This window comes from Episyrphus balteatus, chromosome 1 (genome assembly GCF_945859705.1).
Source record: "Episyrphus balteatus chromosome 1, idEpiBalt1.1, whole genome shotgun sequence".
NCBI classification, from domain to species: domain Eukaryota; kingdom Metazoa; phylum Arthropoda; class Insecta; order Diptera; family Syrphidae; genus Episyrphus; species Episyrphus balteatus.
Window position 1 is genome coordinate 152,734,420 of NC_079134.1, and position 144,179 is coordinate 152,878,598.

Here is a 144,179-nt window from a genome sequence, read left to right on the forward strand (position 1 = left end):
TTTTTTCATCAGTTCTTTTTTTTTGTTGAAGATCCTTGTAACGACAAAGATAAACACTGACAAGGACCAAATTTTGTTTTCTTTTTTATTTTTTTCTGTTTTGTATTTAGTGTCACCTTGTTCTTGTGACACCCCATTGTGGGAGTGTAATCGAGCAGGACACTTTTTTTCTTCTCTCTTCAATTCAATTCATTTTGTATTTTTGCTGCCTGTTTGATTTCTCAGGATTCTTTTCGGTTTCATTTTTTTTTTTTTTTTTTATTTTTAGTTCTGGAGTAACGAAGAAGAAGTTAATTTCCTGTTTTGCTTGTTCAAAAACCCCAAGAAGATGGTTTTTCTTTTTTTGTATATAACAGATTCCCAATGGCAAATCAACTGCAAGGACTATTCTCCTTGAAAAAGAAAAATGCAATTCCCTGATTATGTTTACCTGGACATCTCTGTGAGAACTGTGACAATGGAAAAGAGCGCGTTTAAAGGATTTTATCTGGGTGTCAATGTCAGTTGGATGTCTTCAAGTGAAAGGTTTTCCCTGTCATAACGGTTATCGGACAGAAATTGTCCTTAAATAAGAAAAAAAAAATATATTCGGTTTTGAAAATTCTTATTCTTTTTTATAAACCTCGAAGAGATAAGAATGGTTATTATTTTATTTTTTATTTCAAAACTTTTTACAGGCTTCATTAATCAGCGACATCTGAGAGGCGGCTTATTAAAATGTATGGGCTTCTCTTTCCACTCAGCATGGGAGCAAGAAATCATATTTATGAGCTTTTGTTTTCATTTGAGAGAGAGAGAAAATTTAACAGGAAGAAACCTAAGAAAAAAAACGAAAAGCATAACTATAAGTACCTTGGTGCTTTAGAAAATATTCCAACGTCTAAGAGATCAGAACAAGACGTTCGTTGAAAGAAATCCTTAAGATATGCAAGTTAAATTTGAAATTTTAATTAATGGATAAAGTTGTTAAGAATATTCTAGCGAATAAATTTATTGGTTTACGCCAGTACATGCTGCTATGAAGCTGCTGCTTTACAAAAGTTTAGCTGTTGGAATTTTGAGCTTCTTTATAAGAAAATATTTTAAAATTATGTTGAAATGGAATTATGTGGATTTTTAAATATATTTTGTTTTTTTTTTTAATTTTTTTTTTTTTTTGTGAAATTGTTGCCATTTGAAGTTGATGATTTAAAGCTCTATCAAGTTACGTTGGAGTGCGAAAATTAACTTTTTAAGAAGAAATATCAAAGAGATTAGCAAGTAGCACCATCTTGTTTTCAAAATTATAAAACAGATTTGTTTTGATATGACTTATGAACCTAATAAGTGAATTTCTGTGAGTGAGAAGTATAACTTCAGTAGTGTGTATGTGTACCTATTAGGGTGGGTCAAAAAAATCGAAATTCTTTTTTTTTTTAATTTGGTACTCCGAAAAATCGATTGCTAGACCCCTCTAGAATATACACACCAAATACAAGAATATGTCTTGCGCGTTTGATTATTATAATTTTTCAATTTGTTACAAAATTGGATTTTTGGACCTCAAATATCTATTCAACGGTTAGATAAACGAAAAAAGTATACAAGACCTTTTTTGTAGAGCGTTCAATTTGCTACAAAAATATGAAAAGAAATTTGCTAAAAAGTCAATTAATAAAAAAATTATTTTTTTTTAGTAGAAGCTTGATGTAAAAATGGAAAATTGAAGAGCGGAGGACCTTCCCATTATGATAAAGAGCTCATATTTGGTGTGTATATTCTAGAGGGGTCTAGCAATCGATTTTTTGGAGTACCAAATTAAAAAAAAAGAATTTCGATTTTTTTGACCCACCCTAGTACCTATATTGGTACACATACTTTTTTTGCCGTTTATTCTTTTCTTTTTGTCATAGTTTTAGGTGTAACTTTGGGACTTGGAGCTAAAAACACCTATTGCATAATTATTTTATTTTTTTAAAGAGAATTGTTGAAGCTTTTTTAGTAATTCCAAAGTTCTTCAAAAATTATAAATACTTTGTAGGCACTGATTTGATGAGGATTATATTAGTGCGTGTTTTATTTTCCCTGTGATCCAGATCAGATCATTGTATTTACTTGCGTTACAATAACAAAACATAATATTACTTTTGTTGTAAAGCAAATAAAAACAATGATCTGATCTGGATTATTTTCTATTATGGAATTGTGAATTTTTGCTTTGATTTTCAGTTTTCTTTTTGGGTTCTATTACCAAAATACATGTATTTTCGCCATTTCGCCAAAAATGCACACAGTGTTGCCTATTTAATTGATGCTTTTAATATACCTACAAAATTCACGAAAGAATATTATAGGTACATTAATTTTGTAAGAAATTTAATGATACTAAAAAATAATATAAAATTTGATTTTAAAATACCAAAAATATCTTTTTTCAATCTCAAAACTAAGTATGTCAATTAAATTCTGGTGTAGATCATTTTTAGAAAAAAATAGTAAGAAAATCGGTACACCGATTAATTTTAATAATTTTTTATATTGTTTATTATTTTACCATTGTTTACACACCATTATTGCTTACATATTATACAGTGCTTGCACTCAGTATACGTGAAATATGTTAAGGAGGGGAAAGAGGGCATGCTTCCCAGCAACCCCTGCTTAAACGCACTATTGGATATGGGGTAGGTGCGAAGTTGCTTGTATGCAAAGTTCCTTTGCATTTGAAGAATCTGGAATTAAAGAATCCTTTTGTTGGATACCTTTTGAAAACAAATATGCTTGGTGGGGTATAACTCCATAAAATTCTGGTATGGACTGATGTCGGGCATAAGTACAAAATCGAATTTGCTATTTGGGACTAATGTCCCACTTGAGTGGGACTTGAGTAGGTCATAAGCCCCATAAAAGTGGGCGTAATTACCCTGAGCCTTATTTCCCTGAGCCAACTATAAGCTTTTACTACTTCCGCATTGTTATCGACTTGTTCTAGGACAGCACCAACATTTTGGAAAAGTTTTTCATACAAATTTATACTGGGGATAGTTATAAAATCCATTCAAAGTACTTGAAAGAAAAATGTATGTATGATCCCACTGTACTTTTTAAAGTACATTTAACTTTAGCTTTGCTTATCTCCGTATTTATGTATAAAAATATGATAAAATTTATTATTTTCTTAGTTTTGGGTTTATTTCTAATTGATTATTGCAGAAAAAAGCAAAGCATTTGGTCTATTAATTTTTTTTTTATATACAAACTTTTTCGACCGAAGCAAAAAGAAAAATAATTTAAAATGCTTTGCGCGAAAAGACAATTGCGTACACCCTAATTCAATTTTTTAAAAATATATGTATTGGAAAAATCAAAAACACTCAGTTAAATCTAAAAAGCATCTTAAAACGAATATTTTATGTCCCCGACTGCTTTTGCATGCACATAATATCAATGCATTTCACTGTACTTTAAAAAGTACAATGGGAGAGAATGGGTTAAGATAAAAACTTTTTTACATTGTACTTCGAGATTAATCTCATAAATAGTATCAAAGTGGAAAATAACATAATATTTATGAATAAGTGATATATGTATATATAAATAAGTAAATAAGTTTAGTTTGTGTATATTTAAACATAGGTATGTATTGTATACAGAAAAATAAAAAAGATAAACAAAAAATAAGTTCAAAATGAACTACAAAAGTTAAATTATAGTTATAATACGTTATAATAAGAACAATGAATATAGAAAAATTAAAAATGTTTGAGATCTACTTTCATTCCGACATGTGTTTGATTAGCTCCTTTCGAAATCCCCCCGACGAGTTGGTTCTTTGCAATTGATGTGGAAGATTATTCCACAATCGAATTGCGTTGACAAAATATGATCGCTCTCCTATGGTATGTGTAAAATGTGGTATCGTTAACTTAATGCCTCTAGGTGATTGAAGAAAATTAAGATATTCATTCAAGTACTCAGGACATTTATTATGAATTATCTCATGAAGTTTCAAGATCGATCTAAATTTGTAAAATTCATCCAAACTCATTCCCAATAGCGTTGTTTTAACTTATTTTTAATTGGATGCAACTTACTTATTTCTTATAAAAAAACACTTGAAAAGTTCACACTTTTATTCACTGATTGAAACATTGAGTTTATTTCAGAATCACGACTCTCTTACTGATAATAAAAACCGGTTAGTTATAAAAAAATAGACATAGTTTTATTAAAGTTTTTTCTTTTTGACATTTGGTGCAATATAACAAGAATAAATCGATATGAAATCGATAAACCATATATGGGTTAGTATGCGGTAGAGGGTTAAATTATGGTGCTAAAAAAACATTGTTGAACTTATTTTTTTTTTTTTTTTTTAAGTTCAACCAAATGTAGTTTAGCCTTAATTGTTGTTGAAAGTTAATTGCAACTAGTTTAAAGTTTAACGGTGTCAAAGTTTTAGAGAAAATCCAATATTTCAATAAAAAAATTTCGGCTTTTATGAAAGTATGTATAATTCAATGAAAATTAAGTTTTTTTTTATCGTTTTTTAGGTATAACTGTAATACAAATAACATTTCCATTTCTGAATTAAACAAACACTAAATAAGCCAGTAAAATTTTTTAAGATAAATTTATATATTTTTATCACAGAATTTTGAAAGAAAGTGATATTTTTGTATATTTGTTTTTTTTTTTTTTTTTTCAAAATTCTGTTTTTCAAACCAGCTTTTCCGAAACACTTCATTCAATTATCTTTATCTTATAAATGTTATGTAAATAATTATTCTGCATTTTGATAAAAATCTTTGCAAAATGTGTGAATTTAACTTTTTTTTTTTTAATATTAGTCGATTTTTTTTTCCAATTTTGACCATTTGGCCTTACAAAAGCGTCAATATGTTAACTTTAAAATAGTCTTTATTTAACTTTATGATAGATTTTTAGAGTAAAAAAGACGGTCATCAATTATACTAGTAAGTTGTGTGAAGATATTTCCCGCCTATATACAACTTGATTTGAAGGGCCTTAAAAATTTGAGCACAATGCAAAAAAAAAAAGGAGCACAAGTTCTTGTATGTTAATAAAATATGAAGGGCTACCGAACGAAGTCACAAAAATATTAATATCAATCATGATGATTCATATTTAAGTAGGTACCTATTTCAGAATGAAATTTTAACATGAAACACATATGAATCAGAGAAATTTCGAACCACACTTCCATTTTCATATTTCTACTATGTACCCAATGCTGAAGAAAATGAAGCAACAATTTTGAATCACTTAATTCTATGCCAAGATTTCAAGAAGTTAACAGCAATTCAATTTACTAGTACACTTTGAGTACCTACTATCTTCTAATCTCTGAACTATACCTAATATTTACTTAAGAGAACAAAAATTGAGCTTAAAATTTTAGCAGATGCTATGAACAAATAGTAAGTATCTCAAAATTATTATTAAAAAAAAATATCAACAGAGAACAATAATTACTTATTATGTGTATCGGTTAAAATAGTGTTAATCGTTTGAGGTACACCCTGCAATATGAGTGCTCTATATCTTATCAGTCGATTAATAAATTCTCAAAAAAAACTGATAAGAAATTCTCCACTATGGCTGGTGCGACTGACTATTACAGGTGAGTAAGGCACCAGTTTTTCAACGATTTTCAATGTCTTCACGTGCGTTCTTCTGCCGGCCGGTTTAATAAATTACACAGACGTACTACTTATAAAAACAAAGACAATATTACTTTGTGTATTTAATAAAAAAAAACAAGTGGGTGTATCTATTATGTGAATATAAGTTTTGCACTATAGAAAACATCGATTAAAAAAACTTCAAAATCAGTGAGATCATAATAAATGTGACTTTATTTGAATTTCTAAAAAAGCAATTTTTTATTGAAAAATGTTTTCTTTTACTTATTTTGAATGAAATGAAAAATAATTATTATTTCGATTTCCCCTTCATTCGCGCATTGGAAATAGATTACAACGAGCAGTGTACTGCGTTGTGATCGCCCTAGTTCGTAAAGATAAGCGACGACAAAAAAAAAAGTCATTGGAACAATTTTGAACCCTACAAAGTCAACAAAAGAAAAGTAAGCTCTTGTTAATAACAACAACAAATGAGTACTCAAAACAGGTGAAAGTATTAACTATCTTCTTGTTATTTATCTAGATTAATGCATTTTTATAGATAGATTATTACTTTTTCGGTTGAATATTTCTTGAATTCAATTTTTGTTATCGGAAAAGGATAAGTTATCAAAGTCAAAAACTTAGTTTTTTAGAATTTTAATTTTATTCGACGATTAGTCATGAGACAAAAATGTTTTTTTTTTTTAATAGTTTTTCATTTCTTGTTAAAAATATCGACGAATATAATTTTTGATTAATTTAATCAAAAGGCGTAATTACCATGTATACGTTGTGGTTGGTATTGGTCATTCATTGCAATGCGAAGCAAATTATTATTATTTTTGAGTATACTTGTCGTAGCGAAGTTTTGTTTATAATATTTTTACGAGATAGTTATTGCTCTTTCTCTCTCTTTTAATAAGTATTTTAGTATAAACAGAATGTTTAAGTATCTGGGATGTATCTGATACAAAACGACGCCTTGGCAATGGGGGCTCGACTCAGTCTTCAATTTTTCAGTAATAAAAATTAGCTTTTAAATGAAATACATCCAATTTTTGTATCAACGTGACATTAAAGCCTTCACAAAGAACTTGTACTACCTTGCCTTAAAAACTTGGTTAAAAAGGTTGATTGCAATGACATTGAATATGAGCCCAGCCTCGTTTTAAGTTCAGTACGGACATGATTTCCAAGATGATAAGAAATTGTCAAATTGTTGTTTTATAAACAATCTCTTTATTTTAATGAGAGTTGAAGAGAGTATTTAACTATGTATCTATTTGTAGTAATAATATGTCATTTGTTTTGCAAATAATAAAAAAAAAAACAATAAGAAGAAATTATTCAGATAGTAAATAAAATGATTTAAGTACATATACAATATTATGTTTGTATTGTTGTCTTAAAAGACAAAGACGTTATTGACATTGAAAACTTTTATTAGTACCTAAGTACGAGTATTTCAACTTAATGTTAGATACTGCTTTAAATTGAGTAAATAAAAACAAAACTAAGGGTTTATTTTTATAAGTTCTGCTGCTAAATCGTTTATTTATATTAATTTGTTCTTCAGTTCTTCTTTACTGTTCGAAATATTATTCTTCCTCATTCTTAACTTTCTAAAAATTAATACAGGGTGTCCCGTAATTAAGATAAACAAATTAAATCGGTAATTTTTGGGTGTATTCTAAGGAAAAAAAGAGGTTGTCTGTAAAGCCGGTTTACGGACGATGATTTTACGTGATAACGTCGTAAGAACGTCGCTTTTAAAATGAGTCAATTGTAGAGTTAATTTATTTCAAACAATCAAAATTTACAAGAAAAAGTTAAAAAAAAATTACCTTTTTTCTTTTCTCCTTATATTAATTTTTTTATTTTAAAAGCTTACAAAAAAAATTATACCATTAAAAAGCCAAATATTTCTTCTAAATAATAAAACCATTTTTAAATTTTTACAATGCTTTTTGCGCATTGTAATTTATTGCATTAAAATAATTTATTAGAAACAATCATTTCTTTTGAAAAAAGTGAAAAAATCATTTCCATTTTATAATAAATTTTATACCACCTGAAAGCTTACTGCTTCAGCTCAAAATATATATATCGATCATGTCTATTAGGCATCTCCAAAAAGAGCTAGAATTTTTTGAACTCAATCAATTTTCATCAAAAAAGCAAAAAAACATATAATTTTATGTTCTCACGCTATTGAATCAATAGCAACCTATTAAAAATTTCATATCAGGTAAAAGCTTATAATTTCACCTTTCATATGACGTTTCAATCTTATTTCTCAATGCCTAGAAGAAATTTTAGAATTTTTTAAAGCCAACCATGTCGAAATTAAAAACTGAGATTTCGGTACTTCCCACACTGCACTGGTGGCTGTTCATTAGGGTGTGTCACTTTTGTATATATAAAAAAAATACTCTAATTTTCAAATGTAATAGTGGTCAAAAGTTGTATTAGGGTCTGAGATTTAATAATGTGTAAAAAAAATGTATAATATCGTTCGTATTTGGCTCGCTCAAATCGGTTAAAGTTGTTAAGAAAAAAACTATTTTATATGAAAAAATGATTTTTTTTAAACACTTTTTATTTCGCAGCTTCTTTACTAAGTTTTCAATTCCAACAAATATAAGCTTAAAAGTTTTTTCTTGCAATTATCTTTCACGTGAAAGCCTAAAAATATTTAATATATTTTTTTTGTATCCAAACATATGTTTCAAAAACCTCTAAAAATCCAAATTTCTTCGATTTCTTCCTATATTTTGATCGAGCCAAAGATATTAATTAAAATGAAAATTGTAAACGCAGGATTTAATTAAGATAAGCAATGCAACTTTTCAAAGCTATTACATTTGAAAATTCCATACTTTTTTCATGATCAACAGATCTCCACAGGTGTTTTAAGGTATTTCTCAAGTTTTTTAATTTAACATTGTGTAGCTTGTAGTGAATGTACAGTTATGTGTGATATACCAAATGAAAGGTAACATCATCAGGATACTCAATAAAAAAATTCTAATTTGTATTAGCTTTAGATCAAAAGATAGAACCTGTTAAATAATAAAACTTTATTTTACTGTTATCTCAAAATTTTGACTACAAAATTAATTGAAATTTTGCACAGATATAGTGCTGTCTATTATCTATCTACAATATAAATTTCATTTATTTATCTGTTGAAGAAAAAAAGATAAAAATAAAAAACGGTTAAAAAACTGTAAACAAAACTCCCGTTTTTTGGGTCAAAACCCATTTTGAAATACCAATTTTTGCACATGTATGCGCACAGTCATAGACTACATGTTCTATAAGTTTGAGATTTTTTGAATGCTACAAAAAATTTTTTAAAATAAAAACTCACCCAAAAGTTCCCCAAAATAAGTAGGTGTTTTTTTCAAAAATTAATATTTCGAAACGCAGAAACTTAAAAAAAAATCCGTATCAGACTCCTAATTTTTTTTTTATTATCTTTCGAATGACGTTTTTCAAGTTGTCAAAAAAAACTACCCTTCCTATAATCACTACTTTGTCAAAGGTCTACCTCATGTTTTAGAAAACCATTAATCGCATTTTTAGATTTTTTTCAATGCCATTGTCAGTCTTGCAATAAATTTATCTATTGATTAAAAACAAATTCAACTCTTTACATTGTTGCGTTTAGAAAATAGCCAATTTTTTTAAATTTTTATTTACCCCTATTTACCCTATTAAAAGATGGAATTTTTTAAAATCCTTCAAATGTATTTAACTTTAGGTTATTATCTTTCAAATAAGCTATAGAAGATTTGTGTATCTCTAATAGTTTATTTTTAATTTTGAATTGAAATTTTTGCCGCACTGCGAAAGTGCGAGAGTGGAACGTTAAAAAATGGCGTCACTTTTTTGTGGAGGCTGCCATGGTTCATCGATTGATAAGACGTTATCACGTCAAAAACTTTATGTTTTGTCATAAGGTGCAATAACAGAACAGAATTTTTTGAAGATTACCAAAAAAAAAACACAACTATTGTTACACCAGAGTAAAAGCCAAGAATGTTAGAAAAGAAGCTTTCGATGATAGGGTGTTTGTTTTCGAGGAAATCTAGTAATTAGGATTTGAAATTTTATTTGGAGGTATTATTATTTGTACTAAATGTCAAAGTAAAAAAGTTAAGTAACACAGTTAAGTAAATTGATTTTACGTCTATTTTTTCGTCTTTTTGACGAAAATTTCTTTAGATAAATGAAAATTTCGTTTGTACGTGAAATGCTCTATTTTTGTGAAACTATCGATACTACTGACACCTAAATGCAGGTAGCTCTAACTCTGATTAAAATGATCTTGAAGAATAGTATGCTCTGAAACGAGCTTCGTCAGGTTAAAATCTCTTTCTTTGACAAAACTATACAAATAAAAAAAGTAGAAATATGTTCATAATAAAAAGAGGAACATTATACATAAAATTGCATGAAATAATATTTTTGACTTATTTTAAGAACTCGAAATACGACCTTGTGCTTGAATATGTATAATAGGGTGGTCCTTTATGGGAAAAAAAATTGGGGACGCCCCACAGTGTGGTAAATCACGAATCTAGCTGGACAAAATTAATAACTCGCGTTAAATCAACTTTTTTTTTAAACAGTTTTAAACAAATGAATGTGAATAGATAAAATTCTATAAAAAAGAAAGATTTTTTAAAGAGAAATCTATAATTTCTGCAAAAAGTGGGTCAAAATAGTGAAAAAAAAAATGCATATTTATAGTATTTGAATTTATGTTTCCATAAACATATTTTATGATTGGATATACTTAATTATTTTTAAAAACGCTTGAAAAAATCTCAATAAATAAAAACTCTATTGTTTTTCACGAAAAAAGACAGGTAGAATAATAAGTTTTTATTAATAAATAGACACACGTTTTTGACAGGTGACATACTTGATTTATTTTCTCAATATCGTGTAAAAATTAAAGTTTTAGCAAAGATTTTAATTAAATATGTTTCACAATCAAACAAAATGGCATCACCTTTAAAAATATTTGCAGATAATTAAAAAAAAAAAACTCCTTTTTGTGTGATGCAAACTTGAAACATAAGTGTGTTTGTATTACCTTCCATGTTTTTCAAGTAAATAATGCTCAAAATTTCTTCGTGACCCTATTTTCGGCCTTTTGCACTTGCTTGCTTTTTGCGTTGAACTTGTTTAATTGATGTTCCGATAAAAAAAGCATTATTAATCAATGATAATGCCTCATTAGTTAAAAAATCCAGTGGTTCAGTGGTTCCAGAAGATCAGAACTTAATCTCTTATAAATTTTGATCCTTCTTTCAAAGAAAATTTCGATAAATCCTTTACGGTTTTATCGGAATATGATTTTCCAATTTTTCGGGGAGCGATTTCACTGGTTTTAACTATCTCCTAATGGAAAGGTGCATTTAGGAGATTTTTAATCTTCCGTTTGTTATATTTTTCCCGTTCTTTAAATTTTTTAAAATTCTTTTATACTTTTGTTTCACTATCTACTGTTTTTGTTTATTTACTCAACACATAATATTGGTCAAGCAAGATGAAATTCATGTAGAAAGAGCGGTCCAATGTGTCTTCCACCTTTTTTGTCTTTTTTCCCTTAATTTGAAGCACAAAACTTTTATATATATGTTTTTAATTTTTTGTATCGTCAAAAATGTTCCAAAGATGATACCTGCTCATTAAAATATCAAAACAGCTATCTTTTCGATCTTATTTGGCAGTTTTGACACATTTTTAGAAAATTTGTTTTGTTTGGAAATTTTGACTACATTTTGAAAAGTGAAAAAAGTTGTATGGCGGTCGAGAAAACGCGAATTATGTTAATCTTAGTAAGAACACTCCAAAAAATAATATTTAAGTAGTTTTAGGCCGGAAAAATGCGGGAAAATTAACTTTAACTCTATTTGAAAAACTACTATAATTTTTTTTTAAATTTTCAAACCTTCTGACAGAATTTAATTTTTTTTTGTTTTCAATAGTTGCAATGGTTATAATTCAATATTAATTGAGATTCTTAACCTTCAAATATAGAGTAACAATAATAAATAAAAATTTCGACATCAAAAGCTACGTAGCGTTTTTAATCGTCAACCGAACACATACGAAACTTAAAATCCGAGATAAAGACACAAAAACAACACATGCTTTACTATTACCCATTGTATTGAGAAGCTAAACTTTGATTTGAAAAAAGGGCTAAACTTTTTTTTTTTTTTGTCCAGTTAGATTGGCGATTTACCACACTGTGCGCCCCCTAGATTGGTTCCATATCAGGAAATAAGAATGCCCTATTTTTTTCAAATTTTTATTCCTAACCCTTCCTTCTATCTTAAAAATACGTGGCAATAATTGCCATTTCTCTTTCGATCCTTCAACATTTATTTCTCCCCCGCATTAGATCGGTGTTATCTCATGGTTGAATCCCTAACTACATGTAAATAAATTTTCTTAGTTTCCAGTTTTGTGTTTATACATATTTGTAGCCAATTGAATGGAAAAAAACTTTTTTCTATAAAAGAAAATAACACGCATACGCCACAGTGACCCATTAAAAAAAGAGATCTTTTAAACAAATTTGTGAGAAAATTAAAAATTATTTTATATCCTAGGTAATAAAAAGAGATTTAAATAATTTTTGGTACAGACAGATTTTTTTTGAATATTTCGCGAGTTACCTTACAGCGAGTGATTTGAAGATATTTATTCTTTTGGAATAAATTTTTGTTTATGATACAGTTCACTTAAATTTGTTAAATATACTTATGCTACAACTTTAAATTATTTTAAAATGTTGTTGATTAAAAAATTTTAAACACCTTAACTTTTTCTTTCAGATCCAACTGTGATAAATGCCTCCGCTACAATGTTGTTCAATATATATTTGACAATAACAATTCTTTTGATAACACAAAGTGATTTCATCTTAGCCATAAATTGTCCAGCAAAATGCACATGTCGTTGGGAATTGGATAGTTTAATTGTAGACTGTTCCCACAGAGGGCTTTTTGACTATCCAAAAATCGATGAAGGTTTACCAGTGGATAAATTGGACCTCTCTTTCAATTTATTCCAAGTATTTCCCACCATCTACACTGGCATTAGTTCTCTCACTTATCTCGACCTATCTAGAAATAATATTCAAGAAATTGGTGATGACACACTTATTGGCTATGAATCACTGCGAACTCTAGATTTGTCAAATAACAGCATACAAAGTTGGGATGATATCAATCCAAATGTTGCCTTTCAGCATGCTTACAATCTTCAAAAGTTGTCATTAGCTGGAAATCATCTTGATAGATTTGCAGATAATCAAGGAACTCCTTTGCTAATGAGTGATATGCTTGCTGAACTTGATCTCAGTAATTGTGGTATTAGCCAAGTTGGAAATGTCTTGAGTGGAATGCCAAGCCTGCAGAAGCTTACTTTATCTGGCAACAAATTAAGGACCCTAACATCACTTCAATCGAAATCGCTAAGAGCTCTTGATGTTAGTAATTGTAGTTTAACAGGGTTATCATCGACTCTTGTAGAAAGTCTCCCAAGCTTGGAAGTCATAAACCTTTCATGGAATCCAGGTTTAACCTTAGGAACCAAGACTGGAGAAGTCTTACAATGTCAAACTCTGCGACAGTTAGATGTCTCATTTTGTAATATGGACAATATTGACTTGGGTGGAATGCCAAATATAGTTGTAGCTTTATTAAAAGGCAACACTTTACGAAGTATCAGCTCAACAATGTTTACCAACAATACAGAACTTGAGCTACTAGACTTGTCAAAAAACGCCATTCGTCAAATCGATCCAACTGCCTTTTCAACTCTACGAAGACTCACCGAATTAGACTTATCATTCAATGAAATACTTCGCCTAGACCGAAATCAATTCCGCAACAATGATAACCTAGTTGCTATCAACTTGAGTCGCAATATTTTCACTCAATTTTCGAAATTCATCTCAAATTCTTTGAGAACTGTTAATTTGAGTTCATGTGAAATTCTAGACATTGACCCATATGCTTTTTCCGGCTTCAAAACCCTCATAAATTTGGACTTGTCAAATAATTTGATATCAGAGTTTCCCGAAAATATGAGATCAGAGACTTTAGCTAAGTTGGATTTGAGCATGTGCAGGTAAGAATTTGAGTTTCACTCAAAATTGTGTCAGTAAATTTGAGTGATTTTCAGATTGACAATAATTCGAAATACAACATTTGGCGGTTTTCCTGAGCTTGGTATTCTTAAGCTTTCAGGAAATCGTTTTACCAATCCCTTTAGACCCGAATACTTTCGAGCGAATATCTTTTTGAGTCAAATTTGGTTGAGTGACAATATGTGGCGTTGTGATTGTCACGATCCAACATTTATGGCTTTTTATGATTTTTTAACAATGAAACCACAAAAGGTAAAAGAATTTTCAAAGATCCCAAAGCTTCTAAACAAAATTTTGTCAAATTTCAGCTAAAAGACAAAAGTAACGTTAAATGCTTTAGTCCGACAGCTTATTATGGAAAAAGCTGGGAAAATGCCTGCATGACTGTTTGGTATCCAGTTCAAAATGAAAAAGCTGCTCAAAAGGTCTGGACAATAATGTTTATCCTTTTGATAATCATGGGTTGTCTTCTAATGGCTACATCTTGTTTCCGAAATTTCGTCAAGAGACAAGTTAAACGAAGAAATCGTCGGGAGCAGGAAGAAAACGAAGCTGAATTGGCTGAAATGTAAGTCTTTCCCTCATATTTGGTCATCACTATTAATTTTTTTGATTTCAGACAACGAATAAATCGTCGACTTCTTGCCCAAGACGCTCAACAAAATGCTCCAAATACACAAGAACTGATGCTTCCTACTTATGAAGCAGCCTTATTGATGCCGAAATTAGACAGAGGCAGTAAGTCGATGATGGACTTGTCATCAACCCGAAAGCCTATATCGCATAAAAGAAGAGATCTTGAGTCACGTGGAGAGAGAATAAACGAAGAAGAAGCCATATTAGACCATCATCGTTACCGCAGTGAGGAACTTCTGTCAAATCGTGACAAAGAACGGACAGCTCACATGGGAACATTCCGAAGAACTGGTCGAATTGACCACAATCCGTCAGGAAGTCGTCGTTTCAGTATCGAAGATCTACGTTTTCCAGCAGCACATTTGAAATCTCAAAACCTTCAGAGTGCCGAAAGAATTGGAAACTTCCAAAGCTATGAAAACAGTCCTTATACTAAAAGACGACCAAAATATCAAGAAGAAGTTCCAGTATTTAAACGAGCTAGTATCAGAGATAGTGTGGAATTCCTTACTGATTCGGAATACAATAGTAAGCCTGGTAGTCCTTTTGCACAACGACGTCCTCAGATTGAAGAAACTACTGCATCATCATTGTCTCTTGGAGCTAAATTGCTGAAAAGTAAAGTGCCAGCTGATAAGAGTTTTTTAACTGTGGCTGAGCATTTTGGTCGTGATCCGGATGAAGTGGATAACAAGTCCAGATCACTTGCATCAAGTTCAAGTGATTTTCAAGTAATGCGTTCGTCAGATGTTGATTTGGCATCACTGCCAGATTCACAGTCGTCAAAAAATGATGATGAACCGGTTGTTGTGGTTCATACGCCAGTTAGAGAAAGTAAATTTTAGATAAATATTTTTTTGTTTCTATTATTTATGATTTCCTTATTTACATTTGATAGTAGAGAAAAATGATTATTAGATAAGTTTTAATGTTTCCATTGGTTAAAAAAAAAATTAAAGAATAATTTATTTAAGAACCAAATTTAGAGTTTTCTTTTTATTTTCGATTTCATGAGAAGATTTTTTGCTATTTTTAAAATTAATTTGCATCGTTTTTCTTGTGGGTTTACACAATCATTGGGTTTTGGTCTTTACTAAACCGTAACGAGGTTTGTGTCAACACTTTATAGCAACCTATTCTTCAGCCATATTAGTTATATTCATTGTATATATATTCTTATAGTATTCTCATGAAGTAGAATTTTCTATTTTGCGTCGCCACCGCTGGGATCGCTAGTTTATTTTATGTTTGAACCTCATGCAGAAAATTGAAGTGCAGATCTACCAAAAGATGTCGCTAAAGTATTTTCATGGATTGATAGTACTATAGAAATATATATACAATGTTATATTTTTTTATGTTTTTAATTTTTAAATGAAGAGGGCGCAATGCAGATTGGTTTGTATACCAACTAAGTAGGTACACTCCGCATGAAAAATTTGACAGTCGTGAACAAAATGTGTCCGAAATACTTTTGATGAGGAAAATTTTTTAAAATGCATTTTTCGGCAAGGACCTTGGATTTTTTTTCGAAAATCTCTAAAAAAAACTTAGATTTAGGATTTTTATACTTGAATGCATAGGCCAGCTAACCATAAAACTATATCTTTTTACCAAAACTTGGTTTGAGGGTTAAGTTCGGAGATATTTGCTTTCGAAAGTAAGAAAAACACATTTTTGTTTGCAAATAATTCAGCAACCAGACCTCCCAAAAACTATTGGTTTTCATTCGTAAATAGAACTTAAAGAGACCTTTCTTTTGATGTCTCACTCGATGGATTTGGAGGAAATTTTTTTAAATGCATTTTTTCGGCAAGCGGTTAACCTTGGATTTTTTTCGAAAACCGAAAAAAATTGATTTGTAATTGTTTCACCTGAATTGACAGGCCTGTTCATGTTCACTATGAACTCATATCTTTAAACCAAAACTAGTTTCGAGGCTTAAGTCCGAAGATATCTGCTTTCGAACGTAAGAAAAACACATGTTTGGTCGCAAATAACTCTGCAACCAGACCTCACAGAAACTGTTGGTTTTCACTCATGAAAAGACCTTGCAAAGACCTTTCTTTTGATGTCTCATTCGATGGATTTGGAGGAAATTTTTCAAAATGTATTTTTTTTCGGCAAGGGGTTAACCTTGGATTTTTTTTTCCAAAATACTCAAAAAAATACATTTGTGGTTTTTATACCTAAATGCATAGGCCTCTTCTTTATGAACTTGCATATATAAGCCAAAACTTATTTCAAGACTTTGGTCCAAAAATATTTGCTTTTGAAAGTACAAAAAACATATTTTTGGTTGGAAATGCTTTTGCAACCAGGTCTAAGAGAAACTGTTGGTTTTCGCTCATAAATAGAACTAAAAAAGACCTTTATTTTGATGTCTCACCCAAAGATTTTGTAGGAAATTTGTAAAATGTATTTTTTTTTTGACACCTTCTATTTTTTTCGAAAATCCAAAAATATTGTTTTGTAATTTTTGTGTCTAATCTGCAAACCACCGATGCGATCTTTTATAATAAACAATTTATTTTATTTAGTCAAAAATAAAAATATATTTACTTTATTTAAAATTAAAAAGAAATCCATTTACAGTTAAAATTAAAACAATATATAATTTTATTTATAAAATACAAAAAAAAAAAAAAAAAAATTAACAGAAAAAAAACTATTATAGCACTGCAAGTAAGATTTTAATTATATTTTAGTTTGTTAAGTTTCCTATTTTTCTTCTACAAAAAAATGTAATAATAATAATAATTAACAAAAAAAATAATATTCTTAACAATCATATTGAAATTTTTAGAATTACCATATAAATAAAAAATAATAACTGAATATTTATAGTAGCTGGTATTTTTAAACTTAAAATTAATTAAAACATTCAAAGGAAACAAAATGTGCAGTGCTTATAAAAAAAAAATTAAAATTGGTATTGTTGTTATAATATTTTTAATAAAATCATAATAATTTTGTTTTTTTTTTTATATAACACGGCAGTAAACATACAGAAAATATATTTAATAAAAAAAAACCTAAGTCAATTTTAACCACATATTTTTAATTTTATACAATCCAAAATTTTATTTTTAAGATTTGCTTTAAAAAATATTTTTTATTTTTAGTTATTAACTTTGGTATTTACTACTTTTTTTTTTTTGTTTCTTTTTTATTTAAAAATCCCTTACTATCTTTATTAGACTAAGATAAATTTTAAATAAATATTACAAATAATACAGATGATCAGTTTTTTTTTAATATAATTTTTTATTTTGTTGGTTTTTTGTCGTTTTAAATTACATTTTAAATGTATTTTAATAATTCTTTTATTTGTTTTTATTTTTATATTACAAAAATATATTAGTTTTTATTTTGTTTTGCTTGAATATTAAATTTTGAATGAGGAACACACGCACCAATGGTACACAACAAAATACAAATTTCTTACAAAATATATTTATTTTATTTATTTTTTTATTTAAAACTTATCACAATAGTTTCTTTTTTATTATTCTTATAATAAAAAAAATATAGTTATTTTTAATTGATATCTGTATTTTATTTGATGTGCGTTGAGTTGGGAGAACAGGCACACAACTCTGATGGGAAAAATCAGAACTTTTGAAGTTGGCTTTTTATCTTACAGATTTATGTTAAAAGGATGCAATAATTTGTAGGGAAGTTTAAGAAAGTTTAAATAAACTCTTGTTGAAATAGTAGACTTTCTTCAATTTTTTTCTAGGAAAGCTCATGTTTTAGAATTTTCTTTTTTGAATTCTTCTAGTACTTTAGTAAGTTTGGACTCTTGAAAATTGTCCATTCGTATAAAATGACAAAAATAAGAATTTTTTTTGAAGAGCATTGGGCGCCATTTAAGAAATATCTTCACTTTCTTTCTAGTAAAGCTGATATTTTAGACTTTTTCGTCAATTGTTCTAGTACTTTTGCAAGCTTTGCAGTCATGAAAATTCTCGATTTTCATAAAATAAGAAAAATAAGAATTTTCGTGAAGAGCGTTGGGCGCCATTTAAGAAATTATTTCATTTCCTTTTCAGTAAGGCTCATTTTTAAGGCTTTATCGTCAATTCTCTTAGATCTTCGGTAAGTTTAGGACCAACGAAATTTCTCCATAGTCATAAAAAGAAAATGAATGAAGAGCGTTGGGCGCCATTTAAATAGCTTTTTTAAGACCATATTTTGTTTTGAACAATATTAAAAAGGACACTTTCATGGTATAATAAAATATGAAATCACTTATTAAAAATTACAAAACAAAAACAAAAATTTAAATCACGTAAATTTACAAATTATTAAATATTTTTTTTATATAAAATTACAAATAACCTACAATTAGCCTTAAATTTTTAAATTTTAATTATTGCTGTTGTTGTTCTTCTTGCAGATGATTTTGTAGATTTTGTTGATTTTGCGTCTGTGTTGGTGATTCAGGTCGTGTGTGAAGACCTACCTCATCTTGACCGGCAGCTGCTGGCGCTACTGTAGTTCGGGGTCTTACAACTGGGGTTGTAATAATCTCACCAGCATTTGATTTACTTCTCGTCACAAGCATTGGGGTCTTTGGTCTAGGTGTTTCGGTCAACTTGATTTTGACTTTACCAGTTTCTGGTGAATAGACCGGACTATAACGACCGGTTTTTGGTGAAGAAGGCAAATATGGGTCATCATCGTTTTGGTAATTCTGTTTCGATGCCCTTGGGGATTTTGGTGGAGGATAGCGGGGAATTATTCGGTGATTTGGGTCATAAGGTGGTTCGGTATATTCTGGCTGACGAATTGTTAGCTGACTAGGTTCTTCCTTAGGCAGAACGTTGTTGTTTGATTCATTTTGAGGTTTGCTATCGCCATTTAGTAGCGGCTCATGGGTCTTTTTGTCTTTTTCATCTTCATAGATTGTTCGACTGTTTCCGTTGATGGGTTTGGCCATATCTTCTTTTTTCTTCTCAGTTATCAAAGGAGCATGTTCGGTTCCGTTCTTTTGGATTGGTTTGCCAAGATTCTTCTTGTCCATGTTCAAAAGTTCTGTGGAACGTGGATTTTCGGCATCATGGGCACGATTTCTAGAGTTTGTCTTGCACCGTTTGACACCAACATAAAGAATCAGACCGAGAACAATTAGTAAAATGACTCCCAATAGAACATAGGTATTTTTCGATTCTCCATTCTCATCTCGAGGAACCATAATACTCGCCTTCTCAATTCCATTGCCATTTTCAGGGGTCTCAGATGAGTCTTTTTCCTCAGAAGCATCTTCTTTGGGAGCTTCAGATTCCACATTTTTTACTACAACTGGAACTATGATATCGTCTGTTGCAGGTTTTTCTTCAGAGTCCTCTTCGTTAAGTCTGAAGATATGCAGATTTGGACCCATTCCACTGCCTGAACCATCTTCTTCGTCTTCTTCCATGGCATGTTCCTTTTCTTCAATAATGGGACTTGATACTTCACCGTCACCCGAACCCTGGACAATTAAATCAGGAGCATCTGAAGATTCTTTTGAAGATTTCTTGTTATCAATTGGCATGAACACATTACCCAGTTCTTCTTCATCGACTTCGTCCTCCTCACCAGATCCTTCAACGGCGGGAGCATCACCCATCATCAATTCGTTGTCCTCTTCGTCTTCGCCAAACCCCAGAGTAGCCTTCTCCCTTTCACACATTTGTGATTGTTTCACTTGCAACCAAGGTTTGCCTTTCACCTCACTCGGGTAAGTGCATTTGACCAGACTTTCGGTATAAACATGTTTCTCCTGCAGCCAATTCCTTACGTCTAAGGTCTCACAGGAACAATTTATCTGATTATTATTCAGTTCGATCGTTCGTAGTTTCGATAAATTACGCAGTTCTAAAGGTAAATAAGTCAATTCGTTGTGGGACAAATCCAAGTGTTGAACATGCAATGGTATTTTTGACAACTTCCCCGATGTGATACTATTATTTTTTAGATTTAAAGTTTTCACTCGTGGTCCCAATCGGCCAACTTCTGCGATTTCGTTGTTTGACAAATCGATCGAAATTAAATCGCGTAGCTTTTCCAGCTGATGCGATGGAATTCGGGTCAAATTCATATTGGATAGATCAATGGAATGTATTGGCAGATTTCTGCTCTTCATCAAACCATTGAGACTGGTGCATTTGGCATGATTGTGCGGTATGGCACCGTTTATAACATTACAGTGGCAGTCATCGGGGCAGTCATATGTGTTAGCTAAAGTCACTAGGACTAGAGCAAATAGTGCGAATAGATTGATTTTGATTTGCGACATCTTTCGATATTTAGTTGTTTGTGTTATCTGGAATGAAAGAGAAACAAATATAAGAATTAGTTGAGGCAAATTTGAAAATATACTCAAAAAGTTTAAAAAAATGATAGTAATATGAACAAAAAGTCTTGGAAACAGGGAAATATTGAATGAAGATACCAGTTTAGTTATTACCAGCTTAACAAACTTTTTTTCTTGAAATGAATCTACCTTTTTAAGGCCAAAATTCATTACTGACTGGACTATTTGTTATAAAAACAGAATTTAGAAAAATTATTCGAATTGCACGAAACTGACGATTTTGCAAACTATAAAGCGTACAAACATAATTTTTGGTTATATCGTTGTTTTAAAAATTATTATTTAAAAACTGATATCAACAAAGATAGATAAATTCAGCTATTTTACCATTTTTAAAATTTTAATCCAAAAACCATTTTTTTATTTTTTGAGCACTCCTAGAAAATCCCTACACGCTTTAGACTTTAATCACTTTTGCGTTAATCAACATGGAAAAAAGAAAATATTTAACAATCGTGAGAACCCTACGAAAATAACTATAGGGCAGGTTTTGGTTTCGTATACAAAAATTCAAATTCATCATAACTTTATAGCAGGAATCCAAGAAAAGTGGTTATCGTCATTCCATTTGTCCGTTTGTAACCGTTTTTATTGTCGAAACGGGTTAAAATCATTTTGTACACCTGATTTTTTTATTTCTTGTTAATAACTCGCAAAAACTGGATAACTTTTTCAAGGTATTGGAACTGTCTTGAATGATCCTAACAATTTTTATAAACAAGTCTTTAGTTTTTAGACAACGTAAATCTTTTGATAAACATTTTTTAAATATCATTAATAAATAAATCCCATAGTACGTTTTTTTACTTTCGCCCAAACGAGCATTTCGATTTCAACAAATATTTTTATTTATACAACTTTAATGGAAATCAAAAACAAATTTTAGATTAATAAAAAATGGTAGTTTTTTGTTGAAGAATAAATTTTTCGATTTTTCATTTAAAATTTTGGTTTAGAGTAAAGATTAAATTTAAGCAAATTAATGCCCACAGGACTTACAGTAAATTATCGTGATTTGTAGTTTCCAAACTTTTGTTCACTGTGGCATATGCGTACTTTTTTTCAAAGATTTTCTTAATTTTGTTTTTTTTATAATTGAAAGTAAGTTAATCAGGTATATTTTTAAATGAAAATAAATTTCATTTAAAAAAAAAACATGTATTTTTCAGATTCCTCAAGTTTTTTAATGAATAAATACATAAAATAATGAGTGAAAGTGTCACACCCGTACACGGTTAAAAATTCTGGAGTATTTTTTAATACAGCTCTTGTATTAAAGCAATTTTCAATACAAAAAATCTTACATTTTAATACTTAAAAATTATTAAAATTATTTTATTAATCTTTTTTGTATTAAATTTCAATATGAAAGTATTAAGTTTACTACTTGTTATACCAAAATTATTTATATTTTGTACACTCTCTTTGGTGTAGGAAGTACACCCTATGGACATAAAATTCACCAGACTGCATACGTGGGAGACGTCATATTTTTCCATGGCCGCCATTTAAATAATGAAGACAACGATTAATTATTTTACTATAATAGTACTATATCGGCCTAATTATCCCGCATTCTTACTTATTTTCGATTCGTTTATATTATAATAAGAGAACGCTTCTAAAAAAAATGTAAAAACAACAAAAAAATTATTATTTTTGAAAAACTGATTTTTAAAATCGAAAACAAAAATCATAAATTCATTGAAATTTTTGAGTCGCTTGATTTTTAGACGGGGTAGTATCTAAAATCAGTAGATGGAATTTGTTTCGTTCTTAAATTAGGCACTCAAATTCATATTTAATCATTAGTTAATAGTATTGTGATAGAGAATAATTTATTTTCATTTATTTCATAAGAAATAGTGTACATCAAACTATTTAAGGTCAAAAAATAAACTATGGTTCAAATTATAAATCAGAATAATTTAAATATTGTATTTTATCCATAGATTTATTGTGTTTTTTCAATTTCAAAGGAATAATTTTTCACCAAAAACCAGTTCATTTTTTATACCACTAGCTCTATTTATATACCAAAATCGGTTTAATTTTTTAACCAGCGGAGTTTATTATATACGAGAAAATGGTATATTTTTTATATTCAAAATGCATATCACGAAAGTGCAAAAAATACTCCAAATATTTTGGTGTATTTTAGACTTTTGTTCTACTTGAGCATGTATGAATTTAACACCGCTGTATTACATTTTAATATAATTGTATTACATTTTAATATAATTATATTAAAATATAATACAAATTAATTAAAAACTAATATAAAAAGTATTAAATTGAAATACAAGAATATTAAAAAAAAATTAAAACTACAAATTTGTACTAATATGAAGGCATTTGTATTTTTTCGAAGCAAAATGCATACATTGCAGATCAATTTCGATCGGCAATAAGATTTTACATGCCACAATTTGTGAAACAGATAAAATAGAGACAATAAATATCACCATTATTTTCATTTATGATTAATATTTATTTTCAGTAATGAATTTTGGAAAAAGAATATAATGTTATTAACTTTAAATATATTTGGTATTGAATTCTTATTAGATATTAATATTAATATATACAACTATATTAAGTTTTAATACATTTTGTATTAACTAAAAAAATTTAATATTTGCCATGTATTAAATTTCAATACTTTTTAGACCTAAAAGTATGTAATAAAAAATACTCTTACTTTTTTAATATACCTATAGCAATGTGATATGTTAAAAAAAATTTCACGAGGGTACCATAGTTATTCTTTTAAATTGATGTCAAGATGTTGAACAAATAATATTTAAGATTCATATTTCAAATGCCCTCAGGGTTTACTCAACTTTGGCACTTAAACTGTCAATTTTTCAAAAAAAAAATAATTTGAAATATCAATATCTATTTTTTTTTTTTAAGAAATCTCCTTTTACTTTTCAACTCATCTTTATTGTAAAGACACAATTAAAAGTAAATTAAAATAAATATTCGCCTACTTGTATCCAAGCACTTTGCCTTAAGATGTAACATCTTACAAAAGGTGGCAAAAAGTAGAAAAAAAAATACTTAAAGATTTGTATCTTGTCGATGATGAATGATGGCGTGAGGCACGTGTGGATTTCATTGGCAGATATTTGCGCCCATTAAAATGTCTCTTGAGTGTGTTAATGTGTATATCCTGTATAAGTTCCTATTTTTTGGTTTTCTGACAAACTTATTTTTGTATATTTCAATTGGATGATGTATATAATAATTGATATTTGGACACGTTGATTACTGTCCAAGGTTTCCGTCCAAGGTGTGTCTTTCAATATAATTGACAATTTAGTCTACAAAATTATTTTTTATTTTAAATAGCTTTGTTTTTTTTTATGAAAGAAAAAATTCAAACCGTGTAGAATAATAATTCCTGTTTTTAAAGACGTCAAAGTTTTGAAGATAACAAGCATAATGACGTGCCTTTTTGTTGCAAAAAAAAAATTGCAAATAGAAACTTATCACTTAAAGTCTATTGCAAAATGTGTCAAATTTATTAAGACAAAGAAGAAGACAAGAAAAAAAAAACAGCTTAATCCTCGCTATAATCTCCAGCCATTTAGTTTCAACTTAAAAATAAATATAAAAAAAAAAAACAAAATGAAGACAAGCAACACTTAAATTAAATAAATGACTTCCATCATCAGAGACGTCAGTGCCAAAATGTATCTTTTGTCACCTACGTTTCCAGATGACAGTTTTTTAGCTTCAGACTTACTGAATTCGTATGTGTTTGTGTCAATTGATAAATTTATTCGCTTGATTATAATAATTCATCCACAAGCCCCCGAGATATACAATGAAGTCTAGTGGCAGTCTTTTTATTTTTTTTTTTTTTAAATAAAATTAAAAAAAAAAAATAAACTCTATGAATAGATTCGAATAGACCCAACAAACCAGTCAGTCAGACTATGGGGCATCTTATTCAGCAAACCAAAGTCCAGCTCATCCCCTTTAGCCAGTTCGAACCAGAGATGCAGTGTGTTTTTTCTAATAAATCTGCATTGGTAATAAAGAGTTTATTTAGCACGCGTCAATTTATGAAGTGCATTCGAGAAAAGTGTATGGATGGATGGGTACTTCAGATACTTTTTTTTTGTTGTTGTTGTTGTATATTTTAAGAACCCCATCGAATCAAAAGATACAAATACATGATCATCATGATGCAGAATTTTTATGGCGGTCTGTGGACTGCCTTTGAAAAAGTCTGTAAATTTCGAACAAAAGTTGTGATGTCGAGAGACTTTTGGCGCATGTAGCTGTAGCGGCAAGTTAGGAAATTCCGATCAAGCTTATAGACCTTTTGAGAGGCCAAAGTGAATGAATAATGATGGAAAGCTTAGAATTGTTTTTTTTTTTTTCTTACAAAACGGTTGCCTTATATAAAAAAAAAAACTAAGAAGACAAACAAAGATTAATTTTTTATTTTGATTTTTTTCGAAGCCTGACGACAAACGACGCTGAATTATTCAATTTAGATTCAGCAAGAGCCATATTTTTTTTATAGATGAAAGCAGACGGACATGGTATGATAATTTTTTTTTTTAACGATACTTTATTATTGCATATATCCAACTATAACTGTACATAGAAGTGTTTCGATTGTATTATGCAATACAATAGTTAAGTCACAAGCAAGCGCAAAAACAAACAAATAAATAGAATCATTAATCTGCAGCTTAAGATAAATAAAATAAATGCGCATGATGGACAAAAATAAACTCTTAATACGATGATGATGATGGTTAATAGTAATTTGTAGCATGCTTTTGATAAGGAAATATGACTTTGTGGATGTATAATGACTATTTTTGGCGCAATAACGCATTAAGGGCCAATTTATTGAGCCTCCATTAAATTTTGAAATTTATCGCTTTAGTTAACGGCCTCGTTAAACTATTGTCGCCTTTAAGTATACATCATTAAAAATTCATTTAATTCACTCTTCTTTAGTTAAAGTCCTTACTTTTAATGGAAACTTTAAATTTAAAACTCTGTTAAAAATATCCTAGGGATTTTTTATTTTGTTTGAAAAATAATCTGTCAAAAGCTACAATTTTGTCAAATCAAATAGATTTGAATTGGAAGAAAAACCAAAAAACTATGACCCGTAAGTATTTTGCAGCTGAAAACGCCAGAAAATGCAAGAGATTAACGATATACCAGTGGTAACCAAAGAATGCTACAACCTACAATTGAAACCATGAGAAGAAGAAGGAGTTAAGTGAAATTTTTAATTTTTTCCATCGGTGTCAATATAACAACTTAAATTTAAGTGTTATCGGCATTCATCTCGTGTCATTGGTTTAGAAGTAAGCTTTATATCTCTTCTTCTCATGGCTTCAATTGCAATGTTATGTATGTTTTACGCAGCATCTCAAAAATGATTAGCTTTGAAGTGGAGAATATAATCTAGTAGATCTAGTATTATCTGTGCGAAGTAGACAAGAAATGCATTAATTTCTTTGAATTTTGTTCTTTTTTATGGTACAAATGCATGTGTGTATACCTACAAAAAATTCTAGTCTGGACTTTTTTCATAATTGTGATGTTTTTTTAATAATTCTTTAGCTCATTTGACATTTTTCAAATAAAAAAAATAAATGAAATGACATTTGACACTAATGGAGAGTGAATAAATAGAAATTCTGTTTAAAACCTCCATTAGCTCTAAAAATCCCTCTTAGGCCCAATTTATTCACTCTCCATTATTTTTAAAGGCTCCATTAAAAATTATAAAACTGTCAAATCGCATACAAATTTTAAAATTTCCCTTTTTTAATGGCGACTTTAAATTTAATGGAGTGTGAATAAATTGGACCTTTAAAGATCGAATGTGGTGTTTTAACTAAAACTACTTTTAAATTTAATGCTCAATTAGTTAATGATGCCAAACTTAAAAAAAATCCTTAAAAGAGACTGAATTAAACGAAATTGGTTTTTAATTTTAAAATTCCCTTTTTTAATGGCGATTTAAGTTTAATGGAGAGTCAATAAATTGGGCCTAAGACATTTAACAAACTTAATTGGATGGATTTTGTTTTTAAAAAAGGCACTTTTTACAACTCCTTATTTAACTCCAACTTTTGGAATCAATTCTTCGTACTTGTTCTTTTACCTATGGTATTATCAGTTGGCAGAATCAATATTATATCATTTTACGTTGTGTGATTTTCGCTCAGTGTACGTTAAAGAATTTTTGCCTTTTCCTCTTTAATTAAAAAAAAGTGTTACAAAATAAGTGCATCTTATTCCTTTTATATTTCCTATGATTCTTAAATCTTGAAAGAAAATTTGAAACAAATAGTCATTATGATTAAAAATATTGGACACTGTGGCGTATGTGTAATATTTTCTTATTGAAAAACTATTGGATATTAAAATATCACGGTGCGACACTGAAAATACACCCGAAAAATTACAAAGTGAAGGTTGTTCGTATAGTCGAATAATGCATAAAAATATTTGTGATATATTTTTAGAACCCTACATTTTTTATTTATTTACAAAAAAACCATTTTTACAGACTACAAGGTAATCTATCAATATCTCAGCAATTTGTTAACAATTCTCAATAAAATATATGTTTTTGGAAAGAGGGTTCTTAAACCTTTTGAATGATGTATAAAAGTCTATTGTTTAAACAAACTAAGTGTAGGTTTTTATCCCCTAAATCTTGAAAAAGTGATATTTTCCTGAATTTTCTCAACTTTACCCATTTTTTATTGCACAATAAAACAAACAAAAAAATAAACTTAGGTTATATTCTGAAAGGATATTTATGTTTAGGCACAAATTGGTGTATTGTTTTATTGAGTTTGACCAAAACTCCGGAATCTATGCTACTTTTTCGTAACTAGAAAATGTGGCATTATCATGATGTGAATTGCAAGGTGCACAATAGGGTGTTCGTTATTTTAAAATAATTATAATTTGTATGTTGCTAAGATCTTATATGGTTGGAAATAAACTAAAAAAAAATATTCCCCAAGTTTCAAGTCTCTAACTTAATTCTAACCCGTGCCGCCAAGCGGTTGAAGTTTTTTATGGGAATAACATGGAGTTCCTTGGACCTTGTTCGATCAATCTTAAATTCCACCCAAATTATTTGGTCAAAAAATTTAAAACTTTACAGATTCAAACTTTATAAGTGTAGCTATCCTGTGAACATTTTTAATTGTTATAATTTTAGAGATTTAGCTTGGTAAAGAAAATCATTTTTTTTAGACTTTTTCAAAAATCGCTTTTTTCACGTTTAATGCCAAAATATTAAAAAACATACATTTTTATTCAAAAATAAGCGTAGTATGTATATGTTTAATATTTATATTTAATTCAAAGTTATTATTCAAATTATGTGACGGAAAAAGTTTTTCAAATTAAATGAAAAATGACTAGACTAACCACCACATACAAATGGAATAAAGGAGTCTAATGATTGGATTTGAATACGTTAAACAGTACTTTAACTGTAGCCATAAACACTTGGTGGTAGATCCTTCAAGATGTTGTTGTTGTTCAAAGATTATAAAAGTAAACTTTTCAAAAATTGTTTATGAGAAAGATGCCCTTACTTTTGGTTACATGAAATCCTAGCATAATTTTCCAAAACAAATATTTGGATTCACAAAAAAATATCGACATATTTTTTTTTTTTTCATTTTTTTTTTTTAAGTAAATTTTTTAACCTGCGATATAGGTACTATAGGGCACACCGAATAAAAAAATTTGATAATAACAGCTATCAAATTAACATTTTTCAGTGACAAAAGTCGTCCAACAATTAAAATATTAATTTTGATATTTTATCATATCATTTTGATATGGGATAGTGAAAATTTCACTTTGACAGTTAAAATATCATTTTGACATTTTTTTAAGTTTAAGTGGATAGTGAAAATTTCATTTTTGACAATAAAAATATCAATGTTGACTAGATTTTACGTTTTAGTTTATTATAATGAAACCTATTTCTTTCCTTTTCATTTTTATTATTTTTATTATTTTAAGAATTTTTTTTCTTTTTTCAAAACATTACTGAAAGGGAATATTCTTTACAAAATAATGGTGATATTATTTTTTCTATTATAGGTGATATAATTGTTTTGTTATTTTCTCCCAAACTTTGTGAAGTAAAATCTTAGTGCCGATCAAATTTTCTCAGTAAATCATACATTTTACTTCAAAAAAACACAAAGCGCCTTTAAATTAGTACACATTAAGAATTTTTTATTTAATATTTTTCAATAATTTCAAATGAGAAATTGATATGAAAAAATGATAATAAAATATCAAAAAAAATTTCCAAAATGTGACATTTAATTATCATCCTGATAATAAAAATGTTGTTTTAACATTTTAAATATCATAAAACACATTTTATAGAGCATTTTTGGCTGATATTTAAAAAATGTTAAATTGATATTGGTTTTTTTTTCGGTGCAAGTTTAGGATTAGTAAAAAAAATTGAACTCCAGATAACAATTTTACATGACATTACGATGATGGAGAATGCCAAAAAAGTAGGTCCGGCAATTCTGTCTGTCTGTCTGTCTGTATATACCTCGAGCTACAGCCTAAACGAGTGAAGTGATTTTCTTCAAACTTGGTAGTTAGCAGTTTTTGGTGATTTCCTAAAGGAGGAATTGAAATTTTTGTTTTACGACCAAAACTAACGGTACCTGCCATATAACGGAAATAGAAAAGTTAATTTTTTTCAAAAATGGCTCTAACGATTTTGATTAAAATTTTTGTGTGTAGTACTACACATAAGAGCCAACTTTTAAAATAAAAAAAATATTTTTTGTACCGTTATTAACGGTACCTGTCATAGAACGGTTTTTTTCGTTTCTGAATATCTCGTACAACATTAACCCGATTTAAATGAAAATTTGTATAAAAAAGTGTGTAAGTAAAGATAATATTAAAATTTTAGAAAATTTTCAAAAAACGCATTTTTGGTTTTTTAAAAAATATTTCAAAATTTTTTTTTGAAAAATCAATTTTTTGAAAACGGATCAATGAAAAATTTTGAAATTTAGTTTTTATGTGTAAATTAATTATTTCTTCAAAATGGCATACCAACTTTTTTTTTGAAAAATGTTAAAAAAATTTTATACATAAAAAATTATTTTTTTAAAAAACGGCTCCTACAATTTTCGAAAATTTTTTTCTAAAAATACCTTTTTATACAAGAAATAAAATGGCATATTTGTTTTTTTTTTAAGATAATTTAAAACGGAGTTTAATTAATTATAAAAACAGATTTAATTTTTTTATACTACTTATGAAATTTCTTCAAAATATCAAATCAAGGATCACGGTAGTGCCCAGCCAAGTTCTCTAGCAACTTTGGCACTACACCCTTATTTACAGGATACAACTCAGGCCATTTTCGACCACCCTCTAACTTCCACACCAAAGATGCTAGAAATTTCAAACTCGCTACATTTGTTGAACTCGTCAAAACCAAACACCTCACAAAATTTCAACCTCCTACGATGAGTAGTTTCTGAGATATAGGGCTTCAAAAATAGCAAAAACCGTAACTGACTCACTGACTCACTGATTCACTGACTCACTGACAGATCATCAAAATTATGGAGAACTTCCCGATATCGTAGAAACTTGAAATTTTACACGGTGATAGGACTTGTGGTATATACAAAGGAAAAAATTTGAGATTTTCAATTTAGGGGGCGTGGCATCCGCCCATTTCCGCTGAATTTTCATCAAATATTATAGAGCACTTCTGATTGTCGTAGAATCTTGAAATTTGGTAAAACGGTAGAGCTGGTAGTTTATACAAAGGAAAAAATTTAAAATTTGAGAATTTCAGCCAGGGGGCGTGGCAACCGCCTCCATTTTCACTGAATTTTCATCAAATATAGAGATTTTCAATTCTACAGCCATACCTTGCAAAAAGTAGTGAAATCACAACAAAAACATACTGTTAAAAAAAGAGCCAAGTTCTTCTATGTTGAAATTATGCTGGCACAAAAAGTATTGAGATGTAAAAGTGTACCAAGTTCTAAAGTTTGGGTTCAAATTCGTATGAATAAAATTTTGATTGTTTACTTGGCAATTTTTGAAATAACTTTAAAAATCGATAATTAAAAGAAAAATTGTCAAGAGAACAATCAAAATTTTATTGATACGAATTTGAACCCAAACTTTAGAACTTGATACACTTTTACATCTCCTTAATATTTATAACATCGACAAATTTATCATACAAAATTGGTCCATTTAGTTTACTAAATTTTCAAGAATTTTTTTTTATATGATCAACAGAAACATAGATATTTGACAGAAACTAAAATTCAAGATGGTGGCTAAAAAGTGAAAATAGTTCTAGAAAAATTCTCTACCGAATGGGAAAATAATATAAGGGTATTATAGACTGGACTAAGAGCAAGTGCATGCGTGCTAGTCATCAGCAAAAATTTCTCAAGCACTTGCTTGACAATAACAAACAAAATTATAGAAAATGCAATTTGCATAAATTTGTATGGATATGGCAACCCTACATGATATGATACCTGTCACTGTCAGTTCTGTTTCACTTTTCCGTTTTGTATGTATTCCCTTGTCAAATGAAATGGAAGTGCAATGTCAATGTCATAAAATTTGTATCTTTTGCAATTAAGATGCAATAATCAATCTGCCAAATGGTCTCGTCTAAGTATTCTGATATACGATCATGAAGAAGATTTCCGTCCATTCGTGTGCCTTGGCATTGCCAAAGGGAGCCGGTTGTCATTTGGTGAAGTGATATCTTGACACGAAGAAAGTTGATCTTTCTTAAGATTGACAGCTCCGGGTTAGGATGTTAAAGTATAAAAACAAAACCCAACAACAAAATTAGCTTCAAAGAAAAAAAAAGAGTGACAATGAAGAAGACGTGAACGAGAATGAAGGTGAAGTTGAAGTCGTCTCTTCGTTGTCGATCGTTATTTTTTTTTTTAATATTTCTTTTTTGCCCACACGTTAAGGTGGTTTCAATTTAACAAAGATCATCATTACTTTTTTCACAAACACAAAAAGTGAATTGGCTATTTTATTGATCTCTGTCAATGGGCTAGAAAGAAAGTTGCTTTTCGTTTTTTCTTTTCTGTATGGTGCCGAATAGCTCTCGTAAATCAAGTCCTAAACAAGAAGTTAACCAAACACCACTCGGGGGTTTAGCACATTATAATATATGAAGTTATTAATTTTGACCCAAAAAAGATTTTTTTTTTTGCAATTGCCAAGGTTTTTTTTTGTGGCATTGAAAGGATTAGAGTTTGATTTATGGTTGCAAAGGAGATTTTTTTTTGTGTTGGTGTGACACGAGAAATTTTGAACTTGCAGCTGAATAAATAAGAAAAATCAAAAGGTCCCGAAAAATGTATAAATTTTTCCGGAACTTAGCCAAATTAATGAAGAAAACCACTTTCTATTACCATGAATGGTAGATATTGCAACAGCATGACCCAAATGCAAATGATGTTGACGATAGTTCTTTAAGTGCATGCGATAAGTTCATTAAATTTTCAAGCTTATCCACTATCTCTCAAATTGTTTAGATATTTATTTTTAAATTCCAAAATCAGCTGAAAAAATTAAAAACTATTTATGGTAATAAATCATAGATGGATATTTTAATGAGTTGAGTTGGCCTACATAATTTATTTTAATTTTAATGAATGTGTCACTAAAACAACAACTCGTCGAATTTAGATGTGTCAGTTTTTATGGGCATTACCAGCAAATACAAAAATAAATGACAAAAAAAAATAAATGTGTCCATGCATAAGAATATCTTCTTGACAAAGAAAAAAAAGCTCAACATTCATTTTAAATTTTGAAGTTTTTTATTATTTTGTTTTTTTTTTTTTTGTTCAATTCATTCAAGTGTCATGTCGCATACATCAGAATAATTAATTGAAAACAAGAAATCTGAGAAAGAGCAAGCTAACGAATAAGCATCTTGAATCTTTTGACCTTTTTTAGATGATTTGAAATGCCAGCTCATATTTGTTTTTTTGTCTTTTCAATTTTTTTTTTTTGCAAAATTTGTGTCATCCATGACTGTCTACACATTTGGAAATGAGAAAAAAAGCGGATCAAAAATTAGAATAAATAAAATTTCAAGATCGGTCGTGAGTATTTTATATTTTTTGGTAGTAAATTAGTCAACAAGTTGAAGCAGTTTTATTTTAATAAAAAAAAAAAAAAACAACAACAAATCTGAAGTCATAAACTTGTTAATTGAAAGACTTCATTAAATTGATATAAAAAAGCTATAAATTGTTTGATTTTTTTTTTTCTTTTAAATAAGAAATCATTGATTTGATTGTGGGAAATACTCATTGAATGAGCAGAGATTTTTGAAGAAATGAAAATGGGAATCGATTTAAAAAAATTTGTATGACTTGTTCTTCAGTACTGGTTTTAATGAGTATATTAAAGATTAATTTAAAATTACGTATGTATCTGACTTTTCAAAAATTAATAAAAATATAATGCATGACTTCATTGCACATACTTTCTCTTATAGCTCAAAGTACCTTGGTTTATATTAGTCAAATATTTGAAATGTTAGTCTTTGGTTGTTATTTTCTTTGTTTTTAGGAAACTCCTTATTTTTTCAAAATTTGGCCAGCAAATTTGAAATTTTATTTTTTTAAGAGGTACATATTTTCTTTTAAACGCATATCTCCCAAATAACGTTTTCAATGTATCTATTGCAATTTTGAAATAATAATAATTTCATTTTAATTTATGGGGAGCGAGTCAAAATTCTTGCTTCAAAATTCTGGTTTTCAAAATTCTGCTTTTTTCAAGAAAATTCTGTTTTTCAAAATTCTGCTTTTTTTTATAAAAATTCTGCTAATTCCGTTTTTTTTTTATATAGCATATGCGTTTACTAAACAAAAATGCACCTCATTAATGTAATTTAAGTTTGGTACTTTCCCAACTGCCTAGAAGACTGACTTTTTTATAACTCACATCTATATACCGCTGAAAACTAATTAGAAACGATGAAGAATATTCCTTTTTTAATTTTTTTCAGAATTTTTCAAAACAAAACAGAATTATAAAAAGCAGAATTTTGATAAGCAGAATTTAAAAAAACAGTATTTCAAAAAGCAGAATTTTGAAAAGAAGAATTTTTACCCCAACCCTAATTTATATTTCTTTGATTTAGTGACTACATATAACAAAAATGTGTTTTTAGTTTTTCCCAAAAATTCGATAATGGCGTTGCCGTTTTTTTTTTTTGCAAAAATTGACATTTTTAGTTAGTTTCGTTTTTAATTGGCTGAACCAATCAAAATTCTCAGAAATAGATTTCCTAGGATTTTTTAGGGATAAAATGTTTTTGTTTTCAAAACAAGTCTTGCAAAATAATAAAACAAAAATTAAAATTTGTTAGTTTCGGGATTTTTTTTTTAATATTTTTCTGTAATTCTTGGAATGAAATAATTGTTTTTTTTTTCTTGCAAATTCAAAAATGCTCCATAACTCTATCCAATTTGCAAAACTTCGCATGATCAATTAGTCTGATCAATAACTCAAGAAAAATAACTATTTGCATAAACTGTAAAGATTTTTCACAAAAAAAAAGTTACACATACACCACAGGGACCACCTAAGTTAAATCACAAACAAAAAAAAAAATGTTTGCAATTGTTTAGTTGAAATTTCATATGGAAAGATCTCCGAACTTAAAGTATTTACGCCACAATCAAGTAGAGGACTATAGTTTTTGTACTATTAAGGTTAGAAAATAATCTTGCAAAAAAACAAAATTAGTTAAGGTTCAGGTTCTTTGTTTAAAATAAAAAAAAAAATCTTTTTGGACACTTGCCATCAAGTCGATTTTAAGAGGAAAAAAAACTCAAACTAAACTATACCTTTTTCTGCACTTGCTACTGGTACTTCTTGTCACAAAGTGTATTTATATAGACCTTTTTTACTTTATTATTTAAATTTTCTAAAATATGATTATTAACTATTTTAAATTTTAACCTAATATGGAATAAATAAATCTGAATCTGAAATTTTGTTTGATAGAATTGTCAACCCGTTAATTTTTAATGGAATAAATCCGGACTTGAAAATCTAATTCAAATACTTTTTTACCGACTTCCAAAAAGGAGGAGGTATTCAATTCGTCTGTATTTTTTTTTTTTTTTTATGTTTGTTACCGCATAAATTTGGACAGAGTGAACCAATTTTGATAATTCTTTTTGCATTGGAAAGCTGGTGGCTGCAGTGTGGTCCCATTTCAATTTTGTTCAGTTAAAGCCATAGAAACTATTAGAAAAACCACAAAATCCTGTTTTGATCCATGGAAGTCGGTTTTGTTTTTTGATAAAAATGATTATTATTAGAACTTTTTCTAATCAACTGCCAATACTCAGAACAACCAAGATAAAATATACATAGGTAAACTTTATCATGGAAATCATTTTTGAGGGCTTTTTAAAATTCCTCATAAATGCCAGTATTATACTACGAAAAAAAAATAATATTGGAAATAGAGTTCTGATTTTTTGTAGTTCTGATTTTTGGAACAGTTTTTTATTGCTAAAGCTAGCCAAATTGATCAGCTAGCTTATTTTTCGAATTTAAGTGTCAAACTCAAAATTGTCGAAAATGTCAAAACTACCTGAATCTTTCAGTTGTTAATTTCAAAGCTCTTCAAAACCAATTTTGAACATAAAGATTTATTAAAGTCATATTCGTAGACCTAACGGTATCACAAATACTGCATTTCGAACATCTTCAGTTTTTTACTTGCGATATCAAGTTATGCATTCGTACAAAAAAAAAAAAGTTGAGATAACATTTTTCCATGACATTACGATGATAGACAATGCCAAAAAAGTGGGTCCCGGAAGTCCGTCTGTCTGTCTGTCTGTCAGTCTGTGAGTCTGAACCGATTAATGTCAAACTTGGTATGTAGCGTTATATCGCGACTCTCCAGAGGGGTTTTTGGAATTAATTTTTTTGGACTAAAAATAACGGTACTTGTCATATACCGATTTAAGTAAAATTGAAATATCTCGAAAACGGCTCCAACGATTTTGTTTAAAAAATTCAAGTGATAGTTTTAAGCTAAGGTCTATCTTCAAATGAAAAATTTTTTTTTTGAAAATCATTATTAACGGTACCTGCCATAGAACCGTTTTTCAAATCCGATTATCTCCGAAACTGCTTATTCGATTTCAACGAAACTTTTTGTGAAGAAGCATTTATACAATTTAAATATAAACCATAAATAAAATTCCCAAAAAAATAATTTTTGGGTTTTTAAAAAAATTTTGAAATTTTTTTTTGAAAAATCAAATTTTCGAAAACGGGACATTGAATTTTTTTGAAATTTCGTTTTTAGATGTTGATTAGTGATTTCTACAAAATGGCATACCAATTTTATTTTAAAACTTTTTTTCCAAAAAAATTATTTATAAAAAATTGAAAATTTTTTTTCTAAAAATGCATGTTAATATGTCAAGCAAAACTGCATACTTGTTGTTGAGGGCAATTTAATTTCAGATTTTATTTTATTTTTTTTTTTTAAACGAATTTAATTTTTTTTGCCAAATTTCTATACAAAAAGTCTTAAAAATTTAAGCAACTTTAACTCTAAGAGCAAGTTCGTGCGACCCAGTCGTGCGTTTTATTTTTTTAAACTAAAGGGTTGCCAGAGTCAACGACTCAAAAAATAAAAACTAACAAAAAACCTTATGAGTTAAAAACGGGTGCTCATAAAGTTCTCATTTTGGTAAATGATTGTATCTTTTAACTTTTTTTACCAGAATAATAAAGCACATACTATTTGAAAAACTTACCAAATTATATCTTCGTACTTATGTACTTCTTTTTTATTGTGAATACCTACTAAAAGCATTACGATCGACTTATTCTTCTTTCAATTTTACTCTATACTTCAGATTAAACCTAGCTAAAAAAAAACACCCTGCAATTATCTTTTAAAGAAACATCTAGAAAAGTGTTCATCTCATTTATCTCCAATTTGAACAAGCCAATTCTTATGTTTAACTCTGCGGGTGTGTATCTTTATCTTTTTATTTATCAAATAAATCAGATTGCAAATTGAAGACTCTCATTCATTTCTTGACCTTGACTCTGGCTTCAAATACTGGTTATGGCTGGTCATTTAGCTCAGATGCTCAGAAGTAGAATCATCTGATTTGTTATGCCTCTTTCAAGCTAAATTTATCATACTTTAATGCGAAGAAAATACGAAGATACGCATTTAATATCAATTTGTTTAAACAAATCAACAACTTTGATTGCAATTTATTTTTTTGTTTTTTTTTGTTTTTTTACATGAACTCTTTTCTATAGTGTTTTCTCTTTTTCAGCACCATATAAAGTGAGTGATTGACTGAGTGAGTTTTTAGTTTCAATTTATTTTAGAGCTGACAAAGTATTTGACCTGAAATGACCTTGCGTGAAAACAGAACTGAGAATAGGTTTGCTACGATTGCGACCAGAAAAATGTAACTTCAACAACAACAACAAAAAAAAAAAGAAAAAGTGAATCTATTTCAGTAACGCACGCTTATAAAATTTATAGCCTTTTTTTCTTGTTCCAAAATTAAAGCTGAATAGCTGAATAGGTGATTTTTTTTTTTTTTTTTGGTATTTTGTTTTATTTTATGTCAGTCAAGTCAGAGTTGGGTGAGTTTATTCAACTCTTTTGGGTGGTGTCTTGCCTGTCTGTTATTTTTTTTAAATTTATTTCTTTTTTTTTTAATTTTTTCCTTCAGGCAAAAAAAAAAAGATCAAAACCAGACCACACGTTCGGTTGATTCATCATTATAATCAGGTGATAGATACCTACTTATATTTGGATTTCATTTTTACGCACACGAATTTTTTTAACCAGTTTTTTTTTTCCGATTTATGTTTTATTGCTTCGCACCTACAAATTTTTATGTTTAACTGGGCAAAAAAAGCTGACTATCTGATTTTTGTAAATTAATTTAAATGAACAGACAAAAATGTGTCATTTCTTTTTTCGATGTCAATTTATGTATTTTTTTTTTCAAATTCATTTGCATCAAATAAAAATTAGCAATCAAATTTGTATTTTATGATTATTATTTTATTTTTTTTTAATAAATTGGTGGGTGGGTAATTTGAACACCAAAAATGTTGATAGACTAATGGGCTAAGCATTCAGGTGAATATTGAATTTTTCTTTTGAATCTGAGTTTGTCTGGATTTTGGCATTGATATTCGTGAATGATATTTGGAAATTTGAGAGGTGTCAAATAAATAATAATAATATAATTATTATTGAATTTGCAATATTGTAAAAAGAGTGACTCATGACTTATGACACATAGTAGGGTTAAATGTAAAAAGTTTCCTTTATGTTTTGGATATAAATAATAAAATGCTTTATGTGATGAATATTTAAAACTTAAGACATACACATATAAATGTAGATATGAATGTAAAAATACATTGGGTCACCAAATTTGGAGAGTTAAATTGTTAAAACTTGTCAGCAAATATTTGCTGATTAATTTAACATCACTGTCAAGGAATGTAACAACTGTAATTGGTATTGGCGTCTATGAAAAACTTCAGTAAAGATGGCAATCAGCCTGTAGGTAAAACTCCTGGAAATATTTGCAAGTATGTTTTGGATTTCTGTAAAAGAAGTACTTAAAATGACAGGGCATACAATTTAAAAACTGCTGTTTAGAATACTAAAATATTTTTTTATAATTACCTTAAAGAAATTTTTTTTTTTTTTTTTAATGTTTTGACTCATTGGACATAAACTTCTGATGTGACATAGAAAAGTTATTTTTATGATAAGTTTGAAGAAAATCGCTCCAGCGCACATAGGAGTATTTGCAGTAAAAACCTGGTCATAAGTCCATTTTCTGAAAATCAAAATTGACACCAAAAAGTTTGGCAAAGTGGGTGCAAAATAAACCTGTGTCAATATGCTGCACTCAGTTTTTTGTTTTTCGATCGTTTCTTGTTAAAAAATGAGTTCAAAGTTAACTGTTACATCTACCTCATTTTTATTTGAATTCGAAGTATTTTGGTAAGTGTTATTCTATATGCGATATCGAAGTGTTGTGATAGAAATCTAAAAAAATTTAAATGGAGAATTCTTCTTCAGTTATTTATTAACGATATTAATAAAGTTTTGAAAATGTTAGATGGTTTTTTCTATTTTAATTCGGGCTTAGAAAAAGTATCTTAAAACTTGATATTTTTGGTAAGTTATTATTTGAACTTTAATGATTTTGTTTTAGTATACCCCCTTATTCTGCGATGAATTGAAACTTATGAGTTAGTTTATATATTCTTTAACACAATGCAACAAAAATTGGGTGCTCTTAGGTGCTCTTTAGAGAATCGAGGGTCAATTAGTTTTTCACTTTCTGATAGAAAATACTCCTTACATTATGCAACGTTTTTTATTTTCAAATTAAATTTACTGATGTTATTAGTGTATTTTATTTTGGGTGATCTTAATTAAGGTTGGGGAAGAGAGAAAAGAAAATGAGAATTGCGTATTAGGGATGAGGAAAAAATTTTGAGAAAAATAATGTCGACAGGTGGAGTACAGGCCATTAATAAATTTTTTTAGTTTTTGGTAAAAAATAAAAATAACAAAAACTAGGTTTATATTGTATTTTCTTGTAGGAATACTCATTTTAAACAGAAATAATAACAAAAACCACGAAAAATAATTATGGCCAGGTTTTTGATGACAATACTCCTATGTGCAGCGGTTTATAATTGAATTTACATAAATATTGCTATAGTACAAAAATTGTAAACGGTACCTATGTAGAAAACAATGGAAGGTGCAAATTAAATTCAATTTTTTCTCCGCTTAAAGCTTGTTTCATATTTACCTACTGGTACCGATATAGATATTTGATAAAAATACACCCTTGTACAATGTACATCTTTGATGTTGAAAACAATGCATTTTTGATATAAGTCAATACTCAATATCCAAACATCCTGTATAAAAATTGAAACGAATGCACCTTTTGTAGGGTGGACTAGACTATTTCTGCTAAAAAAGTTTTGAAAAATTTAAAATATCGCTCCAATTATTGGAAATTTTGTATGCTCTAAGGTGATGAGAGCCAAAACCAACAAAGGCTGGAAATTTTGGGTAAAAATATTTTCTTTTTGTGTACAATTTTGCGTTCGATGAATATCGAAATCGGAAATCATGGGATTTTCACTTTTTTTTGTATTTCAGTAATATTTTGATAATAATTAAGTGAAATAAGTAAGTTAGTTTTTTCTAGCAGAAAAATCTATGGGAAAGGTAGAAAAGGAAATCGATTTTTTTCGTACCTATAACTTGTAGTATACTTTTTTTTAGATTTCTCAAAAACGACTCAAGCAATTTTTTGCAATCTTCGTCAACACGTTAATAGACAACTAAAAACTTTAGTGTTTTAGTTTCCTTGTAAATTTATATAGTTTTCTGTAATTTTAAACAAGGGACGCGAAAATCGGTTCGAGTTAGAGGGACATATTTAATATTTTTTCTTCAAAATTGTTCATTAAAAATGGTGAAAAAGTTCGACTTAGAGGGAAATTCGACTAAGAGGGTGTCGACTGTATTTTTTAAAATATCTTGGAAAGCAATATTATTAAGAATCATTGTTAGTATAATTGTACAAAGTAAGAACAAAATCGATCAAGCCGTAAAGGAGATATACAGTTACATATATAAAATGAGCATCCTTCAAAATCAAACTTATCCAAAAATAATTCTCAAGATCAAGCTAAAGAAATTTTAGAAAGTGGCCATTTTACATAATAATTATGTATTCTTCAAAATGAAAATTTAAAAAATAATTATAATTGTGAAGATAAATTGTACATACAAAATATATTAATTTGTACGGGAGGTAAAAAAAGTTAAAGAAAAACTGCAAAAACTTTACACATTTTGGTGTCAAGTTAACTAAATTCTCGAAAGTCCGTCTATCTGTGTGTATTAGGGTCAGTTCACTTCAAACTTGGTCTGTAGCAGTTTTTGGAGATTTAACAAAGGGACCTTTGGAAGTATTTTTAAAAGATACATGTCATATTTCAATTTTAATAAGGTTTAATTTTACCAAAACAGTTCCTACAATTTTGATAAAAAAAATAAGAAGAAGTGTGGTTTTTGAACAAAGTCTTTCTTTAGATGAAAAAAAAATATTTCTAAAATCATTCTATAATATATTTTCAAAGAACTATTGTTTTAATTTTTAAATTTCTCCCATTGAAATTTTTATATTTTTATACAGTTTTCACCTTAAAAATCAAAAAAGAAATTTTAAAAATATTAATTTTTGGATCTAAAAAAACATTAAATTTTTCTTTAAATCTAACTTTCAAAAACAGAGCATTGAACTTTTTCAAAATTTTGATGATTTTGTGTCTTGATTAAATGTGCACCCACTTAAAAGAAAATATTCAAAAAGCTACCTATGTATTTGTAAAAAAAATTCTTAACAGCTAAAAATGTTTTTTTTTTTAGTTTCGGTACCATTTGTTTAACTTGTTTTATAATTTATAGTCGAAAACGAAAATAGGGCTGATATAGTAGTTAAATACCTCAATATAAGTTCAAGTGACCTCAACTCCAAAAATTTATAAAGCGTTTCGCCCAGGTACGACAGTGGGCTCATCAGTTAGATCTGTCGTACCTGGGCGAAACGCTTTATAAATTTTTGGAGTTGAGGTCACTTGAACTTATATTGAATTATATTCAATCACTCCACTTAAAATAAAAATAATTTTAATAATTTTTTATTATTTTTGTTATTTTTTTCTTCGTTAGTAGTTAAATACCTACAACACTTAGGAAAACTTGACCGAAAATCAATTTCTTTTTTAAAGAAAAAAAAGCTATTCCTATATTCCATTATAGCTGACAAAACTATACAAACTTAAGAAAATTTTGAAATCTATCGTTAATGACATTAATTAACCAATAAACCGTCTGCCACTTCTAACCTTCTCACCTTCAAGCTTCAACAGCAAACTAAATTAAATGCCAGAAAAATAACAAATCTATATTAATTTTTCATTTCAAATAGAAAAAAAATGTACCTATTAGATCTTTCCGCACTCATGTACTTATTACACATTAAAGATTAAAATAAAACAAATTATAAAATACCAAATGACATAGTTTCAAATCGATTAAAATCATTTGCAAAACTAGTTAAATAGTGATTCTAACATTGTTTGACAGTTTTGCTGATAATTATAATCGATTACAATTTATTGTCTATGTTCAAATGAATAAAAAAATAAAAAAAATTAATAGAAAATGAAAAATTGAAGTCCACTTTGGGTAATTAATTTTGTTCTAGAAAAAAAACTGATGACACTGTGATGCCATTCAAAATGAAAATACTAATAAATAAAAATCAAAAAAATATTCTTATTTCTCGATGACAAAATCTGGTTTTGAAAAAAAAAAAAATAAATAATAATAAAAATATTGAAATAAAAATTCACCTTCAATTTCAGAGCAAATAGCAATTGCATCAGTATATTTCAAATTTTAGAAAATAAATTTTGAGTGAAAGTGCAAATAAAGGATGAGTCTCAAGGACGTTCAATTCAAATTAGTATTTGTCTCATAAAATTTTATTTTAAGAAACAAAAAAAAAAAATTAAAATATTTTCTGATTTCTATTTTTTTTTTTTTTCTTATTTACCTGCGAAGCTATATTTTTTTTCGCAATTTGCTTATTTGGAGAGGGAAATATGACTGACGTGCACGTTTTGCCACAAAGCTCATTTAATTAGAGAGTTATTAAGACAAATAAAGTTGCGTTCATAGACGTTGTTTTTTTTTTGTTTACAGACATCTGAGAGATAAATTGACGTACTTGAGGTGAAGTTAGCATATACTTTTCAAATTATTATCATGAAGATAAAAAAAATCATGAGAAAAAAAATCATACATACTCACAAAAAACCACTCAAAAATCCATAAAGAATGACATAATTACCTGAAAATAGATAAAAAAAAATAAAAATCTATAAGTTATTTAATCTTCTTAAAAAGATTCTTTAAAAAATATAATTTATGGATAAAATTGTATTGCAATTTTTGTCATTAAATAAAAAAAAAAAAAAACTAAACAAAAAAAAAAATTAACTAGCAACTTTTTTTTTTTTGCTATAAATTACTCAGCAATTAAATTGTTAAGATTTTTTTTTTAATTTTCCTAATACAGTCTCAAGCTTGTCAGGTTAGAAAATAATTACACATCTATCTAGTACCTAGTTGATTTGCTTTGAACTTGATTTAGTTTGATCTTGAGGCTTGACACATGGCGCGTTTTGTCATCGTCATATTCCTACTCGTATCTTTAAAAAAAGGTTATAATGTTACACAAAGTGATCAAGTAGAGTATAATTAGGTAAATTATTTATCTTTTTTTTTTTTTTTATTTTTAATTATGGATTTGTTATAGTAGTTAGAGGAAAATAAAAATAAATTAAAAAGAAATAAAATCATCCAATTGCCGGAAGTGTTGATAGACGACAGAGACATCGTACAATTTTTGTTTTGTTTCGAAAATGTTGCAAAGGAAATGAAAATATATATGATTTGTTTTAAATAAAGTGGTTTGGCAGAAAGCCAAGTTTTTTGGGAATTTCCTTCTCATTTATTTCGGTTTAATTTTTGTTCAACATACCTTAACATATAAATAAGTGAAAATGAAAAATTCTTTTAAAATTTTTTTTTTATTTTTTAATTTAATTATTTATCTTCGAGAAAAAATATAAATAAATAAAATGTATCAATTTGTTGATATTTATGTTAAATGGTCTATTAACCAGAAAGTTAATTTTAAATTTTATAAATTGTATAAATTGTTAATTTATTAATAAATCTTCGAAAAGAGAATATAGTGGAGTAACTAAAGCTCAAAAATTGGCAATATTAGGGAACCCGGCCGAACAGCTTAGATTTTGATGATCTTTTTTTTTCAAACGTCGGTAATTAGAAATACTTTAAAGTCTATAGATTAAAAATTGCCGGTGTTGCCGTTTTGATTTTTTAAATTTAATTGAAGATTTTTGTGAACAAAAACAAATTTTTTTCAAAATTTTTTCTTAAATTTCATAAATTAACTGATGCCAAAAGATTGTCTAGGAAATTCAAGGAAAAAAAATATATGGGAGTGAGGGACAATCTTCCATAGTTCAAGCGATAGATGCAATTTTCTTATTAATTGACTTCAAACACAAAAAAAAATATTTGAACACAACGGCAACACCTACAATATTCAAATATACATTTTTTTAAAAGCTAGAAGCTTAGTTATATATGTAAAATTAAAATTAAGTTAATTGAATGAACGGCTTTTGAAAGAATGGTAATTGAACTCAGATTTTGAAACAAAAAAATTATTGAAAAAATTTTAACATGTCGTTTTTTAAACTTGGTCGTAATATAAAATGCATTTATTTTCAATTTTTTTTGGCCGCATTTATAATGATTTTAAATTATAAAAGGAAATGTCAATATGTATTACGGTTTATGAAAAAAATTAAAAAGTATTTTATTTTCGAAGAACTTTTTTTAATAAAAGTTTTGAAAAAAAAATGTAACTTATTTTTTTTTTTTAAAGTTCAACATCTAAACATAAAATTATTTTTTATTCATTTAAAAACCCTTACTGTTGAAAGTTAAATAGCAAAAATTTAAAGTTCCTATTTACCACAGTCTCTGAGAAAATTAATTATTTCAATGCAAAAATTCAGTTTTAATAAAAAAAAAACCATTGAAATTGAAGTAATTTTTCATTTTTTTTCAAAAGTGTGATATATTTTACCTGTTTTGCTTCGAAATTCAACTGATAATATTTATGGCCAAAAATTTTTTTTAAATAATTTCATATTTTATTAGAAAAAGTTTGGAAAAAAGTCATTTTAAATTTTTCTAATAACATTTTTTTTTTTAATTTTGAGTTTGAGGACCATTTTTTCTAAAAGTCTTGATCAAATTTAGTGGATTTAAATTCAAGAGATAAGAATGAGCTTCTGGCTTTTTAAAAATGTATCTTAAAATATTGTAGGTGTTGCCGTTGTTTTCAAAATATTTTTTTTGTGATTGAGGCCAGAATGTTAGAAAATTGCATTTATCGCTTGAACGATGGAAGATTGTCCCTTACTACCTTTTATATATTTTCCTTAAATTACATAGAGAATCTTTTGCTATCATTTGTTTTATGAAATTTAAGCAAAAAAAATGGTTTTGTTAAAAAAAAATTTAATTTTAATTTTAAAAAATAATACGGCAACACCGGCAATATTTAATCTATAGACTTTAAAGTATTTTTAATTACCTACGTTTGAAAAAAAAAATCGTCAAAATCAGAGCTGTTCGGCCGGGTTCCCTAATAATTTGCTTTAGTTACTCTACTAATAAACAATATCACAGAATAATAATTATAGTAATCAATGAATTTTTTTTAATGAAAAGTATAATTAATCCTCTGTCGACACACGGGTGCGAATTTGGCAGCACAAAAATGAAAAGTGGTCACAGAAAAGTGTCTTTATAAGGGTGAAAATACATTTTTTTTGGAATTGTGAATACAGTATTCGAATTCGTCGGAAAATTCTGCATCGATTTCATAAATGATTCTCCATAAAATAGTGAGACCGAAAAAAGTTCTAGCGCCATGAAAAAGTATAAACCAAATTCGAAAAAAAGAGGTGTGCCTACAGAGGGTTAAATCAGACACAACTAACACATCAATTGGAAAATTTTTAAATATTTAATAAAATTATGTTACAAAAAAATATTATAATAATGAAAGTTTTCGAACTCGACAAGAACCCCAATTGACTAAATCTATTTTTTCTCAGAGGTTTTGAATTCTTTATAGGTATATTTCAATCAGTTCTACACTCAGAATATTTTTTTTTCTTTTTATATCAAGGTCAAAATTTTAGATTTTATTTGAGAAAAATTAATTCTTTTTATGACTTTAAGTTTTTATCAAACACGAATTCGTTGATAAAAAAAAACTTTGTAAGATATATTTGAATTCAAAAGAAAGTTTATCACTTTATTTTTTCCATTAAGATGCATTTAAAATAAATCAACATTGTTACACACCGGTTTAACAGTTTTTTTTTTTTTATAATTACATTTTTGCAAACAAAAGTTTGAAAAACAGTTAATATGCCATTTTGTAGGAATTATTTATCAATATTTTGTAAGAAATTTTAAACAATCAAACAAAAATAAAAAAAAAACGATTTTCAAAAACAAATACATATGTATTTTCTAAAAATCCAAAAATAAAGTTTTTGAAAATTTCGATTTTGAATTATATTAAGGCTTTTTAAGAGCTTTTTTACAGAAAAAGCATTGAGATAAGACAACAAAATGTTTGGAAGAAAATCAGGAATTAAACAAAAAACCATTCTATTGGAGATTAATAATGATCAAAAATTCTATAATTGAAAAAAAAAATACTAAATTTCGGATTGTCAGAATTTTAAAATACTGATACTGAATTATGAGCTTACAGATTTTCGGAAACTAAACTTTGACAAACACAAACAACAAAAATGAACAAAATTGACTATTCTTAAAAATGGGAGCGGGTCAAAATTCTGATTTAGAAAGTTCTGCTTAGAAAATTCAAATTGCTTAGAGTACTGACTTTCTTATAACTCACATCTATACGAGTATATAAAGTAGATATATTCCTTTTCTTATTTAATGTTTTGAATATCAATTTTTATTTGACTAACTAAATAATGTTCAATTATTATTTTACGAGGATATTTATCTTAAAAACGTTTTCTCAATATTTTTAAATTTATTGATTTATCAAAAAAATATGAATATTACAAAAAATTGACAAAGTACTGTGAGTAAGTAATCTCAAATAGGGATCACATTTTGCTAGAAGATGATTTTAAAAATTCTGCCAAAAATTAAAAAAAATTTTAAAGAGCGCGCGTTTTTTAACATTTTCCAAACCTTTTATTATTTTTTGCAAGAATTATGAAAAGCAGAATTTTGACAAAATTATTTTGACCACGGCAGAATTTTGACCCTAACCCTTCAAAAATGCCTCCGAATATTTTTATTAAAATTTATGTATGTTATGTTGTAGATAAGGTTTTTCCTAAAAAAAAAAAAAAAATAAATAAAAAAAATATTTTTGTACTGTTTTCTTTATCTCTGAATTAGTAGTACATACAGGGTGTCCCAAAAGTAATGGATCAAACGAAATATGCTGATAGGCCTACTTTAGGGCCCTCAGAATTTGGTAACTTGTTCATCCTAAATCCTTACGGTTTTCGATTTAATGCAGTTTTTGTGAAATTTCGAAAAATCCCGACTTTGCAACAGTATTTTGCTTCCTCCGCTCATAATTGATTTTTGTTTTTAACAATTCTTTCACTAAAACATTGCCTAATAATAAGAAAAAATTAATTAATCAAAATATTTTTTATTTCATACTCCATTTTGCTGCAAAATAATTAACAGTTCCATGTTTTATAAAAACTCAATTTCTTTCTTTTATTTCAGAGCAACACCCTGAAAAAATTTGTATGGTGTGGCACTGGTTTATTATTTTGAAAACTTGCCGTGTTATTGCAGTTTTCAAAAATGTATAAAAGTTTTCAAAGTTGAAGTTAGAACTGAAGATATTACAATTTAAAAGCAACAAAACAGAGTTTTTCAGAGAAAAAATTCTGAGAGCCCTAAAGTTGGCCTATCAGCATATTTCGTTTGATCCATTACTTTTGGGACACCCTGTATATATTTAAAATATATGCAAAATATGTATGCAAAAGTGTTTTAGTAACCGTAAATTGAAAAATAAGTAAAATTTTCGATAAGCAAATATGTGTTAATTTTACTTAAAAATTCCATACGAATTTTTTTTGAGAAATATTAGAAACTTTTTATATAATATTTCTTTTAAAAAACGTTTTCTTTTTATATAAAAAATTAAATAAATTATTTTTATTTGTGGTCAGTATCATTTGAAATAGTTCTTAAGTAATTCAAAAAAAGAGCTTGATTTTTTTTTTTACAATTCTTTTGAAATTCTTTAGTAAATCAAAGCTTTAAGCTTGTACCACGACCAGTAGTGAATTTATTTTATCAAGACCTGGTGTCATAAGAGATTTATTTGGTAGAAACCAATTGAATTTTCTGAATTTTTTTCTAAATTCAATTAATTGTATTTTCTTAACAGATTTGATTCAAATTTTATTTATTTTCTACTTTCTGTAACTTTTAAAACGAAACAATTTATCAGTAACGGTTAAAAATTTTTTTTAGTACCTGAACCATTTTGGCATTGATTTCTTTAACTTTGTCACAAACATTTTCTTTTTAACGGTTCATTATTAAATTTTGTTTACGCATTAAACGTCCCATTAGAGTAACTGACAAATGGTGCGATATAAATAAAAAAAAAAAACTGTAAATTAAAGTTTGAAGACCTTTATGGATACAATTGCAACATTTTTTATTTCGATAAATTATTTGGCTGATGTTAAATTATGTGTACACTTAGTACACCCTTTTGACTAATTTAACTACTAGAAGTCTCTTCTCCAGCAAGTTAGAAAAAAAAAAATCTGTAAAAAAAAAAAACTTCATAACTTGTTGTACCAACATGTCATTTAGCTATTTCCCTGACTCACGCAACTTATAGTCTCATCCAAGAAGTGTTCAGGTTTTATTCTTATTCTAACAATTTATAATTGATCTTTTTGCCAAAGGAAAAAACTTACGTAAACATAAAGGATGTCATTTCAACGAAAGAGGTAAACAAGTGGAAAGGAATGCAAACGCCCAATGGAATTGTAATTATCTTGTTTTACAAGAAATATACTTTGCATTATCACCTTGTAAATTGTTGAGGATAATTAAAAATGTGATTTTAAAGCATTTTAGAATCACAATTTTCAATACGAGTTTTGGAGATGCATGCTTATTAGGGTGTGTCACTTTTGTTTGGCCGAAAAAAAAGTACTCTAATTTCTAAGGTTAAGGTTATTAATAATATGTAAACAAAAATTTTAATATCGTTCGTCTTTGGATCGCTCAAATCGGTTGAAGTTGTTAAGAAAAAAACGACTTTATATGAAAAAATAATTTTTTTCCTTCGTTTATTATTTCGCAGCTTCTTTACTAAGTGTTCAATTCCAAAAAATATAAGCTTAAATATATTTGTTTTTGTATCCAAACGGCACAAACATATTATATTTCAAAAACCTCTCAAAATCCAAATTTCTTCGATTTCTATCTATATTTTGAGCTAGCCAAAGATAGGTATTAATTAAAATGAAAATTGTTAACGCAGGATTTAGTTCAGATAAGCAATGCTACTTTTGAAAGCTATTACATTTGAAAATTCCATACTTTAGCATTTTGACACACCCTAATGCTTATATTCTGTTTCAATTTCTGTTTTGTTATGGTCCTCTGACAGCTTTGTTGCAAAAAGATCGATGAGTTGACAAGATGATAAAAATAAAAACCTTCAATTTTGGAGCAATTTTTAATACCTAAAAAATACCCAAAATAAATGTTTCTTCAAAACTGAGAAAATCATGGAAACATGGAAATCTGAATATCAATTCAAAACTCGTGTTGTCAATTACCTAATTTCAATATTAAAGTAACACAAGCTTCATGTCACGAGAAACATGTTGAGAAATCACTTAATTCATTTAATTGAACAGGTGATTGGCACTTATTTCACTTGGAAACAATAAATTAATCATTATATTTGCATGTTTCTAGTTTTAAAAATAAATTATAAAAATCAGTGATCTACATAAAACGTCAGACTTATCTAAGGTCAGTATTTGAATAAAATTAAAAAAAAAAATCCTTTTGAACTAAAAAAAAGACAATTATTTTATTTTTAGTTTTATAAAATCTGAGTAATTTTACATTACACGGTTTTTCTATATTCTATTACAATAACGGTCGTGACTCACGACTTTAACACAAAAATTTTCTTCGGAAATGTTTTGTTTTTCAAGTTCAGTGGGTTGACTCTAAAAATAAATTGCATTTCAAATCAAACAAACTGAATTTTTCCTTGAATATAAAAATAACAAAAAAACAACAAACACAAAAAAATGTTTTAATTATAATAATAACCACCTGAATCAATTCTTTTTTTCAAGGCATCATATAGAAGATAGAAAATACAATTGAGGTTCCATTATCAGTATTTTTTTTTTTCAGTATATAGAAAAAAAAAACTTGAGATTAGATAAAGTCTGAAGCAAACTGATAATGAAATACTTTAGATAGTGTATTTTTTCTAAACAAAAAACAAATGTATGTAGACATGAAGCGAATAATAGGAAGCTAAATTTTTATTTGATCAGTGAATTGTTATGTAAATTTGAATTGCGTGTTTTAATTTATATAGACAAAAAAAAAAATGCGTTAAAATAGGGTAAGAATTCAAGGCAATAAATCTAAAAACATATAAGCAAATATACACTAGCTTAAGTTGAAACACTCATAGAAACTAGAAACAATATGAAAATGTTTAGATTCATTGACGTCATAATGCATCTAATAATATAATCTCAAAACAAAACATTTTTAAGAGCAACTCGACTTTTCAAAAACCATCTTAACAAAATGTTTATTTAAGTCTTTCTTGTTTGTTTCTAAACATTTAAAAATGTATCTAGAATATATTGTTTCTGTTTTTTTACTTGAACACGTTGAGAAATACAAAAAAAAATATTTTGGCAACATTATAATGCATCAAATGTTTCATAAACATGTGTACAATATACATATACATAATACATAAATGTTTATGAAACAATGTTTCTAAAGTTCTTGTTCTGATTTAATTAAGACTTTAATGTTTTTAGAACAATTGAAACACATCAATGTTGTAGATACATGTATCTAAGCTCAGTTCTCTATAAACAACATGTTTAATTGTTTTTCTAAACGACTTTTAATAAGCGAAATACATTTTAATATATAAAATAAAATTACTACAACAACCATTAAAAGTTGCAACATCAAAGTGCTTTGCTTATATTGGCAACTTTACACAACATGAATCCCCAACATAATATAAAAACATCAACATCATTGTAAACATTGCACAAAGATCATGTCAATCTTCATATTCAAAGTTACGCCTCTTTTGCTACCTGAAAGGCGGTGAAGAGAAACAAAAAATATACATCAAAAAGCTTCCAGCTAAAAAATAAAAAAAAAGTAAGAAGAAAAAAAATATTTATTATAGGTACCTTGCATCATAATCTCATAAATGACTCATTTCAGATTAGCCCACTTATAGTTTCTTATATGGCGGAACTTTTTTGTTGTTACTATTTTTTTTTTTTTTGTATAAAAATAGTTTGTGTAAACAGATTATAGTGACATGCATCTGAGTCTTAATGATACCTACTAGGCTAAGATAGCAGAGGTAGCAATTAAAAAACGCTCCCTCTTCTCCATTGGATATCAGAGATGTGAGAGAGATGTCTTATGATAGTTCATGTCACGCACAACATTATAAATGCACTGATTTTTTTTTTTTTTCTTTTTTTCATTTCGATGCACCAACACTGTATGCAGCAGAAGACAACAAGCACCTTTATAGTCAAGAATTGAAGGTTGCAAAGAAAATTTAAGTCAAATATTAAAAAAAAAAAATAAATTGAAATAATATATATTAAAAAATTAAATTAAATTCCTGCTCACATCGACTAAAATTAAAATTTTAATATGCATAATATTTTGTGAGTTTTGGAACAGAATTTATCAAAATTTTGAATTAAATTATACAAAAAAATTGAAAAATAGACACTTAACTATAATATTGCAAGTTACTAAGTTGTAAAAAGTTTAAAAAATCATAATTTATTTTTTTTTTTTTTTTTATTTATAACAATACCTCCCAGACTATAAAGTAAACTGGGCTATGTTGTTCATCGCTTCAAGACTCTGCACAAATCAAACTTCTGTCTTTTTTTGTGATGTGAATGTTAAGTTTATAAAAAAAATTATGGAGATTTATTATCGTCGTCATCTGTGCGAACTGCAATGACGGCGAGTGAACAAAATATTGCGATAAGAAAAATTATGTTTATGATGTTGTTACTATAGCTTTAGATAGAGATGTTAGGGCATACGAGTAGGAAAAACAGGGTGTTCTTTTTTTATGTTTTTACATTTAGTCCTAAGTATTAGAAAAATAATTTTAAAATTTATATTTTCTTATTGAACATAGCGGAGAGAGACTCAAATAAAAATATCTTCTGTACGTGTACGCTTATTCGAACACATTTCCAGTTCCGAAAAGGTATTTTGAAATGAGCAAAAGATATTAACGTTATTTTGAAGGGTATGTTTGAATGTTTTTGAATATTAAAAAATGTAAGTAGGTACGTGGAATATAATATTTTTAAGTCATTATTCTCGATCACGATTTCAACATAGTGCAAGAAAACGGTTTTTTTTAGTTTTTCATAAAAAAGAAAAAAGTGTATTAAAAACATTGCATTCAAGTTTTGAAATGGCTTTACTGCCATAGTTTTTTTTTTTTGAAATTTTTTTGCAAACATTTTTAAGATACTGGAATATTGTCGAAGGGAAACAAAGCTTAAAATTATTAACAGTGAGCTAGCTAAGAAACAAAATTGTGCACTTTGTGATAATATACAAGTAATTTTGAGATATTGGCCCACTTTCGATTCACTTTGGTAGATACAAGGATTTTCTGTGTTGTTGCATTTCATTTTATATTATTCTGACCATCATTTAAATAGTAAATAAAATAGTCTTTTTATGATCAATTTTATTACAAATTTCTCTTGGGAAAAAATTAAGGCTGATGAAATTCTGTATGAACTTTTAATGTACCATAGGAAAAAATAATGAAATATGCACAACGATATTTTTTTTATTTTTTGGATCTTTTCCAAAAAAAATCTCTAACGGTTTTGATAAAAAAAAAACTATTTACTGTGGCGAATAACGTTGTATTTCTGAAATTAAAAAAAAATATTTTTTAGCCGTTATTAACGGTAGGTAGATACTTGTCATAGAACCGTTTACTTCATTTCTGATTTCAATTTGAATTCTTAAAAACGTTTTAGTAATCGTAAAATTAAAAGTAAGTAGATATGAATTATCATTTTCGAAAAAAAATATTTTTTTTTTGAAAAATATGTTTTCTGAAATGAAAACCAGTGTATGTATTTTTTTTTTTAACTTTTTTATGTGTCGATTGATGCACTGGTCTACAAAATTTAATTTTTTTTTGGTGTGTGCACTTAAATATACGTTTCTATAGGTTTTTGATGTGCTGAACTCGAATCTGAAGTCAGAAATATCTTATCAGCTCCCGTTTTTGAAATATTACCGTTTGAAAGTAAAAAAAAAAATCGTGTTTTGACTTATTTTGAAGTTAACAAGATTTTCCCCACATGAACCAAAATATACTTTTCTGAAGGTTTCCGGTGTGCTGAACTCGAATCCGAAGTCAAAAATATCCTAGCAGTTCACGTTTTTGAAATATTTTTGTTAGAAAATGCAAAAAAAAAAAAACGTTTTTTTACTACTTTTGGTGCTATGCCTTAATTTGAAGAAATTTTTTTTTAATATAAATCATAACGGTTTCTATAAGAACTATTTTCTTTCTTTCAAGACCTGTTAAATCTTTGCAATATATTTTTTATTTCGCGAGATATCTTAAAATGAAGTAAGTGTGTTTGGCTTAATTTATCAAAAAAGGAGATGAAAATGTGATACATTAAAATAAGCCATAAAACTGATGATATCTCGAACAATAAAAAGATATCGAAAAGATTTAAAAAATTCTTGAAAGAAGGACAATAGTTCTTACAGAAACCGTAATAAATTATATTTAAACAAAATTTCTTCACATAAAAGCATAACCCAAAAAGTAGTTACATATGTTTGCATCTTCTTACGGTAATATTGCAAAAACCGGAGCTGATAGGATGATTTTGACTTCAGATTCGAGTTCAGCACACCAAAAATCTTTAGAAAAGTATATTTTAGTCTCGGCACCAAAAACGTTGTTGACTTATTATTATTTCATTTGAATGGCATAGCTATTTAATTTTAAATTTTTTTTTTTTTTTGAAAAATTATTTGAATTTTTTTTATATTTTTCAAAAAAGAACATTGTGTATATAATAAGGAATCAATGATATTTAAGTCACTTAAATAAATATTTTTGTAAGCTATTTAAACAAAAACGTATAACCTTTTTTTATTTTTTACCGAATTCCAAAAAGGAGGAGGTATTCAAATCACCTGTATTTTTGTTTTTTTTTTATGTTTGTTACCTCATAACTTTGGACTGAGTGAACCGATTTTGATAATTCTTTTTGTATTGGAAAGCTGGTGGCTGCCATCAATTTTCAATTAATTTTAATTTAAGTTATAGCCATGGGAACTGTTAGAAAAACCATAAACCCAGTTTTGATCCATGGAAGTCAGTTTTGTTTTTTGATAAAAAAGATTACATATTTATAGCATTAAACCAAAATTAATTTCTTAAAATTTTTTTATTTGGCTAGCTTTAAGATTTTAAGCATACAATTTTAGATTTTAGCATAAAAACAAATTAGAAACCTTTGGTTTGGGGTTTAATTATGATAATATTTATATTTATACACTATACAATATACCAAACTTTTTCGCTATCATTAAAATCTTGTTTCTTTTGAATAAGAAAACATGTTCAGGTGTACTTTATAAACAAAAAGAGAATTCAAGGAAATTATTATTAGAAGCTTTATACAGCGAAGTTATACAACAGCCTTATGGGATTTACAACTATCAATTGAAAGTTGCAAAAATTTTGAAATCTTATTACTTCATTAACAAAAGTTTTCAAAACAAAAAACTATTCCAAGCATTTTAATTTGAAATCTAATTAAAAATTGCATACTTTTTTTTTGAGAAGTTGATATTTTTAAAGAATTCTATTTTTGTTGCGGTATCTTACTATAATTAAAAATGGTTGCCTCTATTCAACTTAAATCATATAATTTGATAACATTTACTAAACTCTTGTCTCATTTCTTATATAAAAATTTAAATTTGGTAAATATCGTTAAGGTTGCTGTTAATATAAAGTTTTTCTTTTTCAAAAATTTAAGAAATAATTTATAAACACAAAAAATGTGAAACACCTTCTAGTATTGATGATTATAATGTCTGGTAATGTTACTGATAAAAAAAACTCCTTATCTAACAAAATCTTAAAAATTATTGCACAACTTAATTGTAACACCCTGTTGACAAAGTATAACATAGACACGACTATCGAATAAAAAAAAAAAAAAAAACAGAACAGACGACACTAAGTCGATAAAAAAAATAACTAAAACAAGGTGCCATCATGCAATAAGTGAAAGAACTATCACGTAATATGACCCTCTTTTCTTGATGTTAACTTAATATTAAAGTCTTAAAGGCATATAATCATGATAAGGAAATGCACTCTAAATCAATTGCACATGTTAGTTTTTTTTTTTTTGCTTTTTAGATTTCGTAACTATCTTCATCAAGAATAAGGTTTATGTACATAATTTATATTACCTAAGAAAAAGAAGAACATGTAAACACACTTGACAGAGAACACAATTTTATTGTCTAACAATCAGAACCGCATGTCGCATTAGAAAAAATGAAAAAAAACAAAATGAAAAAGATGATTGCTTTTCTAATTTTAATTTGCCCAAACAAATTACGAACAAAATGTTTGCTTTTTTTCTCCATTTTTTTTTTTTGTATAAGTATACAAATACAAAACTGAATTCTTATGAAATGGTTTTTTTGCTGAGTGTTTTTGCTTGGTTCAGGTGGCGTATACGTAACTAATTCAATTTTAAATGTTCAATTATAAAATGCGGTAGTCGCTATTTTGTATCTAACTCTGATGACATTAATGTTAACTTGTATATGGTTAACCTATTACGGAAACTCATTTAATGAGGTCATTCATAGAATTTGTTTATATATTTTTTTTTAATTTCAAGTGACTTTAATTACTCCTATAAGGAATTGACTTCATCTCTGACTTCATCTTTGCAAAAAATTAAACTTTAGGTATTATGAGAAATTACTTTTTTTAATTGGCTTAAAGCTAAGATTGTTTATTATTTCTTTTCCTAAAGACAGAGACAGGTGATGTATAAATGGCGGGAAAATTTCTAAATTTGAAAAAGTAAAAATTATTCATTTATATAATCTTCAGTTAAAGCCTTGAAATGACCTATTTTTTTTTTGCAAATTTTATGACCAATAAAATATTAAAAACCAATCATCTTAAAAAATAAAAAATTCCCAATGAATTTGGTTTTTTATTTCTTTTTCTTTTAACGGAAAAAAAAACCCCAACTTCAACTTGAAATCTTACTTTTATTACTGATTGAATCATTATTTGTTGTGTGTTTCTTTTATTTTTGTTGCTCTCTTCAACCACTCATGCGATTCCAAATTTATCCTTAAGGTCAATTAAAATATCTCTACCAATTACCACACAGTATATAAGAGAACAAACGATATTAAAAAAAAAATCCCACATCTTGGCCATAATGCGGTTTTTTTTTTTTTTTTTTTTTTTTCTAAAGCAAAAAAAAAATCACCGATATTCATATTCTTGTGATTGCAAGATACTCCATTTATATACTCGGAGATCACGCCATCATCATGATTCGTTAAAGATTTGTTTTGTTTTGTTTATTTTTTTTTTTTTTATTTGGTATTTTTTTTTTTTTTGTATTTCTTTGCAAACGTTTTTCAACCTCAAAAATTCTTTTCAAGAATCCAAAAGATACACCACGTTTGTGTATCTTTTAGAAAAAAAAAAAAGATGCAAAAATACATACTTCAATGAAATCCAATCCGAAAAATGGGCCATGTCGCCAAATTGTCTTTATTTTTTGTTTTTGTTTTAGTTTTTTTTTTGTATTTGTTTTGTGTTCGATTTTACTTTCTTGTATCTTTGGCGGTTAACCTCAATAGATCACCGCAAAACGCCTTATAGTCGCCGACCGTCAAGTCGGCATCGTCGCGTTGTGTCGTCGTCTCACCACCATCAATGACATCTCACGGAGAGAGACATTGAGACTGAGTGGTAGACAGTGGACATGGACACATTTTTTGGCACAAATGCAAATTGATTTTTTTTTTTCTATTTTTTTTTTTTTTGAAATTTTTGATTTACTTAAATTTAATTTTATTTTCTTGCAATTCTTGCAATAAACATAAAATGTATTCAAATTGTTTTTGATGATCATAATAACAGTCGATGCACTCTAAATGAAAATGCTTCTTTGATGAGTTGATAATTGTGATAAATTGTATTAATTCAGCACAAAGAACAGAATTAAGCAATGCAACAATTTTTTGAAACCAGATTTTTTAGATACCTCTATACAATCTGCAAAAACAAATTCGCCGATTGCGATCCTTAAAATCTGACGGAATCAAATAGATTTTGTACTTAAGACGCACCCTCCTAATTATTTCATTTTTGTTCAAATTGTTTTGCCAAAATTTAAAATTATTTCTTACTTATTCTCACTTCATTCAATAGTTCAAAAAGATTTATGACGTAGGAGTATTTGCCTGTAAGACTGCCTGTAGAGAAGAAACTGGTAGAAAGTTTCAGCATGAATGGAAAATACATATTTGTTCACCTGAAGTTTGTTTTCACAAATGTTTTTTCTTTGGCATAAACCGAGTACCGAGATACAAAAGTATTGTACTTTTATTTTTAGCAAATTTGTTAGTCAGTTTTTTTTTTTCTAGAGCATAACATTTTCGTGAGACTATTATATTAAACGAAGGAACCAATGTTTCGTCTGCTGAAGTCGAGGCAGGTGAAAGTATCTAAACTTATATAACAAAACAAAAAATATAAAAAAACTGTCAAAAATATCCGAGACAATAGGTCTATTTAATGAAACAAATCTAGGACAGAAAAGATCAGAGCAGCACAAGTTTGTAAATACTGTCAGAACAAGAAAGGACAGAAAAGTTCAACTTCGTATTTAACAAGATTGACAGTAGTTATCTAGATCAGTTGCAAAATTTTTAATTATTTTTACTAAAATAAATGATTTACTAGCACTTTTAATACTCCCGTACTTTTTTTTTGTTGTTATTAACCAAAAATTCTTAAGAAATTCACTTTTTAAAATTTCATTTTCTATTATTTTTTTCACAATCAAACAAACAGCTGACAATTGACACTTTTCACTTACTTGCTCTACTCCAAAAGTAGGAGCAGAAAAACTTGAGCTTTTCTGCACTAAACAAACTCATGAAACATAAAATGACAGATTGTAGAACAAGTTGGGGCGTTTTTTTTTCATGAAACACAAAAACTTGGACTTTTTGGATCTTTTCTGTGCGGATCAGATTCATTAAACATCATTGATAGAATATTATTCTGGTTTTCATGCTCATTTACGGGCATAAAATTTTTAAATGAAAATCAAATAATGAAAAATTTATGCAAATTGATTGTCTGTTCACATTTGTGAGCAGCCTGAAATCGCCAAGTTCAAACTTAAAAGAGCCAAAATCCGATAAATTGAAATTCAAAATTTTAAGGAGCGAATTAAAAGTTCAAGGAGCCTGTTTGGCCTACGAAAGAGATTTTTAAGACAACATTTTATAAATGCTTCAAACGCTTCTAAATTTTCCTTCTTGACCAAGAATTAAAAAATGGTGCTCAGTAAAGAGTGTCTTATCTGACTGAATTTCATGTAAGCTGATTTAGGGTTTCTAGAGGGGGAAGATATTTTTACTCAAAATTATACTTAAAAAGTATCCATTTTTAGTTTGAGTTTTTGAGTCAGCGTTAGCGTTGAAAATTTTTGAAAGGTCGCTAAAAAAGTCGCTTTCAGAAAAAAAAGGTCGCTAATCTAAAAAATTGAAAAAAGCCGCTATTTGTCGAAAAAGTCGCTATCTGAAAAAAAGGTCGCTTAACCGTTTTCATATGTTTTTACATAGAAAAATAAACACAAGTTGTCTTGAAACAAAGTTTTTATTAACAACAAAAATTAACAAAATTAGAAACTAAAAAAAACTAAAAAAAACTAAAGAAACTGGTTGTCTGTAAAGCCGGTTTACGGACAATCATTTTAAGTGATGTCGTCATAAGAAAACAGGTCGTGTGCTTTTGTTAAAAAAATTATCTAATAATTATTTTTTTGCCAACTTCCTTGTAAAAAAAATTATAAGATATAATAAATTGTATAGTAAAGTACTTAAACTAAAGATTAAGACCTAACATATATATGTATAACTGCATGATTTGTGGAAAAACGGAATAACTTTTTGAATGCTATCATAATTTACAAGAAAAAGCTAAATCAAATATCTTTTTTTCTTTTCTCATTATATTAGGTATACCAATTTTTGTAGGTATATGAAAAACTTATAAAAAAATTACGCCATTAAAAAGTTTCATATTTTTCCTAAAGAATAAAGCCATACTTAGATTTTTACAATGCGTAAAAGGTAAAAAATCCATTTTTGTTATATAAATTTTATTGTTTCCGCTGTAAATATTCATATCAACCATGTCTGCACGACATCTACAAAAAGAGCTAGAATTTTTTGAACCCAATCAGTTTTCATCAAAAAAAGCAAAAATATCAATCTTTTGTATCTTCTCACGCCATTAAATCAATTTTTTAAGATTAAAATAAAATACTAGACCCAGGGGCGTACACTCCCTTGGGGCAAGTGGGGCGGCGCCCCGGGGCCCCCGACCGACCCCAGGGCCCCCACTGGAGACAATGCAGAGAAGGAAACTGTTAGCATAAATTGAGTTACGAAGTAAATTAAAATGTATTTGAATCATTTCGGATACAAGGGAGACACATTATGTCATTGATTATGTCATTGTTTTTAAATCAATATATATTGATTTAAAAAAAAAAGTTACCCCAGGGGCCCCAAAAAAATAAACTGCTTTTTTAAAAGAAAAATTATTATTTTATCTTAAGGCCCCCAAAAATATTTCTTGAAAAATCGTTGCAACCACAAATAATACAAAAAAGCAAAAAAAGTTTTGTTAATCTCATACCAAATATTACTTCAAGTCAATACTTCAAGTCAGCAAACAACTTCAGGCCAGGGCCCCCAAAAGCGTTTACTTCAGGGTGTCAAAAAAAAAATTAAATTAAAAAAAAATGTTTTTTGAATTAAATTATATTTGTTGATGGACTACTAAATATTACTTAAGAGCCCCAAAAAATATGACTTCGGGGCCCTAAAAATATTATTTGAAGGGTCCCAAAAAATAATTTTTCAGGAACCCCGTTAGTTGAGAGGCAATCAAATATTAATTTGGGGGCCCCAAAATCTATTACTAAGGAGCCCAAAAATATTCATCAAAATTTCTGATGGCATGACAAATATTATTTGAGGATCCTCAAAAGCTATTACTTCAGTGGTTCAAAACAATCAGGGCCCAAAACAAAACATTACGTTATTGGTGGCATTCCGAATATTACTTCAGAACAGAGGCCCCAACACCTATTAATTCTTGGCTCCAAAAAAATTATATTACTTAATTTTGAGGCCCAAAAAATAATTTTTCAGGGGCCCCAAAAGAAATAAACTATGTTCGATGATGGAAAATCAAAGGAGTACATTTTACTTCAGAACAGAGGCCCCAAGAACTATTAATTTTAAGCTAAAAAAAATTTATTTTAGGGACCTCTAAATATTTAATTTTTGGGGGCCCCAAAATTAATTTGAAGTAAGTATAGCAAAGTGCATATTAAAACATTAAAATAAACCTTAAAATAAATAATCCATACAAAAAAATTTATGGTGAATACGTACTTTTTTTTGTATCTTAGGGGCACCCGAATATCAAAGGGGCCCCAAAATGTAGTATTGCCCCGGGGCCACGGCGACTCAACGTACGCCACTGACTAGACCGACTACTGCACTCTTGCAACATTATTTTATTTGTTTGAAATTTTTTTCAATTTCTATTGCTAAATGCTTGTTCAGCATTGAACTCGGTCTACTCAGAGCGCGATCGATGGACTCAGAATAAAATAACTTATTCTGAGTCCATCGATCGCGCTTTGAACAAGCTCAGAATACTTTCAGAATGAAAAAAGAAATTGAAGATCTAAATGTTGAGAGGTAAAAAAGAAATACAATTTTTAGAAAAAAAAGTCGCTATAATGAAATTGGTGAAAAGGTCGCTTTGAATAAAAGTCGTCGCTTGGTCGCTAAGCCTTCGAAAAGGTCGCTAATAGCGACTAAAGTCGCTTAGCGGTAACGCTGGTTTGAGTTTTCGTTGAAAAACTTCAAAAGAATAATTTAAAACCTTACCAATTTAAAACCGCTGTTAAAAAGTAAGTAATAGAGAGCTGAAACATATTTTGCAGAAATAGTTCGCAAACCATTGCTGAGTTAGGTAGGTTTTCTTATTTTATTTTCTAAACTTGTATCTTTAGTTTATCAAAAACTTTTTTTTAGATTTCTTTAATTTTACTCGTATTTGACACTCTAACGGAAATCAGACAGAACTCAATTTTAAGGTAATTTTTGTTGTATGTTGTCATAACTAAGTGTGAATTATAATTTCATAGAAAAACATACGACATTTTCAACCTTAAATTCTACATGTTAGAGAGTTTTTCATATATGTGCATTTCTAAATCTATCTAAAATTTCTTTAGATAAATTTAAAAATAAAATTTAAATAAATTGTAATAAAAATAAATCTCGCCTAGCTCTAGACTTTGTGATGCCTGATGGCGTGGCGATACCATGCTCTGCTCATGCAGTTTGGATTACGTAAATTTCTTCGAAAATCTCAAATGCAACATTCTACATTTGGGAACGTGCTCAAATCGCCTCTGCATGATCATTTCTCAAATAGAAATGAATCAAGATCAGTGCCAGAAGTATTTGAAGGGCCGATACACTGGCGTGTTGGTTGGTGTAAAAATAAATAAACAAAAATAAAAATAAAGAAAACGAACAAAAAAAAAAACTGCAACCATCACACAAGAATGAAAGCAGATTTTGTTTTTAGAAAGTGTTGCACATTTTTTTTTTTTTTTTTAGTTTTGTTGATGGGTAAACAACACTTTCCGCTTGACCTTAAAGCAAAAGATCCTTGCCCCTGCCCCGATGACAGAGCTTCCCAATTTGAATCAAGTTCAAAGATTTATGCCAAAAATACGATTTATGAATAAAGCGGATACTACAGCTGTGGTTGCCGCTGCCCATTGGGCATTTTTCTTTTTCGTTTTAATGTAATTTAGCTTTTCGAACGGATTTGCCTACACAAAGTCGGCGATAGATGTGAGTATCTACAAATTGGCTACACACACATAATCATCATGTATCTCTGCACACACTCTGGAGGGTGGAGAAAAAAGCGTTTAGAAACTAGACCAAATTAATTCCCAACCTAGACCTGATATAAACGTATACAAATGCTTTGGTTGCCGGCCGGTGCTATCCGCCTCAGCCGGCTATATCTATCGACACTGCTGATGAATTATATAGGCGAACAAGATACATTGTTAATCCATGCGTTTTTTTGCATATATACAAGTCGGAAAGATACGTGATCTCATGGCAATTGGCAAATGCCTGATTTTAACCTCGTTCATCTTTTCCTGCATCTTTCGATGTTTTTGTTGGAGGGAAAAAAAAAGTATCTAATTTGGGTGTTTGCAATCCATTTAACGATTGGCAACACAAACCAACACACACGCACATAAATTGATTGTATATAAAATGTTGTTAAAACGCGCCCGTTAGCAATTAGTTTGGTTATAGAGAGCGGAGACAGTAATTGACAAAGTATAATCTTTTTCTAAGATGAGATAAGATTTATTCAGCTAGTGGCTATACGAAGCTGGATGTTGTTGATGCTACAAATTGATAAATAGATACAACATACAAGAAAATCCACTTTGAAATGGTATTTTTTTTTTTTTTGGTACCAAAAAGGTGCAATTTGTTGAACTGATTGCCTTTTTGTGCAAATCGAAATGTTGTTAAAAAAAAGAAGAATATAACTACAATTACCAATTACAAAACTGTCATGTTGTGGGATTGTAAGATACATCTACTTGACATAAAGGTGGTCAGTGAGTTGGTCAGCTAAGCTAACAGTTGGTGGGAGTTATTTTAGTTTAGAGATGTTTTGAATAGATTAGACCAAATTGCGTGGATAATTGGAAAAGAGATAAAAGACATGTGATTTGATTAAATTTGTAAAAAGTGTTGAACAAGCTTCGGACAATTTTTTTATTTTATTCCCGTAATTTTGTTCATTTTTCAGCGGAGGATCTTATCAACTAGATCCTAGATTTTTGTACAGGAATGTCCAACGTAACATTTTCAAAAATGGAAAATTTATAAAAAAAAAAAAAAATACATAACCAAATTTTTCGGTGTCTGCTGATTTTAGCTCTTAAAGACTTATTTTTCAGAAAAAAAAATCTATTAAACTCATAAAATTTCCAATATACCTAATTGAAGTCAAAATACTTTTCAAATTTTGTCTGTTTCGTCAAAATTGATATATTGATGATATCTGATGTGCAAATAGACACTGATACCAATTATTTTTGTTGTGCTCAGTTATACAGGGTGTCCCACAGTCACCGCCTCAAATGAAAACCATGGATTCCTGAGGTCATTTTAAGTCGAAAAACTTATGAGGTAATTTTCTCGTTTTCGTCCCGTTTTCGAGTTACCACGGTTTTTATGATTTTTGTTCTCTTGTCCTTTAACTAGCCTTATCTTTGCCAAACTACGTTTGATTTGAAAGATTTTTTTTACAACCAATCAAGAATTTATTACAATTTTAGTTTGTCTCAAAACTTTTTTTTCTGCGGACAACCGTTTCTCCACAATTTTGCATCAAACACAATTTTCTTCGTTTCTTTAGTTGTTTTTTACACTTTCATATCATTTAAGTCAAAAAAACACGTTAATGAGTATTCATTTTTTGTGCTTTTTATTAAAGCCCAGTTTATTTTCATAAAAAAAATAAGTTTTATTTTATAAAAAAGGCTACTCAAAGTAATTAAAAATAAATTGCACGACTGGGGTCGCACGTACTTGCTCTTATGGTAAAAGTTAGTCTAATGTTAAAGCTTTTCATTCATAAAAATAAAGGAAAATTTAAAATTTGATATTTTCACGGAATTTCATAAGTGGGGAAAAAAAAAATAAAATCTGATTTTATAAATAATTAAATACCGTTTTATATGATCTTTTACAAAAAAATAAGTATGCCATTTTATTTCTTGTATAAAAAGGAATTTTCAGAAAAAAATTTTCGAAAATCGTTAGAGCAGTTTTTTTAAAAAATAATTTTTTATATTAAAAATTTTCTAACATTTTTCAAAAAAAAAACTTGGTATGCCATTTCGAAGAAATAATTAATTTACACCTAAAAACGGAATTTCAAAATTTTTCATTAAAATTTTTTTTTAAAAATAATTGCTTAAACTTTTCTGTATAAAAATTTTGGTCGAAATCTGTTTTGTAGTTTACGAGAAATTCATAAATCAAAAAAACGGTTCTATGGCAGGTACAGTTAATAACTGTAGAAAAAATACTTTTTTTATTTCCAAAGAAAGCTTCTATGTGCTTTACAACACACAAAAAATTTAATCAAAATCGTTAGAGCCGTTTTTGAAAAAAATTAACTTTTGTATTTCCGTTACATGACAGGTACCGTTAGTTTTGGTCCTAAAAAAAAAATTTCAATTTCTCCTCTAGGGAATCACCAAAATCTGTTAACTATCAAGTTTGAAGAAAATAGCTCCAGTAGTTTAGGCTGTAGCTCGAGGTTCTTACAGACAGACAGACAGACAGACAGAATTGCCGGACCCACTTTTTTGGCATTCTCCATCATCGTAATGTCATGTAAAATTGTTATCTCGAGTTCGATTTTTTTTACGAATCCTAAATAATTTTTTTTTCAATTCACTCAGTTTGTTTATTTTTTTTTAATTACTTTTAATTAATTGTTTATATTATTATGAATATAAACAATTTTAAATCTTTTTGTTACTTTTCGTATTGTTACCTATTACTTGAAAAGCAATGAGAATTTGAAAATTATACGCAAGGAACATTTCAAATAAACACAATATAGGTATATCAAACCTAAAGTATACTAGGGCTCAGTTAGCCTAAGAACTATATTACACTCCTGCTCAATATTAAAGCACACTTTTTTCTTCTTTATTTTTACCCTTATCTCATTTTAAATGGCTTTAAAATTCTTTGGTGTATTTTTTTGTGTTTTCTTATTATTTAGCAAGTCAAAAAAATGTTTAACTGTTACAGTATTACCAACCAAAAAAAAGATGAACCAAATTTAGCAATTCAAAGTTCGAAAACTGATATTAAAATAATTTTTTGTTTTTTTAAGATAAAACAAATTTTTAAATGGAACCAAGTGACATTTCTCGACAATAATTTTAAGCAATACTTGGTATTGTCTCCTCTAGCGCGTATGACAACCTGGAGTCGTCTGTTTTATCCACTTATTAAATTTTTAAGGTTTTGTTGTAACACTTCGTTCACTGCAGTTTTCAGTTGATCAAGACTGCTTGGAGGTGGATTTCGGTCGCGAATGCATCTTTTCAATATTTCCTAGACATGTTCTATTGAATTCATTTCCAAATTCCTGTGCGATCAATCTAAAGCCGGCATATTGAAATCTTGAAGATATTCTCAAAGTACTTTAGCATGCATTATCGTTGCGTCAAACTAAACTGTGGACCAAAAATCTATTAGTGATTGGAACCGGATGCTAATCGAGGACGTCAGTCAAGTATCTTTGGGTACTTAACGTAGGTCTAGGAGGGATCACTAAATCCGTACGTATTGTAAAGCAGTGTTTACTCAATGAAAATTTATGACTCTTCTTTAAAAGGTTCGCGGGTTAACAAGCAGACTTCAGCAAACTCTCCCTAAATCTTCCCTACAAACATTTTATTCCATACCTTGAATTTAAGATCACTACTGTCTCATTTGAAAAAATAACCATGATACTGATATTTTTACAAAGTATTTTTTAACAAGTATGAGGATATTATCTTTTTCTTAAAACAAAGTTGTCAAATAAAATCAAACCATTTCTGCAGACTTTGTTATAATCTTAATAAATTGAATTTTACTGTCAGGCTGCATTAACAACCATCTTTATTGCGGATAACGACTTCTTCTCATTTAAAATTCAAATTTTCTAAGTGTAGGAGTGTAGGAAGATAAGCTGAATATCTCACTTATAGTCATTAAGGTATTTTTAAAACGGTTTCTGAAATGATTCAAAAGTAGACTACTAACTGATATGATGTCATTTCTAACCAAAACAAAGGTGGAGACAGTTGAAGACATAGTAAATTTTTTCCTATAAATAGAGTAAATTAAAAGTCTTGACTCATCATTTGTTAAATAAATATATTGTACTATTGCAATTAATAGCTGAAAGATGACAAAGTAATTAGTAATTGTGTGGGAAAAAATGTTGTTGATAAATAATATTCATCTTTCTCTGAAATAATGTTCCTTCTAAGTGACAAGTAAAATTTGCTAAAGAGATCATTTCTGTCGTCCGATTAAGAGAATCTTGATAAAGAATGAAAAATGTCTTTCTTACAATAATAATTGTAAAAAACGTGGCTTTAAAAATTGAAAATGACATAAAGTGTCCATTTAAGAAAAATGACGAAATATTTGTTGACCAATTTTTTTTTTTTACTTCCAAGGAAGTACTTAAAAGTGCTTCGCAAGACCTCATCGACGAACTTACTAATACCTCAAAATTTTAAATAATTATTTCTTTTCCTATTAAAAAATCATGAATATGCAAAATAGCAGAAAATATTTCTCGCAGTGTCTTCAATTAGATTAGCCCCCCTCATAGATTTACACTTTATCCACGAAAACAAATACGAAAATTACACGTGATACTGGTAAACCGCAGAAAATTGGATTATGTGGGCAATGCCGTCTTTACCATAAGGGCACACGGGGCCCGTGCCCAGGGCCCCCATTCTCAGGGGGCCCCGAAGGAACGAATATTATATTCTCAAAACATTTTTCTCTGTCAGACCATCTACCAAAAAATTTTAGTTTTTATATGGCAACCAAACAATCAAATAATTTTTTTTCTGCACCTATACGGAAAATATATGTTTTCAAAAAGAAAACAAACTATGTGGCGTTGTATGCGGACAAAATTTTAAATCCAAACCACCAAACCCAAATTCAATTTTCAAAAAAAAAAAAATAAGACAATAATATTTTCAAAAAACAAGAAAAATACCTTTTTTTCCACTGTAGGTAAAATTATTTATTATTTATTAATAAAAACAACGAATTCTCTTCCATTATCTTTTTCCTTAAATAATAATTTCGTTTGAAGTTTGCAAAACTGTCAAATTTGTAGTGCGTGTTAAAATCAGTGTAAAAATATGAGTAGATTCGTATTAAAAGACGAAAAAGAATCAATTCGTCGGCAAAAAACATCAATACTTTTTCCGTTGGAAAACGTTTGAGAAAAAACTATTGCCGGCTCGTCGACGGTACATCAATGTTTTGGTTCAATGGAAAACGCCATGGTACAATGGTTTTAATTTGAATTGCGAATTGCTCTCGTATTTAAAGATTGACACATAAAATTCATTAAATAACTTTTAAAAAAATTGTTTTTCAAAAAAAAAAATTAATTTTTTTTTTTAATCCAAAATAATTTTTTTTTTAAGTTTTCTTATTTTTAATATCAGTATAAACCTTTTTATGTAAAAATTTTCATTAAAATCGGTTGTGTCGTTTTCATTAAGAAATCGGTTCTATGGCAAGTAGGTACCGTTAATAACGGTCCAAAAAATATTTTTCTTCTTTCAAAAGTGCGGCCTTATTTGCAGCAAAACATATTTTTTTTTTTTCAAAGCAAAATCGTTATCCGTTTTTGAGAAAATTGCAATATCTCGAAAACTTTATATTGGAGATATCCGTTGAAAAAGAGACATTAAAATAAAAAGGCAAAAAATAAAAAAACGAGTACCGAGTTTTTAGCAAATCTATCAATCCGTTTGAGCTCTTTTTTCCAATTCTTCAAACTGAAACTTATAACGGATACAGGGTACAATTATTGGCAGTGGCAACGATTGATGTCTCGATGCACGTATTATTGGCACCCCCTTTACTTTATATGAAACGATATATTGGCAGATTGGCACCCCTTTTTAACCATAACCATTGCCTTTAAGCCAACTATTGTACTTATTTTACTTTCCAAAAGGGCCCCAAATTCTTGTGTGCCCAAGGGCCTCAGGATAGTTAAAGACGGCCCCGTATGTGGGTAATGATTCGAAAAGAATTTTTACGACTTGCAAACTAAAGTACATTTATATTGGCTTGGTTTTGGTATACACTTCCAGCGAAACACTCTCGTATTGATGGTGTGTAGTTAGAATGTTGGTTGGGTAATATTATAAGAGCTCGTTTTAATGTGTAACATACTATTGGAGAATTGCTATATCAACTTATTCTTAACAGGTTTTAAACATTTAAAGCCTCTAATTTATAAGACGTCCTACTTTACCATTTGACGTAGAAGTGTGTTTATTATAATTTAAATGCACCTGATTTTTACAGAAATCAGCCACAAGAAAGATCCATGTCATCGAACACACTTTGGCCATTGGCATTATTGCTATTAGTGGTGTTGGTATGACAAACCAAATCAATATCAAAAGTCATTGAAGAGGGATTATAAGGCTCGTGCTTTTTGGTCTTTTGCTTGTTACGTTATTGGTATAGCAGCACATGTGAAGCCTATAAGTGTTTAAGCAGGAGCACCACCACCAGCTGTGTTGTGGCTATATAAAGTGTTACAAAAATAAACACGAAAGTTCATTAAGTTACAATGTCATTGAAAAGTATTAGCAACTTGTTGAATTCCAATAAGGAAATTGATTTTTTTGAGAATGTTTAGTGTGTTGAAAGAGGGCGCCATGCTATCTATAAATAAACAATGGATTTTTTTTTTTTCATATAGGTATTGAATTATTGAATGCTTGCATGAATGAACCGGAAAGGAAAATAAAATACATATTGCAGAAATGAAAGTGGGGCTTGAATTCACTTTTTTTAAAGGGTGACATTCTATAAACAAAAGCTCTTTAGTACTTTTAAGTTGAAAGGCTTTTTTATTTGTTTTTAATATCTAATCTAATTTCGCTACAAAAAACTGCTCCTGGAAATTGTTAATAAATAGTTTTCTTTTTTATAAAAACAGAGATTGTAAAACTGGTGTTTAGACTCGACCAATTTTGCACGTTTTGGGATACCTAAGGTCTTTGTTCGCCAGAACTCATTTTATTACTTTAAAAAATTGGCTTGACATTATACTATCTAAAAAATTGTGAAATAATTAGGAAATCCAGACGTGTTTTATTTCACTTGAAATAAATTGCACGACTGGGGTCGCACGTACTTGGTCTTATTCTTAAAGTAACTCTAATGTTAAAGCCTTTTGTTTTTATTCAAGAAATTTAAAATTTGATATTTTGAAGAAATTTCAAAAGTAGTATAAAAAAATTAAATCTGTTTTTATAATTAATTAAACACCGTTTTAAATGATTTTTTTATAAAAAACCAAGTATGCCATTTTATTTCTTGTATAAAAAGGTATTTTTAGAAAAAAAAATTCGAAAATCGTAGGAGCCGTTTTTTAAAAAAATTATTTTTTATAAATAAAAATTTTCTAACATTTTTCAAAAAAAAAGTTGGTATGCCATTTTGAAGAAATAATTTATTTACACATAAAAACGAAATTTAAAGATTTTTCGTCAAACCGAAAGCGGATTAGTCTTGTAGGAGTTATTCATAAATCAAAAAAACCGTTCTATGACAGGTACCGTTAATAACGGTACAAAAAATATTTTTTTTTATTTCAAAAGTTGGCTCTTATATTCAACAAAAATTTTAATCAATATCGTTAGAGCCGTTTTTGAAAAAAAATTCACTTTTTTATTTCCGTTATATGGCACACTGAAAATAATACTGTACATAAAAATTATAAAAACCGTTTATTGACTCATTTTTCATTGTCCCAACAAACTTTTCATTGTCCCAATAAACGTTTATAGATTTCAGATTCCCGAATTCAGTAAACTGTTTGTTGGGACAAACAATCTGAGTTTATTGATTTCGAAATCCGGTAATCAATAAACTATTTATTGTCGCAATGAACTTTTACATTGTCCCAATAAACTTTTTTATTGAATTTCAATTTTCAGCCGAAATAACTCGTTTATTGTCGCAATGAACAGTTTATTGTCGCAATGAACAGTTTATTGATTACGGAATTTCGAAATCAATAAAATATTTAATAGTTTATTTTCTAAATCCCAGTTGTAATTCTATGTATAATAAACAGTTTATATGCACAATAAACGAGTTAAAAACTTGAATAGATTTCTTTAACAAAAAAAAAACAAGAAGTGTCCCATGTTAATAATGTCTAATGGTATTTTGTCTCTAATTCTAATGGATTTTTATTTAAAAGATTTGATCTTGAAATAAAAAGTTTAAAATCAGAAGTTTTTTACTTTTTATTTTTTATTTCATAAAAAAAAACTATTAATTGATTTTCCAAATCTAAATTTCAAAAAACAGTTAACTTTCAATAAACCATTTATTGTCCCAACAAACAGTTTATTGTCGCAATAAACAGTTTATTGATTCTCAAATCTAAATTTCAAAAAACAGTTAACTTTCAATAAACCATTTATTGTCCCAACAAACAGTTTATTGTCGCAATAAACAGTTTATTGTCTCAACGAACTGTTAGTTGTGGCAATTAAATGTTTGTTGGCGCAAACAACTATTTATTAGTTTACCCAAGCGCAAAAGAATTGTCTGAATAAACGACTCAGTCTATTCTTCGTTCTTGTGCTGAGTAAACGTCGTAAGTTGTAACAAAGTTTTAAGAAAAAGTTTTAACAAAGTGTTAATAAATAAATTGTATTCAATTAAGAATATTGAAATACATTTTTAATTGAAACATATGCTTAATAAATGCATTGAAAAATTTTATGTGGAGTGGATCAATTCAATTTTATATTTATGTAAGTATTGCATTTTTTCTTGCATCAGTGAAGTGTTCAATAATAAAATTGATTTAGCTATAATTATTTCCGTATTTGAACTTCTTTTGATCAGAGAATGTTTTATTGAGAGTTTGTTTTACTTTTTATTAAATTAATTGCTTTTCAATAAATGCTTTATTGTGATATTTTTAATATTAAATAATTTACTAATATAAAATGGTTCACAAAACAACGCTTAACTTTTAATAAACAATTAATTCGCACAATAAACCATTAATTGGCACAATAAACTGTTTATTGATATTCCAAATTTTTATTTCAAAAAAACTTTCAATAAACTATTTATTGTCACAATAAACTATTTATTGTCACAATAAACTATTAATTGCCGCAATTAACCATTAATTGTCACAACTAACTATTTATTGATCTAGATTTAGAGCCGATTTTTCCATTTAAATAAACATATCTGTCAAACAAACAAAAAGATACATTAATGCATTTTTTAACTTTCAATAAAAAATATTTTTCATTGTTCGAATACGTTTTTACCTACCAATGTTTGTTTGTTTAACCAGACATTTTTATCAGACGTAAGAAAAGTCGGACCTTGTATTTAATTTTTTGTTTACTTTTTGTTTTTGTATTCTTTTTTCATATTGTGCCAACAAGTGAATTAATTAAAACTAAAACTGTTAGAGAATTTATACAACTCAGATAAAACTCGGATAGTTTTGAAAACCAATGAAATAAAAGTCAAGCTACAAAAGAATTAATACAACTCATTACTCAGATAATTTTGAAAAAGCAAGGTGAGTTCATTAGTAATAAAATATACAAATTATATATACAATAGTCTAATTTCCCACTTGCATGCTCTCGAATTTCAAAAATTGATGATGATTCGCATATTTTTTTTAAGTCAACATATATTTTTTCATTCTTTAAATTATCCCTTTTTTCTCTATAAATCTTTGTTAAGAAATTGGATAGGTCAGAAGTTCAAAGCAATATTGTTTGATCCGACTAAAGTTTGACAACCTCAGTTCCGAAGAGTTCGAAAAATGGTGGAAGGCGTGTTCAAATCCAGACTCACGCATATAAAGAACTTCACAGCAACTTCGGATATTTTAAGGAAATGGCCCCAGTATAAACTTCCTACTGGATTTTGATTCGTAAGTCAAATTTATGTGTATATTTTTATGTATAATATGTATTTATATGTATAATTTTCTTTTTTTAAATTGCCAACTTCTGAAATTTTTTAAAATCCTTTAAAAACACACTGTATGAATAAATTTTTTAATTTTTTTCTTAAAGTTGGACATGGACTTCGAGTATATTATTAAAAATCACAACTCTCTCCTTGAACGATGGGAAAACCTATACTGCAAAAAGATCGAGTTAAAGAAAAATCGATCAAGGACGTTCTGGATAAAATGGAGTGTAATAACACACCAGAAAGTAAGTTGAATATAATTTTGTTATATACAATTAATTTTTGTCTTTTGAAAACGCATATAGTTTATTTCCGTTCTCAATATTTGGTATTTGTATTAAAAATGACAGGTACTAAAAGACAATGGGTAAAATTGTATGGGTTACATCCCATTGGTGTAACATTTAAATATCTACACATGGTACTATTTTGTATGTAGGCAGAAATCTGTATTTTATGCAGGGAAAAACTTTATTGTAATGGTTGCATTTATTTTTACAGGTTTTTTTTAGATAGTTAGAGTTGTATTTATTCCAAAAAATCAACCACAATAGTTTTTTCCCTGCACTACTTATGCCTATACCATACAAACAATCACCCCTATTACGATTGTCGTTTTAATTTTTTTTTTTCCAAAACACTATCGTAATAGAGGTGAATAATTGCATTTATCAATACCTTTCAGATCGTTGCCGTACAATGAAATTTTCTAAGTCCATTTTGACTTGTAATTGTAATAAAACATCTATCTTACATTTTTAACAATTACATTAATCCATTTTTGGATTTTTATTATTAGATAATTTCTAATGCAATAATGAAAAAAAGGACTTAGGGAATTTTCATTGAACGACAACGATATGATATAGGTCTTTAAGTGTCACACCAATGGGACGAAACCATCCATTACATTCGAGGTCTCCTTTATCTTATCTTTCACGAAAGTTTATATTATATATCTTCTAGTTTAATTTAAGTAATTGATAATTATATCACACAATTTTATATCCATGTTTTCATTTATATTTTTAGACTGTCGGGATGCTGCTCTCTTGTGGGCACTTCATGGGTACCTAGTACCCACATTAAAGTCTGTGCGAAAGGAAAAGGAATGAAGACAACATTGAAACCAACCATCAAAGACTCCCAGGAGTCGTTTGTTTTTGTTGCAGCATCTATCCAGAACGTTGAGGACCACATCCAGCACCTTCAACAAAAAGGAGATAACGTCCAGCCGTTTATAATTGTGGTTGGTAAGGATGTTATTAATTTTAAGGAAATATTTTTATATTTCGACGGGGTAAAGTTTCCTTTTATTAGTTTCATACGGGCGGTCGATATTTGTTTTAAAACATTCTTCCTTTTTAACTTAGAATTTCCTAATCCAAGTTCCAACTTTTGGAACTTTATTCAGTCATTGTATTTTGATGATAATAAAAAATGTTGTACAAAAGCACACATCCTTCTAAACGTAATTAATGAATAATTTTTATTTAAATTTTTTTTTCTAAGTATTTTGATAACTTTAATTCAAAGGGTCTAGGTGTCTATTTTCTATTATTCACTCTTCTTAAAAATTTCTGTAGTGATTATAATAATTTTTTTATAACGCATGCACTTCTTTATCCTTTCCACTCCTATCATTATCATTAGTTTCAGATTATACATTATTTACACTTTTCAAATAATTTTTCACTATGAATTTGCACTTTTTCTTTATTATAAAAGAGTAATTATCTATATTTGTAGGTCCCTTTGAATTAAAGTAACGATATCATTAGTTTTCCACTAACATAAAAGGGATGTATGCTTTTTATTTGGTGCCACTGTTGTTTTAAACGTGGAATTTATTAAAGAGTTTTCCTTTTTTTAACTTAAGATCTACTTTTCCAACTTTATATACAGGGTGTCCCACAGTCACCGCCCCAAATGAAAACCATGGATTCCTGAGGTCATTTGAAGTCGAAAAACTTAAGAGGTAATTTTCTCGTTTTCGTCCCGTTTTCGAGTTACCACGGTTTTTATGATTTTTGCTCTCTTGTCCTTTAACTGGCCTTATCTTTGCCAAACTAAGTTTGATTTGAAAGATTTTTTTTACAACCAATCAAGAATTTATTACAGTTTAAGTTTGTCTCAAATTTTTTTTTCTGCGGACAACCGTTTTTCCACAATTTTGCATCAAACACAATTTTCTTCGTTTTTTAAGTTGTTTTTTACACTTTCATATCATTTGAGTCAAAAAAAACACGTTAATGAGTATTAATTTTTTGTCCTTTTTCTTAAAGCCCAGTTTATTTTCATAAAAAAAATAAGTTTTATTTCATAAAAAAGGCTACTGAAAGTAATTAAAAAAAAATAAACAAACTGAGTGAATTAAAAAAAAAATAATTTTTAAATAAAAAATTGATTTAAATGAATTAAAAACTTTTTCTGAGCAATTGTGATTAAGAAAAGAACAAATAGATAAAGCTCAGAAAAAAATTTAATTTATTTAAATCAATTTTTTATTTAAAAATTATTTTTTTTTTAATTCACTCAGTTTGTTTATTTTTTTTTAATTACTTTCAGTAGCCTTTTTTATGAAATAAAACTTATTTTTTTTATGAAAATAAACTGGGCTTTAAGAAAAAGGACAAAAAATTAATACTCATTAACGTGTTTTTTTGACTTAAATGATATGAAAGTGTAAAAAACAACTTAAAAAACGAAGAAAATTGTGTTTGATGCAAAATTGTGGAAAAACGGTTGTCCGCAGAAAAAAAAATTTGAGACAAACTTAAACTGTAATAAATTCTTGATTGGTTGTAAAAAAAATCTTTCAAATCAAACTTAGTTTGGCAAAGATAAGGCCAGTTAAAGGACAAGAGAGCAAAAATCATAAAAACCGTGGTAACTCGAAAACGGGACGAAAACGAGAAAATTACCTCTTAAGTTTTTCGACTTCAAATGACCTCAGGAATCCATGGTTTTCATTTGGGGCGGTGACTGTGGGACACCCTGTATACCTATAGTTCAAAAACAAAAAATATTTTGTATTTCTTAAAATAAGTATACATATATGTTTGATACATAAATCTATATGTTAATGAAAGAAATTTCAATTGCAAAAAATTAATAAAATTTATAATGTTTACCTAACTTAAATGTTTAATTTTTGAACTTAAAACTGTTACAAATTTCAGAAAAGGTTGCGGATAGAAAAAATAAAATGTAAGTATTTTTAACATATACATATTGCCATATAGAAATTTTATAAATATATTGAAAGTTTAATTTATTTATATATATATATAAAATTTATAATATAATTTATTATTATATATATATATATATATTTATTATTTATAATTTATTTATATATATATATAAAATATATCAATAGTTTAGTTATTTAAATAAATAAATAAAATTTTTAATATTTTACTAAAATTTTTAGCAATATGCTTTTTGTGACAATAAATTGAGTTAATTGCGCCAATTAACTCGTTTATTGGGGCAATAAACGAGTTCATTGCGCCAATAAACAGAGTTCATTGCGCCAATAAACAGAGTTCATTGCGCCAATAAACTCGTTTATTGAGCCAATAAACTAGTTTATTGGGCCAATAAACGGAGTTAATTGTGCCAATAAATAAGTTTATTGAGCCAATAAACGAGTTTATTGTGCCAATAAACAGAGTTCATTGCGCCAATTAACTCGTTTATTGAGCCAATAAACAGAGTTCATTGCGCCAATAAACTCGTTTATTGCGCCAATAAACGGTTAATTGCGCCAATAAACAGAGTTCATTGAGTCAATAAATAAGTTTATTGGCACAATAAACGAGTTTATTGTGCCAATAAACGGTTAATTGCGCCAATAAACAGAGTTCATTGAGTCAATAAATAAGTTTATTGTGCCAATAAACGGTTAATTGCGCCAATAAACAGAGTTCATTGAGTCAATAAATAAGTTTATTGGCACAATAAACGTTTTATTGTGCCATGAGCCAATAAACGAGTTAGTTGAGCCAATAAACAGAGTTTATAATTTTTCTTTAAATTTCAACTATTTCAATTAACCGTTTATTGTGCCAATAAATCGTTTATTGTCCCAATAAATCGTTTATTGATCCAGAAAAATATTTCAACTAACTGTTTATAATATCAATAAACAGTTTATAAAATCAAACAACAAATTCAACTAACGTTTATTGAAATCAACTAACAGTTTATTGAAATTTTATGGAAAAAATAATTCAATAAACAGGAGTTCATTGTCCCAACAAACTTGTTAGTTGGACGAGTTTCAATAAAAAAGTTTATTGGGACAATGAACTTTTTTATTGATATTATGTACCTTTTTGGTTTAGTGCAGGTACCGTTAATTTTGGTCATAAAAATAAAATTCTAATTTCCCCTCTAGGGTATCACCCAAAACTGCTAAATACCAAGTTTGAATAAAATCACTTCACTCGTTTAGGCTGCAGATCCAGATAGAGACAGACACACAGACAGACAGAAATTGGTAGGTATGCCAATAAAAGGAAATTTGTATCGACACTTAAAAACTAAATTTCAAAACAACTCAATGGTCCATTTAAAAAGAAAAAGGTTTTTGAAGATTCCAATTGAATCTAGAAAATCCTAAAAACCCAGAATCTAGAATCCATCAAACCCATAGAACACCGGAAACCCAAAATGCGGAAAAACTAAAATCCGGAAAACCCAAAATCAAGAAGTGCCAAAAACCGAAAATAAAACAAAAAAAGTAAAAAGCTCTTATAAAATTGGTTACACAGAGAAAAATAGACCACATAAAATAGAGCAAAAAATAATAAGATTTCTCTATGGTTTTCATCCAAGAAGGAAACCTTATTAAAACAATCGGGTTTTCCTTATTGTTTTAAAATCTGCAAAAAAATAAAAAAAATGATGACCAGGCTGGGAATCGAACTGGAGACTTCAAATCATTACCTTACCACCTGAAGCGATTTTTGTTCTAGTGCTTAGTTGCAAAAAAAATCAACTTTTCAGTCAAATTTTAATAAGATTTTCTCTATAAAAATAATAAGAAATCTCCTTAAAAAAACCTTATTAATCGTTGATTTTAATAAGATTTCCTTATGAAATGTATGGACGGTAAAACAATATGGCAATCTGTTAGTTTTTAGCGGGTCATATTTTTCTCTGTGTAGGGTCAAAATTTCGAAAAAGAAATAACCTGACAACCCAATATCTCGAAAATCAAAATTTCAGAAAACCTGAACAGAAAATCTCAAGAGCCCACAATTCTGAAAATTCAAAAGTTTCGGAACGTCTTTTTTCCGAATTTTGCGTTTTTAAAATTGTGGGATTTCGGGATTCTGGATTTTCGGAATTTTTGGATTTCTAGCTTTTCGGGATTCTGGATTTTCTAGACTTATAATTTCGGGATTGTGATCATCTACTCTTTAAAATTTCTTTATTGACTGAAACTTTGATTGAACAAAGAGTCATGCAAAAATAAAACTTAACAAACAATTTAAACATACATTATAACATTGATTTTGGGACCCAATTTGGGATTTTGGGTTTTCAGGATTTTGACACCAATCCAATTTTAATGGGTGCTACAGCAACTTAAACATTTCTGCATAAAAATTTTCAAAAAAAGAAAGTTAGAAATCAAGAAAACGGTTTTGTATGTAAGAGGTATCGTTAATAACACCGCACACAAAAACAAAAAAGTGTCATGTACCAGGAACCAGACCTATGTATCTTTCTATATGTTTTTGGGCACGCTGAATCTGAATTTCAAGTCCGTTTGGCCCTGTCACTCAAAAAAGGAAGTTTTTTGCCTTTTTTTAGGTCTTTTTTACATTTTTCTCAAAACTGGAGGGTGACCGGGCAAAACGGACTTGAAATTTAGTGGGTCCAAAAACATAAAGAAAGATAGGTCTGGTTAATGGTACATACAACTTTTTTTTTGTGTGCTGGCACTGTCGCTGTCATCCCCCCCACACAAAAAAAAAAGTTTAATGAACTAGGAACCAGACCTGAATTAGAATTTCAAGTCCGTTTTGCCAGAACACCCTTCAGTTTTGAGAAAAATGCAAAAAACTCCAAAAAGTCATAAAAATTCAAACAAAATGCAGTCACAGCTCAAAACTGGAGGGTGACCGGGTCAAACGGACTTGAAATAATTCGGATTCAGCTTGCCCAAAAACATATAGAAAGATAGGTCTGGTTCCTGGTACATGACACTTTTTTTTTGTGTGCCGGTGTAATGGTTCAAAATATATATTAATAATACTTGACCGTATAAGGTGAAAAAAGGGGTAAACCTCGGAATGAATGCTAATAGAAATTTTTTTTGCTCAATATCTTCGTTTTGGCATTCTATAACATACCTCAAAAGTCTAGAAAAATCTCATGTCCGCAAGTCGCGATTTTCAAGGTCAAAGCGCGAAATGGAGATTCTCAAAATTAGCAAAAATAGACGATATTTTTTAATGCTGATGCCAAAATATCTAAAATTAAGACAATCTGACGTCTCTGAAAAAAGTTATACCTGTTTTTCATCTGTCAACCCATATTAATATAACGTTTGCAAACCTATTACTGAAAAACCCTTAAAAGTTATGGAAGAGGGACCAAATTTTGAATGAATTCTTTCATATCCATTATAATTAAGAATCAAAACAATGCAATGAAAAAAACATTCATATCTATAAAAAATTGGTATTTTTTGAGAAAAGTGGAAATTTTGGGATATGCACTAAAAAACATCCTGGTACAATCTTGGAATTAGTGCTAATTGCCTTTTTGTTTCTACCTTTGTTTAGATATTCTATAATTTATGTCAAAAATCTAAAAAAAATCTCATGTCCGCAAGTCCTAATTTTGCAGGTAAGGTAAACTAAGTTAGGTGCAGATTTAAAAAAATTAATAAGAAAAGTTTAAATTTTTATATGTATACCAACATAAGCGACATGATTTAAAGGTATTTTTTAACACTTATTCCAACAAAACTCAAAAACAAGTCAACCTTATCATCCCTTAAAAGTAAAGCACCTTATTCATGTTGATCTTACACAAATATCTGAAGTGTTTTTTTTCAATTTTTTAAAATCTGCACCTCATCTTCAAACCAGGGAAATTAGGACTTGCGGACATGAGATTTTTCTAGACTTTTGAGGTAGGTATGTTATAGAATGCCAAAACGAAGATATTGAGCAAAAAAAATTTCTATTAGCATTCATTCCGAGGTTAAACCCTTATTTGACTGGATTATAAGTTTTTTTTTATCAAGAGAATGCTCTCATTTGCCTCAGAACCCGTATGTTTTTAAAATTAAAATCGTTAAAGCCATTTTCGAGAAAAACAACCTTTTCTATTTTGATCATGTTAATTTTGGGCTTAGTTAAAATTTTAAAATAGATATACTTCAAGGCCATTATGGTTCTCATCTACCACCTGGGAAAAAACTCATTTTTTCTTAATCATCAATCAAGGAGATTCAATCTATCTTATTGAAAACAAATTAATGTCTCGTTTTCAATGAAATTTATTACAATAACCTATATTTGATTGATTTGATTGCTGTAGCAACAAAGAAAATTTGAACCGCAGGTCTTTTTGTTTCAAATTCAATTCAACTAATTGCAGTCAATCAAAATGCATATGAAAATATTGTTTATTTGAAAAAGTGTATCTTACAAATTTATGTCTCTCATCCAAATGACAATGATTGGACAGTTGCTATTACACAGAAATGCAACCTGTCGCATCAGATTCACTGCCATCCTCGCAATTCCCATCAACTCCCATCACTCTCATTTCATTCCCGCATATCTCATCATATCCAATCCGTACTAATTCAGCTGCCATAAAATATCAAAACATTTATACACCTCAATCGCCCAAGTGCCATTGAAATATTTCGTAATGATAATCTACAATCAGCGACTTTGGCTGATATACGTAGATAGATATTTTTTCTGTCTGTCTGAACCAAGGGTAATATTCTGCACTGCAATTGCAGTGAAATAAGCATAGAAAACAAATGCTGGAATACATCCATTAGTGACACGGATGATGGTGGCTTAACAAAACAAAAAAAAAGTCAGCGTTACCACATAGTTTCCTGTTTCACTCTAAGTGATTACGAACAAGCCTCTGATGCAGCAGCAGCGCAGATAAATCGGCGGCGGTGGTGGCGGCTCGCGATGGATGTTTTGTTTTATTATTGAACTTACGGTGCTGCACAACCAACCATCATTATTATCATCGAGAGGGAAGTATCTCGAGTCTCGACTCGAATGCACAACCATAAGTTATAGGCTGCATCAGCACGGGTCCCAGTCGGTCGGCTGATCAGTCAGTTGGATGGTTGGATTGGTGGGGTCTATCCACCTGTGCCAGCTGATGATTTGAGTTCCGCAATGATGGATTGTGCTACATAAAATTTTGTAAGTGAGGAAATTTTACACCTTTTAACCTGGCAACCAACTATTCAGTCAGCCAGCCAGCAATGACACAAACCGCGAGTTCTCGGTTTCAATACTTTCCGCAGTTTTTTTTTTTCTTTTCTTCTTTAATTTTTCAAACTTGCAACTTCAGTGGGGCAAGATTAATTGGAGGTTGGTTTTTTTTTTTTTGTTTTTCGTATTAATTTTGAAAATAAGTATGAGTAACATAAGATTAAAATACCTGCCTAGTTACCGCCACCGTCATTGTCATTTTGTATCTCCTTGTCTCTTGTCTTGGTTAGATAGAATGGCAGTAGTTGTGACAGTATGACCTTTAACCGAATATGTCTTAACGTCTCTCATGAAAACCGGAGTCAGAGTTTTATTACAAGTAGTAATTTTTTGTTGTTGTTATTTTATTAATGTTTTATAGCTGAGTATGTGACATTATCTAAAAGATTGTATGTCATACTTGGTTACTTTCAAATTTATTATAAATTTAAAAAGATGTTTTTTTGGTTAATATGTCAAGATGTCAACTGCTTTTGTTGAACTCAATTTTTTTTAGGGCTAATTTGAAAAAAAAAAAGAGACAAAAACAAGTGATCTTCTGTTTTATGGTTGTTTTTGATGTTATCATCTAAAATTTTGAACAAATTCTAAGTTTAGATTTGTGGAGACAGATTTTTAAGAGATTTGCCGTTTGAATCGTTCTTTATAGAATGTTTCAAACTCGTAAGAATAAAAACAAGAGATAACGACTAAAAAAGACACTGTCATGGCATAAGAATGCGCAAAAACGATTTTGCAATTCGGTCAGTCAATCGGTCTTACTGTCGCTACTTAGCCCTGTACAATATTTGTTACAAGGAATCGTTTTTCTAGCCAAATAAATTGTTCTTAAGAAACAGATCTTATTTTCCCCCTTTTTTGTAGTCAATTTACATTGATTACCAGCTTTTGAGCTACCCTGAAAACACGTCTTTGGCGGACACTTTATGGCGGATTCAATAAAAATTAATATCATTTCCAGTAATTGAAGCTTTTGAAGAAATATAATAAAAATATTTTTAAAGCTCCAACACTTTTAAAAATATTCAAGGTTTTTGTTAATAAAAGTAAGCTCAAAAGGACCTTTAAAAATAAAAAAAATGAAAAATTCAAATTTTTTTTTCAGAAATTTAAAGTCAACTATAAACTCAGATGAAACGTGAAAATCTCGATCAGTTTTCTTGTTTTTCAATATTCCGTTAAAATATGACTCAACCTCAAACGTTAACGGTCAAAATTTTCAAAAAAGTTGCATTTTTATATTTTTATTCTTTTCTCCAAATTGTAATTATTTATTTTATAATTTTTTTTATTTGTAATTTCTGAATTTCTCCTTTTCAAAGTATTTTTGTATTTCAATGCATTTAAATAGTTTAAATATAAATCAATAACATAAATAAATTAAGTTTAAAAAAAAAAAATTGCATTTATGAAAAAAAAAATTTGAAAGAAGAACATTGATTTTTTTTTAAATGTTGGTTTTGGATTAAGATTAATTTATTGCTACAAAATGGGATAGGTACCAATTTTGTATTACAATTTTTAATTTTTTTTTTTCAAAAAATTAGGTAGGTAGGTACCCGAATAGCACAAAATACGATTTGCAACAAGATTTTTGTTGCATTTGTATCATACTGAGGTTATCTGAAACGAATGCCGTTGTAACTCAGTTTTATTTTTGTACCCAAAAAATTGTTTGAAACTTTTTTATTCGAAATGCTGTTTATAGGTTTTAATTAAGTTCAAACTTGTATCTTTAAAAAATCAGATGTTGTTTATGTTGATGTTGTTTGTTTGTTACCTATATTAGATATTCATAAAAAGAAATATTTTTGTTAAAATAAACTTTGTTCTTTTCTAAAAACACATTTTGATTTAAAAATAAATTGCACGACTGGGGTCGCACGTACTTGCTCTTATGCTTAAAGTAACTATAATGTTAAAGCTTTTTATTCAAGAAATTTAAAATTTGATATTTTGAAGAAATTTCATAAGTAGTATAAAAAAATTAAATCTGTTTTTATAATTAATTAAACTCCGTTTTAAATTATCTTAAAAAAAAAAACAAATATGCCATTTTATTTCTTGTATAAAAAGGTATTTTTAGAAAAAAATTTTCGAAAATTGTAGGAGCCGTTTTTTAAAAAAATAAATTTTTATATATAAAAATTTTTTAACATTTTTCAAAAAAAAGTTGGTATGCCATTTTGAAGAAATAATTAATTTACACATAAAAACTAAATTTCAAAATTTTTCATTGATCCGTTTTCAAAAAATTGATTTTTCAAAAAAAAATTTTGAAATATTTTTTAAAATTCCAAAATGAGTTTTTTGAAAATTTTCTAAAATTTTACTATTATCTTTACTTACACACTTTTGTATAAAAATTTTCATTTAAATCGGGTTAATGTTGTACGAGATATTTAGAAACGAAAAAAACCGTTCTATGACAGGTACCGTTAATAACGGTACAAAAAATATTTTTTTTATTTAAAAAGTTGGCTCTTATGTGTAGTACTAAACACAAAAATTTTAATCAAAATCGTTAGAGCCGTTTTTGAAAAAAATTAACTTTTGTATTTCCGTTATATGGCAGGTACCGTTAGTTTTGGTCATAAAAAAAAAATTTCAATTTTCCCTCTAGGGAATCACCAAAAACTTGTAACTACTAAGTTTGAAGAAAATCACTTCACTCGTTTAGGGTGCAGCTCCAGATAGAGACAGACACACAGACAGACAGACAGACAGAATTGCCGGACCCACTTTTTTGGCATTCTCCATCATCGTAATGTCATGTAAAATTGTTATCTCAAGTTCGATTTTTTTTTACGAATCCTAAACTTGCCCTATAGTACCTATATCGCAAGTAAAAATCTTTCTAAGAACTCAACTCAAATTCATTTAAGATGTTTTGATGTTTTTAACATAGGTAATTTAGGGCATGAAAAAAGATTGTATTTTTCAATTACATTCGACTCCCTCTAAGTCGAATTTCGATCTAAGTCAAACTTTTTCACCATTTTTAATGAATGAATTTTAAAGAAAAAATATTATATAAATCCCTCTAACTCTAACCGATTTTCGAGTCCTGGTGAAAAATCGACTTACAACTAGTCGACTGTATTTTAAAAACGAATCAATACATTTTATTGACATCTTGTTTTTGTACGTTCATTTATATTTCCTTTTAAATGGCATACCAATTTTTTTGTTTTTTTTTTTGAAAATTTTTATACAGGGTGTCCCAAAAGTAATGGATCAAACGAAGTATGCTGATAGGGGATCTTAAGGTCTCTCAGAATTTTGTAACTTGTTCATCCCAAATCCTTACGGTTTTCGATTTAATGCAATTCTTGTGAAATTTCGAAAAATCTCTACTTTGCAACAGTATTTTGCTTCCTCCGCCCATTATTGATTTTTGTTTTATACAATTCTTTTACTAAAACATTGCTAAATAATTAATAACAATTAATTAATCAAAACATTTTTTATTTCATACGCCATTTCGCTGCAAATTAGCTAATAGTTTCAAGTTTTATAAAAAGTCAATTTCTAACTTATTTTTGAGAGCAACACCGCAAAAAAAATTTGTTGGGTGTGAGAATGGTTTATTATTTTAAAAAGTTGCCCTGTTATTGTAGTTTTCAAAAAAGTATAAAAATTCCCAAAGTTGCAGTTAGATCGCAAAATATTACTTTGAATTCAACAAAACAGGGTTTTGCAGAATAAAAAACAACCAAAAATAAACACATTTTCTCGAACTGTTATTTGTTTATTTTTCTTTGAACAAAAGCGTCTATTTTTGTTTGTATTTTTGCTCTGAAAACCCCTGTTTTGTTGAATTCAAATTGTAATATTTTGCGATCTAACTGCAACTTTGGGAATTTTTATACTTTTTTGAAAACTACAATAACAGGGCAACTTTTTAAAATAATAAACCATTCTCACATCTAACAAATTTTTTTTGCGGTGTTGCTCTCAAAAAAAAGTAAGAAACTGATTTTTTATAAAACTTGAAACTGTTAGTTAATTTGCAGCGAAATGGCGTATGGAATGAAAAATATTTTGATTAATTAATTGTTCCTAATTATTTGGCAATGTTTTTGTAAAAGAATTTAAAAAAACAACAAATCAATAAAGGGCGTAGGAAGCAAAATACTGTTGCAAAGTAGGGATTTATCGAAATTTCACAAGAATTGCATTAAATCGAAAACCGTAAGGATTTGGGATGAACAACATACCAAATTCTGAGAGCTCTTAAGATCCCCTATCAGCATACTTCGTTTGATCCATTACTTTTGTGACACCCTGTATAAAAAAAAATACATATCGGAAAGGTGCGGACAGTGAGACAGTGCAAACAGTGAGACAATCCATTTTTCTCTTTTCTGAAAATAAGCACAATTACGCTAGTTTGGGTCAAAACGTTTATTTCTGCGTCTTTTAATTTTGTCCCGACTTAATTAAAGCTGTCCATTTCCCTACACCGTAAAATATCACTCAAAATCAGGTGAAAGTAGTTTTTGGAGTGTTATAAAAAGAGTGTATAACACAAGAAAATCTGGTTAGTGGAGAGAACTTTTTTTACATATGTATTATATTTATATGTTCTTTCATAAAAAAATATCATGTAATTAGAATTCCTTCTCGTTTTTTATAATTTTACATTTTTCCGAAAAATGACAAAAAGTAAACAGTGAGACATTATGTAAAAGCAAACAGTGAAACATTATAGTTTTTAAAAAAATCTACAATGGTCGGAAAAAGTATTTTGACAAAATGAACATTTTTCTAACTGATGAGAATAATCTGTAACGGTTAAACATAAAATAAGGAAGTTGACGGTTATTTATTAAGTATATTATGGTGAATCTCACGATGGTCAATGTCAGTCATATAGTTGGTATTATGCTTCGTGGCTGCATTTTTTGTATAAAAAGTATTAATTTTTGAGGGAAAAAAGTATTTTGACAAACGTTCTTTTTCAACGTTGGTAAGGTAAGGTAATGCATTTTACGTGTTTCAAGCACGTATACAACTGACAGACTTGTTAAGGCCCCGATTTGTAAAAAATTGGGCAAAACGGCGGAACTTAACATTGAAATTAGTGCATCTTCTGTTGCAAGTCATAACTTCTGTGTGTCTGTTAAAAAATCTGTGGAGAACTGAATTTATCGCGGGAAACTAAAAATTACCAAATATAAAAACACAAAAATATAATTATACCATTCAAAATTTACCACAAATGAACAAAAAATGAAAAAAAATGCACTAAAAAAAATTGAAGCATTTTGAAGAATTCACTTTATCGCGGATTGACTCCAAAAAGTCTGAATTTGGAAATGCCATTCTTTCATCAAAAACTTTGTTAGCAAAAGTACCCTTTGCATTGAACTCAAAGAAGACAATTTTACCATGTTTATGGGAAGATAATACAGTATTTATCTCATAAAACAAAAATTGAAAAAAACTGAATTCTCAAAAGAACATATTGGTATGCTTCTTTCACCCAAAAACAAAGTTTTATAGACCACATTCTCACAAATTTCTATCTCAATGATCCGGGAAACGAAAAGGAACTGTTGAAGCTCCGTAAAAATTTGGTCAAGTTTATTCCAGAAGCGAAAAGCACAACAACATGTCCCTTTGAGAATTAAATTTGATTTCGAAGTGTTTTTTCTTTGGTTTTTTTTTTGTTGGGCTTTTTGTTATTTTTATTTGAAAAATGGGTTAAAGTAACATAAATTAATTATTTATATACTTGTCAATTACCTAATTATTTGACGTTTTCGTAATTTTTTTGCAAACAGTGAGACGTTTTGACTTTTTCTACATTTAAGTCCAATGTGATGCTCTCATTCATTCTTTAACTACAAGTTTTTTTGCAACATTAAGATAAAATGTGTCTTAAACTGTCTTCAAAGTTTTGTTAAGCTATCCTGAAAACATTCTAAGATATACCAATTTAAAAAAAGGGTGTCTAACTGTCCGCACCTCTCCCCTAACTATTTTTCGAAAAATCAAAAAATAACGATTTTCAAATTTTTTTTTCTTAAAACTCTTCTTCATACAAGAATTTAAATGGCATACTTCGTTTTGAAGATCAAAACCATTTAAATAGATATTTCTGTAACTTTATACCAAATTTTATATATTTTTGTAAGTTATTTTTTTAAATTTCTTAAAAAATTCTTTTTCGATTTTTTTTAAAGATTAAAAATTATTGTAATCAACTTTTAACATGCGAGTAAGTTCGTTTAACCCAGTCGTGCATTTTATTTATTTTATGTTCATATTATTTTATTTTATTATATTTTTTTAAAAATATGTATAAAAGTATAATACCTTTCACCTGGTTTATTTCCTTTTTTCTTGCAACTTAAAATATTTCTTGTGAAAAGCAATCAATTTAAAAAAATTAAAAATAAAAATCTTATCATTATCAAGTGTTGACAAAAAAAATTATTGAAAATTAACTAAAGCCACGCCGCCATCGAAACCGTTGACAGTTCTTAATAATTTGGCCATAAATTTCATATCATACGTTATGTATGTAGATAAATATCTTATATACCTATTACGTATTTTTTTTACTTCCTCTTAACTTATTCAGTTCAATTTTTTAATGAATCGGTAACAGTTGTGTTTACTTTCTTTGATTCAAAATTTTGATATATAAGCAACCCATACATACGAATTGTATATTCATGACAATGTACGTAAACAAAAAGCACTGTTTTTTTCATGCATAACAGCAATTAATATGACTGAGTCAAAGATCAAGTCTAATTTTTTGCTTTTGATACGGCAAATCGAAATTAAGGCAATTTGGTTTGAAGAAATAATAATAATTGAAATAATCACATACTATGATTAAAAAAATTTAATTTTCTAGCCAAAGCAAGGCTAGCACACGGGCTTAAGCTATTATTAAATTGTTTTTGATTAAGATTTATGCACACGCGTTTTTGCTTATGTTTTATTTTTATTTTTTTTTTTTTTTTAATTGATATAGACAAAGGAACATATTTTTTTTAATTTTTCCATCATTCTTTTAATACCACTTATTTATGATTATAAACATAATTTTAAATAAAAATATACCTTATTTTTATGTTTTTGTTTTTTTTTTTTTTTAACTTCTGAGTTGGTATCTTTTATTACCTGAAAAGAAAAGCAAATTGTTTAATTAGTTTTAAGTATAAAAATTATACAAAATAATTATTGTATTATTAAAATATAAAATTTTTTTAAATATTAAAAATTTGTTCCTAAATCTCATATCCTGAAGAAGTTTGTCAAGATATTCAGTCGGAATCAAATCCTCTCCTGTTTTTATTTTTTTTTATATCGTAGGGTTACCCCACACACAAATTATGAAAACAAAAGTGAAAACATAATAAAAATCAAAAAAAAACATTATTTTTTCGGTTAAAGCACACACAAAGGAACCACAAACTTTTTTTTTTTGTTTACATAACGATAAATGGCGTTAAAAGAAAAGTGATGTGCTCATAATTATTATGTTGTGCTCTGGGTTGTATTAAAATTTAAGTGAAATTTTTTTCTTCACCATCAATTTGTAAACATTAAAATAAAAATTGGGCTTCAGTGAAGATTAATGCGTTTTAAAAATTCAAAGGGAAGCAAACGAAAACAAAATCACAAAATAAAGTTTCAAATTTTATGTGAAAAAAAATTGTAATTATTTATTAGTTTTGTTTTTTTTTTTTTTTTATTTATATTCACTTTCATGTCATTAATGGAGTGATCATGATCGTGTTATTTAATGTTTAAACAGCATGTTAGTCAAGGTCATTTCCGTTTCATGTAACAACAAAGTAGAAAAATAGAAAAAAAAAACATAATGGGAAATTTAAATTAGGTCACTAATGATTTTTTTTTTCTACATGATAAATCGAAACGAAACACACAATCTGATAGTGTGATGTTTTTGTCTAGAAACTATGTTTGTTTATATTTTAAATTACATAGTAAGGGGTTATAATAATATAGTGCCCAGACATTGTTATTGTTGTTATTGAAAAACGTAATGAAAATAAGAAAAAAAAAAAATATTTGCTTATTGTAAACGAAAACAACAAAATGTTACAAATTGAATGTCAACAGGTGTTAGAGTATTTTTTTTACTTTTTTTTTTTCATTTTCCGGTGGTAGTTTCGGGCTTTAGACCAAAAATAGCCACTATGGGGTTTATTTCGAATAATGAGTAACAATCCCAGAGGATATTCGCTAAATATTTTAGATCTTCTAATAAATTTTGGAGAGCTTCGAATAATTTTTTAATAAAAAAAAGACGGTAAAATTGTAAAAATTGATAGAAAATATTCACGAAATGCAATACATAAAATCCAAAATGTCTTCATCACAGCAAACTTAGGTAATAATTACAGTAAAAACAATGCACCCAATCAAGACAGTATGAACTATGTTGATCAAAGTACATAATCAACCAACTCTTTTCTGATAATTTTGAAGAAGGTTTCAATTTCAAAACAAAACAAGAAGACTTTTTTTTACATAAAATAAAATTGTTAAATATTTTTTTGATTCCAGAACAGAGAAATGTTAATAGCAGCAAAATAAGCCGATGAAGAGTAGAGTACTCAGGTTCATGCAAATTATATAAATTTATAGAGTCAAAATAAGGCATACCATAGACCGAACACATACACATGAAGGAAATTGACATAAGGACTAAAATACTATTTAGTGCCTAAAAATTTATCCCTTTGGACAGTGAATTTTGAAAAAAAAAAATTTGGAAATTTTTAACAGTATATTTCCATATACTATTTTAGTTGACAAAGAATGGTTATAATTTAATCTATTGTAAAATAACATTTGCACCGATATGTTTTGAATGATATTTCTATATTTATGACAGTTTAAACACAAAGTTATCAAAACCAAACAACTGCGTTACTTTACTGAAAATTTCAGTTTTATTTGTAGAATCATATGTATAATTAAGCTCTCTGATATTCCTATTTGAAACTATAGGAAAAACGTAAGTTTCCTATGAAGTTAAATCAAAGAAAAATTAATTTCAATTAAATATTCTTAATAGTTTACTACCAAAAATCAGCTCTACCAAGATAAACCACAATGTTATCGTAGTTTTGCAAACAATTCAATCCAAATTTGGGTTTCAAACTTGTAAATGTAAATAATGTTAATTTTATAACTCAATATAGTTTTTCTACTAATTTGTACTTTTTCTTCAAGAAAAATAAAATTCAACCAAAGGGACATTTTTTTAGGCACTAAATAGTATTTTGACAAAGAAGTATTATTAATATCAATAAGATATTTAAAGTACCGTACATGAAGACCCTGCAATCAATACATAAAATGATTTTTGAGTACCTAAAATCTGTACTCAGTAAATAATCTCGAATAAGTACTTAACGAACATGAAATTTTGTATAAAAGTTTCAAGAGTTTGAATTCAGTACATACAAGATTTTATTTAGTACTTATAAAAATCTCTACTGAGTACATAAACAGTGTACTGAGTGCATATCTACTTTCTGAACACAAAACCCCTTTTTTTTATAAATGCTATACATATATCCTTCTACTAAAATCATTGATCAAGTTAACGTTGAGTACATTATATTATTCTCATTCAAAATTGTTGATATGACATTTTAGTACCTACACATAAACTGTACTCATAACACATAACTATAAACCCTAACTAAAAGGACAAATGTATGTAGAATGACAGAAACTTGTTAAGAACTACATATGGGAATTCAGAAACGTGTGTAGTTAGTAGTTGCAAAATAATTGGTAGTAAATAATTACATTTTTGTACTGAGTCAGTACAGTTTCCCTCTGAAAAGATTTCATTTTGTGTATTACTCTTTTTGTAATAAATATACCTACTCGTATAGCAAACTATTGACATTTTGAACTTAAACTGAGATTAATTCTCAACAAAATAATATTAAGACCTTGCTTCGGCTTCCTTTGAACTGATAGTTGATATAAAAACTTAAAACAAAAATCAAACTAAAAATATATTTCCAGCTACAATCTCAATGATAACGTTCTAAAGAATCACTATAAAATCTAAAAAACATAGTCACAACAAAATAAATACAAATTTAAATGTTATTTCCTGCAAAAACGTCACTATACGCAGTGTTTAAAGTGACAAATAGTCACTAATTCAGCAATAATAAAACAGAAAACACTCTTAATGTTTTACATAAACGTTAACTTATAAACTCGTATAATCGCTTACATACGTTTATTTTTTTTTTTTATTAGGAAAAAAAATAGAACTGAAAACCCCAACCAGAGACGGAGACAGTGAGAGCTAAGTCACCACAAATAGACTTGACCTCTTAATATTCTAATCAGCCAGCCTTATGAGCTCAATTCTATTGAAAACACACAAATGCATTTACCATTAATTCGTTAGGTTTTTTTTTTTTGCTTTTTTCTGGTTGCATTTATATTTGCATTTTATCGCGTTGAATTTTTTGTTCTTTTTTTTATTTTGGTTGGATTTTCTTTTTTTTTTTGTTATATATTTCAATGAACTATGAGTTCATTTGATATATTTGAATGTTTTATTCAGCACAAATCTTCTAGAGAAATTTGTTTGCACTTTCTAAGATCTAGTTGATGAAGCTTTTATATGACAAAGAGAACCTTAGAGAACACTTACTGATTGTTTAAAAAGAACTCATTCAGAAAATACTAAAATGACCTTTAAATAAGCACACAATTTGATTTTTTTTGAAGAACAACACTTTCGACATCCGTCATATTAAGCTTACAAAGTTGAAACTGCTACAATTTCACTAAAATATGAATGAAACATTTGTATTTTTTTTTTTTGTCGCCGCTAAAAAGTATTTGAATTACAATTATAATCAAAATCCCCTTGAGTGCCAATCTTTGCCCGACTGAACTTCAAGTTCAACACATCCGATATCTTTAGCATTGAAATTATGTGTTTATATCAGGAGCTTTTTTTTGTCAGCAACAAAAAAAAATTACTTGCTAATCAAAATCTTTTGTAAACTAAGCCGACCAAGCAAAAACGATTAAAACAATTTTATTTCATTTTATTTATTGCTGGGTCCGGTCATGGTCACCCATTATGATGACACTGTCATTAGAAAAATGATTCTCGGGACAACAGCAAAAAAAAAATTTTTAATAAGGTTTTTGAAAAAAAAAAAAACTAAAAAAAAGGAAAAAAAATAAAACAAATTAAATTTTGATTAAACAAAAGATTAAAAGTTGTAAAATAATGTGTCCCAGGTATATTTATTAAGTTTCACGTGTCTTGACTTAAATGACATGTTGATGTTAGTTTTTAGACTTGAGACGTTTCCTTGAAACAAGAAACTCAGACAATGTTAAAATTATCAGGTCGAAGAATAAAAAAAAAACTCAAACTCGAAAAAAATTGCTAAAATTCGTACAAGAAGTGTGACTCGTGGGGATTTTTTTTTTTTCAAATTTTACCTGAGACGAGAAGACAACTAATTCTGTCATTCATTCATATCCGGATAGTAGGTATTTGCCAAATTTTTTTTTCTTCATTTGTTTTTTTTTAATTTTTTAATTTTTTTTTTTTTATTTGAGTGGTTTATTTTTGGATATCCATATCCAATTGATGTTTATTCAACAACACAAATTTTTTTAGTTGGCAGCAAAGATACGTGGGAGAATTAACATAAGTTTATGTTAATAATTAACTTTGGAAGGTAGAAGATAGATAAAAAAAAAAAAAAAACAAAAACAATTCATGATGAAGTCAAAGTTTGCACAGTAATTTGTCGGCTGTTTATTTAGAAGTTCTGTGATGAAAACTTTAAATTATTGCTAGTATTATATATTCAAAATGTGTTTATATACAAATAAGACAGGCATTAGACAATCTATGTTAGGTATTGTTTGCTGATGGATTAAACCAAATTGAGTCTTAAATTTAGTCATCATTTGTTTTTTTTTTTTTTTTAAGATGGCAACACATATTTTTTGATATTAAGATGTGCTTCGGAATAAGTTAGAATTTTTTTTAAGCCGATTTACAAAAAAAAATCTATTCTAATGTTTAAAAACGCATAGACAAATCACATGAAATAAATTTAAAACAACCATTTAACCATTTAAGTTCATATATTTAATTTCTATATTTTGTTTCACCATGACTAAACTAAAATAAAAATTTATTAGTCTAATCTCCAAAAAAATCTGAGTAAATGTGTTAATCAAGTGCCTTTGAATAAATAAATAAATAAATAAATATACTACTTTTACAGGCTACTGGTTAAATACTATACTATCCTTTACTGTACTTTCGATATTGATACTTAAAGGTTCCGAGATTTTACAGACCTAAACCTACATGTTAGATGAAAAGGTACTGGCTATGAATATAATTTTGACAATAATTATAGAATGGTCAGCAAAAAAATGGGAAATTATTGGGTCACTGTGGTGTATGCGTAACTTTTTATTTCAAATAAATAAAATCAATGCACGTCGTTCTATTCTTGAGTAATTTGATTTTTCAAATGATTTGATAACTCATGAGCGAAGATTTTCAATCAGAATACAAAGCCAGCTAAGAAAAAGCGATTCTACTGCAGATGTAGAATTTTATGATTCGGTTTTCTTGGTTATGGTTTAAAAGATTTTTCTTTTGTTTGCTTACCTAAACCAACTCTTATCGATAAATCTAGAGAAAACGACACGGTGATTTAGGTAATACGGCGCCCCCTATCCAAATGTTTCTTATATCTAAGCAGTGGCGTAGCGTGCATGGGTGGCACACGGGGCGGCAATTATGGTGTCACGCCCAGAATGAAAAACAGTAAAATAAATGAAATTTCACTTTTCTATAATATTAAGATTTTTTACTTGCTTTTCACTATAAGCAAATTTTGGGATATCAAAAATCGAATATAACCAATTTTTTTTTTTTTTTAGGAAGCTAAGTTAAATTTTCAAAAACAAACAATTTTTTTTTGAAAATTCAACAATAAAGGATAAAGAACCAATGAAATTTTGTTTTATATATCGGTTAATATTTATTTTTAAATGACATAAAATTTTTTTTAATTTTTAAAATTTGTATAGATACATAAAAAACTTTAAAAAACCTTGCCAATAATTTTGAAAATTTTTTGTCACTAAATTGCATGCTTGGTTTTAGTTTAAAACCATTCTAAGAATTGTTTTTCTACTTTCAACAAGAAAATTTTACGTTTTTTTTATATTTTTTACTGAAACTTATAAAATTAAATAAAAATATAACATAAAGTTTAGCTTAATTTAAGTTGACATTTTATATCTCTTTTTTTCTACACTTTTTAAATTTTTAAATCTAAGGGGTCTTGGGGTATGTATCTATATTCTAAGAAAAAAATTGTTCTATAGCAACGCTCTGATATTACTCTTTTTCAATGCACTGCGATCTCCATGGTCGCTTTCGGGTGTCACCCCCAAGTGACAAAATTCAAAATCCTGATCCGAATACACTTTTTTTCAAATATATGACTGTGTTATAAAAAAGGTAACAATAAAAATATTGACTTGAAATTTGTATAGGAAAATGTTTCATGGAAATAGTCGTCTGTTAGCCCATAATTTTTAATTTTTTTTTTTATTGCTATTAAGTTCGATAGTAAGTTAAAATTTTTAAATTGTTAACGACTCTGAAAACCGGTGAAAAATGAAAATCGTTTGAAAATCATAATTTTATTTTTAGTTTTTCGATTTTCTGAGAATTGACAAAAATTGTCATTATTTTATTATCCATAAAAAAAAAAACAATGTACCTACAAATATGTATTTAATTTATTTCTATTTTGCCTTTTATTTGATTTTTTTTGGAGAAATGCATTTTTTTGATAACTTTTTATATTAATTGAGTATATTTTAAGAGCACATACATAATTGTGTATTGTTTATTAATTAAATTTTTTTTTTGTATGTGACTTCTTCAAAGTTCTCAAATGATTGTATGTCAAAAATTAACAACACATTGAAATGTATAAGTACTAAATTTAATTATTTCCATAAAAACTTTTTGAGCTGTTTTATGGTTATCCTAATCTCTAATCTCTTTTATAAAAAGGTTATAAGTTTTAAGTGTTTTCTCGTAACAAAAAAAAAAAAACGCAAAAATCTTTCTTTAACCACCTCTTTTTTAAAAAGTCGCTGTCAAAATTCAAACAATTTTAAGACAAATGAGTTCCCCGTCTACATAAAATTTGGAAATATGCAAAACTTTTTAGTTCCAAGAAATGATCTAGTTTGTCTTTTACTACTCCTATCTTCTTACATAAGTTTCACCTATAACAAAAATGACTAATCAACTATCTGTTCTCTTGAAAATTACCTCATAAAGGTGTTAATTTATTTTTTTTTTTTTCTATGAGACTCGACAGAGACCACAAAAAATAATAATTCATCACGTTTTCATTTGAATAATAATACAACGCGAACTGCTCGTTCTCTCTTACCTCTAATTTAATTAATGAAATTCGCATAAACTATGTTAATTAACTTAAAGATATTGCAAATGCGATCGTATAGAAGAGAGAAATCCCAGACAGAGTCTTGAAATAAAAAGAAGAAGTAAAAGAAAAAAAAAACAAAAGGGTAAAAATGTTGTAGGTATTCCATTTTTTGCACAACACCACAAAAGTCATTCATTACAACGAAAAAATCGAAACCGATAACACTTCGATTTTTTGTTCATTTTTTTGTTTGCTTAAAGTACAATGTACAAGTACATCAGTACACACAGCTTGTCATTGTTAAGTCAAAGTTAATATTGAATCATTTTGACTCACTCAATACTGCCTTTCAACTTTTTTAAAACAACAAAACTCACCTTTTGTTATCGATGTCACACCTCATATGATAGTTTATTTTTCTCAAATGAAATGGGTTATTTTCTGTTTACAAGTTATCCTTGTTTTCTTGGTATCTCAAAACCTTTTGAAGACACAAGACCCCGATTTACTACCGCACACTTAACTCTCTTGTAAAATGTAATCGTTTTAACACTTTTTTTTCTTGTTATCGATTAAGTTATACAATTTTTTTTAAACCGATTTTTTTGTTGTTGTTTTCGTTAATTATGATTAATGTTTTAACAATAAAAATCAAATCACTCCTTCCAGCATTCAATCAAAACACGAATCACTTTTTCTTTCTTTATAATTTTTTTTTTATTGCCGGTTTTTTTGTGTTTTTTTTTTTTCTTTAACACTTTTTTTTCGATTGCTATCGATTAAATAACAATAAAAAATAATATCGAAGTGCAACCCAAGAAGTACTCAACTCTTTCTTTTTAATTTAACACTTTCTACACATACAAGTGAAGTGAATCAATCAAAATGGCATCAGATAATGGTCATTAGTCATCAATGGACATTAATTATTTATAAAAAAAAGGCTAAAGGGAAAAATAGAAAAATTATACAAAAAATTAATTTCATTAAATAAAACCACAATAATTGATTTCGATAAATAAAAAAATTAAATTTTCTGCGCGCGCAGTTTGAAACACAAAAATCAAATTCAAAATAAAAATAAAACAAAATTAAATAAAATTATAATTTTAATTAAAATAAAAAAAATCGCGCACCCTTTTAAATTAATTAACAAAAAAAAATTAGGAAGAAAAAATCGATTTTTTCCACTTTTAAATTAAATTACAAAAATTAATAAAATTAATTTTTTTGGCAATTTTTTTAAGTGTGCCGCGATGGTTGATTTATGTATAATGAAGCACAGAAGAGAAGAAAAAGGTTCCAAGTAGAAGCAGTAGAGTGTAGCAGCAGCAACAGCACCAGACCGCTCAAACCGAAAGCTTTTCGACAAATAACCCACTCGATGGTTGGGCCGTGTTAAGGCCTCTCAAAAAATAAATACAAAAATTACGAATCGAAGCAAAAAAAAACTTATCCAAGTATCTGTGGGAATGAAAAATAAAGTGAGAAAAAAAAAGTCTCCACTTTTGAGTGAGTTAGTTTCTCTCTGAGTGACTTTGTCGACTTGTTAGAAGAAAAGCAAATAAAAGTTGAAGTCTCCCTCATGGCCAAATGAGAACGACAACGTTTTGTTTCGAAGCCAACAAACATACAATCAAGCGAATCCCATATGATTGTGTTTTGTGAATCGTATCTAATTCGTTTTGCCGCTTTTGCTTTTTTTTGTATAGTCTTTTATTTGAGTGCGTTTTATAAGTTAAGATACACACATAAATAGATAGATAGATACTTTAGCAAGTAGATCGACGCTTATAAGCTTATTTGTTGTTGTTGGAAAAGTAGTTGTATCTGTTTGGTGCGAATCAGCCGGTTTAGCCGGCGCACAATTGATGTAGGTGGTGAGGTGAACTGATATGAAAGAGAGATGGTGAATGGAGGAGGTATATTTCTATTCAATGAACTTGAAGTGGAAAGTAAAAATGAGTAAGCCGGTGTTTTTTTTTTTTGAAAAACAACAACAACAAATATTTAACTGCCATCGTGAATTGGATGTTGATGTTTAAAGATATATACTTCATTGGGAAAATTTTTGCAAACAGATATGGTCAGAGAAAGGTGAGCTCTATACGTATACGTATGATGGCGTGTTATGACTTAGTTTCTATAAAAAGTCAATGGAAATGGGCTTATGTGTAATGTTGGTTAATTGATTGAAATAAAAAAAGTGAAGAGATTTTGATATGTGTAAACAAAACTGATTTTAGTAGATCAATTTAGTATTCAAATACAGTATTCAAAAATTTTTAGAATGTCGCTGGAAGTCTTTATTTTTTTTTCATAAGTTTTGAAGTTTTTTTTGGACAATTCTGTTGTTACGGGTGTGACAAAGTTACTTCATTTTTGTGTGTACTATATTCACTAAATAAGGCACTCAACACCTAAAATATTTTAAGTTGTTAACCCTTTCGAACCCAGCGTTACTCTCATGTAACATATTTTTAAAAATTCGTAAAAAATATTCCATTAAATATTTTTTTAGGTTTCGATGGCTCAAATGAAAGATAACGATGTCTAGTTACTGGATTATTACAAAAATTTAGTCAAATATCATACCTTTATTTTTTTTTATCGAAAAAGGAACTGAATTTCACATTTTTTCTTTTTTTTTTGCAAAAAAAAAGTTTTTTTATATATGGTCATAATTTTGAAAAAAGAGATAAAAAAAGTTAATCCAGAAAGTGTTTTGCTTTTTGGCTTAGAAAAAGGAGCATATATAATTGTTCTATAAAAAGTTGTTTTCTCAGTTGTCCGACTTTTTTTGGTGGTCATAGGCAGTGTATTTTAAATACATGTAGCATGAGAGTAACACATTAGTTTTGCTATTTATTATTTTGGAAAATAACTTTTTACTATTCATATTTCTTAGTTGTGATGTTTTTGATACGATAATACTGAAAAAACATTTTTTAATATTGATTTTCATAGCTTGGGTTCGAAAGGGTTAATATTTGTTTAAAATAAAATTTGGCTAATCTGTATTTCAACGTCACAAACTCTTAAGGCTAGATGTAATGAGTTGTTACATGACGTTAGAAATTCGATTCATTCGGTTTTGACGACTTTTAGAAGCCATATTGTAGATTTTTGGATGAAAACGTTGCACAGTTAGCATATATTTCGATGAAATAAATAAAAAAAATGTGGTCTTATAACAATTCAAAAATGTAACTAGTGTGACATATTTTTGTTACGAGCGTGCCCATGATTATGAAAGTGGACTAAGTCACTTTTTGCATTGTTTAAAGAAAAACTTACATAATAATTTTCTTATAATGATTTAATTATATTTCTTTTATGAAATCACTAGAGGAACAATAAAGAAGTTTATTTACTGCAATTTCACTTTCAAATAAACTTTATTCTTTAAATAATAATAATTTTTAGGCTAGATTTGATGACATTTTAGGAGTGACTTAGTCCACTTTCATAATTAAGGGCACATGTGTATTTTTAAAATATTTAAATATTACAGAAAAATTAAAAAATTTAAATTTCAAATATTTAAGCACTATTTATACAATAAATAATTTTTAAGGGCAGAATCTCACTATGCTCGTAGATCAGAATAATTGACTCGAGATTTTTTGAGCAAGTTATTTCAATTTTGGTTAAAAATTCGCGGGTTTTAAAAATAATGTTTGATTTTAAAAATGTCAACTGTTTCCATATTTTATTAAAAAAAATCCTTAGGTATTTTTTTAATGTTAAGATGGATTTTTATAAAAAAAAATTAAATTAATAAAATAAAATTAAGTATGAAATTTATTATTAAAGTAAAAAGTATAAGTATTTAAACATTAACAGTCGTATTTATTAGATTTTTGTCTACTTATACACTACATAACTTTTTTTCAAAATGTTGGAAATATGCTTTATTTAATAAAAATAATAATCACATTATTCGCGGTTAAGACAATCTACTCTTTTGTACAAGTTTGACAGCTATTAGACAACAATAAACAAGGGATTTGATCACATTTTATAAATTTAAACAGTTGTATAAAGTTATACAAAGTTTATAAATAAGGGGGTAAATTTCTTATATTTTCACTTTCATTTTTTGGCTATTCATCAGAATTACAGACTGATATAAATTTCTATTCTGTAAGAAATAGAGAAAACATGAACAAGTTTATTTACAATATAATTTATTTTCCCAACAAGCAAAATTTGTAGATAACTTAAGCACTTTATTGAAATTTAAAGAGGTCAGCCGGCAGAAGTTTATTTAGCAATATCTCATACAAACAAAGTAGGTAACTCAAATTTTTAAATTCGTTAATGAAAAGGACTTATTACTTTTCGTTTTCATCAATCGTCTAAATGGAAGCATTTAAATGTTTTATAATGTTGAAAATAATTCTTGTTTATCTCTTAATTCATTGATATTATGATGTATCTCAAAATAATAATTGTGAAGATTGTTATGTCAGATTGAAGAATTGTTTCAGTGACAGCTTTTGTAAGATTTGAAAAGATTTTCAAGATATTTTGTGATAGGTAAGCAAAAAAAATAGTAAATGCTTTCATTTTTTTTTATCCACTTTGTACACATATCAAAACTAATTTATACTCATCAGCTCTCTTGTACAATTATTTACTTTTTTTTTAAGCATACATTAAATTATTGTGAATTTAGTAATTTTTTTAAACAATTCTTCTTTTTATACAAAATGTAGTACAGTATGAAGTACTTTATTTTGAGCTTCACTAAGCTAGTTTAGCGTAATGAACCGCAATGAACTAAAAGTATATTGAAATTTCTTAGAGATTTTTTGTAGAGATTTAGTCAGTACTTGAAAAAATTTTAAACACGACTTTCTTTGCATCTTTTTGTTCCTTGAATTGCAGGGTATAATACAAAAAAAATGGTATATGCACTATGTGCTTCTCTATGATTACCCCTCTTCTAATTTTAAAAATCGATTTATTATATTGAAAACAATCATTTTTCATGAAAAAGGCAAAAAATCAAATATATTTTCTTCCGTCACCCTTAAACCCATTTGTTTCTACATGACAACCTTGAATACATATTAGGTATATCATATAAAAGCTTATTTTTTCAGCTCAACTCATGTTGTTACAATAACTACAAAAACAGTTGCAATTTCTTAAATGCAATCACTTTTCATCAAAAAAACAGAAAAATCAAATTTTTTTTCAAATCTAATATGGATGTTGAATAAAATCCATATTAGGTCCCAATTTTTTTTTTATTAACTTTCCATTTGTACCTACAACTCAAATTTCTGTAAAAAATTTCCCATACCCATAATAGCGAAGCTCTTACTCAAGTTTACCTATTATTTTTTTAACCTTGCATAGCTGGATTTTTTTGATTTTTTTCAGTAATTTTGTCAGCCTTAACCTAAATTTATCTAGAAATTAATAAATTTAACTTTCTACGACGACGTCGCATTCAGAAAATGCCACTTTTTGCAATGTTGTCTTACCCCTATTTACCCTTTTAAGTGATTGAAATTTTAAAAATTCTTTATTAATATTCACCTTTTGTTTTATTATAACATTTGAAATAAGCTTTAGTAGATTTTTGTATCTTCAATATTTTATTTTCAAATTTTGAATTGCAATCTATTACCACCCTGGCTAAAAACCTCAGGAAAAAATTGTGCCACTTTTTCGTGGATGCAGCCATGGTTCATCGATTTATAAGACTTTATAACGTCTTATTATGTATGATTAATTTATTAAGATCTATTTTAATTTTATAATAAAAAAAGGTTACGTTAACGCCTTAGTGAACCAAACAAATGTTTTGTTCCTCATGTATTTATTGATATTATTGCAAAATCAAGGTAGTATTTTATATTCATGTTTATTTTTAATCAACTTCTCTCGGCAAAACACATGCCATTAAAGTCTAAAGCCTACAATTTTTCGAATTCAATTAGTTGTTTTGGCAATCCAGTTTATTTTTATATAGTCAGAGTAATTAGTCGGGTTGATTTATTCGAAATGCTCAATTTAATCAAGAATTAATAAACATTCTAAGCTTTGGTTATGCTTTCGTGATTTTAAAAACATATTTTAATCATGTAAACTTCGCTCCCCTTTCAACTTGTTTTTAATTTAACGTCATTCGGCAAAGTCTGAACGCACAAATGAGGGTTTTAGTAATAAAATCAGACACCCAAACGCAACAGGTGCCTTTCGTTTATATCTTTAAAGCTGTAATGATTTTATTAGACTCTATATACATTGTAGATATAAAAAGTCCACCATGTTAAACAAATTGTTTAAATTTCATGTTCTACAAAATATTTACTTTTATAAATTTAAAAAAAAAAATTTATTTTCATGAAAATACAAGTAGATAAGTAAATTCAAAAAATTCTAAAAACGATTTCGTGCAGTTTATTTTCTAATTTTTGTCATGTTTTTGTTAAATTTAATTTCTTTAACTCAGCACAATAATGCTATTCAAAAAACAAACCTATATTTCACTTAGATATCTAAAATGATATCATCGCAAATGCTTCGTCTTATCTTCCAACACAAAGTACAGTCTATTAGTACTTACAACTTTTTTTATAATTCCAACAAAAAATTCTTGATGACATATACTCGTAGAGATATCTTATCGTTATCAGAGGTTTTGCCAACCTAGATACCTAACTACAAAATATTTCTTAAGCTTTATAGATCATACGTATGTAAATGTATGACATACTTTTAGTTATGCAATCTAAAGAAAAATCTATTACCGAAAAATTTGAGAAATAAAATACTAAATTGCAAAAATTATAAAATAAAATCAACCAAATAATGAAGCTTAATTATAAAAAAGCCGCATCATTATCAGCTTTCAATTTTCCTTCAAATTAGCCATTCACCTTGATAGGTTCAAATGTGAACTTTCTTATCAATTTTGACTTTTTTTTCAAATAATTCTAGCCACGATTGCAGAGAATTTAAAAAAAAAAGCTTAGTCTCACGAAACGTGTGTTACACATTCACAGTCAGCAATTTTTTTTTTTTGCATGCTATCTCTAAAAACACACATTTCCATATTAACAAACAAACAAAAAAACTCAATAAAAACGATAATTTAGTGGAGACTCACTCACTTTAATCATCCACTCACACTCATATAACAAAATAAAAACACTTGAAAATTATTTCGAGTAATTTAGAAACTATCTAAATAAATTGAGTGCCTCGAGGAAGTAGCGGCCAGCGAGCGTAAGAGTATTTCAGATTCAGATTCACCCCATGTATCTGACGTGCGACCAGCTGATGTGGCTTGTTTTTATCTTATACGATCAATAAAAGATAAATTATAATTTAGTATCTGTAACTATTGATCTCCTAGTTTTTTTTTTTCTATGCTCTAACTTTAGGTAAGTGTTTCACGTTCTTGGTGGATATTTTTTTTCCAAAATTGATATGCAGCAACCAGATTAAGAGAGATTTCGGAATTTAAAAATTTTTTGCCGTAAGGCGAATTTAACGATTTAGATAGATTTATGGATGTAGATAGAAAAAAAAAGAGATATATCAATCCAACAGGCGGCGGGAGTGCTTGATATATTCATCTAAATCGGTCTTTTAACTGCTTAATAAACTATAACCTAATGTTTAGGCTTAATTTAGAGCTCAGAGGTAGGCTTGGTTTGTAATTAACGGTTTGTAGTAGATTTTGTTTTCTAGTAAAAGATTGAAATTTTTTGTGTTTTAAGATACTTATCATGACTTTCACGTATGGGAATGTTCATTGTTCTTTGTGAGTTGTGATGCGTTTGCGCTTACCCAAAAGAAACAAAACAAAAGCCACCAAACATTAAACCGTTGTTTTCTGTTTGTTTGTTTGTAAAATTACTGGTAAGCAATTAAAAAGATTTATTTAAAAAAAAAAAATGCATTTTTGATTTATTATCAAAACAAAAATAAAATACACGTCTGTCTTGCACGTATACCTAATGATTTTCGTTGATGACATTCAAACTTAAAAAAAATATTCGTGGTCGTTTTCTTTGTCCTTTATTATTATAATGCATTTACTCACTTTTAAAATTTAAATAACAAAACATTAAATTTAAAATGAAATTTAATAAAGGATCAAAATAAAATTCAAGGACCAAAAAAATGCAAAATAAATTCTCTTAGAAATTTTTGTGATATAGGTACGGTGACCATATTTCTAGAAGCAAAACCCGGGACAGATAAAAAATTGCTTGGATCGATTTAAAAATATTGATTTTTCAAAAAAAAAAAATAAATAAAAAATTGAAATTTTATAAAAACGATATTTCAAATTTTTCCTATTTCTTTATTATTTTGATATCAAGATTTCTTAAACAATTTAATGGGAGCATTTTCGTTGAAATCATTTAATTGTTTTACGAAACCAAGAAAACGGTTTTATAATAGGTAGGTACTGTTTATAAATTCTAAAAAAAATTTTTTCAATCAAAATCGGGAGAGCTGTTTTTTAACATTTAAATTTTATTTTAAAAGTTTTGAAATTTTGCTGGGTTCTTTACTCTTCCATACTTTGTTTATTGTTCGAAAAAAAAACTTTTTCAAGTATATCTTTTCAACCTGACAAAAATACAAACTGGAACTAAGGAATTGAAGAAAAATTTTAAAAAATTCCGAAAGAGTGTGAAAAAACAAATCATCTTATGTCCACTTAAGATGTTGGAAATTAATATAAAATACAATTTATAAAAACGCCAAACTATCTTACTTAAGTCATATTTAACGTATTTAAGTCCTTTTAACGGGAAAAATATAAAAAATATCTTTTTGAAATAAATTTAATAAAGATCATAAAATTTGACATCTAAATGTTTTATACAATAGGTATGTTTAATGAAAAAAATCTAGAACAAAACAGATTAGAGTAGCACAAGTTTGTAAATACTGCCAGAACAAGAAAGAACAGACAAATTCAACTTCGTTTTTAACAAGATTGACAGTTGTCAATATCATTTGCAAAATTTTAAAATCAAAAATTATTTCTTGAAATGATATCTTAAATTATTTAATATTAACTTTTAATATTAACGTAATTGTTTTTATTTTTAAACAAAAACTCTTAAGAAATTCACTTTTTTATCTTATTTTCTCTTATTTTTATCACAATCAAACAAACAGCTGACAATTGACACTTTTCATTCACTTGCTCTACCCCAAAAGTAGGAGCCGAAAAACTTGAACTTTTGCTGAAAAACTTCATGGAACATAAAATGACAGATTGTAGAAAAAGTTGGGGCGAGTTTTTTTCTCTTGAAATACAAAAACTTGTACTTTTCGGATCTTTTCTGTGCGGATCAAATTCATTAAACAGACCTAATAAAATCTACACTTGAAAGAATCTTTGAAGTTTGTTTTTGCTCTCCTGAGAAATCATCAAAATTGACATAAAATACTTTACCTTTTCAGTCGAGAATTATTTGTTTTTGTTAACAGCTTAATCGCAGTGGATTTTTTTTTTTTAGTTGCATGTCATTATTTTGGAGTTGAAATACCTACACTTAAAAAACGATAAATTTATTTTTTTAAGTTTTTCAATACAATTTTCAAAATAAACCTTACCAATTTGAATTCCAAGAGCAAGCTTTTGCGATTAAATCAGGTATTTTAATTTATTATTTGGGTTGGGGTCAAAATTCTGCCGGGGTCAAAATTCTTTTGTCAAAATTCTGCTTTACAAAATTCTGCTTTACAAAATTCTGCTTTAAAAATTCTGCTTTTCAAAATTCTGTTTTTCAAAATTCTGCAAAAAATTAAAAAACGGTTTGGAAAATGTTAAAAAGCGCGCGCTTTTTAACATTTTCCAAACCGTTTTTTTTTTTTTTTGCAGAATTCTGTAAAATCATCTTCTTGAAAAATTATCTGCTTATTTGATTACTTACCTACATAATTTGTTATTCTTTGAATGCATATTAATTTTCGTTTTATAAATAAATAAATTTGAAAAAATTAAGAAAAGGTTTTTAATACTAAACATTTCCGAAAATAATTCAAAATTTTTTAAAAGGAATATTTTGTATCAAACAACCGATAGGTTCCAATAAGTTATAGATTTTATTTGAAAGAAAGTCAGTCATTGCATTTTAAAAAATATTTGCGACACTCAAACAAAAAAATTCCGGAAAGTACCAATGTTAAATTACATTAATGAGGTGTATTTTTCTTTAGTCAGCGCATATGCTATAAAAAAAAAAAAACAGAATTGGCAGAATTTTTTTGTTCAAGAATAATGCTGGCAGAATTTTGAAAAGCAGAATTTTAAAAAGCAGAACTTTGAAAAGCAGAATAGAAAAAAAGCAGAATTTTGAAAAACAGAATTTTCGTTAAAAAAGCAGAATTTTGAAAAGCAGAATTTTGAAGCCAGAATTTTGACCCGATCCCTTATTATTTTTGTCTTCAAATACTAACAAAAAATACTTTCCAGTTTTGAACTCAAAGGCGTTTAGAAGGAAGCATGACATTTAAATTTTATTATTTTATTGCTTAAAACCCTTAGTTTGTTCGAAAGTGCTTTATAAAATCGGATATGTAAATAATATTTTCTCGCAACAATGAATGTGTAATTTCAAAACCAATGACTTAAAAAATACACTCCAGTTAACCAGAAAAAGTTCATTGCATTATGAATTTTAAAATTTCCTTTCAAGCCATTTTAAAAACATGATTGAATTTTGAATTATTACATTTACCTAATGTGATAAAAACTTTTTCGCTATTCAATTTCTTAGTTAAATATACATAAATGTGTTTAAAAAGGAACCATCACTATAATAAATGTTATGTAGCCTTCTCAACTGAACTGGAGTGTATGTGTACTCATACATTTTGAGCAAACCACGATGAAGTCACTCAAATTTTTATCTTATCTTGATTTCTTTTAATAATACCCTTTACAAAAAAAAAAATATGCGAAAGCCTTTTTTATCTAAACGAAAAACAGTATTTGTTATTTTGATTGTCAATATTTACAACAAATTTTGTAGATAAGAAAATTTCGTTGACAAATATTAAAAGTTCTCGATAACCAAACCAAAAATAAATTGCACAATCAACATTATTTAAGTTTATTTACAATGCAAACCAAATAAGAAATGACATCAACACATTTGTTAAAAAGTTCACTAAAAATTCTCAGAATACAAAGTGTCAAAAGCAATTAGAGAGAGAGAGGTCTTGAAATATTTCAAAGGGTCTAATCTTCTTGTATAGTGTTCTTTTCTGCCATTTAAAGTCAGCATTATAAAAATAGACGACCTTAATGACTTAATTGACATCTGTTTGGTCTTTCAACACCAAAAAAAAATTGTCAGCTTATTGAAAGAATGCACTTCATCTATAACTTTAGACCCTTAATTAATGGAATTCACTCCTACAAAATGAAGGGGGTTTTCAAACAAAGCGACAGATAAAATATCTTAAGTGTAGAAAATAACATCTTTCTAAATTGCCCTTTAAAAAAAAGACAACACTTTGTCTCTGTGGGATCATGTCCAATGTTTACCAATCACAGAGCCTTGTTTTCTTATATTGGTTATGTAACACTAAATAGCCACTTTGATAAAAAAAAAGAAAAGTACTTTTTTTTCCCCGATTAGACTTCGATGTTTGTTTACAATTTTATGGTTTACCATTTATGGTATTTCCTCGAAGATGTAATTTTCAAACTTTACAGGTTGAAGGGTGGTGCAATCTTGTTTTTTTTTTTTTTTTTTTGGTTATTTTGAGAGTTTATAGCTTTGTTAATGATGAAACAACATAAATCTTAGAGAAATTGTTCATTTTTATGATTTTAGATTGTGGGGATTTTCAGAATTAATGAAAGGTTGATGGCAAAGTTTTAAAAATGAACGCAGGTATTAAAATGATGTATGTTAAAGAGTTATGAGTTCTATGGAGGGCACGCAATAATTATGGAAAGGTGAACTAAAATTTAAAATTAGATTTGAAGGTTGTAATTAAAAACGGAAGGAGGCGTTTCAGATATTTTCTAAAACATAGACTAATAAGAGTAAATCACGATGATGGAGAATTATTCAGCATTATAATGAAAAGCGATCAAAATTTAATGCTTTGTTTTTAAAAGGCAGTGTCTTTTTGTCTTTTCACCAGTAATCATTTGACCCTAATTTCATTTTTGTTTTTCTTAGTAAAGATTAAAATAATAAAAAAATAATTAAATCTGAAAATCAGATTTAATAATCTGGAGTAGCATTTACCAGCTGTAATGGTTAAAGAAGAAAAGGAAAACAATTTTAATGAATAATAATACCTAATTCGAATTTTCAACGAACTTCATAAGAAAAAAATATATAAAAATGTTTTTAAAGGCTCTAAAACATCTTTCTAAGTGGTTTTGACTATCAAAGGGAATATTTCTTGTGTAGCAATTTTTTTAGAAAAAGAATTATCAAAATCGTTGCAAGTATTTTTGTTAAATATAATTTTTTATGCATGTGTACCTACAGATCTTGAAGTATTTTTCAAAAAAAAAAAAAAACAAACAATGCCACTTTTAACAAATTACTTATCATCAAACTCTTTGCAAAAACAGATTTTTCAAGAAAAAATTGGAGTTTATTTTTGAAAAATCAAAAAAAGGGTTTCTCGAATATGTTATATAACTTATTTTTAAATCTACGCTATTCTATAAATTTTTTGTTGAAATCGGTTGAATCGTTCAAGAGTAAGTCGGAAATCAAAAAACGGTTCTATGACGTAGGTATGTAGAAAGATAGATCAAGGTAAATAAATTTCATTTTTTGTACACAGTTCGGTATTAGGGTGTTTAACAATCTATATCCGTAAGCATTTCATAACCCATTATAAACAGAGAAAAAATCAAAACCAATGTAAAAGTTGAAGAATTATGGCTTCTAGAATAAAGCAATTTCAACCTTTTACAATTTTTTCATTTCAATTTTAAATAGTTTCCTTTACAAATGGTTATACTCTTTTATTATCTCAAAACAAGATGTTTAAGTCTTGATTCGATATGGTTTTTAAATTTAAAAAAAAAACTTTTCGAATGAAAATCATTTCTTCTTATAAAACTTGAAAATATTTTAAAATTCGAAACAAATTTTTACTTGCGATATAGGTACCTACTATAGGGCAAGTTTAGGATTCGTAAAAAAAATCGAACTCGAGATAACAATTTTACATGATATTACGATGATGGAGATTACCTGCTTGAAGGCAAAGTGACGGACCTAAAAGTGCATCAGTTATTCTTTGCTGACGATGGAGCCATCATAAGTGAAGACCCGATATCCCTGCAACGAGCACTTGATGTATGGGTGGATGTTCTAGAAGGTAATGGGTACCGCATAAGCGCGAGAAAGACAGAATACCTATGCTGCCCATTTTCTGATCCACACAGGCCTATTCCTGACATTTATTTGAATGGTGTAGTGCTTCCCAAGTGTGAAAAGTTTAAATATCTGGGGTCTATGATAAATAACGAAGGTACTTGTGATGACGATATCAATCATCGCGTAAGCGTAGGGTGGATGAAGTGGCGGGAAAATTCTGCTATCTTCTGTGATCGAAAAATGCCCCCTAAGCTGAAAGGAAGGCTCTACACCGCAGCTGTGCGTCCAGCACTCACATACGGTTCACAATGCTGGACAATGTACAAAAAGTATGAGAGTAAGTTAACGGCAGCTGAGATGAAGATGCTTCGCATGACAGCAGGAGTAACAAAGCTTGATAGAATTAGAAGTACGAAGATCCGAGGAAGCCTTCATGTTAAAAACACCATCTCCCAAAAAATTGAACACGACCGACTCAGTTGGTATTGCCATGTTCAAAGGAGAGATCCTGAGAACCCCGTCAAAAAAGCAATATCATACAACGTTCCAACACGAAATAAAAAGAAAGGCAGGCCTCAAAACTCCTGGTACAAGCAAACGCAAAAACACCAGCATTCAGTTGGCCTTAGAAATGGAACAATACAAAACCGGGAGGCTTGCCGCCGATTTCTGGGGTCAACCCGGCGAACCCCACAAGCGGATCACTAGTGTGAAGCAGTAACGTGGGATAGTTATGATCCCCTCGACATCGAGATCATAACAGCGCCGAGAAAAAAGGAAGAAGAAGATTACGATGATGGAGAATGCCAAAAAAGTGGGTCCGGCAATTCTGTCTGTCTGTGTGTCTGTCTGTCTGTGTGTCTGTCTCTATCTGGAGCTGCAGCCTAAACAAGTGAAGTGATTTTCTTCAAACTTGGTAGTTAGCAGTTTTTGGTGATTCCCTAGAGGGGAAATTGAAATTTTTTTTATGACCAAAACTGCCATATAACGGAAATACAAAAGTTAATTTTTTTTCATAAACGGCTCTAACGATTTTGATTAAAATTTTTGTTTGTAGTATTACACATAAGAGCCAACTTTTAAAATAAAAACAATATTTTTTGTACCGTTATTAACGGTACCTGTCATAGAACGGTCTTTTTCGTTTCTGAATATCTCGTACAACATTAACCCGATTTAAATGAAAATTTTTATACAAAAGTATTTAAGTAAAACGCATTTTTGGATTTTTAAGAAATATTTCAAAATTTATTTTTTGAAAATCAATTTTTTGAAAACGGATCAATGAAAAATTTTGAAATTTAGTTTTTATGTGTAAATTAATTATTTCTTCAAAATGGCATACCAACTATATTTTTGAAAAATGTTAGAAATTTTTTATACATATCGTCGGTGAAACCAGAAAAGTGTGTAACTCCATTTTAGAAAATTTTATAGGAGAGCACAAAAAACAAAATCGTTTTGAAGGCATTTGTATGAGTTTTCATTTTCTAAATTGCTAATAAAATAAAAACTATGAACTTTAAGGGGATTCTGAGTTTAAGGAACGGTAAATATTAGGTTTGTCTAACAGATGGCATTCAAATCTAATTTTCAGAAAATTTGGAGTTACACACTTTTCTGGTTTCACCGACGATATGTATATAAAAAATTATTTTTTTAAAAAACGGATCCTACGATTCTCGAATTTTTTTTTCTAAAAATACCTTTTTATACAAATAATAAAATGGCATACTTGTTTTTTTTTTTTTAAACATCATTTAAAACGGTGTTTAATTAATTATAAAAACAGATTTTATTTTTTACACTACCTATGAAATTTCTTGAAAATATTTTTTTCCTAATTTTCTTGAATAAAAAACTTTTAACATTAGAGTGACTTTAAGCATAAGAGCAAGTACGTGCGACCCCAGTCGTGCATTTTATTTAAGTAGTTTTGGCCTGCAAACTTGGTATGCCTCAAAATTTCTTGTATTTTACATTACAAGGAATTTTTAGATTCCTATGTATCTAGGCATAAATAGGTATAATAAAATTTTAAAAAAATCAAAACAAAATTGGTGTATAAATAAAAAAAAAAAAATTAATTTTTCAAAAAAAAAAATTGTTTTTTAATCCAATTTTTTTTTTTGTTCTTGTAAAGGAAAATCACTGAAATAAAAATTAAAAAAAAAAAAAATCACAAAAAATTGGTGTAGGGGAGAGTGGGGCTAAATGTAACAGGGGTAAGAATTAACAGCTAAAAAAAGCGATGTTCCTTTCAATATTAAGAAACGCGTAAAGGAGAAAAATGCTCAATTTTTGCATATCTACCGGCACATTTTCTTCAGATGAAGATTAGACGACAGGGTGAGAAGTTACACTAGTGGTGCCCAAAAAATGCATGTTTGTAACTTTTTTTTTTAATTTTATTTTTGGTCTACCTCTTTACCCGAAAAAGATAGAGTGCTAAGTGTTTTTTTGTTATATGCAACTGTGTTTTGGCTCAAATTGCGTGTATATGTTATGTCTATATCAGTTTCGCTTTTTTTTAAATTGATTTTATGTGCCAAATTTCATGCTGGGGCTAGTTGTAACATTTTTCCGGGGCAAGTTGTACCATGTAAAAACCTACCTATACTGAAAAATTGTTTACCTAATATAATTAACAACCCTGAATATGAATGCTTGTAATTGAATTTGTATTTATTTTCAAATTGGAAACACATTTTTGAACCACCACTTGAATTCATAAAGCGTATAAAACAATTTATGAATTCGAATAACTTTTATTTAAGACTAATGTCAAATTTTCTCTGGAAATCTTGGATTTGCTCCACTTTTTACAAATTTGCACCAAAATTTCATGACTGAGATTTGTTTTTATTGTTATTAATTAAAAATAAATAAATATAAACAAATAAAGGTATTTTTCTCTTATTTTTAGTTCTTGGTACAACCTACCCCGGTATGTGTTACACTTTGCCCCGTATGTGGGGTAAGTTGAAACAACACGATTTTTTTTTTGGAAGCTTTATTTTTCAACATTACCGTTATGTTTTGCTAATTTTTTATGATGGATCTTGGAGCTAAAACATGGGTCTTTAATTTAAAAAAGGTCTGGTTGACCCACTTTCAAATTTGTAGGAGAACCATCGATTTTAGAAAAAAGTGTTACATTTGGCCCCACTCTCCCCTACCAATATAAAGAAAATATTGGTCTACACATAAAAACAAAAGTTTTCAAAAAATTTATTTTTCAATAAAAATTTTTTTTTTAAATCCAATTTAATTTAAAACAAATTCACTAAAATCAGCTGCCCCTGTTATGAGTTATTTTCAGTAAGTTTTTGTTGTTGGACTAACTTGTTTATTTATACATTACTGGATACAAAACCCATTTAAAGCCACAAATCTTCTTCTTCGCATTTGTTTTCAACGAAATATACATATTTATTGGAAAATTTTGTTGACATCTGCTCATAGCTATTTAAATTGACTTATTGAAAATACTAAACAAAATTAATTGACATAACATGCAACAATGTATAAATTATCTAAATACCAAATGCACACCTCAATCAACCTCATTTTTCTAAATAAAACGATTGGAACAATAACAACAACTAACTGTTGTTATCCAGATGCAAAATAATTGTGCTTTTCTACAAATTGACTGCCATTTCTGGTTCAATAGAAACCAATCGAAGCGGAAGTTTACAATTAGAAGCCACATCATGCATAACTCTTTGCTTCCTGGCATATTCATCCGTTTTTGATGGATCTCTCAATGCGGCCACCAGTAAGTCTCTTACTAGCTTACCTACTATTTACCATCAGAATCTTCAAAACATTGATGATGCTTTCCTTATAATTCAATAAATTATTGCTTTCTCGTCATAAAAAGAGTTAAGTTCGTCGTTTGTACGTTAAACGACTTTTTTTTTTAAAGTAAACTCATTCAGAGATCTTTTGTTGTCTGTTCAATGTAGTTCAAAAGTGCTTCATACAAAACGTAACGCTGTTCGTTCTAAAATTGTATCTAGTCTTTTTTTTTAATGAATAGCAGTCTTTTTTTGATCTATGTGCAATAAAAATGTGTCGTCTCCAACTGGGCTCGTCATCTCCCACTTTACAAAAATATAGTTCATTGATCACGTACGAATAGTGTCATCGTTGTGTACGGTACGGTCGCGGTAGGTTTGTCCCTTGTGGATGGAACAAAAAACAGAAAACACACGCCTGAGCGTAAGCAAGCCTCAAACACATCGGTAAGCCATATGTGTGTGGCAGAGGCACGCAGGCAGTTGGGAGACGACACACGGTATCTTTAATTGAATCTTTAATTGGAAATTTATTAACCAAACAATGCGTGTCGACTGCGATCTGCGATGACGATCATTCGAGACAAAGAGTATTATTTTGACGACACAGTGTCAACCGGACGAATGCGCTTTCGATAGAAGAACCTAGATACGTCAAACCATTAGAATATTAAATATAGCTACACAATGATACCATTGATGCATATTTTTATAGGGAAGTCAGTTTTTTTGAGGAAAACAAAATAAAAGATTTTTTTTTTTTTATTTTTTATTATTTTCACGGTAAATTTAACATGTCACTTTTATGAGCTGAAGAACTAGAATAAAATAGTCCATCTGGACAGATCGGATGGCGCATCAATGGCGCCTCATAATGTGGGTCACTTTTTTAGACATACACAATTTTACGTCAAGGGTAAAAAAAGGTGTGTGTTGAATAGTTCTTAGTGGATATCATTTATATGGGCCACATTCATCACACTTATGCTGTCGTCGGGTGACAAAACTTAAGATTCGATTCGGTAAAATATTGGTTTGATTTAAGGCTTTGAATTTTGAAAAATATTTTGTTTCGTAATACTTTTGTTAAATATTACCTGTCTTATAGAATATGAATAGTTACAGGATCCAATGAAGTTTTCAAGTAGGAACAATGTTTTTTGACGTGATAACGTCTTATAAATCGATGAACCATGGCAGCCACCACAAAAAAGTGACGCCATTTTCTAACGTTACACTCTCGCACTTTTGCAGTGCGGCAAAAAATTTCAATTCAAAATTAAAAATAAACTATTAGAGATACAAAAATCTTCTATAGCTTATTTGAAAGATAATAACTTAAAGCTTAATCCAAATGAAGGATTTTTAAAAATTCCGTCATTAAATAGGGTAAACAGGGGTAAAACGGAGAGATGAAATTTGGGCTAAAATCTAAGCGCGAAGTCGTAGAGAATTGATTTTTTTTGCTATAGATAGATGAGATTAATTTAAGAATAACTGCAGGAAAAATTCTAAAAAAAATTTGAAACTAAGCTATAACGTTTTGTTTGAACGTTGTACGCGTGTTGGGGCTATGACAAAATGATGATGTTGGGTAAAGGAAATTTTTTTTGACAATTCTAAAGATGCCAGGTGAAAGATGAGGGAAAAAAATTAGGCGTCTAATACGGATTTTTTTCCAACACTCTGCGTTTCGAAATATGAGTTTTTGAAAAACACCTTGTTATTTAGGGGTATTTTTGGGTAACTTTTGATTTTTAGCTTTTTTTTGGAGTGTAAAAAAATCTCAAACTTATAGAACATGTAGGTTTAAGGCCTTATGCATACATGTGCAAAAACTTGGAATCGTTTAGTGAGTTTTGACTTAATAACGGAAGAAACAAGTTTTTAAAAAACACGTTTTTTGACCGTTTTTAACCGATTTTCATCGTTTTTTATTTTTATCTTTTTTTCTTTAATAAGATACAGGAATAAAGTATATGGAGTAATGTGCGAAGTTTCAATCTTTTTCGTGAACACAATTTTGAGATAAAGGTAAAACAAAATTTTAGAATTCAACAGGTTATAACTTTTGACCAAGAGCTGATAGAAATTTTATTAAACTTTTGTGAGCATCCTGATACAATTACCTTTCATTTGGTATATCACACATTACGGTAGACTAACTACAAGCTACACAATGTAAAATCAAGAAACTTGCGAAAAACCTCAAAACACCAGTGGAAATCTGTTGCCCCCCGAACAGCCACCAGTGTGGGAAGTACCGTAATCTCAGTCTGAAAATTCGATATGGTTGACTTTAAAAAGTTCTAACTTCTCTTGTAGCTTGTAGGCATCTTTGAAATGAGATTGATACGTCATATGAAAGGTGAAATAATAAGCTTTCACATGGTTTATATTTTTTATAGGTTGTCAAACAAAAAAATTGATTACATAGCCTGAGAACATAAAAATAAATGTTTTTTTTCTGCTTTTTTTAATGAAATTTGATCCAGTTAAAAAAATTCTAGCTCTTTTTGTAGATGTCTCATAGACCTGATCGATATATATATATTGAGCTAAGACAATAAGCTTGATGGTTTAAAATTTTTAATAGGTTGTTAGGGAAAAAAAAGGAATTAATGATATAAATTCATGTTTTCTTTGCTTTTTTTGATGAAAATGATTGTTTTCAATAAATTATTTTTATACTTTTTGCGCATTGTAAAAATTTAAAAATGGTTTTATTCTTAAGAAGAAATACTTAGCTTTTAAAATGCATAATTTTTTTTTGTAAGCTTTTAAAATAAAAAAAATTAATATAATGAGAAAATAAAAAAGGTATTTTTTTTTTTAGGTTTTTCTTGTAAATTTTGATTGTTTGAAAAAAGTAAACGCTTCAATTGACTCATTTTAAACAAAAGCACACAACCTATTTTCTGACGACGTTATCACGTAAAATTATCGTCCATAAACCGGCCTTACAGACAACCTCTTTTTTTATATCTCATTGAGAACTTTCACCTCCCACAAAAAACGTTCGAGGAGTTACAGCTTGCTTGAAAACTGCTGTACTGATTTTTCGTGTAGGTAGGTACTAGGGCGTTTCAAAAAAAAAAATTTGTCCGATTTTCTCGGAAACAAGCTCAAAAGTTTTGTTTTGACCCAAAAATAGGTCTAAAAAATGTGAGCTCTTAATATTTATGTTAAGTGCTTCCGCATCGCACTTTTTTATTTCCCATAAGAATAATACAGGATATTTTTTTAACTTCTGATCTTTATAACTAATGAAGGATAAACTTTACTTCCATGTGGATAAAAGATTTTTGTATAATCGTTAACGGAACTCTTCCATATTTTAAAAACTGAAACAGATTATTTAAACCATTTGTTTAAAGATATTTTTTATCTTAGCACTACTTATACATAATATTCTTCATAATCTTCATTATTTGTACAAGTCTTTGAAAAATTATATTAAATAATATCATTAATTATGTATATTTGATGTGAAATGAAAAATTGGTATAGTCGATTTTCAAAGCCGAAATTGTAGCCAAATTCAACATTTACGAATTTGAAACACAAATATGTATATTATTCTGATTACACTTTTGGCAAATATTTAGTTATTGAACAACAGAGATTGTCAATTTATTTACAAATGATATGGAAGAGTAAAAAGTAAATGAATTTGCACATTTATTGTTATGGGGTCGATACTGCAAACCTATTTTTATGAATAAATATTTTAAATGTATGTTATAAGTTAGTTTCAGTTATAAGTAGTGTACATAAATTGACCGTCATTCAGGAATTATTGATTGTATACTTATGGCTTAGGTATTTCGGACATATATTTAACGGATTTTGTCATTTTGAAGAGATCACCACCATTTCGGAGAAAATTCGTCTAATACAATTTTGGTATTTTGCGGTAACTTGAATAATACCTACACTTTTTTGTGCTCTGCTCGTTCATGAACAGATTAATGACAGTTAAATGCTCAAATTAAGAAAAAAATTTAAAAAAAAAAACTATTTTTTTGGTGTATAATACAAAAATTTCAATTTTTTTTTTTTAATCAATCTTTGGAAAAAATAATTTTCTGAATTTTTTTTTAACGGCTTCAACAAATTTTCATTTTTTTTTTTCTTTTCGAAAAATTGTAATTTTCTGAGCTATTGTGGTTCAGAAAAGAACAAATAGATAAAGCTCAAAAAAAGTTTAAATTCATTTGAAATAATTTTGTATTTAAGTAATATTTTTTTTTATTTTGTTATGAAAAAAAGCTGGGCGATACTAATAGGCGAAATAAATTAATACTCACGTGTTTTTTTTTTAATAAAATGATATGAAAGTGAAAAAAAAAACAATTTAAAAAACGAAAAAAAATTGAGTTTGATGCAAATTTAAGGAAAAACAGGTGTCTAAAACGGTCACTGTGGTGTATGTGTAACATTTTTTGGTTAAATCAGTTTTAAAATGTAAGCCTAATTTTTATAATAATAAAATTACAATAAAAACACAATTATTACTATTTATACTTATTTCATACCTTGGCAGTACCCCCCGTCTAACCATCTCAATTTCTCATTGTATTTCACTAATGAATCCGTGTAAAATAGTGAGGAGAAAATGAAATCACAACAAAATAATACATTCCCTCAAAACCAATACGTACTTGCCATTCATCAGTGAAATAATTTCTCCTTTCGATTTACCTACACAAAAAATATCAAATTAAATATTTGCATCAACATCCGGCACATGTAAAGCTTTTATAATCAAAAAAAAAAAAAAAAAATACACACAACAAACGAAAGCAAAACAAATTCTCCGTCAAAATGATTTCAATTCCAAAATTGTATCAATAATATCTGATTACACATAGCTACCCGCTGCCTACAAGTATTTTTATGCCACAAAATCATGTAGGTTTTGAATTTACATTTATTTCCTAATCCAAATGCAACAAAATTTCGTGTGAATGAATTTTTTTTTTTTATTTCCAAGAAAATTTGCAAACAATCATCACACATTCTATTTTAAAATTCAAAAAATTCATACAAAAACTGCACGATTCAAAAATTTCAAATAAAACAATGTCCATAAAAGTACCCATATCACGGGTTTTACAACTTTTTAAAAATATATAAAACAAGACAGTATTATGCATTTGAAATAACACTTCAACTAACCGCAATTGCATTAAGAAATTATGTAAAGCATTTTATCATTCTGTCACATTAGTTTCGGTTTTAGAATGCGGTTGGTCATTGTGAAACAACGCTATAAAAACCAACCATAAGAATCTCTCAAAAAAAAAAACACACACACAATTAACTCAAAACATTCAATGAAGATTTCATTATCAATTAAAATACAAGTCTATAGAATACAATCAAGATTGTGTAACTTGGTGGAAGGGGGCGGGCGCCACCTTACTAGTTCACTGAACTGTGAATGAGAACGGATTGTGAACTTTTAAAGTCCGCCGCCCCGTCAGGCGGTACATCATCAAGAGGCCTATGTGTAGTTTACTTTGTCACAAATGCGCGTCTGCTGTCAAGCATGGCGACCTAATAAATTACCATTCCCCCCTCCGTCTGTCAACCCCTTGACTTAAATTATAGACGCTTTTCATTTTACTTCCGTCTCTATTCGTTGTCTATGATTCTTATTTTTGCGCTGCGTGAGTGCACACTTTTAATTTCTAATTAATCCATTTAAAATACTTAACCAGTTATTATATAGTGGAAGACGGACGGTGTGGACCGGTTAACTTTAGTTCGTCAAACCGTTGAATTCTTGATGATTCTTGACTATAACCGACATTTTAATGGCCGCATTATGTGCAAAAATATTTTCAAGATGGTTGCGGCTTTATTTAGTTGATGTTGCCGCGCCCGCATCCGCCCACTTTCTCCTCCTTTTTCCTCCTTCCAATGTCAATCATAAATTCATTACTCATTCACTAAATCCGGTAAAATTGTTGTTTACTTTTTTTTGTATTCGCAAACTCAGGATTTCCTTCCCTTTACACACACTTTCTGGGGCGGGAATGGAGGAGATGGTGAATAAGAGCAACACGTGAGATTTAATGTAACGATTGTTTTCTCTCTCGTTTTGCAACAATTTGAATCACCATTCCGTTCCGTAGCCGTTGTTGTCGACGACTTGTCGTTCTCGTTGTCGGCCTCAGTCGTCGCCGAGAATGTCAGCAGCTGTTGTCTTGACCTTAAGTCATGAACAAGTCGTGCCAGGCTAGACGAAACAAAAACATACTAACGTATATAACGGTATGTAGGCGAACTTCCATCACTTCCATTCCGACAAAATGGCTCGAATTGGCTATGAACTTGAACTAATTTTCTGTTTTTTTCTGTCGCTTTTTTCTGTTTGTATTTATATCGTAAGTCGCAACATGGATGCAGAAAAGCGTGGTTTATATAGTTTGGAGTTATAAATTGGTTGTGACAGCTTCATGAAACATTACCATCATGTGACTGTGTTTTTTTAGGCCCACACATTCGTGTGGTGTAATATGCGTCTTGAAATTACTGCAGATATGAGAAGAGAAACAAACAAAACGATGAGTGTTGATATCTTTGTTTGGGGACCTGCAACTGCAAAGTAATACATTTCAATAATGTAATTTAAAGATTTTACTCCGGTTGGAATAGAAGGTGCCAAGGTGGTGTCTGTGGCTGGGCAGGAAGCTTAACGATGTAACGGGGTTTTTGAAGATTGCCGTATGAGATTTGCGGCTTGTTGAGGCTTAATTGCTTAGTTTAAAAAAATATGACAAAATGGTTCGATGTTTGATAAAAAAAAATTGGAATTGAAGAAAAAGAGGGTACCTATGCATTAAAAGCTATAATGAGTCAAGCTTTTTTTCAAAACAAACACATTTTTAAAGAAAAGTGAAGCTAAAAGTTCTCATTTACGTCCAGACTTTATATGGCACTGAATTTTTTGGTCATTTTAAATATCTCAGAATAATCTTTAATCTCAAAATTACTGAAACCAACTAAAATTTCAGCTTCTATAAGGTATTACAGAAACTAGTTTTTAGCTTTGATAAGGTTTTTCTAGACGAACGTCCTTAAAGAAGCTGAAATAAAGGTTTTCTGAAATTGCGACTTTTGACAGATTGCGACTTGCTTGGACCTTCTGCAAGGGCAGATCCAGGATTTTTTTCTGGGGGGGCACAAGGGACGGATTGTCAAAAAAAATCAGCAATAACAGTTAGAAATAAAGTGAAGTATCATACATTTATTTTCACATCAAATACATAGGTACCAAATGACAAAAAAGTTATTCGGAAGGAACAATTTTCATATTCTTGGTACAGTAAAACCCACTTGAGTGCTTACCCACTTACCTCCCGATTAGCCGGAAAAAAAAAATATTAAAAATCAAAAAATGCACTAACAATTCCGTCCTATAACTTTTCTTAAATTTAGTAATTCATTCTTTATTTTGTTTTTTGACTGAAGTTGTTTCATTAAATAATATTTTTTGAGTAATTAAGTTTTAAAAATGAAATTTAGAAAACAAAATTTTTTTTCGTTTTTTAATTGATTTTGTATAAAAGTTGCAATATTATGGACATATTTATATCATTATTTTTTGACCTGGAAGTTTTTAGTCGAATACTCAAGACTTCATTCTATGTCTAGAGTTCCTAAGAATTAAAAAAAACAACTGCAGCCTTATTTTATCCCTGGGAAACCATGTTTTTTTTTATTTGCATTAAAATTTTGTATTTGCATTTTTTTAAATTTTTAACTGAATTTATCCCGTAATGAAACCCAAAGTCTTGACAAAAATAGTATTCAATGTATTTTTTTAAACTTCTTTTTCGCAATAATTGTTGACTTTGAAATCGATTATTTCGAAAACAACTGATTAAAATAACTTGATTTAAAAACTATAATTAAGTGTACAATTCTAGCTTTTGAAAAAGATATCACTCATAACTGTAAGTGTTGCCATTGTTTTAGAAAATTGCCCCTCCCGCCCAAAGGAGGGGACATAGACCCTCCCTCCCATAAAAAAAAATTAATGTATTGAATACCTCTACTAAAAACCGTTTTCAATTCTCGGCGCCTAAGTACTCGTATCGAAAAAGTAAGCTAATCCGATTTTGGTAAAAACGGATTATTATTGCTGAGGCCTTCAGGAACAAAGCCTCATCTTTAGTTTTTGTCGTCATTTTAGGTCAACCTTAAACTTGTTCAGGTTCACTGTGTGTACAGATTCTTTTGAAATTTGAATCACTATTTCTGTACATATTTTTAAAGGCTTCCCTGGAGAAATTTTCTCAATAATATAATACTTATAAAAATCTATAAGTAAGGGTCACTTTTGAGGAGTGTTTTTTCAAGGGGTTGCGCTATTTAAAAAAAAAAAACTTATGTTTAAAAAAAAAAAACAAACGAAAAAAGTGCAAATTTTTTAAGTATGTACTTCAACCCCTCCGTATGAAAAAATAGAGTTGCATACACAGTTAATTTTTTTTTTTAAGAATACCATTCATACCTTGATTGTCGATGTCCATATCAAAATTTTTCACCAAAATCACTTTCAAGTTTAAAAAAAAAAAAATTACTTAAAAAATTCACTTTTTTTCGTGTTTACCCAAATAATCGTATATTTATTTGTGAGATGGAGTTTTTTATTGGAAAGGGATGCAACAAACAATAAAATTCGCAGCCAGAAATAGACAAGAGTTTCACTCAAGTTTTTTCTGTTATTTTATTTATATATTTTAGCAACTCTTATAATTTGATTTGCTTTGAGTATGAACCAGTTCTGGGGGGGGGGGGGGGCACGTGCTTTAAAATTAAATTGGTACTATATGTAAAGGAAAAGATGCAACAAATCTGAGGAATGCAGTTAAATGAATTTTTTTCCGCGTTTTTTTTTTTTTTAATTTACAAATTACATTTTTAAAATCTGTTTCTTTTCCCCTAAGATAAAATCAACAATTTGCCAATTGAATCTTTCTTTCATTCTTTGAGTTGATTTACTTCAAAGTGAGCTAAGATTAAAATTTTAGAATACTTCAATTAAACTTTGAGTTTTTAACTTCTTAAAAATCGCTGCTCTAACTTTTTATTTCATAAGATGAACCAATGTAACTGCGGTTACGGGGACAAATTGTATATTTATAATAAAATATTATCAATTCAAGGTTTAAAAATGCGTATAATGCAATTCTTCTCATCTTTTATTACTAAAAATAAAAACTATTACAAAAAATAAAAGAGTTCAACTCTATTAATTAAAAGTAATCGTTCCTTTGTCGCATTGTATATTTTAATATTTCCCAATAAAAGCAAAGTTGGTCAATAGCACCGCTTTGTATACGAGATTTGATTCTGTATATTAATGCCCACTTAATAGTATATTTACGCACCCATAACTCCCGTGAATTCCTGCACATTCAACATGAGGCTAACGGACGATGCGCACCCTCTACCGCACTGCGCATGCATTGTAATGCATTTTCAATGCGCATGATAATTATTATGCCCACGATGTTAGTATATTTTTCAACTTTGTATACAAAATTATGATATTTCCTTTGAATTTCAAAGTGTTTTGTCATAAAATTGATATTTCAATTTAGCTTTTTTTTAGGTTCTTTTAGCTTTGAAATAGACGTCTATAACGACTTTGTTGCATGCGACAAGGATGTTAAATGAAAAATTAATATTTACTACGACGTTAAATTCGAAGAACTATCAATTTTTAATGATGATGGTGGAATGATGTCAATCATAAAAAAATTGATCATTCAACTCAAGATTTTTAGCCAAGTGATTTTTTTATGATAGCATACCTTCCGATTCCTTTAACTTTCTCTTTTTTTTATATATTAATTGCTAGAGGAAAATGGTTAAATGGATTTAGATTTAAAAATTTCTGGACATTTTTCGAACACAAAAAATAATAAGTAAATCACTTAACATAACACCAGAATATTTCAGTTCAAATTACTATTTGGCCATAAGGTTAGCTTAAAAGAATAATGATTTCATGAGTAAACTTTTTAGATCATTTCAATACAGTTTTAAAATTTAATGATGTGAACACTGCCAATTTTTTTTAAACATTTTGTACATAAAACACAATTTAAAATAGAAAGACTCTTAAGAAAACAATTCTTCTAATTCTTTGATACAAAAGGAATTTATTGCCATACTTTTTTTTTGGAGGAAAAAACCACTTATAAAGTTGTTTTCGTAATTAAAAAAAAAAAAATAGATTATGTTTAATTTGATATAATTTCTTTATAAAATTAAATTCAAAAAAATATTAGATTAAAAAGCTTTAGCATTTAAGCAACTCTTATCATGAGAGCAAATATGTGAGAATCAGTCGTGCATTTTATTTTCTATAGAAACCCAACTGATAATTCTGGCTCTTTCACTTGTACATCTAAAAAGCCAAATTTTTATCGGATATGTTATGAAAACCACATGACTAGTTAAAGTATCACAAAACTGTTATACAAAAATTAAATCTTTCAATTAATTAATTTATTAATCTTATAACCAGCCGTATAAAGATGTGCATAGAAAATAATGTTACACATACGCCACAGTGACTCATGTACCTCTACATTATAAGATTTAACTTCTTTGTAGTTTTTGGAATAAATTACACTGGTCAACAAGGTTTTTGCCACAAGAACCAAAATATACTTTTCTAGTAGTTTTTAAGGTGCTGAATCAGAATCTGAAGTCAGAAAAATTTGATTGGCCTTCGTTTTTGAAATATTACCGTTAGAAAATGTCAAAAAACGTCATTTTGGCTGTTTTCGAGGTTATGTTTTTATGTGGAGTAATTAATTGTGAATACATTTGTAACGGTGACTATAAGAGCTAGTTTTATTCTTTTAAAAAATGTTTAAATCTTTCCGATATCTCTTTTATTGGACGAGATATTTAAAATTTAAGTAGCGGTCTTTGAATCAGAAACAACATTGGCCAACCAAATTACACTTTTTTTTGCCACAAGAATCAAAATATATTTTTCTGAAGGTTTTTGGGTTGCTGAACTTGAATCCACAATCAGAAAAATTCTATTAGCCTTCGTTCTTAAAATATTACCGTTATAAAATGCAAAAAAGGGTTTTTTTTATAACGGTTATATTTCAAGAACGGAGGCTAATAGAATTTTTCCGATTGCGGATTTGAGTTCAGCAACTCGAAAACCTTCAAAAAAGTATATTTTGGTTCTTGTGGCAAAAATTCTGTGACCAGTGACTTAAACTTTAGATTAAGTTTAGTTTCTCTTTGACTTATTAAATGAAACTTAAGATATCTCGAGCAATAAAAGAGATATCGGGAAAATTTAAAAAGTTTTTGAAAGAAGAATATTTGTTCTTAAAATAACCGTTACAAATTTGTTTACAATGAATTACCCAACATAAAAACAGAACCTCGAAAACAGCCAAAATTACGTTTTTTGACATTTTCTAACGGTAATATTTCAAAAACGAAGGCCAATCAAATTTTTCTGACTTCAGATTCGGATTCAGCACCCCAAAAACTACAAGAAAAGTATATTTTGGTTCTTGTGGCAAAAAAAAGTTAAATTTTGTTGACCAGTGTTATTTAAGAACTCGTCGGCGCAAAGCCAAAACTGCGAATCTGCATTTTTTTACATTTTCATTTTAATATAAAATTCAACTTGTTATCGGTCCCTCTATTCACTGCATCGACCCCTATCCTCTATCTGTTGCCCAGCAGCCTAAACTATCAATTTCTGTTGCACGAGTTTCCATAAAATTGCATGAGTTTCCAAAACTTTGAGGTCGTTTTTCTCGAAACTTCAATTTTGGAGATTCGTGATTTTGGCGTTGTGCCCACGACATATAACGGACGGTTCATTGACCACAGGCATCCACTGTAATGATTGTTTGGGATGTTGTAATTGTAAATGTAAGTTTTATAAAAACTTTTTTGTAGTTTGGAAAAACCGCGAAAAAAAAAACCACGAAATGGACAGACTTTCTTAGATTTATGTAAGCCTTTTATTTCTCAATGTTACATTAAGAAAAGAGGACAAAAATAATTACATAAGTTGACATACTTTTCTTTGCACATTTTAATTAATTAGGGTCAATGTGGGTAAATGTAAACAATTTCATGTCTTTTTTTTCCTTTTGACTTTAGATTTTAATATGTTTTCACGGAACAACTTGACAGGTATCTTCAAATGCAAATATGAAATGATGGCAATTCTTCTTTACAAATATAAACAAATATTTCCCAAATTTACAAATACCCCACCGCCACCATGTTTGTGTTTTTATACAAATTCGGGGTAAATGTAAACAGTGGTTTAAAATTTTGAATTTCCTCTTTATCATATGGATAATGACTTGAAAAACGTTCAAGAAGGTATTTGACAAAAACTTAGGCGCCCAATATGCATCCTGAGCAGCTCTGAAAGTCATATTTTTTTTTTACGTCAAAGACCGATTTTGCACCATCATCCACTGATGGTGGACTTTAAAATGTGACTCCGAGGCACTTAAGCAATAGTAATTGACTAAAAATACTTAATTTTTATTTTAACCAATAATTTCAGCAAAAATATATGTTTATCTAAATTTACCCCCAGAATACGTTGTTTACATTTACCTATTATGAAAAATATTCTGGGGTAAATGTAAACACATGCAAATCGACATAAATGTCCTGTATTTTAAAATTTGTTTCTTTCACATAGAATCTACATCAAAATTAAAAACTAAAAAGTATTTGCAAATTATACTGACTTAATTGAATCTGCAAAAATATTTAATTTTTCTGAAAGACTAACGACTTGTTTGGCACTTTAAAAAATTTATCTTTCACGGAAAATACGCTCGTCGAATGAATTTTTTCTTGACAGCAATGAGCTTGACGTATAAGTTAAAAGATACATGCGTCCGTGATTTGTATTTATGTATGCGTCAAAAAGATTTAACTGAAGCTTGTTATGAGCCATGTTTTCATTTACCCCTGTTTAAATTTACCCACTTTGACCCTAACAAATTCTACTCATGGTATTATAAAATTCTTTGTAAATTTTGTCTAATTTATCGATAGAATTTAAAAGGGAAACAATGAACTCATTGCAAAAGTGTCCCACCCGTGACGGTGGAGTGCCTCATTTATTTATCTCTCACCAAATGCTCTAAATTTTATTTTATTATTAGGTACTACTGAAAGTTTTTTTCTTTATATGATTTCAAAGTGAAATTTTATTATCAAACCTATTTCAACATAGAGACAAAATATTCAACCCAATTATCCCAATTTCGTTGCTAACCAAAAAAAATCTATATATCTATTCCAATTTAATCCCTCAAAAGGTAGTTGGTATACCAAATTAAATGCGTTTCTATTTTAATTAACATACCTACATAGTTTTGAATAACTTCATTACTCCTTTCATGGGAAGTTTACAAGTCATCACATATGTAATAAATTAAGTAGGTACTTACTAACAATTGAAAAAAAAAAAATGCGGAAACGACATTTTAAATACATGACACTGCTGCAACAACCGTGGTGACAACTTTTCAACGTCCATTTGATGATAAATGCTTGCATACTGCATAACATAGACTCTGCTTATCGCAACACACAACCCTTTTTGTTGTATCGCTTTTTTTGTTTATGAATATTAGCCATATTCTATGGGAAAGGGTCAATGGCAATGCCTCACTTGTTGCTTTATGCTGACTTAACAAAATTTTTATAATAGTTTGAGCTGGAAAGTTGTATAGTTATAAAAAAAAAATACTTCTTGGAATATCTATAAAACTTTAACACTTTAAAAACACGAATTCATAAAGATAACCATTTTTTGCTGAAATTCGATATTTTTGTATTTTAATTTAAAAACTGCCTCTTTAAAAAAGTACTTCATTTGCTGTATTAGAAGTACCCAAAATCCAACTGTACTTTCCAAACTGTACAAAATTTTAATCCAAAGATGTGACATGAGGACAAAACCAACTTAAAGGGGCTCGACGCGGCGGCTCGCGCCACACTCCGAAGTCCGGATATGCAAAGTTGTAGACGCGTGAATTTTATATTTAATTCAGTTCTCAATCTATTCGATTCCGTTGTGTGTAGCCAAAAATTATGCTCAGATTACGGTATAAGGCATTTTGTTTATACCTACAAGAAATACTGTTAGAAGACGAAGCAAAATGATATAGATTTTGAATTCATGTCACGATTTTTAGGTCTCCCACACCTTTTCTAAGAAAGTTTGTTTCATTAAACCTTGAGTGACAGTTTTATGAAAGAAAAATGCTTAATTTCAAGTTTTTTTCTTTGACTAAATAAACTAAGCTTCGAATGGCCTCGATCATAAAAAAAATGAACAGAGACAAATTGTCGCGTTGATTTGAAATTCAACGAACTTGCTTATACAAAAAAGATCGCACTACAAATTTTTCAAATTGAACTCAATTGATTTGTCTCGATTTATGAGAGAGTTCATTGTATTCAGATGTTTTTTTTTTTAATTTTATATTTAACATACAATGCGAAATAAGATCTTGGTCAAAATTGATATGACGTATCAAACTGATCATAAACACATGTACGGTAGGTTGATATTTTTTTATTTTTATTTATTAAGGTTCTGTCTGTCATGTGTTTTGATTTTTTTCGCTAAATTGATGGGCTAAGCAAATTTTTATTTATTGGCATTCAAGGGAAGTAAATTATGCTTGTGGAGCTTTTGGAACATTTGTGTGCTTCTGAAGTGATTAATTTCTTGATGGTTATAAAATTTTGTTATCAGTTTGAAACTTATAAGGGGCTTGAGTTTGGGAATTAAGATTGATATACCTACTTTTAGTTGGTGACAAAAATAAAAATAATTGCACGGATTTTAAGAATAAAAAATTATTTAATTTTATGGAAATTTTGATTTTGGGGGCTTTAACAATGGTACAAGTAAGATAGATACAGGAAGGCGAATTATTTCATATGAGAAACACGGATTTTCTAAAAAACATATGTTTTGGTTTTGAGACCCCATCGCCATCGCATCACTAAAGAGTATTTGACGTTAAAAACCGGACACTATTATTTAAGGATTTTTTTGTTGGAAACTAATAAAAAAAAAAACACATGTCTGAACTTAAAAAAGTATATTTTTGGAAAAAAAATTGTTAAAAGTCATAAGTCATAACAGTTAAATAAAAAGTCTGGTATTGGGCTTAGGCTAGTCTGATTGATCAGAGTGGAATAGTGTGTTGATTTCTCCTAAACGGTTTTTCCGATTTCAACGACTTTTTAATTAAAATATTTATGTACATTATGTAGACACCTAAATATTATTTAGTATTGAAATTTCTAAAAAAAAAATTTTTGATTTAAAAAAATTTATAAATATATATGTTTTTATTTTAACTAAAATTTTAAATATATACAAAGATTTTTATCTGCCTTGTTTTTAAAGATTTAAAATTTCAAACTTACGACAATGACCTTAAGGCCCATTTGCTGAAACGGAACTTAAATCTTTATGTGAAACATAAACCCTAAAGTTCTACATAATCGTTTGCACGAACTTTAACTCGTGTCATAAATTCTTTTAAGTTTAACATAACTTAGGGGCAAGAAATAGTAGAACATAAGGGTTTTATGATCTACATAAGAAATTTTTATTGAGCAAAAAGCCATAAAATCCCTTAAAAATGATGTTGTCTATAAAATTAACATCAGTAATTAATTAAAGAATGGTCAACTCACTTTTATACGTTAACCATGATACAATTGGTCGCATAAATGTTTACAGAAGTATTTGTCAATTTTTTTCCATATATTTGTCAATTTTCCGTCACTTAATTGTGACACACAAACACATTTGTAAAAAATTTCCATCACATGAATAATTTTTTTTTTATCAAATCAAACACACATTTTTAATCAGTTTCACTATATTTAATTAATTTTTGCAATACAAAACCACAAAATAACAAAATTATTAAAAAATTTCAGCTTAATTGCTCAAAAAAAAAAATAAAATTAACTGACGTTTGTATCGATTTGACATTCGAATTTGAAGTTCTCAGCGATTTCTCGCATGAAAGTTAAACATTGCTAGGTTAAACATAAATTTTTTTTAACAACTCAGAATAAACTAAGTAAAACACAAGGACTATGTTCGACCTAGCTATGAATCAAATTTATGATCCGTATGAGCAAATGGGCCTAAGAGTCGTCTATCGAGTAATTTATTACCTATACATATAATTTTCATTAAAAATATTGTTATTTGTAAATAGAAGTTATACATTTTATCAACATTAAATATGAAAAGATATGACAAAAACAAAAATTTTATTTACTAGCAAAAATTTTAAACTTAAAAATTTTAAATTTATGTTATTTTAAAAAGGCATTCAATTTTTGCGGTGTTTTATTGGTAACTTAGTACTTAGCCAGTAAAATTTTGCACGAGAAACAACAACAGTTATCACTAAGGATAAAAAAAAGTTTGTTATTTGTTGGCTTACAGAAAAAATTATTTTTCGAAACTTATACATTTGTGACCCACAATAAAGGATTGTTAATTATAAGTAAAAGTTATCGTTTGTTGTTGATTACAACACAAAATGTTTACTTAGTAAAATACTGAATAGGTACCACCAAAACACGGCTTTTATTTGCAACATTATGAAAATATATTTCGATCTTTATTTCATTTGTTTAATTAAACTCTTTAACAAGAAACTATCTGTAGGCTATGGCCACCGTGAGATAATTGACCAGTTGGTCCCAGGTTAGTAAATCTTCGCCATTAAGCACAGTTATAATATCGTTTTATTCCAATGTCGGTTTTTTTAAGTATCTGACTCTGAATTCTCGCAGTACTGGACATCGACCCAAAAAGTGTTGAATGTTTTCTTCCTCTCTCATGTTGCAAAGGCTGCATAAGGACGATTCATTGCCATTATATCTGCTTCCATTCAGAAAGATTAAATCACATCTCGCTTTGAAGATCCACGTTATTTTAAAAATACTAAACCCTGATGTGATATAGTTAAGACCCTTTGAGTGATCTAAGACCTTGTAAATATGATAAATTAGCTATAACAAAGAAAATAAGCCAAAATTTTAGAGCATGTCTTTTTTACAATGGTGGAAAGATGTTGAAACTTTTTAAATTCCCCAATACCCTCCCATATCATTCAAAAAAGTAAAAAATTATAAGGTAGATTTTTTCCAGATTTTGTAATTAGGACTTTATACCGGCTTTTGAGAGTAAATTCTCCTCAGTGCGCTATCACCCCTGGAGGATTTCACCATTTTGGAAAACGTGATCTCCGGAACTATAGTTTAGCCAAAAAATTGTAAGGAAATATAATTTTCTTTTTTTTACATGATTATATTATTTTTTTGGGGTTATGCCATTTTATTTATTTTTTTGTTATTTTTTGGTATTTTTCACAGTTCTTAGGAAAGCATCAATTTTTTTATATCACGGCTACGAAACTTAAAAAAACAGTCCAGTTCAATATATTTGAACGATATTTATTGTGTTTAAGCTGATTCACGAATCAAATGTTTGTTTTGTGGGGTGTGTATCTTATAAAATCAATAGAAACTAAAACCTTTATTTTATACACAGTGGCGTAACTAGCCCTTTGGGGGACCTGTATCCACATTTTCTTGGAGGCCCCCTTCATCTCCTAGACTTGGATACAGCCTTAATAGCCCAGGGAAATTAGTAATTTAAATCGCATTTTTCGCGGGACAAAATTTTTTTCATGGAATGTGTTCGGGTGGTTGTCCTTATCATAAAAGTCAATTTGTTGGGAAAATTGGAGGTTGGGAACAGCCGCCATCTTGGAAAAGAGATTGGTAGCGTTTTTATTGAATAGCTCCATTGTTATTCATTTTAACAGAAAATGACAAAGGTAGGACTTATTAACAATAAAATTATCTAAACAATGATATACAAAACAATTCCGTGAGTTGATTAAATAAAATTTTATAGTTGGTCAAAGTGCGGGTTTGTTTCGCAAGGTTGGGACAAAATGACATTTTTTCATATATCTGACGAACTTTTGATTTGTTTGGATAATTCTTCAAGAATGAATTATAGTACTTATAATTACCTATAAAATGAGCCCACAATCGTTATTGTAACCATCGTATTGTAGAAGTAATCTAACTCCGAAACTCTCCATGTACTAGTCAAAAGTGAGAAAAAAGCTAGTTTTTTGCTAGTAGGCCGAGAAAATTTTGGGAGTAGAGGTATAACCAAAATATAAGTACGCAGTTTTGTTGCCATACTCGTGTTAATGTCGATTTCAAAGGTCAGACAACTCTAATTTTGGGCTTTATACGGTTTTTGGGGGGTTAAATAACGTAAGGTTTCTAGTTAACGTGAATGGGCTAAATTTATACTATTTGAAATTATAAATATACAAGCTGATTCCCTATTATTTTTCCTAAATCTAGACACCCCAATCTTGAGGATGTGACCAATAGAACTCAAGATATAAGCCGTTTATACGATTATGTTTTAGAGGCTTTTTTGTTTCGATTTTTGTTTGTTTATTTGAATTGAAAAGCCTGATATGGTTAGTTAAAAAACCTTACATCGTGAGTTCTATTAACCCCATAGCCGAGATTAAGGTGTCCAGATTTAGGAAAAATAATAGAGCATCAGCTTGTATAAGGCATAAGAATTTATAAGCCTTAACAACATTGCATTGGTTCGAAAAGTGAAAATTTACAAAAGCATTTTTGTATAGTTTTCCGGACTGTTTTGCATAAAATTTGAAATAACCCAGAACGAAATCCAATGCTGAAACCTCGGATTTGCAGCTGGATAAGTTTTCTACAAAATCGGGAATATAAGCGATTCATTTCGGTCTAGGTTACTTCAAAATCTGCCAAAAAAAATTTAAATTTTGCAAAACGCTAAAATCCTTGTTAAATTTAACCCATCGAAAAATGTAAACGTTGACTTTAAAGTAAGATTCTGGATTTGAAATTCTTATTTAATTACTTCTGTCAACTCATCAAAAGAGCGCTTCGTTATGATCCTGCTTTTATTTCCGAAAACATTTCTCACTTCCATGATAAATGTCTCATGATAAGTGTCCCATGAGAAATGTCTCGAGAGAAATGTCTCGAGAGAAATATCTCGATAGAAATGTCTCGAGAGAAATTTCTCGAGAGAAATGTCTCTAGAGAAATGTCTCGAGAGAAATGTCTCATGGGACATGTCTCATGAGACATGTCTCATGATAAATGTCTCATGATAAATGTCTCATGATAAATGTCTCATGAGAAATGTCTCATGGGAAATGTCTTATGGGAAATGTCTCATAATAAATGTCTCATATGAAATGTCTCATGGGAAATGTCTCATGGGAAGTGTCTCATGATAAATGTCTCATAATAAATATCTCATGATAAATGTCTCATGATAAATGTCTCATAATAAATGTCTCATAATAAATGTCTCATGATAAATGTCTCGTAATAAATGTCTCATGATAAGTGTCCCATGAGAAATGTCTCGAGAGAAATGTCTCGAGAGAAATATCTCGATAGAAATGTCTCGAGAGAAATTTCTCGAGAGAAATGTCTCGAGAGAAATGTCTCGAGAGAAATGTCTCATGGGACATGTCTCATGAGACATGTCTCATGATAAATGTCTCATGATAAATGTCTCATGATAAATGTCTCATGAGAAATGTCTCATGGGAAATGTCTTATGGGAAATGTCTCATAATAAATGTCTCATATGAAATGTCTCATGGGAAATGTCTCATGGGAAGTGTCTCATGATAAATGTCTCATAATAAATATCTCATGATAAATGTCTCATGATAAATGTCTCATAATAAATGTCTCATAATAAATATCTCATGATAAATGTCTCATGATAAATGTCTCGAGATAAATGTCTCATGATAAATGTCTCATGATAAATGTTTCATGATAAATGTCGCATGATAAATGTCTCATGATAAATGACTCATGAGAAATGTCTCATGATAAATGTCTCATGATAAATGTCTCATGATAAATGTCTCGAGATAAATGTGGATAGATAAATGTCTCTAGATAAATGTCTCGAGATAAATGTCTCAAGATAAATGTCTCGAGATAAATGTCTCGAGATAAATGTCTCGAGATAAATGTCTCGAGATAAATGTCTCATGAGAAATGTCTCATGATAAATGTCTCATGATAAATGTCTCAAGATAAATGTCTCGAGATAAATGTCTCTAGATAAATGTCGCTAGATAAATGTGTCTAGATAAATGTCTCTAGATAAATGTCGCTAGATAAATGTCGCTAGATAAATGTCGCTAGATAAATGTCTCTAGATAAATGTCGCTACATAAATGTCGCTAGATAAATGTGGATAGATAAATGTCGCTAGATAAATACGGATAGATAAATGTGGATTGATAAATGTGGATAGATAAATGTCGATAGATAAATGTCGATAGATAAATGTCTCTAGATAAAAGTCGCTAGCTAAATGTCGATAGATAAATGTGGATAGATAAATGTCGCTAGATAAATACGGATAGATAAATGTGGATTGATAAATGTGGATAGATAAATGTCGATAGATAAATGTCGATAGATAAATGTGGGAAGAAAAATGTCGATAGATAAATGTCGATAGATAAATGTGGATAGATAAATGTCGATAGATAAATGTCAATAGATAAATGTGGATAGAAAAATGTCGATAGATAAATGTGGATAGATAAATGTGGATAGATAAATGTCGATAGATAAATGTCGATAGATAAATGTGGATAGATAAATGTGGATAGATAAATGTGGATAGATAAATGTCGATAGATAAATGTCGATAGATAAATGTGGATAGATAAATGTCGCTAGATAAATGTCTCTAGATAAAAGTCGCTAGCTAAATGTCGATAGATAAATATGGATAGATAAATGTCGATAGATAAATGTGGATAGATAAATGTCGATAGATAAATGTCGATAGATAAATGTCGACAGATAAATGTCTCAAGATAAATGTGGATAGATAAATGTGGATTGATAAATGTGGATAGATAAATGTCGATAGATAAATGTGGATAGATAAATGTGGATAGATAAATGTCGATAGATAAATGTGGATAGATAAATGTCGATAGATAAATGTGGATAGATAAATGTCGATAGATAAATGTCGACAGATAAATGTCTCAAGATAAATGTGGATAGATAAATGTGGATTGATAAATGTGGATAGATAAATGTCGATAGATAAATGTGGATAGATAAATGTGGATAGAAAAATGTCTCTTGATAAATGTGGATAGATAAATGTCGATAGATAAATGTGGATAGATAAATGTCGATAGATAAATGTCGATAGATAAATGTGGATTGATAAATGTGGATTGATAAATGTGGATAGATAAATGTCGATAGATAAATGTGGATAGATAAATGTGGATAGATAAATGTCGATAGATAAATGTGGATAGATAAATGTGGATAGATAAATGTGGATAGATAAATGTCGATAGATAAATGTCGATAGATAAATGTGGATAGATAAATGTGGATTGATAAATGTGGATTGATAAATGTGGATAGATAAATGTCGATAGATAAATGTGGATAGATAAATATGGATAGATAAATGTGGATAGATAAATGTCGATAGATAAATGTGGATAGATAAATGTCGATAGATAAATGTGGATAGATAAATGTCGATAGATAAATGTGGATAGATAAATGTCGATAGATAAATGTCTCTAGATAAATGTCGATAGATAAATGTGGATAGATAAATGTCGATAGATAAATGTCGATAGATATATGTCGATAGATATATGTCGATAGATAAATGTCGACAGATAAATGTCTCAAGATAAATGTGGATAGATAAATGTCGATAGATAAATGTGGATAGATAAATGTGGATAGATAAATGTCGATAGATAAATGTGGATAGATAAATGTCGATAGATAAATGTGGATAGATAAATGTCGATAAATAAATGTGGATAGATAAATATGGATAGATAAATGTGGATAGATAAATGTCGATAGATAAATGTGGATAGATAAATGTCGATAGATAAATGTGGATAGATAAATGTCGATAGATAAATGTCTCTAGATAAATGTCGATAGATAAATGTGGATAGATAAATGTCGATAGATAAATGTCGATAGATATATGTCGATAGATATATGTCGATAGATAAATGTCGACAGATAAATGTCTCAAGATAAATGTGGATAGATAAATGTCGATAGATAAATGTGGATAGATAAATGTCGATAGATAAATGTGGATAGATAAATGTGGATTGATAAATGTGGATAGATAAATGTCGATAGATAAATGGGGATAGATAAATGTGGATAGATAAATGTCGATAGATAAATGTGGATTGATAAATGTGGATAGATAAATGTCGATAGATAAATGGGGATAGATAAATGTGGATAGATAAATGTCGATAGATAAATGTGGATAGATAAATGTCGATAGATAAATGTGGATAGATAAATGTGTGGATCAGAATCAAAACCCATTTTATCCACTTTTTTTGATTTCGAGTAAATCGAGAAAAACTTGTATCTCGTAAACGAAACATTTTTTAGTACTTTTTTAAATGCAGGATTGATTCAATTAGGATTCCCTACAATTCAAGTCCAGAAATCGTGATCTGAGGGTTTTAGTTTTAGAGCTATACCCAAAACAAATATGGATATAATGGATTTTGAAAATCACCTCTGAATTTCAGGCCAAAATAAGAAAATATGGCATTCAAAAAAACTCAATTAAAAACGAGAAAACTTTATTTCCTTTTTTTTTAACTACGCCTACTTTCTTGAACAAATAAATTCAAACCTAAATGCCGAAATTTTTTTTCAAAAATCCGTATAAATTTTCGGATATTCCCATCTAATCTCATCCCATGGATAAAATGGTTTTTGAATTTCAAATTTATTTTAGAAATAATATTTTGAATGGATATAATGGATTTTGATGCTAATAAAATTGTTTGGATATAATGGGTTTTGAAACAAAAACTCAAGTGGATAAAATGGGTTTTGAAATTAACCTCTAACTTTGTGGTCTGATTTCTACGCCAAAAAATGTAGTTAGAGACTCAAACTTGGGCGCAACGTATGTATTTGAATACTAGAAACAAAACCTCATACCTAAGTCATTTTTTTTGAAAAGTGGATATAATGGGTTTTGATTCTGATCCACACAAATGTCGATAAATAAATGTGGATAGATAAATATGGATAGATAAATGTGGATAAATAAATGTGGATAGATAAATGTGGATAGATAAATGTGGATAGATAAATGTCGATAGATATATGTCGATAGATAAATGTCGATAGATAAATGTCGACAGATAAATGTGGATAGATAAATGTCGATAGATAAATGTGGATAGATAAATGTCGATAGATAAATGTGGATAGATAAATGTGGATTGATAAATGTGGATAGATAAATGTCGATAGATAAATGGGGATAGATAAATGTGGATAGATAAATGTCGATAGATAAATGTGGATTGATAAATGTGGATAGATAAATGTCGATAGATAAATGGGGATAGATAAATGTGGATAGATAAATGTGGATAGATAAATGTCGATAGATAAATGTGGATAGATAAATGTCGATAGATAAATGTGGATAGATAAATGTCGATAAATAAATGTGGATAGATAAATATGGATAGATAAATGTGGATAGATAAATGTCGATAGATAAATGTGGATAGATAAATGTGGATAGATAAATGTCGATAGATAAATGTGGATAGATAAATGTCGATAGATAAATGTGGATAGATAAATGTGGATTGATAAATGTGGATTGATAAATGTGGATAGATAAATGTGGATAGATAAATGTCGATAGATAAATGTGGATAGATAAATGTCTCTAGATAAATGTCGATAGATAAATGTGGATAGATAAATGTGGATTGATAAATGTGGATAGATAAATGTGGATAGATAAATGTGGATAGATAAATGTGGATAGATAAATGTCGATAGATAAATGTCGATTGATAAATATGGATAGATAAATGTGGATAGATAAATGTCGATAGATAAATGTGGATAGATAAATGTCGATAGATAAATGTGGATAGATAAATGTGATTGATAAATGTGGATAGATAAATGTCGATAGATAAATGTGGATAGATAAATGTGGATAGATAAATGTCGATAGATAGTGGTACAATCGGGTTTTTGGATTTTTTTTCAAAATTCCGAGAAAATCCAGTTTGAAAGTTCGGGTAAATTGTTTTTTTCGAAAAATCCCCGAACCTTTGAACGCTCCTGGAAGCTAAACCGCTTTTTACCCTTTTTCAAAATCCCGAGATATAGGTGTTGGAAGTTGGGGGTGCGAAAAAGCTTCTGGGAGCTGAACGCTTTGACCTAGAGACATGGGAGTGGTGCCATATGAAAGCTTATATTCTCAGCTACCCGATAGTGGTATAATCGGGTTTTTGGATTTTTTTCAAAATTCCGAGAAAATCCAGTTTGAAAGTTCGGGTAAATTGTTTTTTTCGAAAAATCCCCGAATCTTTGAACGCTCCTGGAAGCTAAACCGCTTGAGAGAAATTTTTGGCAGTGATGCCAAATGGTAGCTTTTGTCATGGGCTTACGCTTTGCACATTGTTAGATTTTTAAAAAGCTCATCTTCCATGTTAAACCGCCAAATCATGCCTATTTTTTCAGCATCGGGCTTAACTTTTTTTTAACCTTTAAGTTCTCCCAGTTTGAGAACCCGTGGACCTACAGTGATGGGAGTTGTACCCAAATGTAGGTTAGAGTCCCCGTTACCTTTGGGTATCAAAAAATTTTTTTTACCCTTTTTCAAAATCCCGAGATATAGGCGTTGGAAGTTGGGGGTGCGAAAAAGCTTCTGGGAGCTGGATTGATAAATGTGGATAGATAAATGTGGATAGATAAATGTCGATAGATAAATGTGGATAGATAAATGTGGATAGATAAATGTCGATAGATAAATGTGGATAGATAAATGTGGATAGATAAATGTGGATAGATAAATGTGGATAGATAAATGTGGATATTTAAATGTGGATAGATAAATGTGGATAGATAAATGTGGATAGATAAATGTGGATAGATAAATGTGGATAGATAAATGTGGATAGATAAATGTCGATAGATAAATGTGGATAGCTAAATGTGGATTGATAAATGTGGATTGATAAATGTGGATAGATAAATGTCGATAGATAAATGTGGATAGATAAATGTGGATAGATAAATGTGGATAGATAAATGTGGATAGATAAATGTGGATAGATAAATGTCGATAGATAAATGTGGATAGATAAATGTGGATAGATAAATGTGGATAGATAAATGTCGATAGATAAATGTGAATAGATAAATGTGGATAGATAAATGTGGATAGATAAATGTCGATAGATAAATGTGGATAGATAAATGTCGATAGATAAATGTGGATAGATAAATGTCTCTAGATAAATGTCGATAGATAAATGTGGATTGATAAATGTGGATAGATAAATGTGGATAGATAAATGTGGATAGATAAATGTGGATAGATAAATGTCGATAGATAAATGTGGATAGATAAATGTGGATTTATAAATATGGATAGATAAATGTCGATAGATAAATGGGGATCGATAAATGTGGATAGATAAATGTCGATAGATAGTGGTACAATCGGGTTTTTGGATTTTTTTCAAAATTCCGAGAAAATCCAGTTTGAAAGTTCGGGTAAATTGTTTTTTTCGAAAAATCCCCGAACCTTTGAACGCTCCTGATAGCTAAACCGCTTTTTACCCTTTTTCAAAATCCAGAGATAAAGGTGTTGGAAGTTGGGGGTGCGAAAAAGCTTCTGGGAGCTGAACGCTTTGACCTAGAGACATGGGAATAGTGCCATATGAAAGCTTATATTCTCAGCTACCCGATAGTGGTATAATCGGGTTTTTGGATTTTTTTCAAAATTCCGAGAAAATCCAGTTTGAAAGTTCGGGTAAATTGTTTTTTTCGAAAAATCCCCGAATCTTTGAACGCTCCTGGAAGCTAAACCGCTTGAGAGAAATTTTTGGCAGTGATGCCAAATGGTAGCTTTTGTCATGGGCTTACGCTTTGCACATTGTTAGATTTTTAAAAACTCATCTTCCATGTTAAACCGCCAAATCATGCCTATTTTTTCAGCATCGGGCTTAACTTTTTTTTAACCTTTAAGTTCTCCCAGTTTGAGAACCCGTGGACCTACAGTGATGGGAGTTGTACCCAAATGTAGGTTAGAGTCCCCGTTACCTTTGGGTATCAAAAAAATTTTTTTTACCCTTTTTCAAAATCCCGAGATATAGGCGTTGGAAGTTGGGGGTGCGAAAAAGCTTCTGGGAGCTGGATTGATAAATGTGGATAGATAAATGTGGATAGATAAATGTCGATAGATAAATGTGGATAGATAAATGTGGATAGATAAATGTCGATAGATAAATGTGGATAGAAAAATGTTTCTAGATAAATGTGGATAGATAAATGTCGATAGATAAATGTGGATAGATAAATGTCGATAGATAAATGTCGATAGATAAATGTGGATTGATAAATGTGGATTGATAAATGTGGATAGATAAATGTCGATAGATAAATGTGGATAGATAAATGTGGATAGATAAATGTCGATAGATAAATGTGGATAGATAAATGTGGATAGATAAATGTGGATAGATAAATGTCGATAGATAAATGTGGATAGATAAATGTCGATAGATAAATGTGGATATATAAATGTCGATAGATAAATGTGGATAGATAAATGTGGATTGATAAATGTGGATAGATAAATGTCGATAGATAAATGGGGATAGATAAATGTGGATAGATAAATGTGGATAGATAAATGTGGATAGATAAATGTCGATAGATAAATGTGGATAGATAAATGTCGATAGATAAATGTGGATGGATAAATGTGGATTGATAAATGTGGATTGATAAATGTGGATAGATAAATGTTGATAGATAAATGTGGATAGATAAATGTGGATAGATAAATGTCGATAGATAAATGTGGATAGATAAATGTCGACAGATAAATGTGGATAGATAAATGTGGATAGATAAATGTCGATAGATAAATGTGGATAGATAAATGTGGATTGATAAATGTGGATAGATAAATGTCGATAGATAAATGGGGATAAATAAATGTGGATAGATAAATGTCGATAGATAGTGGTACAATCGGGTTTTTGGATTTTTTTCAAAATTGCGAGAAAATCCAGTTTGAAAGTTCGGGTAAATTGTTTTTTTCGAAAAATCCCCGAACCTTTGAACGCTCCTGGAAGCTAAACCGCTTTTTACCCTTTTTCAAAATCCCGAGATATAGGTGTTGGAAGTTGGGGGTGCGAAAAAGCTTCTGGGAGCTGAACGCTTTGACCTAGAGACATGGGAGTGGTGCCATATGAAAGCTTATATTCTCAGCTACCCGATAGTGGTATAATCGGGTTTTTGGATTTTTTTCAAAATTCCGAGAAAATCCAGTTTGAAAGTTCGGGTAAATTGTTTTTTTCGAAAAATCCCCGAATCTTTGAACGCTCCTGGAAGCTAAACCGCTTGAGAGAAATTTTTGGCAGTGATGCCAAATGGTAGCTTTTGTCATGGGCTTACGCTTTGCACATTGTTAGATTTTTAAAAAGCTCATCTTCCATGTTAAACCGCCAAATCATGCCTATTTTTTCAGCATCGGCCTTAACTTTTTTTTAACCTTTAAGTTCTCCCAGTTTGAGAACCCGTGGACCTACAGTGATGGGAGTTGTACCCAAATGTAGGTTAGAGTCCCCGTTACCTTTGGGTATCAAAAAATTTTTTTTACCCTTTTTCAAAATCCCGAGTTGGAAGTTGGGGGTGCCAAAATGCTTCTGGGAGCTGGATTGATAAATGTGGATAGATAAATGTCGATAGATAAATGTCTCTAGATAAATGTCGATAGATAAATGTCGATTAATAAATGTCTCTAGATAAATGTCGATAGATAAATGTCGATAGATAAATGTGGATTGATAAATGTGGATAGATAAATGTCGATAGATAAATGTGGATAGATAAATGTCTCAAGATAAATGTGGATAGATAAATGTCTCAAGATAAATGTGGATAGATAAATGTCGATAGATAAATGTCGATAGATAAATGTCGACAGATAAATGTCTCAAGATAAATGTCGATAGATAAATGTGGATAGATAAATGTGGATAGATAAATGTCGATAGATAAATGTCGATAGATAAATGTCGATAAATAAATGTGGATTGATAAATGTGGATAGATAAATGTGGATAGATTAATGTCGATAGATAAATGTCGATAGATAAATGTGGATTGATAAATGTGGATAGATAAATGTCGATAGATAAATGTCTCTAAATAAATGTCTCTAGACAAATGTCTCTAAACAAATGTCTCTAGACAAATGTCTCAAGATAAATGTCGTTACATAAATGTCTCTAGATAAAAATCGCTAGCTAAATGTCGCTAGTTAAATGTCTCTAGATAAATGTCGCTAGATAAATGTCGCTAGATAAATGTCTCTAGATAAATGTCTTGAGAGAAATGTCTCGAGAGAAATGTCTGGAGAGAAATGTCTCGAAAGAAGTGTCTCGGGAGAAATGTCTCGAGAGAAATGTCTCATGATAAATGTCTCGAGAGAAATGTCTCGAGAGAAATGTCTCGAGAGAAATGTCTCGAGAGAAATGTCTCGAGAGAAATGTCTCGTGAGAAATGTCTAGAGAGAAATGTCTCGAGAGAAATGTCTAGAGAGAAATGTCTCGAGAGAAATGTCTCGAGAGAAATGTCTTGAGAGAAATGTCTGGAGAGAAATGTTTCGAGAGAAATATCTCGAGAGAAATGTCATGAGACATTTCTCATGAGAAATTTCTCGTTGGACATTTCTCATGAGAAATGTCTCATGAGAAATGGCTCATGAGATATAAGACATATCCCATGTCTAATGAGACATGTACCATGAGACATTTGTCATGAGACATGTCTCATGAGACATATCCCATGAGACATGTCCCAAGAGTCACACTTACCGGTGCCAGGAGCTGACTGTCGATGTTATTTCGTTGACGACCGCAGCCAAACTGAATATTGTGACTTGTGAGTGGTGTGTGGCCCTATTTATAGCAAAATATGATCCTCCCGCAGAAATGTTTAATTCTATTTCCTTTTTTGTTTAGTAGTAGGTACACTCCGCCCCTGGGTGTGGTGTTTTAAGTTTTTTTTTTTGTTCTTGATAGACAAAGTCAGATTGGTAGGGTTTTAAGACCCATCCTTTGCTTATTTTTTTCTGCCATGATTCTGAAGGGTGGACCCTCCGGAACTTTTTTATTTATATTTTTTTTATTTATTAGCCTACTTCCGATACGATAATCGAAAGTAGGCTAAAATTGATTTGGGTTAATTCGACCCCCAATACCCCTCCTCTATTAATCAAGTTTTATTTGAGGTTTATAGATTTATGTGAATTTTTTTATAAACGTCTTGTGCTCTGGTCTCATTGGGGCCCCTATAATTCGGGGGCCCTGTTACATTGATACAGCTGATACAGCACCAGCTACGCCTCTGTTATACCTCAAAAATCAGTAAATCTTTTGGTTTTTTGAAAATATTTTTTTTCAAATATCGAACAGAAAAAATATTTATAAAACATGTAGTCTATTTTAATCTTCATGTAATTCTGTTACTGTGGCGTATGCGCAACTTTTATGTCTATTGAATTATTAAAATACTTATTAAAATTATTTACTAATATGAATTTGTTTGAATACAATAATATATTCTATTTAAACCAATCCTTTTTGTTTTTAAAACAATTGGTTACATTCCGAACAAATTTTTTGAAAATGCATATTAATAATAAGCACAAAATTAAGTAGGTCAGTTGAAGTGCATTTTGAAATATCTAGAGTCATCTATGTTTAAGGTCTAAAAATAATTATTTTTTTTTTTGCATTTAAACAATTTTATTGGTTTTGAAATAGTTTCACAATGTTTTAAAGTTTAATGATATCTGACAACAGCTTTGCTTTAGATATTTTAAGACTTTGTTAATTCATAATATTTTTATCAACTTTGTATTGTCAATTATTATCGTTGTACCTCGTCAGCAGATTTATTTTTCTAAATTTAATTGCAAAATAAATAGTTTTATGAGTCTGGCAACCCTTGAATTACGCTTCGGCTTTCTAAAATAAGTACCTACGACTACTTTACTAACAATTTTCCTTCTATAATGCTTTACAGAAGCAACAATTGCTGTATAGAACCAAAGTTGTTTGTCGGTTATTCATATTCAAAAACTACAGTTTAACTTACCTTCAGTTTAGTTATTTAACAAATTGTAACATAAACACCAGATTTACTTGTCAACAGCTTTAGAAATGCTTATATAAATATGCTCCAATTTGGTTTGTATTAAAACCAAAAATAACTCAAGAAAATTGACCATCTCAACTAAAACCAAGTTTATAGGTTACGAAATTCGAAATCAAAGAAAATAAAATAATACTTTTGCAATAACTTTTTTTTTCTGTGATTTAATTTTCTTTACAATCAGTTACAAAAAGGAAAGGTTAATGACTCCATATACTATTGAACTGTTGTATCATCAATAAATTTGTTCTCAATACCTAATGCAAACTGTAACTCTCATGCTCATGCGTTATTTAAAAAAAAAAAAAAAAAAAAAAAAAAACCAAGAAAATCAAATTGCATTTTGAGGTCACTTTTTGTTTTTGGGATATTAATAAAAACGTAAAAGAGGTTTTTTCGAGACGTAGTAACCCAACACCATTTATTTCAGCTTTTTTTTACCTTTTTTTATGCGAAAAATACCAATTAATCCGCTTACGATTTTTTTTATTTATTTAAATGCGTGTTAACCGGCAATTACTATGCAAACTGAATCACGCGAATACTTTTTTGTCGACCATAAAAAAGAAAACAAATTTTTTAGTGATTGCAATTTTTGGCCTTCGCAATACGAAAAAGGTAAACATCATTGCTGACAAAATTTGACTTTTGTAGGTTGTAGTTATGATTTAAAAAATGAAAAAATTAAGTAGATGAATACTTTAGTATGATGAGATTTTGTGATATTTGTCAGTTGTAATTGTTTTTACGACATAAAATAAAATCAAAATATTTAGTTTCTTTTTCTTTGTAATGATCTCATCGGAAAGGTGATGGATGTTGTTATAAAATTTGAATGACGTAAAGGAGGTATCAAGATCGTAAGACAAAGTAAGGTTTTTATTACACAAAGAAGATAAAGATAAACATAAACACTAAATCGCTTACCGCAATCTGAATATATGTTAAAAAATTTAAAAATTAAATAAATTGGGATAATTGGGATTTTCTGCTTTATTTGAAGACCTAGGCTAAAAAAATAAATTCAAATAACAATATTTAATTCCAAATATGCAAAAAAAAATCAAGACCGAAAATTTTGTAGTTAGGGCCTTTACGAGATTATTTCGATGGATCTTTCAAAAGAATAATGATCCATGGCATACTTCAAACGTTTCAAAAGACTTTTTTGAAGTGAAAACTTCTTTAGTATCGTAGTGATTTGAAACAAGATGAAACAAGGTGAATTAATTTCAAATTCAATATCCTGAGATAACGGTAAGAAGATGTTATTTTTCTAAAC

The 144,179-nt window shown here is 28.7% G+C and overlaps 2 protein-coding genes and 1 long non-coding RNA gene across 3 annotated transcripts; 2 read left to right on the plus strand and 1 right to left on the minus strand.

The window, feature by feature from the left end:
- The first annotated feature begins 5,799 nt into the window (after positions 1-5,799).
- LOC129905619 (insulin-like growth factor-binding protein complex acid labile subunit) lies at positions 5,800-15,423 on the plus strand. The gene is made up of 5 exons (XM_055981147.1): positions 5,800-6,088; positions 12,488-13,787; positions 13,842-14,058; positions 14,115-14,374; positions 14,426-15,423. The coding sequence occupies exons 2-5, from the start codon at positions 12,517-12,519 to the stop codon at positions 15,285-15,287; spliced, it is 2,610 nt and encodes an 869-aa protein (XP_055837122.1). The 5' UTR covers positions 5,800-6,088; positions 12,488-12,516; the 3' UTR covers positions 15,288-15,423.
- A 3,244-nt stretch (positions 15,424-18,667) lies between these two features.
- Positions 18,668-96,280, minus strand: LOC129909326 (protein windpipe). Its single transcript, XM_055986415.1, has 2 exons — positions 95,643-96,280; positions 18,668-20,755 (listed from the first exon to the last, which is right to left on the minus strand). Exon 2 carries the CDS (start codon positions 20,726-20,728, stop codon positions 18,818-18,820), a length of 1,911 nt encoding a protein of 636 aa, XP_055842390.1. The 5' UTR covers positions 20,729-20,755; positions 95,643-96,280; the 3' UTR covers positions 18,668-18,817.
- On the plus strand, positions 71,984-73,764 carry LOC129909334 (uncharacterized). Its single transcript, XR_008771439.1, has 3 exons — positions 71,984-72,219; positions 72,365-72,508; positions 73,296-73,764. It is a non-coding gene; the product is annotated as an uncharacterized LOC129909334 (long non-coding RNA).
- Positions 96,281-144,179: the final 47,899 nt, after the last annotated feature.

Coding starts and splice junctions, on each gene's coding strand:
- LOC129909326 (XM_055986415.1), bottom strand. CDS start 20,728: ATGTCGCAAATCAAAATCAATCTATTCGCACTATTTGCTCTAGTCCTA.
- LOC129905619 (XM_055981147.1), top strand. CDS start 12,517: ATGTTGTTCAATATATATTTGACAATAACAATTCTTTTGATAACACAA. Junction 14,059..14,114: donor TAACAATGAAACCACAAAAG/GTAAAAGAATTT, acceptor GTCAAATTTCAG/CTAAAAGACAAAAGTAACGT. Junction 14,375..14,425: donor GAAGCTGAATTGGCTGAAAT/GTAAGTCTTTCC, acceptor TTTTGATTTCAG/ACAACGAATAAATCGTCGAC.